At 39.8% G+C, this 119,765-nt stretch overlaps 4 protein-coding genes across 4 annotated transcripts; 2 read left to right on the top strand and 2 right to left on the bottom strand.

The window, feature by feature from the left end:
- The first annotated feature begins 1,840 nt into the window (after window positions 1-1,840).
- LOC148833931 (uncharacterized) lies at window positions 1,841-44,359 on the top strand. The gene is made up of 23 exons (XM_088915705.1): window positions 1,841-2,025; window positions 9,518-9,817; window positions 12,381-12,701; window positions 12,995-13,306; window positions 14,003-14,393; window positions 16,838-16,923; window positions 17,294-17,430; window positions 25,003-25,099; window positions 26,106-26,420; window positions 28,469-28,792; window positions 29,131-29,448; window positions 30,583-30,885; window positions 31,214-31,537; window positions 31,877-32,194; window positions 32,531-32,833; window positions 33,244-33,564; window positions 34,188-34,505; window positions 35,387-35,689; window positions 40,072-40,395; window positions 40,935-41,252; window positions 41,884-42,177; window positions 42,532-42,680; window positions 44,333-44,359. The coding sequence occupies exons 1-23, from the start codon at window positions 1,842-1,844 to the stop codon at window positions 44,342-44,344; spliced, it is 6,072 nt and encodes a 2,023-aa protein (XP_088771831.1). The 5' UTR covers window position 1,841; the 3' UTR covers window positions 44,345-44,359.
- Window positions 44,360-67,179: 22,820 nt separating this feature from the next.
- Window positions 67,180-75,501, bottom strand: LOC148833932 (E3 ubiquitin-protein ligase TRIM39-like). The gene is made up of 8 exons (XM_088917822.1): window positions 75,372-75,501; window positions 71,711-71,821; window positions 70,965-71,069; window positions 69,716-69,862; window positions 69,058-69,084; window positions 68,576-68,602; window positions 67,981-68,007; window positions 67,180-67,697 (listed from the first exon to the last, which is right to left on the bottom strand). Exons 1-8 carry the CDS (start codon window positions 75,466-75,468, stop codon window positions 67,180-67,182), a joined length of 1,059 nt encoding a protein of 352 aa, XP_088773948.1. The 5' UTR covers window positions 75,469-75,501.
- A 9,904-nt stretch (window positions 75,502-85,405) lies between these two features.
- Window positions 85,406-93,042, bottom strand: LOC148833933 (E3 ubiquitin-protein ligase TRIM39-like). Its single transcript, XM_088915707.1, has 8 exons — window positions 92,946-93,042; window positions 91,536-91,652; window positions 90,803-90,907; window positions 90,064-90,210; window positions 88,846-88,872; window positions 88,372-88,398; window positions 86,186-86,212; window positions 85,406-85,926 (listed from the first exon to the last, which is right to left on the bottom strand). The coding sequence occupies exons 1-8, from the start codon at window positions 93,040-93,042 to the stop codon at window positions 85,406-85,408; spliced, it is 1,068 nt and encodes a 355-aa protein (XP_088771833.1).
- A 9,837-nt stretch (window positions 93,043-102,879) lies between these two features.
- On the top strand, window positions 102,880-109,252 carry LOC148833934 (zona pellucida sperm-binding protein 4-like). Its single transcript, XM_088917157.1, has 14 exons — window positions 102,880-103,234; window positions 103,666-103,785; window positions 104,748-104,866; window positions 104,984-105,185; window positions 105,523-105,641; window positions 107,299-107,398; window positions 107,471-107,593; window positions 107,676-107,848; window positions 107,979-108,076; window positions 108,176-108,303; window positions 108,479-108,659; window positions 108,745-108,886; window positions 108,981-109,056; window positions 109,167-109,252. Exons 1-14 carry the CDS (start codon window positions 102,892-102,894, stop codon window positions 109,250-109,252), a joined length of 2,010 nt encoding a protein of 669 aa, XP_088773283.1. The 5' UTR covers window positions 102,880-102,891.
- Window positions 109,253-119,765: the final 10,513 nt, after the last annotated feature.

The raw sequence follows: 119,765 nt of genomic DNA on the forward strand, positions 1-119,765 counted from the left end.
TTTGAAACATTGGAAGACAAGTATTTCGCTCTCTGTAGCAGTAGCAGAATTAGTTTTTGTCATATTGTCCCCTGGAAGAAATGAGGTACAATGGAATGGGACAACCACCCAAATTTAAAAATTGCTGTGTAAATTCCAATGCCTTCTTTAATCCCAAAATGAAGACCCAAAGCTTCTTGAACAGATAGAGGAGATTCTGAGAAAGCAAGACACCTCCATCAAGTTCCTTGTTAGATTGAAGTGATGAGCTCAATCCGAGTCCAAGTCTCACTCAACACATCTACTGCACTTTCAGGATTTCTCTCCAGCAGTACGGAAACCAGGCACATCCAGAATGAGCAAAACTAGAACCTGGGAAGTAAAGTGAACTGAACACTGTAGTGTTTCTCCTATTTATTCTAATGCCAGGCTTGGGCAACCCTGTCTGTAACGGATCAATACTCTCCAGATCACTGTGCAGCTGGCAGTGTGTTCATCCCCTCCCCCCATCCTCCACACAGACCTCAAAGAGAAAAAGCTCATCATTACTCTCAGGGTCTTGTCCTTTTTTGTCAGTTAGAATACTCACTGGGCCCCAATAGTGAACCGTGAAGTACTCCTCCAATTACTTCACTCCCATTCTAGCAAAGCCTATCTGCTTTATCATGTGAACATCCATCCATCCATTTTCCATGCAGAGTCGCAGGGGAGCAGGAGCCTATCCTGCTGAGCAACAGGCACAAGCTGGAATAAGCAAATCATGTGAACATTAATCCTGCTTCTAATTTCCAGCAATATGTGGTTTTACCTACGTAAAAGATAGATCATGTTGGAGATATCCATTCTAAGAATGATCCCAAAAATCTCATAAATGGTCATGTGCAAATGTCTAGGAAAATGCAACCTTGCTAAGGAATTCCCAGAAGATCACTATGTTTTTCACTCTTGTGGGGAGATGCACACTCCTGATCTGATGACTCCTTCACCTCTCCCTTTTTCTACACCGTTGTGCAGCAGGTCTTATGGCGAAAGGCCTCAAACCTCCAATCTCTCCAATAGGTGCACCTGAACGCCAGGTCTTGGAGGGGTTCGACTCCCCTCGTGTGCCAGACATTTTCCTAGCGTGCACCACTCTTTGATTGAAAATCTTTGATTTTTTGTGCCAGTCAGTGGCAGGAGTCCAGCATTGTGATAACTTGTACTTCGACTACTGGGGAAAAGGCACTCAAGTCACTGTCACCTCAGGTAAGTAATGGAACAACTGAAGTAGAAGTAAGATGCTTGTGTTTTATTTTCTAACGAATGCAGTAATTGAACGGGGTAGCATGTTTAGTTTATGGACAGAACAACGAAGGAACTATTATGCCGTGTAGCTACGGCACTGCCTTCGATTACTGGGGGAAAGGAACGCAGGTCACTGTTTCATCCGGTAAGTCTGTTTTCTTCTTTGCAAAATCTTGTGTCCAAATTAAAATGGATATTAAATATCACCGATTCTTTCCACCTAATACAGTACATGTGGAAAGATGTGTGGGCTCTCAGCTCTCACCTCAACTAAGCCTGTTCTGAAAAGACGTTTTTAGTTAGGAAAGTACAGTAAAGAGGTTAATGTGATTACTATAGTGGTTACTTCGACTACTTGGGGAAAGGAACGAGTGTCACCATGTCTTCTGGTACGTTTCGCCCTTTTCTGTTAAGTTGTTTTTAGTATGCCCTGCTATTTATTTCAAAGTCGGTTTCCATGCGTCTTCCTCTTGGGTTCAGCTGAAAAAATATAAAACTATGAAAGATCTAAAAGTTAACAGTCCTGGCCTATACAGTATAAAAGAACCTCTTTCTTTGGTTGCTCACGGGTTCAGAGCATGTTTCGAGTGTTAGGACCGCACAGGTCACTGCGGACGCGCTCGGGAACTGTCCGGTTTGATTCGGGTGGAATCGGTCTCACAGCGCTTAGTTTTAGGACTGAGATTCTAGCGACACACAACACCGTGACTAACGACTATTTCGACTACTGGGGAAAAGGAACCATGGTGACCGTCACCTCAGGTAATTACCGACGAAACATCTTTCTCTTGCACAGTTTGAATTACGGTATTTTTTTTAAGAAAGAGAGAAAGCAGTTAGAGTATCCTATTTAAGGCAAGGAGGGAGGAGGACTTTGTGGTTACAGGACCAGAGCTGTATTTTAAAATGCAAAATATTTGGATTATTGTTTTGAGAAAATTGTGTTTTGAGCGAAAATCCAAGGTATAGGAGTATGGCTTTTACAATCCCGCGTCCATTTCGGGGAATCAGTTCACTGTACTACAGAGAACACGGTACCTATTTTTGTACACCACACAAATCGTGTCAACATTTGGAAAAGCCTAATTATGACCGAGAAGTAGCGCGTAGTTATTGCTCGAAACGATGAGCGAGGTGCCGCACTGTGACTATGCTGCTTTCGACTACTGGGGGAAAGGGACCTCGGTCACCGTCACCTCAGGTAAATACTCGCCGCTCTGTATTGAATTCACTTTCTTTTTTTTTTTCAAAAAAGAAAAAAAACTAAGGTCTTTGAATCAGAAGACTAAATTAGTGACTAGTGTCAAAGAAAGACTGTGTTCAGAAAGGCTACGTTCCATAGCCTGCAGCCTATATTTAGACGTTATTTGAACAGCACGGATTTTATATAAGCGTCCTCGTATTGAAAAAGAAGCTTTCGAGATTGTGTGTAGCGTGGAAGCGTTGTTCCTTCGTCGTGTACAGTTACTTCGAGTACTGGGGGAAAGGCACAGCGGTCACAGTCACGAACGGTAAGAAAAGACGATGTTCTGACGTTCTGGGCTCCGAATTCGTTTTTTATTTTTTAATATCTGCTGAGTGACTAATCCTTTTCAGCGCTCAATGGCAAATAAACGGTAGTTCCTTGTATTTCTTTATAAAAAAAATAACCAAATCAAAATGCATTCGGTTGTATATAAGAATAAGACTCAAAAGGTATCCAGTTTTTGAACTGGGTATTTAAACTGCCACCGCACTGTGACTATGGAGCTTACGACTACTGGGGGAAAGGCACTATGGTCACGGTAACAAACGGTAAGAAAAGTTACTGATAACAGTCGTATTCTAAACTGCGTGCTGATTCTGAACTCCTCAATTCAGAATTTAGCAGTACCAGATATTTTCGGCGTTAAGTGTTACAGCGCAGTGGTGTCTTGTACTGTATGGTTTACGAGAGAATTTCTGACCTGGAAATCAAGATAGAATTGTATGGGGAATTTCGGAATAGGAGTAGATGGCAGGGTTAGTGGTGCTTTCTTTAGATGCCTTTAGACAGGCTTGAAATACAGTAAAGGCGGTTTGCGCACAGACAAATAGTAGAATTACAGAGCTGTGCAACTGGGAAGCTTTTGATTACTGGGGGAAAGGGACCCAGGTGACTGTGACTTCAGGTAAGACATGAATATCTTTTTTACTCGGATTACGCGTTAGAGAAGCACAACATTCTTTTTAATCTTCTGTCTTTGTGCTTCACGGTAATGCGTCCTTAGAAAAGGCGAGAGACACGGAGTGATTAGGACCTGGAACATCTATTAGCTATTACTGTTTACTGACTGTCTCGCAATTGTTATTTTTCCACCCTTTTGCAATACTGTATCTCATTCTGATGATCGAAGTAAAACAATTTTAAATAAGAGGGGCAACAAGACGTTTATTTTTTAGAATTATAAATGTAAAATCCCTTTCATAAAAAAAGTAAGGCAACACTATCGTCTTGGCCGTCGATATTAATGTAAACCTCCGTTTATACAATGAACTGTTGTGCTACAATTACTTCGACTACTGGGGGAAAGGAACGCAGGTCACCGTCACCTCGGGTAAGAAAACAGCTCGCATGAAATCTTATTTTTTTGTGATTTAATTTGGCTTCGCTGTATTTCTCCAGTAAAAAAAAAAAGTCTATCAGTTTAAAAGCTTTCAGAACAGCATTTGGTATTTATAGCTATGTCGTAGGTGCTGTAGCATTAGAACAGACAAAACAATACGTATTTTATCCACCAGCGCAATTTCATGTTAGTTTTTTTTTTATTAACTAATTGAGGCAGTTCACTCTTCAGAGCTTAAGAGTGGTTTTCGCAACTAGTTATCGCGAAACGGTCTTTGGAAACACGGTCGGGTCATGTTAGTGTCGCTGTAAGAAAAGCGAACGGAACGTCGTGTAGCAACACTTACTTCGACTACTGAGGAAAAGGAACTCAGGTGACCGTCACCAGCGGTAAGTTCTGCCCCGTCTTCGGCGCTGCGGCTGCAAGAATTATTCCGTCTCGATTTTTGTTTTTACTTTGGGAAAATAGAAACACGCTTCCAAGGTATCTGTCGTTAACCCTCAGTTTACCTAACGACGGGGAGTAGACTGCGCTGTTAAACAGACGCGAATAACTTGATATACGACAGAAAGGACCAGATCAAATTATTTAAATGGGAAATTAGGGCTTGCGATTTTAAGCGACCCAAAATTTTAAAATATATATAATAAAAAATCGATGATTTTAGGGGAAATAAGTAACGTAAACGCTAGGCGTCGATATATTGCAATATAAATGTATTAATACGTTCGCAGATAAAACTGGTAGCCTACCGCATTTATATATTTTTATTAAAGCATTAACCATTCGTTCGCCTTGTAATATAATAAATACGATTTTATGCTGAAAAAGTTTTTGCACTGAGTATCCGATGAAATAATTCAGTGTGACTACAATGCTTTCGAGTACTGGGGGAAAGGAACCATGGTCACCGTCACATCAGGTAAGACCTCTAATTTAAAATATACAATAACCGTGATTTTAATGTATATATTTTTTTATCGAGTCGCTCTATTCAAGGTTTAGGAGCGGGTGGAAGACAATAGACGTTAAATAATAGGCTGCCGTCTGTAACAATAGACGTTCTCGCGTTTTTTAAGTTAAAATTCTGAATTAAAATACCTGCATTTCGGTATTCGGAAAATTTTACCACCGCTTGGTTTAAATCGGGAGAGGCGGTAGGGACTTATTGTACAGCAGAGTGTATGGACAGGAGCAGTGTGACTACTTTGACTACTGGGGGAAAGGCACCATGGTCACCGTCACTTCTGGTAAGAAAAACCCGTTTATTTCCCGTCTTTAACCTGTTGGAATTTCAGTGGTGGATTTTCAAATTTTTCTATCCGTTTGGTCGTTTTCTTTGGTAACACATGTCTAATTTCAGTTATCAACAGGTGTGGTAGGCTACTGAAATTTAAGTCGTCTCAATTTGAAAGCCTAGAAACAGGGAACGAATGCGCTTAATATTCACTGTTTGATTTTGAAAAGCTTAAAAATGGGGGGTAATTCCACCAGAGCACCAACTAGGAATGGATACATATATATGTGTGTGTCGTTGATAAATCCGTCAAGTCATGAAATGAACTACGCCCGCGATCGATTTAATTTTCAAAATTGGACTGAGGGTTATGATTCGCTGTCGTGATGATTAAAAATAAATGGATAAGTCATTCCGAAAGGATAGGCTTTAGCATTATCTGACCTTTCTGTAGCTACCGAATGCATTTGCCTTCTGCGAGCTCTGAAAAAGATACTCATTCAGTCTATTACTGGTGGTAAAATGCGCAGGTTGTTAAATGCGTTAAATTAAATGTATTCAGCGCGGTACTATTACAGTACAAGATCAGACTAGTGTCTTTGATGTAATATAAGGAATAGGACGTTATGCTGAAAATGTTTTTGTACTGAGTGTCTGGCGAACTAATTCAGTGTGACTACGATGCTTTCGACTACTGGGGCAAAGGAACCATGGTCACCGTCACATCTGGTAAGACCTCTAATTTAAATATATCATAAGCGTGATTTCAGCGCGTTTTATCGATTTTTTTTGTTCAGTTAGAGCTTTAGATCCGAGTGAAAGAGTACGATAGAGACAGCTCCTATAGTCCGCTGCGAAAGTAATTCGTACCCAGTCCTGTTAGACTCGTTCCTCACTGGAAGCGAGCGGTTAGTGTTTTAATCGCGGCGGCAGAGCCGAGTCAGTCACTGTGCTACTGGGCTTTTGACTACTGGGGAAAAGGCACCATGGTCACAGTCACCTCCGGTAAGAAATCCGTTTCTTTTATTTTCCTAACAATGCAATACCTTTCATGATTTAGATGTAAAATTAAGAAAGCTCATCTGTGCAAAGCGACACTTGCTCCGTTTACACCGGGGTGCGTAGCGTCTAATGAGGAAATCTCCGAGACCCGAACATCACGAAGCTAATGATTTAAATGAAAAATTCTGTTTTGGTTAAAAAAAAATCCTATCCAATTAGTTTGCCGAACGTCTACACGAAACTGCAGCAATAAGCTAAAATCAAGCGCCACAAAACGCAATAATCAGCAAAAGAAACGTACAAAATCCACATTGAAGTGACAAGATCTGAGCACCATGACGGCGTACAGTTAGGAAGATACCGTTGCAACCTTTGGACGCAGAATCAGATAGAAATGTCAAAACAATTTCATAAGACAAATAAAGCAATGTCTCCACGTTTCTTGTTCAGTTTAAGTTAAATGTTATGCGTCGGAATCATTCAGACTATAGAGGACTGTAAACTCCAAAAGTTTTGGATTCAGGGTAGGTGAGTTTTAAGTCACAGTGCGACTGGTTTGATTACTGGGGAAAAGGAACAATGGTGACCGTATCGTCAGGTAAGAATTACAGTTATATTTTTTATTCGGTATTCTAGTTTAATTTAGTTTTTTTTAACGTTTTGAACAAAAATGATTTAAGCGGTTTTTACTTCCAAAGCGTCCCTTTAAAGTTGGACGTTGTTAAAATGTTAAGCGGCCGAGTTTCTTTTTACAGGCTAAATATACTGTATTGAATGTTGGATGTGTTGTAGCCTGTTCGATGAGACTAAACTGCGATCATTTGTGTTCTCCGTTTTCTATTCGAAAAAAAAGTAATTGCTTAAAAATCCGCAGGTGTAAAACGATACTTTTTAAATATATAAAATAGACCATTTAAAATGGGATCGTTTAATTTTTAATTATTCATTTAAAATATGTAAAAGGAATGAAAAAAGTAAAAATACCTTATATGATACTGCTTACTTTTATATGACAAAAAGACAATATTCTATAAACCGTACCACCAGAAGGTCTTAATCAGTTAGTTAATTAATTGACGCGTCTTCCTTAAAGTTATTTCAATTCACACTTAAAGGTTTAAATAATAGACGTAAACAGTGACAAACGCTGCCGCTGTACTTACTGCACACGATGTGATCGAATTAATTGATCAATTATTTAAATTACTTCTTATGTTAAATGTACGAGTGGCTTGTGTTCCCCACTTGCTTGTCTTTATTTCTACGGCATAAAATGAATCTAATTTGCGAGAAATAATCTAAAATATCAAGTGCTCTTAAGAAAGATTAGGGTTTAGGTTGACATTGTAGATTTTTTTTTTCAAATCATTTTTAAAAGCAGAAAGACACATCCAGATCGCATATCACACAACTGCGAAGCCCAGTCGGTATGCTGTAGATTGTAGTATTATATCCTTAGGTTATATTAGTCTGATGCGTTTTCCATGTCACTTTGTGTGTGTGTTTTTTTAATAACGTGTTTATAAATGTCTTCACTTTCGGAATCTACCTAATTTGGTTTAAATTGTTCCGGGCGTATTCTCATTTAATTTAATAATGAGGATATCAGCCATGTATTAGTTACTGTACATATTGGTACAATACTGTATTACTGGCTTGCTATGTGCTATTAAGCTATCGATAGCTATTAACAGTTATTATTAATTATTTGACACTTAAATTCTATTAAGTGACTGATGCGTTCTTAAAACGGGATTTATTAGTGAAATGAAGTAGGGTATTATACTAATGATGAAAAATATTAAGTTCTTAGCAAGTCTTTATACAGTTGTTACCTATCATGTGGGAGGTACGATTTATCAGCACTGAAAGGTGACTCCTGGAATAAAGTTCAACTAGGTTCTCTGAGCAGAAATATAAAATATATTCCTCTGTTGTTTGTGCGGTCCCGTTTAGTAATTACTGCCGTGTCCTTTGCGACACGGGAGTTTGCTTGATCTGTTCGGCGAGAATTAAAGATTAAAACGTTTCCTAACAGGGCCATGTTTCAGTCTAATTTATAATATCTTGTTGAATTGTTAATGTTAATTATGTTCCTCTCTTTATTCACGGCTGGATATCTGTGTCTGCAGAGTGATCAGTTTGCCTTTTAGGCGTCAATAGACGTTTATGCCTATCTAACCTCTTGTTTTTGAAGGGATGCTTAAAATAATTATTTTTCTTCCAAAAACGGATATTTTTACTCTTAATGCTTTTTTAATGATGCATTAATCTTTGCTGTTATTAAATCCATTACTGTAGAAAATGTTGCATTATTAATAATATAGATTAGTTTGAAATTTACAGGGTGATTTTTTTCATCCCCAGAGCAGATTTTGTTTCGAGTTTTTGCAACAGTATGAGAAAAGAGAAAATATTAAAAAGAAATATATATGAAATGAGAAAATTAATTATTGTGGTAAGCAGTATTACCATAGTTCTGCCAGTAAATAGTTAGTTGTAATATTGTTTAAATGTTATTTTTTAAAATTAACTGGTTAAAAAATAGTTTTGAGATTTTTACATTTGGTTTTTTTTGGTGGTGAATGCCGTGATGTGACTCTGTGAGCAGTAAGAAGTAACTGATTATTTTAAAGAAATCCAGAATCTTAGAGAATCTTAGAGAATCTAGAGTCTTGTGTTCCAGGTCTCATACCCGGAGGTGCACCAGAGATCTGCCTGTAGTAAACATACTCAGACAGAGCTGAGGTTAAGATACTGTCCTTCAGCTGAAGTGGCTTGGAGGGTCAGAGTTCATCTTGGTCTTGCACAGTGGTGATCAAATACTGTTGGTGCAAGTTAACCTTTCTCCCCCTGGCCATCTAACACAACTGGGTGGACTGGAGCCTCTAGACTAAAGCACCTCATTCTAGCAGGGTTAACTGAGACTTGGACCAAGTGCTACCTAGGACTGCTCTCCAGATAGGAGGAGTATTGCTCATATAGAAAAAAATAATAATAACATGGCTTTGCAAGGACTGAGCTCACTAGGCCAGAGCTCAGTTTATTCCCAAATGCTTCCTTGTAGTATGAAGTCTGATCAGTTTTGCTCCTGTGCACATTAACTATCCACTCCAAAATGTTGGGAAACATAGGTGATCTGTGAAATCTTTGAAGACAGATGCCGTTTCTTCTCAGTATGAATAATGACGAATCATACACTTCAGCATGCAGACACTTGACAAGTCCAGAAGAAGCTGCTTTGGGAATTAACATCTCTCTGGATGTGGGAGGAGCAGTCAGGGCTATGTTGGAAGCTGAAAAATGAGAAGGGAATAGGAAAGCAAGGAATGTCTTCAGGGAAACCTATGAAAATGTGGACAGGCTACAACAAAATAAACTGTAACTTTGTCATGGATAGTAAGTGATTGTGTCGTGTTTCCATCTTCAGTTTCACCAACTAAGCCAGCCCTGTTCCCTCTGGTGGCCTCATGCGGCTCTGGAACGAGTGGAGATGTGGTTTCTTTGGGCTGCTTGGCCACAGGGTTCCTGCCCGATTCCCTGACCTTCAAGTGGACCGACAGTACCGAGAAAGAGCTGTCCACCTTCAGGAAATACCCATCCGTGCTCAGTGGGGGGACCTACTCCTCAACCAGCCAGCTGTCCTTGGCCACCTCCGACTGGAACTCAGGAAAAGCTTTCTTCTGTGAGGCGAAACATCCTCAGGGTGACGTGAAGGTTTCATTTGTCGGTAAGCTGGATGGATTGATTGCTGGATTTCTTGATTTCTGTTTAGACTCCTAAGACAGAGATATGGATGAAATAGGGAATTGTATTTGTCATAAGCCTCACAAAGTGAACAATTAAGTCTGCAGTGAAACTGTAAACTGAATAATTAATATTATCGGGTTTTGGGCAGCGTGGTGGCGCAGTGGTTGGCTGTGCCTGGGTTCCATTCCTGGGGTGTTGTCTGTGTGGAGTTTGTATGTTCTTCCCATGTTCACATGGGTTTCCTCCAGGTGCTCCAGTTTCCTCCCACAGCCTAAAAACATAATGGTAGGTCAATTGGCTTCTGGGAAACTTGGCCCTGGTGTGAGTGTGTGTGCCTACAGTATGTGAGTGTCTACCCTGTGATAGACTGGCGTCCCTTCCAGGGTGTACCCTGCCTTGCACCCGTTGGTTGTTGGTATAGACTTGGGCTCCCCCTGTGACCCTGTATGGGATAAAACTGTAAAAACATTGATGGATGTGTACTTCATTTAAGAAACCAACATAAATATAATCAATCAATTAATTCAATAGTGATAGGAACAGTACTAAACTATTCTAAGTTCTCTCAACCCAGGTAATTATTAAAAAGCAGACTTCGTACAATGGGACCAATGAGCAAATTGGTTCCTTATTTCCTGATGCAGGCTTTAATTAAGCTTGAATTGTTTTGAGAAATCACTTCCCAAATAATTTAAAAAAGTAATTTCTAATAAATTCTACCCAGTCTCATGCTAAAGAAGCACTTTTATCACTACTGATATTAGGTTTTTTACTTTTCTGTCATAGGAATTTAAATTGGAATGGAGCTGTTTCTGCTATTTGTGCTTTTCAATAACCTGTTTTTCATGCACCCCTGAATTTATTTCCCCCTTTCTCATTTTGTTTGTGATTAACCGGTAAAATTAATGCTCTGCTCCAAGTCTACATTGAATCATTTTGTTTTTGCATGTAGATGTCATAATTGAAATACATGGGTGTTTTTATTAATACTTTATAAATGATATAGTATATAAGCCTTTTATAATTTATGTCAACATAATTTGGTTCAAGAGGTTCAGGTTCCTTCCTTGCAGTCTTTGAAGGTGTGACCACGTCTGCAGTAGGAAGAAATAAGACTTACTGCTTCCTCAGGGAAAGGAAAACTAACCTCCCGTAATGTTTGAGGTCAACATCATGCAGGACAGAAACAAAGCAGTTAAATCAAGTCAAATATTCAGTTTACTTTGACCTACTATAATAGATGAGAACAATCACACTCAGGGAGAAGCAGGAAGGTTCTGCTCCTGTGAGCACTTGATCTTGGAGAATGACAGGAGAACTATACAGTATCTAATGCAGGCATTAGGCTCCTTATTAAAATCAGGCCACATACTGTATTTAAGTACAGTATATCCATGAGGTTATGAAGAAATGCAGAATGCTCTATACTGTGATGTTTAAATATGCTTAATGACACCAATTTCTAGGAATTAACTATCTTAACTGGATCCCACTGAAATAGTATTTGTGCACCTAAGTGTGTGTCGATATGGTGTTTATATGTCTCAGCACACCAGTGTAGCTGATGTACTGTACTTGACCACCTTGAGTGAGCACAGGACTGAACTTAGAGAACTGACACTGTTGAGGTCCTTTCATTTGTATATATTTATATTATATGCAGTGTACATGTACATACTTTTATTTGTACATTTAAACATGACATATAATGTATATATAGATACTTTTATTTTTTGTATATAAAGCCTGGAACATATCATGCAGCTGTGAAATTAGAAAACATTGACATTTAGTTCAATGTCTATGGTAATTAGTAGAAGTTAATTCCACATTGAAAAGCAGAAAGAAAGAAGAGACACTGTTTCAGCTTTGGAGCCTCTTCAGCTGTGGAAGTGACAGTGATCTTTCTTCTTTACATCAGTGTGGAGTTAACCTGCTCCTTTTGTTACACTGACACTGACTCCCCACTCTAATCTGTGGTAAGAAAAATATTTAAACACATTGCTTCTCAAGAAGCCTCTTAACTCAAGAAAGCTATACAATTTATTTTCAGAGACACCTTTTTGTCAGTCTGTTTTTTACAAATATATTATCTCATGTGTAGTACATTTAAACTATATTCATCACTGACATAACTTTGATTGCAGATATTTCAGTTTTCAAAAGTCTTTCAGAGTTCCGTGTTTCTGCCATAAAATCACCTTTGGTTCCGATTAAATTGCTTTTTTGTTGCTAAATCTCAAGGATCAGGCTTGCTCAGTTGGAAAATGGATTTTTGCTTCTTAGTCCATATTAGTCTTGCTTGTCCCAGTGGCTATAGTCAAGGCAGTTGGTTTTGCTTCTCCTGATGATTGCAGTCAAGCAGTCACAGGAAGGTGTGGGCACCACGAGGGTGGACTTGTGCTTTTCCTCTTGAATGAATGATTCCTGTCCCAGATTGATGCATTGGAAAACGTGCAAGTTTTATTCCATGTGCAGTAACTGTGTGTGTTGCTTACTTTCTAGTGTGTGTGTACATATACATGCATATGTTTGATTTGCAGGGACACCACCTGTCCCCCCTACAAGTGTGTTGCTAAACCCACCATCACCCGAGGAGTTAGCACAAAACCATACCGCCACCCTGGTCTGTGTGGCCAGTGGCTTTTCTCCTAAAACACACGAGTTCAAATGGTGGAAGAGCAATACCAAAGTGGACGAAGGGGTCACCAATATCCCTGCCACTGTGGACGAGAAGAAGCTGTACAGTGCAAGCAGCCTCTTAACTGTGACTGAGAAGGAATGGAAAAGTTCTGCTGAATTTGCGTGCGAATTTGTCCACAAGACAGGAAGTGTACTGAAGAACATTACCTACACTTCACCTGGTAAGTCTTGAATTCTGGGACAACTTATTTTTTTACAAGTACAGCTCAGATAGTATTATGTATGTGTAGCACACTTTTGTCTTCACATAGACTTAATACAAACTGGCTCTTATGCAGCACCTCATAAAATGATCTAAAATACTTTAACATTACCTGCAAAATATGTGTAGCACTGCATACATGTTGCACGTTTCAATATTTCAATATGAATATTGACTTGTGAATTTGAGAGGCACAGAATTGCAGAGAGATGTTTTGTTTTTCTTTTGTTGTTTTTCTCTTTTTCCCCACAGAGTGCCAAGAAATCAAGATCGTCATTGAGCCCCCAACAAATGAGGAGCAGTTTGTGAAAAATACCGCCACCCTCACTTGCAGAGCCATCGGCCTGGCATCTCACAGTGATGTTTCGATGACGTGGACCTCAGAGGGCAAATCACTGGCTGCTGGGGCCCCTGAATTTGGACATGAAGGAGGGAAAATTGTGGCTGTGTCTAGAGTGTCCGTGGACCTGGAGAAATGGCGCACGGGCACAGAGTACAAATGCATTGTATCACACCTTGATTCTTTTCCCACCCCGATAACAAAAACCTACAAAAGACAGATCGGTAAGTCATTACAAAACCCAGCTGGGCTAAATCAAATCTGCTTAAAGTCTTTTATTCAGCAGATTCACAGATTGATATGTATTTGGCTGGTAAAATAGTCTTTTGTAAAAAAACAAACGAATTCAGCAAACTGTAGTCTTAACAGTAGTTGTTTTTCGACAATGTGAACCTATCAAACACAAACTGAATGAGTGTTAAAGCTGAAAATTAGTTTTATAAATCTTATGTTCACACAGCCACACATGTAAACATTGATAACTTTTAACACTATTTGCTTAATTATGTGTTTATTTAAATAACTTACTTGCTAAGTAATAAAACATTATTTTAGTCTTCTGTTGAATTAAGCCCATACATAGGTCTATAACTACACATAATGTACTTCTTTAGAGTCATAAAACTACAAAAACTAAAAGCATATGATTAATTTTATACAACCCTTTACACCAACTTTTGTATAAACAGGCTGACACCTAGAAAACTCAGACAGTGTCTTTAATAGCTGGTTCAATATGTACTCACTACTCTACTTCTACCCAAAGTGCAATAGAATTCCTACAGTATGTCAGGAGTGGACAGGATTATGACTGAACCAGACTGAAAACTAACCTTGTTTTAGATATTTGTTATCAGTGCTTGTGTCTGGAAGTCAGAGCTCCAGGTTCATTTTAAGCTAAAATACTCTTATAATTCCAGCTGAGAAAATCCGCCCGTCCGTCTTCCTTCTCGCTCCATCATCCGAAGAAAATTCCAGCACTAGGGAGGAGGTGACCCTGACCTGCTTCGTCAAAGACTTCTCCCCGAAGGACATCTACATCTCTTGGCTTGCTCAGGATAGCGTAGTTGACAAGACCCATTACACCGTCACCGATTTGATCCCCTCACAGGGCGGGACCTATTCCGTCTACAGCAAATACACCATATCGTCCAAAGACTGGAAGAGCGGCACGATGTACTCGTGTGCCGTCCACCACGAAACCGCACCCCTCCCGGTCGCCGTCATTACCAGAACCACAGACAGTATTACTGGTAAAGCAACTCTGGTCAATCTCACCCTCAACCTTCCCAACACCTGCCCAGCGCAAGCGTAATGCGTCCCCTGTCCCGGTGTACCCAGTGTCATGTACTGTCTGCTGTTGTGCCTCTGTATTGTAACAGAATGTCACGTTGTCTTCTGTCTGTCTCTTTAACAGCTGTGTTTCAAACTTAAAAAGCAAAAACAAAACAAAATAAAAAATAAGAATGACTTCAGTTGTAAACTCTTCTTATGTAATTCCAAACACTATTATTTGTTACTAGCAAATGCAACGGGATTAGTATTTCTACTCTTATAGTCAAATAGTGTAATTCCCACAAATCGATCAGCACCTGGCTCATTAAGGTCTCTTATGCAGGGCTGAATTCACTCTAAAAACAAAAAGAGCTTAGGGGATAAGGGTTGCCTCATCCATTTATTTTCATATAGTTTTATGATTAATATGACCAAAATGATGAAAAATGACAGGATTGCAGTTAAATATTGAGTTTTGTTCTTTGTGTGTTTGTTCATAATACTGTAGTTAACTTTGTATGTCTTCTGTCCAGAGTTATCACACCACTTCAGTGTAAAACTTTTCTTCTAGATATTCCCACTAAGCACAGGTTACTAAACAAAATAACACCCAGAACATCGCCAACACTGTGTGGCCGTCAGACAATTATATTAAAAGTGGACCAGGGGAATAACAGATATAATCACTATTACCTGAAAAGATTTGTTTACCACTCCTTATTATATAGAAGCAAAATGGTAAAAAAAAAAGCAAGAAAGAAGAAATCATTCTATTTCTTCTAGCAGAAACCTTTTATTGGAGGCTCAAATATGTTACGATTTATACCATTTGGAAACATAGAATTGAAGGCTATAAAAATACACAATCAAATGTAATCAACCCACAACTCCACAGATAAGAACAGATTACAACTACTAAGATTCCAAAGTCATTCAGATATACATGCAACCATTAACGTGTCCAAAGATCTCAGAAATTAACAAAGGCGAACCTCATACAGGCTGAAAACAGATTTCAGATCCCCTGATCTTAATGCTAAAGGAAGACTAATGAAGCACAGAAAACATATCCATTAAATTAATTAATGGCATTAATATATGTGAAGCAGTCAGCCTCTCCTGTAAAGGAGAGTATAATGGAGGTTGTGATAAAATTAAACATTTCATCTCCTTGATCTCCCCCAGAAACACCCAGTAACACCAGATCATCAAACACTAGATTCGTCTGCAGTGCATCAGCCCTGTTCTCAAACTGGATTTATCAGTCGATACATGGTCAAGGGAGGTGAAGGAAATGCTTCACATTCCCATCCCTGTGAAATCCAAGCCAAAAATAAGTAGAGAATAATTATAGAATGAAAAACAATTAAAGCATAAAATAGATTAGAAAAAGAAGAGGGCAACACAAGTTTTAATAAAGACTCATGGAAGTCTTGAAAAAGCACGCCTAAGTTTGTGTAAGAATTGAGAGGCAAAACACAAGCTAAACTGACACCAAAGGGTTTCAAAGTCCTCCCTGTCTTTAGACATTAAATATTTAGAAAGAATCCAGTGTGGACAGCAATGTAAAATGTCTTACATGTCAACCTCATGTTGTGTCCATAGTATTTAAATTGTCAGACTGTTCCAAATGTTTTGATACAGCCAAAACGTAGGGTCTTCCAAAGAAAATATTGCAGTCTGTGACAAAACCAGTGAAAACCATAAGGGAGCGAGATGTAGCGTCATACATTCAAATTCAATTCCGTAACAACTGAAGGCCAGATTCCGGGCTCTGGATTATTCCCCTGTTCGCTTTGAAACTGCACGTGAAGAGATAGCTAAACCCTACAGCAAACCCTCATGGCAACTTTGATCAGTACCCCTCTTAAAATAACGTTAGCATGGTTCAACAGGGAACGAGTTAAAAGGCAGTGATGCGTCGGAAAATACGTTCGGATCTCGGATTGACAGGGAGCAGACACATAGCAGTCCTTAACAGAGCAGGAGGAAATGAAATCACGCGTGCTGTTCCCATACATTTACATCAGGGCTGGTCACTTTCAGCTACAGGCACACTACTAGTGCTCAAAGAGACACTGACAATATGTTGGTCTGTGGGTATATACATAGAGAACAGTTTCATCTCACAATACATGGTAGAACTCTCATATGTCCTAAGTAGCTGACAGGAATCCCCTCTGCGTTTAGCTATAGAGCTACTGTAAATGTTTGTTTTTATTCCAGTCATAATCTTCCTTATTAAACTGCTTCAATAACAGCAAGTCAAGAGATGTACAGTCCTTCTGGTAGGAGGTTTTGATGAATGAGGTTTGGGTAACTTCACCAACATTAGTATTAAGACACCTTTTTTTTTTACTTTAGTTCTTAATTGCTCACCTAAAAAATGAACTAAGATTTTTACTTGAGATAACAAGACAAAGGATATTATTTACTAGCCAGGAGGGAAATTTATATTTCTAGTATCATACTTGTTTCAGGCGTTGGATAGCCTCAGATATTGTGTTTCCTGTAACCATAAATTTCAAGGAAGCCAATGCGGTTGAGTCTGGTTTTAGCTCCAGAAGTAGGCTGCAGGCTAAACTTGAAAAGATGAAGGAAATGTGTTGATTGTCAATAACAGTGGTGTCTCAACAAACTGGCAGTTGACAAGGTAGTATGCAATGTACTTCCACAGCTTGACAGAAATCTGCAATGTTTTTGCGTCTAACATGACACATGGGGAGACAAAACCCCAAAATTTGAAAATCTACCTGTGCTTTCACAATCGTTAATCAGGCTGTGATTTCTAAATATGTACAGTAACAACGTAATGGCACCGTTACACCTTATTAATAAAATGAAAAAGGGCACTAACACAGATAGATGAGACAGGCAGAGACCACGTGTGGGGGTTTATTTTTTCCTTTAATCAAATGTTTTGTTCTTCAATGCAGACTTCTACAATATGCAGACTTATATTGATTACGACGGCGAAGTGGAGGAAAGTGACCATCTGTGGAAAACGGTGTCGGCTTTCCTGTCCCTCTTCCTCATCACCTTGTTCTACAGCATTGTGGCCACCATCACCAAGGTAAGTTTAATCAGTACAGATTAAATGTTTTCAGTGTGCAGCAATTCACAGTGTCATTAATGTCATTATCTTACCAAAAAGAGCTCTCCTGTACTGGAAGGACTCTGAACAAAGGAAATAGTTTATTAATCATTACATTAAATAGGAACAAGTTTATTCCATGCTGAAAAGAGAAGAAAGAAAAAACAGCATTTCGTCTGTGGAGCCTTCTTCGGGTGTAAACATTTAATTACATTAAATAGTTGGTAAAGTCAGTATAATTTCCCTTCTAACTTCAGATTATAGAAAGTTAGACAGAGTAATGTAGAACCCAACACAGACTGTCCCTGCACATTAAAGACAAACACTAAATATTAAAAATGGGACACTGTCAAAAGCCATCATGTCATGCCTTTTTGTTGAATCTATTGGTAATGTATGTAATGCATTGGTTAATATTATACATTCTTACTTCTTAGTGTCAAACATATATGGCATTATGTGTGACATTAAGATTTAGAATAGTAACAAAATTATCTGAAAAGGACAAGGCTTCTGTTAGTAATCTCCAGGAATGAAAGAAGATAGTTCCAGCACAAAAATAATTGCAATCCCATGTAATTACTGCTGCCTGATAAAGCAGAGGGGGTTGTAGGATATAGTTGTTGTAGCATAACATGAAAATTGTTTCTAAAAATGATCATCTGCTACAATTTTCAATCTTCATTACTTACAAATCTGCTGCTACTGAGATAGAGAAATAGATTGATCACTGCTTGATTGATGACAGCTTCAGCCTGATTTTTTTTTCTAATTTTCAGGTGAAGTGATATTCTGGAAGGGCTGAAGATGAGCTAGAAAGCTTAAATAAACCTGCAGCAAACTCATTTGTATGAGTTTGGATTTTCTATTAGCAATCAAGTGTGCTGTCATTTCACTTGTAGCCTCTTCTCCTGTTTTCATGCATTTTTTTGCATCGATTGTTCTTCTGTACATGTTGCTATTCCTCTGCTTGTAGAGGTGAAGTGTGTACTAATCACCCTGCTCTTATGAGCTCTACTCTGTGTTGTTAAAATCACCTAAACTTGTAAATATGTGGCTGTTTTGTTAAAATTGAAATAAAAACGAGAACCAAAGAACACAGTGTCCCAATTTCATGCTTTGCTTTGGTGTTGTTGTTGATGCTGTAAGTGTAATTTCAATTTCCTCCCATTAATCCCCTTCACCACACAGACACGTAATTGTTAAAATAACATAGGATCAGATGGTCTTGGATTTTTACAAAATCTGAGTGATTTATCGGTGATCAAGCCTGATCCTTGAGTATTGTGTTATTTCTTGGGTCTCTAAAATGTGCTTTTAACATGAATCTAGTGTTCTTTATATACTATAGTAGAGGTCTCCAGGAATGAAGGGAGTAAATTCCACCACCAAAATGATTCATTTAATCTCCTGTCCTAAAGGCCTAAAAGCCAAACATTGTGAGCACACAGTGAAAACTTACGCACAGCAAATAGTGTGAACTTTACTGTTAACCGCAGGAAAATACCACTGTGAAGCAACGGTATTTTCTTCAATAACGGGATCTTCTTCATCTCGGTCTCTAGAAATAAATACGGGTCGTGTCGTCACGGAAACGTGTATTCTAGGCCTCCGAGTGCTGAAAAACGTTATCAAGTCATGCGTATGCCATACCGATTTGTGTCGACTGTATGATGTAAAAGTCTAAACTTGCTTTTCTTTCAGCTCCTCTCCCCAAAGCTCGTCGTCAAAATAGCTTTGCATGCCAGGTTTCTGCAAGGCTCTGATTGAGCGTTTTGAGTCGAAAAATGCAAACATGAGAGGAAATAAGGGCAGGGTCTCGTCGATGGGTTTGCTTGCCAAAATAGTGCTGAGAGGTTTTCCAGCATTGGCCAAGATGTGCACAGAACTTGTTTGTTCCTTTTACTGTTAGAGCTTAATTACTTAAGAGGCTCTTTATTATTTATTATTGAAGGCAACAATCATACAGTACTTTGAACACTGAAGAGTCACGGTGTCGCAGTAAACTCTAATGAATCATAAAGTGCAACAATAGAGGAATGATGTGATCAAGCGAAAAGGATATGTACTGTAGGGTCCTAAAATTCACATATAAGCCCCTTGTAATCTTAATAGATGGAAAGAATATTAATACAGAATAAATAACCTGGTAGTAAGAGTTTAATTACGTAAATTTTAGCAGACATCTTATTGTCAGATATTTGTCAATCACGAATACTTTATCAACGGATCCTCCTATCACAGCAAATGTCACTTATCTTTATAAGAACAAAGCATTTGTTAAAAATAACATCAAATGTTGATTGTTCTTTACAAAAAAAAAGATTGTTGTTGTTGGTTACACCCATAACTATGATTCGCCAGATAATTACAATTCTTACATTCTTGTATGGGTCCATAAAAAATGGGAATGAGTTTCTGTGTAATTCCAGTTTATCGTAGAGGAGTACCTGTACTAGAACTTTGGTTTACTACAGCAGAATATGATTTAGCCATCAATACAAAATGACGATCCTGTTCCTCGCCATCAGACACATTTATAAACCAGTCCAATCAGTTGAATACATGACTGTAGATCATGTTGGGAGCATGTAAGGGAAATTAACCACTTTTAAATCCTCAGTTCAAAACTCGCTCTTCTCTCTCTATCAAGACAACATTCAGAATCTGAAAAACTATATTTAAGGGAAAAAATACTTTACAGCGAGCCCCCATTTCATGTCCCTGACAGATACTGTAAAGCACGGATGTTAAGCAAAGCAATGTTAGCAGGGAATCATTTCCCATACGAAATAATGGAAATCAGGGCTAATGGAGTCCAGAAATATGTCAATATTCCCTGGAAAAAGTTACGAGACTGGGATCTCTGGGCCGTAAGGTCTCATCTTGGAAGGGGACCCTGCCTCTGATCTCTGGGCTGTAGGGTCTCATCCTGGACTGGGACCCTAGTTGTGATCTCATGGCCCTGAGTGCTAAGTGTGCAATGAAATACAAGGTTTTAGTAACATTTGATTACAGAGTAAAAACAGCTGTTCTTTTATTTGGTCTCAAAGTTCTTTAAATTTCCCTTTAAAAAAGCAGACAATTTCATTGGGCTGATGTTTGTTTTAGTTTTTGAACCTCAATAATAACACTCACAGAGAGGGGGAAGAAGCTCTCAGGAGCAATTTCTCCACATGAATCAATGTATTTCAACAGTAAAAGGGACAAGGACATGATGACGCATGCCTTCAGTAGTGTACATTCATGTTTTGTGTATATAAGAATGATTACAATAATGACCCTTGACGTTTTGCACCTAAATGCACTTTAGCTGTGTTTGAAACATTTTAAATACACTTAGAATTTGGACATGAACAATGAAAGAGAGAGAGAGAAGTGAGCGAGAGCGCGAAACAGAGTCTGTGTGTGAGTAATTGTGCACGACAGCCAGAAGCAACTCAGTGGGAGATGCAAGATGCTGTACACTCACAAGATAGCATAGAGTGTTGCATATGTGCAGTACATCAAGCATGAAAATAAAAGCAACAGACAGTAAATTACTTTTAAATTCAACTTTTAGGTGCAGTATAAAACGACATAAAGTGATAATAAATACCAGACCAGAATGGGGATTAATGGCTTAGTGACTCTATAGTCAAGAGGACTGGAGAAAATGTATTACATTCTTAACATACAGGTGCATGAAAGTGCGTGAGGAAATAATATTGTAACTGTAATAGGTTATATTTAAAGAGTTTTATTTTATGAAGTTATCATAAACAGCATTCACTGACTGTATTATTTTAATAGTGTGTACTTGCACAGAGCTAGACAACCAATAATCTGTCGAATGCAGGTCTAATTGTCAAGATGCAGGTCTAAATGTCAGAACAACATAGAATATACAGTATATAAAATTCCTATTATTGTTGTTTCACTGATATACTGTTATGCTTCAGGAGAGTACAAAGAATGCCATTCTCTCATGTCCAAAGTTCAATCAAACTGAAAATTAAAGGGTGCCTTGATTTGATTTAAACAAACAATTCTTAAAACATTCACTCGTCTAGATGTCACATACTGCTAACAATCTCAAATCCAGAGGGGTTCTATTCTATCTCAGGACTGTCAAATTGGGTTTTGTTAAAACTAAGAATAAAATATTCTCTAACTTATGACACATGCTAAATTATAGTTAATTACTTAATAAGCAGTAGTAGTGAAGGAGACAATGAAATGTTATTAATCATTAACAGTGCAACACAAAGGAAATGCCAGCAGGGGAACTATTATGAAATATTCAAATACTCGACGTGCATGAGGAGATCCAGCTGGCAGTCCCCTTGGTTGGGCTCCAAAGGGACGCCAGGTGCGGTGCCAGAGGAGTTTCACTCCGTTACCAGACCAGCACATTACCGAGACCTGAAACCGGGTGTTATCTCACACTTCCGGCCGCTGCGCCGCCTGCTCGTTGAAGCCCGTGATCTATCGTTTGATCCGGTTCCTCTCCTGTCACTCTTCACTGCCCGCACAGCTGCCGGAATAAGATCCGGGCGTCCCCTCCGAGCAGCTCGAAAACAGTCACTTGCAAATGAGCATGATTTCTATTGTCGGTGATGAGAGAGACTCAACGTTATTTTATTTGTGGAAGTCTGAATTCAATTTAATGTCATCATATGAACCGAATCTAAAGTTTGCAGACTAAGGGAGATCTATGAGTAAATTCTGTAGTTGGAGATTATTTGCGAGGCACAGAAATGTAAAATCATTACATGTTGCAGGGAAAAAGTAAAAGAGTCACAGACAATTTCTTCTTAACCTCAATTTTAATTAATACATTGTAATTAACACAGGAAGTGATTAATTATTTTGGCACAACAAGTTCTATTTATCATGTTGACTTTGGGCAAAATCCACCCAACACTAATAATCACTATCACTACAGATAATGTGAGTCTCCGCTGTTTTTAAACGACAGACAACAGCAACTCTTATAAAAAATGTTCTGTAGCATTATTTAAATCCCTAACACCTGCTGTTTTCTTTTTTAAATGTACCGATGCAGAGCAGGTCAATGTGAAAGACCATTTCCTAATTCAAAGGTCCCATTTAATGTTGGATATTAATTAACACGTATTGTAATCTATCTTTGAAAACATTTAACTAGGACTGTGTACTGTTTGGAGAGAAGATCAAAGTTTTGGTCGAACACGCACATGTAACTAATTCAGGCAAATTTAGAAACCTATTGCACACAACTAATGCAAAATACAAAAGCTAAAAAAACTGTAATAAGGCATAATCTGTTACTAAGTATTTTAAATGGACGTGGTATTTTTTTAGTATGATATATATTGGTACATGAGGAAACAGAAAGGGTCATATTGAATAAATTGGTCAAACCCTAAAATGAAAATTCAGACTCTCCAAGATCAGTTTTTATCGGGTTTGTTTTAGTCACTCAAGGCAGCTGTGATGGAATCTTAGCTGATTTAAACTTCAACTAAAATTAAATCTAATTTATGGAATCATACTTCAAAAATTGGATTAACATGTGGGCTTGATAGAATGGAGGTGGAAAGTTGGGTTTGAGAAGAAGAAACATGGTTTGGCAATGTTAGTCAGTATGCTTGAAATATTGCCTGGGACTGTAAGTTGCTTGTCAATGTATTGTATTCTTAATATTTTAATCTACAGGGCCAATTTCCATTTTAAGCTACTTTTTCATTATTATTTCTTCCCCATCTGTATATAGCAGTGATGGGTGGACCAAATGTACAGTTTCACTTCCCTTAGCTGTGTTTGAATATAGGCAAATAGATTAAATGTGTATATTGGTGTTTTAAAACACTACATATATATATATAGGCAAATGGTAAATGCACAGCACACCAAAAGTTTTATCTTTCATGCAGAAATCAAAACTTATTACCAGTCTTGTTTTCCCTATGAATTTATGTCGTACTTCACGATAATAAAGTGGTACAGTATATGATACTCCATTTGCAGTAATCCTAAACTATAAGTATGTGTATGAACTCTTACTTCTAATATTAACTTTTCATTGCCACATACTGTAAGTATAAAATAACGTTTTTAAGGACTTATTAGAGACCAAAAGTAAAGCAGGCCTATGAAATGGACTCCGTGCCATCTTAGAGATATTTAAAGCTAGTTAATTTTCCCTGTGGTCTACCAATGCTCACGCAAACACTGACTGCAAACGAATTACTTACATTTAAAAGAATAAAAAAAAACAGAACGGAATCAACAATATACAGTACATGTAACAAGGGCTAAGATTTATAATCTAAAAGGCAAATAAATACTAGGAACTTGCAATAAACTGCAACTGTTTAATAGATATCGGCATGCCCAGATGTACAGTATGTTATTGTAATTTAAGCTGTCTGTCTGTCCCCAAAAGTGAGCAGCAGATCTAGTGTCACTATCCTCCTGAGAAATACTCTTGCAGGTCTTCCTGCCCTGAAAGGGATATTGCTGCACTGCCCTAAACAAAATTACAGTTCCTCAGACTTTTGTCTCACTGAGCACGTTTTATTGCACCATATTAAGTTATATAGCTGCTGGGTGTGTTGCATTTCTACTCTGCTGAATTGCTTTGCCCCAACCCAAGAAGTGGAGTTCACTTATTTTCTTCCTTAGCTTTTCAGACTTTGCACTGCTTCATTCTAAGATGTTATTTAACTATGCTAAAGATACAGTAAATGAGTCTTTGTAAAGAATGGCTGGAAACTTCCAGTTTCATTCTCTCACACGTTTACAGCCAGTAGCTGTATCACCCTGTAGCTCATAACTGTCAAACCCCTGAAGCTCAGCAGTGTGAGCCTGGTCAGTACCTAGATGGGAGACCTCCTGAGAAAAACTAAGGTTGCTGCTGGAAGAGGTGTTAGTGGGGCCAGCAGGGGGCACTCACCCTGCGTTCTGTGTGGGTCTTCAGTATAGCGATGGGGATACTATACTGTAAAAAGGTGCGGTCCTTCAGATGAGAGATAGAACTGAAGGCCTGACTCTCTGTGGTCATTAAAAATCCAAGAGTGTTCCCTCTAAAAGTGGCTGTTGTCCTGGCCAACTTTCCCATTGGCCTTTCCCAATCATGGCTGTTTAATAATGCTTATGTATGAATGGTGGCTTTATCACTCTTCTCTCCCCACAAACAGCTGATGTGTGGTGAGAGAACTGTGCACGCTATAGTTGCTGTTGTGTCATCCAGGCACATTGGTGGTGGTGGAGGGGAGTCCCCATTACCTGTAAAGTGTAAGCAATTATTATTATAGTGCATTGAAAAGTAAAACAAGAAATAATACATATATCTGTACATGTGTTCATTTAAGCTGGATATTCTGCAAACCTAATGGAAAAGCAGTTTATTTTGTCTGGACTTTGTGTCTAAAGAGGAAAATAACGTGACTTAAATGCACATCATGAGATTTTATGTTTTTTAGATTTAATCAACAGCAGGGAGACTACAAAACCTTTATCTAATCGTTTAGTTTTCCCCCCACAAAGAAAAATACTGTCAACTGAAAGTCCTGGTTATTCCCTCAGAATCAGTTCAGCGCTGACACCAAGTGGCAGTCCACCCACACTGCAACTACTGAGAGCACTGCAGTCAAAAAGACTGGACTGAAGTATACTGTAACATGTATCTGCCAGGACAAAGTGGAACTTGCCTATTTTAGTTTCACTTACATCAAATGGTACTTAAACCCGAACTCTCAAAATTTCTGAAAAGGTGTAGTATGATCGATTGTTTGCAAATTGGGACCCTGATTTCATCTGTCTTTTAAGCTTATTGTTTGTTAAGGTATCCAATTCAACACAACAGGAGGCTGCTGTGCTTGGAGGAAAGGTGAAAGTCTTAAAATACTTATTTCAAATAGTCCAGCTTCTAGTCTTGATTACCCCATTTTGTGAACTTTAGTTTTCAATAATACTTTGATGCATTATTTAGTCCACATAACTGAGGTGTGGTAATTATTGAATGTTTGTGTTAGCTAATTTCTGACTCTAAGCCTTGTGATAACTATTTACTGTACATACTGTACACTAGCTCTGAAAAAAAACTATTCTCTCAAGTCTGGTTAGGTACAGTACTTATCAACAGTGACTGCAAAGTAGGAGTAAAGGAATGAATGGCATTCAGGGGACCTATAAAATAAACTTATCCTTTTTACAAATACTAATCAATTTGGTTTACAACACTGTTCCTGCAGACCCCAATCCAGAAAGTTTTACAGGTCACTATTAAATTAATTTCTTGACACAGAACAACTTGATAGTGGTCCCATAAACATGCAAACTGTTAAACTTTAAGCAATTTAGAGTTTAGTTATTTCATGGTAATTTTGAGCTCTTTTAGGAAACTCTAAGTATGCTTCAATCCTCAACATCTAGGGTTCTCTTAACTAAACAGAAGACTTACTTGATTTGTCATCATGATTCATAGTTTATAACTAATCTCTGACAAGAGGAGAACTGTTAATATATTTATTAATGTGGGGATTTCCAGGACCAGGGTTAGAATCTTTCGTGTATGGTATTGTGGTATGTTTTCACAACCCATTGCTTTAGAGATAGTAAATTCACTATTGTTAGAATGCTATATTCTTTATGCACTGGTAGCTCTTAATGGTGTCTTTTTTTCTTAGGTCCCGGGGCTCCAAGTACACCAAAGGTGACGATTACTCCCCCATCCCTGGAAAACCTTGGGAATTCCACCACCATCACCTTGTCATGCCTAGTCAGGGATTTTTTCCCGATAAAAATAAATATAATTTGGGTGGAGAATGGAACCCAGTTAAAACTAGGAAGGCAATCTGGGCCTGTCACAACAGAGAGCAAAACGTACAATGTAATGAGCCAGTTAGATGCCGCACTCCTAGACTGGGAAAGCAACTCTGTGTACACCTGTAAGGCCACCCACAACAACATAGAGCGGACTGACAACATCAGCATGTGCAAAGGTGAGTTCTCCTTGTTCTTGTCCAGTGGAATGGCTCACCTGGGGCCTGGCATTTTATAGAAGAAGCTGTTGCTCTCTCTGGCCTCTAGTGAGGGTGCAGGTGTGAATGGGGGAGTGGACACACGATTTCTTCTCATCCCCAATGCTTCTCTTTTAACCTGCACTCCCCAACGCACTGGTTGCCGCTCCCATTGAGAAATGGAAATGCATGGCCACCTGCTTCTCATCAACCCGAGTATATAAGCAGCACAAGTACACCATCAGGAGAAGCAGTTCTCCATTTGGCCTGAATATTCTGTGCCACGTTACCCGAGGACCAGAATCAGGCGTCACGACCACCAGCCAGCGGAGATCATCTCGCAAAAGAGCTAACCAGTACCAGCAGCGGGTTAATAATAACAAACACCGCCGCACGTGTTAATCCATCAGCACATGCTCCACCGTGTGGCGAGCAGCACTATTTAAACCATCTCAACCCGCTTCCCGCTGCTCGGTATTGAGTATTCACCTCGTGAGCTCTACCCAGCGTTTACTATACCTTTTGTTCTCCTGGATTATCGACTACCCTTTTCGCCTTCGGTCTTCGGATTTCGCCTTGCTCCTCGAATTGTTTGCCACCAGTGTCTTTAACGGATTTCGAACTACTTTTCTCTCTCTGACTACGATCTGGCTCCTTGTTTCGGATTGTCAGTTGCCGTGACTCCCACCTACTCCTGGGTCTGCATAGGATCCCTATCTCCTCTCCAGAGCATCGTTACATCAGGATTGTGTCCTTTTAAAAAATGAGATGTTGTCCAGATGTTACAAGGCAATTTTATAAGGAATTCTCTCTTTAGCTCCTGTTCTCCTAGCTCCTAGATTTCCTTATATTAAACTATCATGCAAGACCCCCATTTCCGTGTGAATGAAGGCAGCCGAGAAGAAAATATTACCTGCATGAGGTGATGTAATACCTGCATGAATTGTTAATGATGTGAGCAACAGACTCACTCCATTATTGCACAGCAAATAAAACACAGAACACATCCATTAAGGAACTGTATATAAGCTCCGTATTAGGCAGAAAACCAATACCCTTCAGCTGATTTCCTGGCTTCCATAACAAAAATGACTAAATGACATCCTTGTCCCAAAATTCTACATGGGCCCAAAAGTCTCTTCTTGATTGTAGTCACTTGTATCTTCTTAATGATTTAACCATCCATTTGAAAAGTCCTTTACACAAATGTAGCTTCCTCCAGTCACTGACAGCAGCAAATCCAACTTACTTGCATGTCAGTAGATTCTCTTGCAAGGTTCTCCGTGATGTTACATCTTAAGAGAGAAGTACAATAAATTCTAAAAGTGTATTTTCCTAGCTCTCCTGGAGCTTAAACTAAAATAATAAAGAGATAAGTCATAGGTTTATTCCATGCTGAAAAGAGAAGAAAGAAAACACGTTTTGGCCGTGGAGCCTTCTTCAAATGTTGTGCTTCCTTTCTTCTCTTTTCAGCATGGAATAAACCTACTACTTTTTCCTTTGCAGCATACGCATGCTGACGCAGCTCCCCACCCGAATAAAGAGATATAACAATGATCGCCAAACCAAGCACGAAAATATTTGGTCCATTTACACTTATGTGCACACTGGTCTGCTGATACTCAGTGAAACTTTAAATTGTATACATAGTAGTAAAACTATACCAGCAGACTTTGATTCAATATACAACATTCTCATGGACACATGCAGATATTCTAAAGCAACAAACACATTTAATAATAGTTCCAATACTGTATGTACAAGTGAACTATTCAAAGATGTCTATTCACTGCCTCTGTGGAGGTTCCTCAATGCCAATTGACTTTTACATTCCAGAAAACAAGGCAATACACTGTACTCTTAAATATTTTCTGAATTTAAAACTTTCACAGTCTGTTTGACAAAAGCAATCAGACTGAATGCCAACTATGAGATCGATTAAGATTTAAAAAATGAAAACCTCTGTTGAGCACTCCATCCTGAAAGAAAACACACAAATGTAAACTTGATTTTGCTCCTTTCTCTTCCAGTGCTTCAGAGTTCCCCTAAGAAAGCAGCGGTGTTCCTCGTTGGACCCTCAATCCAAGACATTTCTGAGCAGAGACCACTCAATGCGACATGTCTGGTGACTGGCTACAACCTGAAGGCATTTTCCATTACTTGGAAGATAGATGGGAAAAAGCAGACTGCCAAGATAAAGACAGAAAATCCTATAACAAACCCCAATGGGACAGAGACTATGAGGAGCATTCTGGAGTTGACAGAATACACGTGGAACAAACTCAAGCTTGTCTCTTGTGAAGTGAAGCACGCTTGTGCGGAAAAACCACAGATAGCAGAAACCGAAAGAACAGGTAGAGTTGTACTATTCACTTTTTTTCTTCTGCAAAGAATTGAAAATACCTTATGGGACTCTGTAAGAGCTGCAGATGAATTAAAGGTAATGTCCACACTATAAATAAAAAAAAACTGGAGACCTCAGAATCCTGAAAAGGCTCTAGAGAAAAGCCTTTTTAAACATTTAAGTTTTTGTTAAGATAATAAGAGGATGTCTGTCAAAACTTTGCCTTTTATGTAAAGAGGTGAGGTGGATTTTTAGCAAACTCTTTGTTAACATGAACACTAAGACTTAAACTGTAACAAAATAAACCATAATGAACAAATATTCATCATTAAAAATCTTCACTTCCAGATCCCAAGCCACCAACAGTGGAGGTGAGAAGGTCACCCCGAGATTACCTGAGAACAGACGGAGCAGAGCTGGAGTGTCTCCTCACTGGTTTCTTTCCAAGCAACATCTATGTAAAGTGGCAAGTAAATAACAGAGATGTGCCCAATGACCAGTACACGAACGAGCCCGTTACCAGTGATGGAGGAAAGACCAATTTCTCAATGGTCAGCAGAATATTCATCCAGAGAAATAAGTGGCCAAATCTGAAATCCTACAAGTGTGTATTTAACCAAGGCAATGGAGAAAGGAAGTTTCCAGAAAATGACAAAGTCCTTCCTGGTGAGAGCATGATCCTTTCGTCTTGATTTTAGATTATTTTGCCTTTGACATTCATAATTGTGTGTGTGCTTAGCACATTGGAACTTTAACAGCAGAGACGCCTTTCCCTTTCCACAGTATGATTTCTCAGGGATAATAGATGCTGGTAAACGTATAACTGAAGTCAACCTGCAAGACATGCCCAATTAGAACAATTGACAAATGGTATTTTCATTTAGCTGAATGAGAAATTATGTGGCACAGTCATGCAGTTCCTAGCATTGCTGCCCTGCAGCTCTGGAGTCCTTGGTTTAATTCCAAACCTGGAGTGTTATCTGATGTTCTCTGCATGATCACATGGTTTTTCTCCAGGTGCTCTAGTTCCCTTTCACAATCAAAAGACTTACTGGTAGGTCAATTGACACCCGGGAAAGTTGGTCCTGGTTTGAGGGTGTGCATGTTTGTGAGTCTACTCTGCAAAGGACTGGCATCCCATCCTGGGTACATTTTACCTTGTGCCTGTTCCATACTGGAAAGGGCTCCTCCCAGCGCAACCCAGCATTGGAAGAAAATGTTAGGCAATGAAGGATGAATAAGAAATCCTCAAGGTGGTAATTTAAATTCCCACAAAACAATTTCTATGTATATGTTTTTTTTTAATTCACCCAGCTTTTGCACTGAAGTCAGCAGACAAACATTTAACCTGATTTGGACGAGTATAAAGAATAAAGACCAACTTAGAAGTGTGTGTCAAAAAGTCTAAGAACTTTACCTCAATGAAATTTTTAAGCACTAAATTGCTATATGAAAAAAATAAAAGTATGAAAATTGTAGGGGCGTAAAAACAGTTTAATTAAAGGTGTTTTACGGACCAGGCCAATTTTATTTTTTAATGCACAGTTTCAGAATATTATAGCTGTGCACTCTGACATTCTTAATGCCTTCTTTTCAGATGGTGTAGCATAGTCTCAGTCCTCCAGCCTGAAATATGCATCATCCTGTCAACTGACTGTAGTTAAGATCTATAGCAAAGACACAAGGTGCACTACTATTAAATAAGCATATTTAGTGTCTGTATCCTATCATTCTCAAGTGCACATTTTTGAAGGCTTTTCCATGTGATTAACTTGAAACAATATGTTAACCTTTGTAAAGGTCTTACAGATGTACCCACAGTCGAACTCCTGCTATCCCCAAGTAAAAGCCAATCTGAGAACAGCCCCCAGCATCTGGTCTGCTCGGCATCCGGGTTCAGTCCAACAATCAGGTGGTATAGTCCATATCAACCGAAGACGAGCACAACTGAGAGAAGAGCGATGGGATCCGACGGTCGCTTCAGTGTAATTAGTGAGCTGGAGGTACCCAGGAGCGAGTGGGACCGAGGAGATGTTTACCAGTGTGAAGTGGAGGACCCATTTCTTCCAAATGGCATCAAAAATAACATCAGTAGATGTTCAGGTGGGGGCAGCATCACATCTGAGAGGAGCTTCCTGATAAGGGTTTTTAATTTACACTGTAACCATTAACAAAAAAAAAAGATTCAATACAGCTTTGGCAATTTCTAATATCGGCCTGCCACTGAACTCAAAATCTAGACAAACAAGACAATGACGTTACATTTCTATAAATGATTTTGAATATTTCCTTCTACATCTGTTTGTCAAATGTAATCGAATGCCGACCATGAGTTTGATTTAACTTTTAAAAATGAAAAACCCAGTGGAGCACTCCATCCTGAAAGACGAGACAGAAATGTCAACTTGGCTTTTACTGTACTCTCTTCCAGTGCTTCAGAGTTCCCCTAAGAAAGCAGCGGTGTTCCTCATTGGACCCTCAATCCAAGACATTTCTGAGCAGAGACCACTCAATGCGACATGTCTGGTGACTGGCTACAACCTGGAGGCATTTTCCATTACCTGGAAGATAGATGGGAAAAAGAAGACTGCCAAGATAAAGAAAGAAAATCCTATAACAAACCCCAATGGGACAGAGACTATGAGGAGCATTCTGGAGTTGACAGAAGACACATGGAACAAACTCAAGCTTGTCTCTTGTGAAGTGAAGCAACCTTGTATAGACAAACCACAGACAGCAGAAACCAAAAGAACAGGTAGAGTTGTACTATTCACTTTTTTTCTCCTGCAAAGAATTGAAAATACCTTATGGGACTCTGTAAGAGCTGCAGATGAATTAAAGGTAATGTCCACACTATAAATAAAAAAAAAAAAAACTGGAGACCTCAGAATCCTGAAAAGGCTCTAGAAAAACATTTCTTTAAGTTTTTGTTAAGATAATAAGAGGATGTCTGTCAAAACTTTGCCTTTTATGTAAAGAGGTGAGGTGGATTTTTAGCAAACTCTTTGTTAACATGAACACTAAGACTTAAACAAACTGTAACAAAATAAACCATAATGAACAAACATTCATCATTAAAAATCTTCACTTCCAGTTCCCAGGCCACCCACAGTGGAGGTGAGAAGGTCACCCCGAGATTACCTGAGAACAGACGGAGCAGAGCTGGAGTGTCTCCTCACTGGTTTCTTTCCAAGCGACATCTACGTGAAGTGGCAAGAAGATAAAACAGATGTGCCCAAGGACGTGTATACAAACGAGCCCATTGCCAGCGATGGAGGAAAGACCAATTTCTCAATGGTCAGCAGAATATTCATCCAGAAAAATAAGTGGCCAAATCTGAAATCCTACAAGTGTGTATTTAACCAAGGAAATGGAGCCAAGACGTTTCCGGAAAAAGATACAGTTCTCAGTGGTAGGAGAATGTTCCCTTCAGTTTTCTGTTTGATGGGTTTTCTTATCATGCTAGCACATCCACCCATGTTCAACAGGAGCGACAACTTTCCCTTTTGATGATTAGAGTTTGAGTCCACTGCACCATAGATAAGAGGAAATCTTATAACTTAGTACAATAAAACAGAAGTTACTGAAAATAATTGACAAATGATATTTAGTGATAATTTATTGAATTGTCATTCAGCTGAATGAGAAGTACTCAACTAAGGAATATAGAATTTCTGTACATTGGTGTGCAAACATCCCATGCCATCCCATGTGATAAAACTGAAACAATATGTTTAATTTTTCAAAGCTCTTGCAGGTGAACCAACTGTCAAACTCCTGCTATCTCCAAGTGAAAGCAAATCTGAGAACACCCCCCAGAATCTGGTCTGTTCTGTATCCGGGTTCAGTCCAACAATTAAGTGGCGTAGTCAAGATCAACCGAGGAAGAGCACAACTGAAAGAAGAGCAATGGGATCAGATGGTCGCTTCATCGTAACTAGTGAGTTGGAGGTACCCAGGGGCGAGTGGAACAGAGGAGATGTCTTCCAGTGTGAAGTGGAGGACCCATTTCTTCCAAATGGCATCAAAAATAACATCAGTAGATGTTCAGGTAGGGGCAGCATCACGTCTGAGAGGAGCTTATTATACTTTGATCTGGAGACAGGCAACGCTCAAAACCATAAAGAGCTCTTTAACACTGTAATCAACATTTTGATTTTCTACTCACAAAGGAACAATTTACACAAAGACACTTTGCTACTGCTGTGGCAGTTCCTAGTGTCCGCTTCATTGTTACTGAACTCCAAGTCCAGGCAAGAGGGGAATCGGTCATATTGTATTTCTATAAATTCTTTATAACTTCCCCTTGGGAAAATGTTTCACAAAAGTAACTGTAATGGGATTGAGTGCCAACTACAAGCTTGATTTTACTTTTCATTCTGTAAAGAACTCTGGAGTGCTCCATCATGAAAGCTGACATAAATGTAAACTTGATTTGGGCTTTGCTCTGTTCTCTTCCAGTGCTTCAGAGTTCCCATGAGAATGCAGCGGTGTTCCTCATTGGACCCTCAATCCAAGACATTTCTGAGCAGAGACCACTCAATGCGACATGTCTGGTGACTGGCTACAACCTGAAGGCATTTTCCATTACCTGGAAGATAGATGGGAAAAAGCGGACTGACAAGATAAAGACAGAAAATCCTCTAAAGAACCCCAATGGGACAGAGACTATGAGGAGCATTCTGGAGTTGACAGAAGACATGTGGAAACTCAAGCTTGTCTCTTGTGAAGTGAAGCACCCTTGTATAGACAAACCACAGACAGCAGAAACAAAAAGAACAGGTAGAGTTGTACTATTCACTTTTTCTTCTCCTGCAAAGTTGTACTATTCTTTAATTCACTATCAAACTATCAGTAACATCATGGCAATTATGAATCTAGTAAAACAGAAACAGGCATTTTTAACTGTGTTCTGTCTTCAGATAGAAGGATTGTAACTCATAAAAATACACTAAGGAGTTAATATCAGCATTTGAGTTAATAAAAGGGATAGAAGAAATAGAAATTAATTCCATAAGTAATTAGGAAGACGAAAAATGTCTGTGAGGTATTTAGAAACCCAAAGAGACTCTATGGGCTTAAACATTTTTTTTTACTTTTCTGCTAAGGTCTGCCTTAATGGGATGTCTGCAAGAACTGTTGCCTTTCAGGCTTTAGTAAGATAAGATATGATCACTTTATTGGCCATGTACAATTTAAAAGCCTTTTTCAGGGGCCCAACAGAGTAGGATTCCTCTGCCGGCTGCCTTCCAGCCACAGGTACAGATCCTTAGCCACAGAGCCACCGCTCCGCCCTGGTATAAATGAACCTCTGCTGGGCTGGTGTTTTAGAACTAGAAATCAGCTCTTAAATGAACAAGAACGAACAAGCAGTGCACATTAAACAATGTGTATCTGCCTTCTAGATCCCAAACAACCCACAGTGGTGGTGAGAAGGTCACCACGAGACAACCCGGGTTTAGACAGAGCAGAACTGGAATGCTTGCTGACTGGCTTCTCTCCCAGTGACATCTACGTGAAGTGGCAAGTAAAAAACGTGGATGTGCCCAAGAGCCAGTATATGAACGAGCCCGTTATCAGCGAGAATGGAAAGACACGTTTCTCGATGGTCAGCAGAATCTACATCCATGAAAATCAGTGGTCCCATCTGAAATCTTACAAGTGTGTAGTTAACCAAGGCAATGGAGCCCAGCAATTTCCTGAAAGTGATGCAAATCTCACTGGTAAGAGAATGTTCCCATTTTGTTTTGTCTGATGGGTTTCCTTTCATCCTTCAGAAGGTGAAAGTGTGTGCTTGCAGATCTGAACTTGATCAACAGCAGTGACACTTTTCCCTCTCGACAGTCAATACAGTTAACCTAGTGACTGAAGTCATGTAATCCTTCGAAAATGCCTCCAACAATTCTTAAACAGTAAGTAAATTCAATTACCAAGTTTAATTAGTAAAACGGATACACTTATAAAATATATAAACGAGTTTCCTTAAAAGGTTTTTTTTTAAATGTGAAAGTATTTTCAGCATACAACTGAAAATATTAAGTGGGATGTTTTATAGATTAAATGATATCCTTCCCACACGTCTTTGAACAAGAAAATCTTAATGTGAGAACAAAGAATATCTGAACATCAGTGTTTCTTCTTCAAGTTCTTCCAATAGAATCGACAAAGGAAAGCATCTGTTCAACATTAACAATAATGGAATTAGTAACACAGAATGCCTAAAAATGTAATGTGACACATGTTTTAAACCTTCCCTGTGGTTCATTGTTTGTGAAAACATGAACTGTTAAAAACTCTTAGGGCATTAAAGCAGCATGTGAAAGTTCATTTTGGTTAAGAAAACAGTTGGAATGAAAACAGTGCACAGCTCTGCCATTCTAAAAATAATAATCCTGCCTACTGAATTGCGGAACTTAATTTCAGTTCTCCAGACCTCGCGATTCAGCATCCAATTTTGATTGCAAAAATAAAATGTTACAAATAGCACAGCGACTGAATTAAGTTAATTTGGGGTCAAATTATCTGAATCCTACTATCAGCAAGCGCACAATTTCGATTGCCATCCCATGTGATAAGATTGAAACAATATTCTTACCTTTTAAAGCTCTTACAGGTACGCCCACAGTCAAACTCCTGCTATCCCCAAGTGAAAGCAAGTCTGAGAACAGCCCCCAGAATCTGGTCTGTTCTGTGTCCGGGTTCAGCCCGACAATCAAGTGGAGTAGTCAAAATCAACCGAAGACGAGCACAACCGAGAGAAGAGCGATGGGATCGGACGGTCGCTTCATCATAACTAGTGAGCTGGAGGTACCCAGGAGCGAGTGGGATCGGGGAGATGTTTTCCAGTGTGAAGTGGAGGACCCAACTCATCCAAAAGCCATCAAAGAGAATATCAGTAGATGTTCAGGTATGGGTACTATAACTTCTGACTGGAGTTTCATGATGCATCTATAATTCGATTTTTGATATATATGCGTGTGCCTGAGATTTTGTGGATCACATCAGCCTGGATTACTTTCATGCTATACGTGCACTACATTTTTTTATGTATTAAAGCAAGCAATCCAGTATCACCCTGAATGAAATACTGAATAAAGAATGGCATTGATTAAGTCATCAATTTTTGATGTAGTCATAATGTTATTGAAATCAACTAAAATGTCTATTAGTCATAGTCACTTTTTAATCACCTACAGTACTTCTAATTCAGTGTGGTTGATTACATTTTTGACTATAATTACACTTACTATTAGTCGACTAAGGCAGAATTAGTTATAGTCACATTTTAGTCAGTTTAATTTTATGCAGTTTAATGTATTTGTATAATAAAATGTATAAAGTTTTAGTTTAATTCATTTTTAAAATGAAGTCAAAATTAATTCTTTAGCTTATTTCTTTTTAGTCTTGGAAAATTAAGTTTAGTCCTGTTTAATTCACAATTAAGACTGTTCTAATTGAATAGGCTTATAATTGTGTGGCAACTTTTTACATCCCACGTTGAGCAAATAATGTGCAGAAGACAGAATAGGAACCTTAAGTGTCACTCTAACCAAATATTTCACACATCTGATGATATTCTATCAAAAAGCCCTAGTCTTTGTTGCACAATCTAAAGCACATTGATCAAACATCTTCTTCTTCGCATTTTCCCACTTATGTGGGGTCTGCTTGTTTGCACCGATTTTTCCACTTCGTACGGTCTGCGGCGTCTCAGCAGGAGACTTTTGCGAGGCGCATGTCGTCTTTCAGCCGATCCAGCCAGCGCGTAAATGGTTGTCCACGGGGCCGGTGGCCTTCCACATTCAATTTGAGGGCGGTCTTTGCCATTGATGTGTCATTGCTGCGGAGCACGTGTCCATACCATCGCAGGCGCGATTCCCTCATTTTCTCAGTGACTAGGGAGACTTTGAGTGTTTTTGAGCACCTCTTCATTCGTGACATGGTCTAGTCTTGTCAAGCCGAGGGTCCATCGCAGCATCTTCATTTCCATCGTATGGAGTGCCTGTTCATGTTTCTTTGTCGTTGGCCAGCATTCAGTTCCGTATAGGGCCACTGGTCTGACCACTGAGTGGTAGGCTTTGGATTTGATCAAACATCAAACACCAGAAATAATTGCACAATGAAGGGGTAAAAAATATATCTTATTGGTAAAGATTCATTCAATTTGTTTGGATAAGAAAATCTTTTTGGCACTGTTAATAATAATTTGGTACCTTAATATAAGATTTTAACTTACTTTTTCAAAATGTTTTTTACAAGGTTTCAAAGCAATATTATTATAAATTTATTCATTAGAGTCCACTGTCAATACTGAATTTGCAATAACTATAGACTGCAAAAATTACTTAAAAAATGACCATACAGGACGAGCAATATATATACTCATACCTCAGTATCCGAACCTAGTTCATTCCTGAAAATCTGTTTGGAGGATGGGAGATCATAAATCGAAAATAAAAAATTCCATTATATCTTATGGGGAAAATTCCACCCCATACTGAACTGAAGACGAGTTCACTCAAAAACCACACTAAACCTATAATACCATACAGACCATTACAGCAGGTTTAGTGAACAACGCAGTTCTGCTCAAATAAACCAACTATAGCTGTAAAATAACTAATGATATCATATTTACATTTTTCATTTTTTTTCAATAAATCGCCATCCAAGCAATCAGCTAGAATGATGTGCATACTGCTGTCGACTATAGCGCTAAAGAATCTTTTTCTCTTCCTTAGGGCCCATTATGAACAGCAATTACAAAAAAAACAATTTGAAAATGAGAGCACAAGCTTCTGCTGTGATCGTACACAAAGCACTGCCGCCTCACGGCGTCCTTAACCACAATGCCTTGCATCCACACAGAAGCAAACAGCTGTTCGGTGGCACTGAACTCAAATGTTCCCAGAAGGTTCTTGGCCAAAGTCAGTCGCTTTTGAACTTCAAAGTGCGAATTAGCAAAATTTTGTTCTTATAACGAATTACAAGGGACAAATTCTTCATGTTTAGATTAGTGAAAATTTGTAAACAGAACGTTCTTATACCGGGGTATGAGTGTACAATCTTTACTTCACTGACATAATATTATTAATAATCAGATCTTTCAATACCATGTTATTTCAGTCGGAAAAAAAACGACCATATTCTAAGAGTAGTGTGTTAATGACATCATACTAGCATCATGACGAGACATGCCTCTGCTTCAATGCCTCTGCAACAACACTTTCACTTCACATCCTTCTGAAAAAATAAAAAATAAATCATCAAATGGAATGCCTCCCCATGCTACAAGAAGTTGGTGTTACGATAATATTTTCTTGGTTACACAGCTACATAACCAAACTTTTTTATAATCAAGGTGGTCTAGTTTTAATCTTGAATCTACTTAGTACAGCATACTGTACAGTATACTGTATATGTCATTGCTTGTATGCCAACCAATTAACATTCAATAAGGGCTCATGACATGGGGTGTGCATGAGGCAGGATGGAAATGAGGAACAGTTAGAAAACAAAAGAGAAAAGGAGAGAAAATGTCACACACAGATACAGTATTTGCAGTTATCATACAGTAGTAGCCCTGTGGCCACAACCACAAACACACAATCACAACTCTAGGATGATACCCATTCCACTCACCATGCTCTTTGCCAGACAGAAGGTAAAATGCACAAACGGTGGACCCCATGTGACGAAATCTGTTTCCATGTGAGTTTTAGTCAAACGGGTCATTTCATCTCGTCTTAATGTACTCAATAAAAATGCAAAGCAATTTAGTTTTCCTCGTCGACATTATGGATTATTTTCATGAGTGTTTCATCATTTTTAAATGAAATGAAAAAGAGGTCATATACAAAGATTTTTATCATAATTTGCACTGAAAAACTAACAATCATAACTCACTTAGGGCTAGGTAATGGATGGATGGATGGTTGATATTGGAGCCCTCTAGTGCCTGCATTGGGAGAAGTCGCCTTTCTATCAAAATGTTGTTGAAACACACATAGACACCATGAGGCTGAACTTTGTCTTTGCATACCTGTACTAATCCTGAGCTGCAATTTAATCCAACATAGCGGATGACAGACGGCACTGAGCTACAAACATTCGGGCATGTCTGAGCTCTTTTCAAAAACAAGAAATTGATTAACCGATAGTATGACTCCTTTTAGAGCCAGTGACCTCCCAGTATGCCCCTTTAACAGACGGTAAAGGACAGTAACAGTAAAAGTCATTTTACAAGGCTAACAGATTCTAACTCAGACTATTAGACAGGGTATTTCCCTACATTCCATTGCTGTAAACCACACAGAGGTGTCAGCAGATGCAGCAGTAACCAGGGCCGTAGCTTCATCAAGAAAATACTTAGCATTCAGGAGCATAAAACTATATGCCATTGGTATTGATTCACCAAAGATTTCCACATTATTCCACCTCAAACTGAAGTGTCAGTTGGTCGGAGTAAAACATGCTGTTTTGTTTGTTCCAAATTTATTTTGCATTATTTCGTGAAGGTTCTACCTTTTTGCATTGAGGTTTACCTTGAGGGAAAAAAAAGCCACAACAAAAGCATCGCACACCTTTTCATAGCTTTCTTCTGCGTTTTCCATAACCTATTATCTTCTTTCAGTTTTCTGGAACAGCATCAAGTTGCAAACATCGCTACATGTCTAAGCTCTTCTAAAAAATCGGGTAATTGATGAACCAGCAGTGTGGCTTCTTTTAATACTAGTGACCTCTCGGTGCACCCCTTTAATTGTCTTTAAAAACCAATCCATAAAAAATAATTGCATCTAACAAGAAGAGAGATGGATCCTGAATTATTGGTTACAATTTTGACTTAATTAGCTGTTAAAACAGTTATATTCCTTTTACCAGTCTAAGAAATTCTAACTCAGTTTACAGGACTAGGTGTTTCACTACCATCCACTTCAGGTTAGCAGACACTATCGGCTGCAGTGTTGGTAGATACAGAAGTAATCAGGGTAGCAGCTTGATCAAGAGGAGAAAGGTCTTAACATTAGGTAACACCACACAGTATTCCACTCATGTTAATTCACTAAGATCTCCACAGTATTCCACCTCAACTGAAGTGGAGGTTGGCAGGAGTGAAACATGTTATGTTTTTTCCCCACCAAAGTTACTTTTCATTATTACATGAAGATAATACCTTTTGCATTGAGGTTTACCTTAAGGAAAAAAAAAGTTATACAAAAGCATCAGACAGCATTTTTAAGAAATCAAAGCTTTCTTTGGTCTTCTCCATAATTTATCATCTTCTTTCAGTTTTCCAGAACACCCCCGTGAAGGCAGAGGTATTCATCTCCGGGCCCTCATTTCGGGAGAGTTCTCAGCAGAAAGACTTGACCGTTACGTGTCTGGTGATTGGCTACAACTTGAAGGACTTCTCCATCAGCTGGACAGTCAGCGGATCCCTCAGCACCAGGAGTGGCAAGACCCAACCGGTGGTCAATACCAATGGGACAGAGTCCATGAACAGCTCTTTGAGGGTGAAAGCAGAAGAATGGAACACATACAAGGAAATCACTTGTGAAGTGAGCCACCCTTGTTCAGACCAGACACAGAAACTGCAAATTGCAAAATTCAAAGGTAACGTTCTATATCCATTTTTAAAAGGGCATTTTCCCAGTAACCGCAAGAAAATCTGAGCACCACTGTTCTTTCATTAATCAATGTTCCGTAGATATGACAAAGCTCACAATACTGCTACCTTCCTTTGAGGATGTGAATGGCTAAATATTGCAATTCTTTTTGACTTGCTCCTTTTCACAAATTTGGTTAATTTTTGATAGATTTTTCAAATATGAAATACTTATAAGCCATGAGTTACTTATCCACAAATTATATTTTAACCCTTAAACAATAAACTGCAGAGGCAGACTAGTTGTTTTCATCAGTGATAAATACGTAATATGTATCTTACATACTTTTCTGCAGCTCAACAAGCTATTTCAGTAAAAAAAAAGTAGAAATGTTTGTATCTCTTATAAGCATCTCCTAGTCTGTAGTGATACCTGACCTCTAGCATCATAAAGCTTTAAACTTTATGCAATCTAAAGGAGTTAGCCTCAACACTCCATTGAAGTACATAAATAAAATGCACATGAATGCTTCAATTTACATTTCAGATCCCAAACAGCCTACAATTCAGATCTTCGAACCTTCCGAATCTGACCTGCAAAATTCAGACAAGGCCATTCTAGTGTGTCTGGTTTCTGGGTTCTTCCCAGCTGAGATCTTTGTGAAGTGGAAACTGAACGGTACAGAGCTCTCGACATCTCTGTACACCAACAGCCCTGCAACAAAAGATCCCCAGCACAACACGTACTCCATGGACAGCAAACTTCAAATCCCCAAGTCCGACTGGTATAAAGGCTTGTATGCTTGTGACGTCTCGCACGAGTCTTCATCAGAGCCGATTGTGGGCTCCGCCGACAATGTATTTGGTGAGCAAAGTTCTAAAATGTATTGAATAAAGTTCTGGAATGTAATGAATAAAGTTTTCCTACCTGCTTCAGGTTGGCAAATATGGTCTCTGCAGCATTTTAGCATGTTAGGAAAAATTAACAAAAATTGAAATTTAATGGCTCTCCAGCAGAGAACACATCCCACTTTTATTAAACTCTAAGTAGAATGACAGTAGGCAACTCCCTACCAAACGTAAAGCAATCCATCACAAAGATGCCTGCACACAGTTAAATACCTGAATATTATAAATAGACATGTAGCAGGGGCTACAGACTATAGAAACAAACCCCCTGATTTCCAGACTATGCTGCTGCTTCCTTTAGCAAACCTAACATTAGCAAATTATATAAGTATAGTATGATTTGGTGTTTAACAGAAATCCTTATTCAAAATGTTGGGGTTAAACTGTGCATCAGAATCGTCTACTGCAGTCAGTCTCAGGATAGAGCCCAAGAAGGTTCAATAACTCAGACCAAGAGGGTTTGTAGTAAATCATTTCCTTTTTCATGAGCTCCAGATCCTACCACATTTGCCATTTGTTCCCATACAAATCCCTTGTGTACCGATCTCACTGGGATCTTTTTTTTCCCCCTTTCCCCCGTTTTTCAGCCTCCGTGATTTCGTCTCCTCCGAAAGCAAAAATCCTGCGCTCTTCCAGTGAACTTGTCTGCCTGGTGTACGACTTCAGTCCTAAAGCCATCGACATCATGTGGCTTTTAAACAAGGACCCGGCCCCTCAGAACCACACAAACAGTGAGCCAGCCAGAAGAAGTGACGGGAAATTCACCAGCCGGAGCACTCTCCACATTCCTGATGGAGAATGGGCCCCCGGAATGGTTTTCACCTGCAAGATCGTCCATGAAGCCTCCAAAACACATCTCCTGCACAATATTAGCAAGCTAGGTATACTGAATATCTCTGTCTTATCATCAAGATCAGTACACTGTGTTCATACTTCAATTCATCTGCAAGATGTGTGCCTTTATTAAACATTGGGTAGAAGTTCAAGTAGGTAGCTGTGCCAGCACACATAGGCATGCATAGGCAGCAAAGGAACAGGTAAAGGTTTATTCCTTTATTGTGACACCTGAAGAAGGTGTTGGATCGATGACCAATTATCCTGTTTTGTGTTTGTATGTTTCCTTCTTAGTTGCTGAAACATAAGGGAATGTTATAGATTTCTGGGTTCTCCTGGGAGACAGTTCCTAGATTTATATCGGCCTTAATACTGAAATGTTCTTGTTTCCTCCGTTGAAGACATCATCAAAGAGCAGGACTACTTTGATGAGAATGCACACATCTTCATCCCCGAGGAAGATGTGCAGCAGATCTGGACCACTGCCTATACATTCATCTTCCTCTTCCTCGTCTCCTTCATCTACAGCAGCATTGTCACCATGGTGAAGGTGAGGGCGATCCATCTTATATTCATTTAAATATGAATTTATTTCTCAAGTTATAATTTTTTTTTCAAATAAGCCATAATAGAATAATTTACTTCAACATCAAAAGGTATATCCATAGAAAATTAAAAATCAATTAAACATTGATATTTACATTGTTGAAATACTGTACACACTGAAAATATGTTATTCGTTAAAAATAAGTTATAACCTAAACATTGTCATCGGTTTACATGTCTACTTATGTTCTAGTAGTTGGGACTTGTTTGATAAAATATTATTTTTTACACAAAAGATACAAATATGTTGTGTCGTTGTTTAGCACGGTCTCCAATTTAATTTATTCTTATTCTAAGCGGTTTTGGAATTTGTTAGGATACTGTGCAAAATTCAGTGAGAACCCATAAAGTTGCTCCTATCAGCACTGAGTACTCCTGGAAAGTTTTCTCTTGAGTTCTATCTTCATCTGTAAAGTGCACAATCTTTCACACAGAACATCAAGGTAGCGCCTCAGATCCGTGGGTCTTAGTGCTAGTCCTAAGTAACCTCTGTTTATGCTGGATTTCAGTCTAACTAGTTCCTTAACCACTGGTGATAATTGTTGTTGATCGTTTTCTAAGGACTTGGTTTCAAACATATCCTATAGCTAAAGTACATTATTTTGGGCAACTAAAGCTTCAGTGCAGTATCTTCTCATCTTGCGCGTTAAGGATTTCTTACTATGTCTATCTGATGATGATGAACAAACACAGGTGGGTTTTCTTCTACCTATGTCCAGTGGGTCACATTTCAGATAACACACCTGACTGAAGGCAGTCCTTAATCTTGCTAATTGGTACAGGTTTTACATTTACAAATCTCCTGCAACGTTGTAACCTACCTGCAATCAAGAACTCATCTGGTATAAAACATAGGCACATGTGTCACACAGAAACGTGTTTCGGATCCACTGCAAAGGAGAGTCAAGGAAGTTGGGCGCATTGCTACAAAATTCTGTAACTTCCCTGCTCTACTGTGATCAAATCCTAGCAGGAGGAAAGCAAAGGCGACCTCTGCTGGTAGGAGGTGGAAATGCCAGTTGTAGGTACAGAATCGTATACAGTAGTTTATCACTTTTGCGAACGTTGCTGGCCTTTTTAATGACTGAAGTAACAACGTAAGCGATTACAGGGCTGCCCCAAAGCAAAATCTCCACTGCCCAGATTCCAAGAAACAGAAACTCCTTAAGAAGCTCTTAGAGCACAGAGTAGGCACGGAATGTGTATTGCAATGCATGTTGATTTCAAATGATCTTCCAGCAAATATGATGAGACTTTGCATTTGCATCGTGTGTAATTCCTTTGGGTTTGGAAGGGATAGCATTATTAAGAATCTGAAACAGATTAAACCACCTTTCTGCAAAATATCATGGTAGGTTATTGAAGGAATGTAGATTAAAAAAAAAATGTTTAAAAAAAACAATAATGAAACAAAAGTAAAAAGCATCAGTGTTTAATTTTTGAAATTTTATCGCATAGAATGCCAGAAAAAATGAGCATTTTGATTGCATCCATTCATAATATGATAACCACTGTATACTGTATTTAGAATCTGTAATTTGCTTTGGATTTTTAATCATCTCTTTTTTTACATGTCTTTTTGTTCTGTTACCACAGGTGAAAAATTAAAACACCTCTCCTTCCCCCACCCACCTAATGGAACTGGCAGCGTGACAGAAGCCCTGGTGCAACACAAGCAACACTTTTCAAAGGCCGTGGGATCTACAGTCAATGCAAACACCTTTCAAGGGAAGTTGGGTCTACACCCCCTCCCTCGTCTCTGACATGTGATGGGGTGCCATGTGTTATCCTGATAGGGGTGATCCAAATAAAATCACACCCTGAAAAAAATCCTGTTCGGTCTGTAGCCTTAACTTAAACCATTTTTCTCACCTGTAGAGACAAACCAGAATCTGTGTTCACATAATTACTTTGGAATGCACCAAGAAGCAATTTTATGCATGACTTGGTATAATTAGAAAAAAAATAGCAGAAAACATCTTATTACGGGAAAACTATATTGTAACGCTATGGGGTTCATGTGCCACTGCCATCTCAGGTCAGCCCCCCCACCATCGGGGACTCAAACCTGGGCCTCCAGCATCACTCAACAGGGACCCAGCCCAACAGCTGCAGTCCCTGCTATTCACAGGGAAGAGCGGTGACATCACCGCACTGGTAAGCCGGCTCGAACAACCTGCAATGGCAGCCATATGCATTACACTCTCCCCCACTTAATTCACCATCCTTGGTGAAGGGCTATCGCATCCCACTCTAACACCAATGTAACACTCCAGGGTTCACATGGGTATGCACCCTTGCCACTGCCACCTCAGGTTGGCCCCCCACCACTGGGGACTCAAACCCAGGCCTCCGGCATCACTCAATAGGGACCCAGCCACTTGAGCCAAAGGGAAATTTCCCATCAGCCCGACGGCTGCGGTCCCTGCTATTCACAGGGAAGGGCGGTGACATCACCGCACTGGTAAGCCGGCTCACACAACCTGCAATGGTGGCCGTATGCGTTACAATATGATATTAGGGAGGTAAAAACATGGCTCCAGACTTAGGATGAGATGTTACTATATGCTAAAGAACAGGCTTAGACCTATTTTTCAGAGCTGTGCACCTCTATCTGAAGGGGAAATAAACGTAGAATAGGTTTTCTTACACTGTTTCCTGGATTCCTTACTTAAACCTCTAACAAAATGGTCACCAAATATCAAGTTACTCCCAAAATATATCTCAAATTTCAAATTTAGCTTCAATTATTTCTTAAAACACCTTATCCGTCTTTCTCGAGTCTTGGAACTAGACAGGGTGCTGAAGTCAACATTGACACGTCTCGGTCAGGTGGGTACAGTACATTAATGCATCTATCCCAAGATCCTCTGGGAAGAGAAGTTCTACTTAAATGCAAATAATTGTTACTGCCATTCCACGCCATTACAGGAATATGAACGTTTTCAATGTATATTTACTGTATTGATACTTGTTTGCTAATTTAACCCTGGTGCTTAAGATCGCTTCACTAATTAAGTCTAAGTTAGAGTAAAGAATTGAAAATGCAGCAATAGCGGAGAAAAGGAAGTGCTACAGTTGCCTACCCCTGGAATAAATCAGGTGTACTTTGTGATACCACTAGAAGCCAATACAGGGCAGTCAAAATCGAAAGATTTTACTCCATGAAAAGAATAACGTTAAAACAATTAAAACTAAACTTTGACATATTAAAGTCTTTTACCCTCTTTTTGCTTCAGCTTCTACAATTATCTGTATATAATAATCTTTAACTGTGCATTTTAATACAACTGGCTTTAATGTCGCATTGTCATTTCTTTGTTAACAGCATTAAAAGACAATTGATGGTATTCGACTTTATCAAAGTTTGTTCCACTGGACCACTTTGTTTAAATTTCTGTTCACATTTTAAGGCATTAATGTGCATTCAAGTAAACAATAACAATTAGCCTTTTTCCAATTTCTTTAGGTTGTATTTTATTACAAAACATTTTCACTAATCTAATATTAAAAGCTTTAAATCATCACATAGTGTGTATAATGTGAATGGGATTGTAGTTCTATTATAACATTTTAATTAAGTTTATAATTAATATGATTAACAGGAGGAGATAAGTAGCTAAGTTATACTATCGTGTGTTTCTTTCATCAATACAATAAAATGTGCAATCTATACCTTGTAGTGTTTTCTTTATTATCCATGTGAATGCTCATTAAATTAGAAAACTGATACTCAAGTTTTCTACATTTCTGTGGACTTTCCTGAATTATACTGGGCACTGCCAAAACTACTCCTCACATCTCCAAACACATATGTGCCAAAGAACAGATTCTTCCACAATTAAAACTCACCAAAACGCCTACATTTAAAATGTTAAAGCAATTTTTATCATACATTTACAGATTCAAAGACTGCTTTACTTTGCAGCAATAACAATAGTTGAAATGATTGAGTAAATTCTCATGCAAACCACACATTCAAATTATGACATCAATCTCCCTTTATTCAGAGAAGAAGCTGACAGGGGCGTGCTGACAGCCACAATAAGTCTGGGAATTATAAGGGGTGCAGAGAAACTAAGCGCCAAGTTGTGTTGTCAGTTCTCTTCATTAGATTTGGTCTGTAAGCATCTTGTAAGCAGAGCAGCAAAGCCAACCTGAGGAAGGGTGAGGTTCTGCACATCTAATACTCCCACTACTCTGTAGGTACCTGTGTACAATGGGAAGTCAAGCTCTACTGTACCTGAAAGCCAAAACTTACTGGTATTTGTTCCAACGGAGCTGGAATTTGGCGCTAAAGATTTTCAGTTTCAGTTCTTGGATGGAGCATCTACGCCTGATTAGGCTGAACACTCTAATTAGGTTACTTAATCTCCCTCTTATAGATCAGGAGCACATTGTTCAGTTAGAAGCTTAGGTCCAAGGTCCCCAATCGATGTCCAATGTGTCTACAGCAGGACTGTCAAACTCAAACCCAACTGGTCCAAACCTGATAACACATATCACATATCTGATAATTATTTTCTAAATTAGGCATTTAGAGAATTTGCCTTCAGGTATCTTGCAGTTGATGACACCCAATGTCATTAAAGGTATACAGTAGTTAACTATAAAAAGTCTTAGAAACTGGTTAGAAGTTTTACACTTATGCAGCTAATTAATGAAACTAAGTAACTGTGAGTGTCACGGGAACAAAACTCAAAAGATACCAGGCTCTCAGGCCTTCAGTAGAGTAAGTAAGTAATGCCACTGTATAGCAGTAAGTGTTATCATCTGGAGTATACAGTAAGTTACTTTATGAATTAATCATTTGGAAATGTACTTTACTTTTACCAGGTTATTTTAGTTCATTTTCATTAATTTTGCTAAGCACTATCAGAGTTCCAAACCTGAGGTATTAAGTGAAGGTAGTGGATAATAAATGACTTAGTTCAGGTGGAGCAGGTGTGTTTGTATGTGTAGGCTGCAAAGGAACAAGTAATAGGTTTATTCCATGCCTAAAAGAGAAGAAAGAAAACACAACATTTTGGCCATGGAGCCTCCTTCAGGTGTGAGAAAGACAGGGCAGTAAAGCAAGGGTAATGTAGTGGGAGAACAAAAGCAGGGAGAGAGGAGTGGCGGGAGGCGGGAGCAGGGATAGACAGAGTGGCCAATCAGGCAGTGTGAAGTCAGGATAGGTGAAGAGAGGTGTGAAATGGCCTCTCTTCAATCATGGCCTCCTAATAATCCCCATCTCTGAATTGGCTTCATTACTCTGCTCTCCTCCCCACTGAGAGCTGATGTGTGGTGAGCATTCTGGCGCCCTTTGGCTGCCGTCGCATCATCCAGGTGGGGCTGGACACTGGTGGTGGTGGAGGGGAGTCCTCGTTATCTGTTAAGCACTTTGAGTGGAGTGTCCAGAAAAGCGCTATATAAGTGTAAGTAATTATTAATTATTATTATTATAAATTAAACCTACAATGAACAGAGAGAATTTAGAAGAAAATTGATGGAGTTTTTAATGAAAGTTCGGGAGGAATGAAGGCAGCCGAGCTCATTCAACACAGCTGCTGCAATTCCCACTAATTCTGACGTAAGCAACCGGTCTTCAGCTGCAGCTGCCCAATTGGTCGCATGGGGGTCCTATCCTCCCCGTCCAACGGCCAGGAGGTTGGCCCTCAGCCAAGCGGGTTAAGCCAAATCTTCACATCCCAATAAACGATTCTAATTTCTCCCAAACTTTCGGCTGCTGTCATTCCTCGTGAAAGAGAATTGAGAGAAGGAGGAAGGTGTGATCCTAGCTGCAGGATAATTTTAGTTTCTGACATAGGAGTTAGAAAAACCATCTTTTAGAACACAAACGGAGATATTAGTGTGATCATGGCCGTCGGAGGTGAAATGAGAAACAATGGGCTTGGAGAGATCTTTAACCTTCACAGCCCTAACATTTTCTCTGAAGCAGTCTCTGAGTCTCCTTCCTGTTTCCCCAATGTAGATGGCTGGGCATTTACTGCAAGAGATACAGTAAATAAGGTTGCTGGAGGTACAAGATGTCATCTGAGTGATCCAGAATTGTCCTGAGGGGTCCTGAAGGAGTGTGGTGTTAGATATGTACTTGCAGGTGAAACAGCGAGCTCTGTTGCAAGGGAAAGTGCCTGGTGTGGATGGTTGCTGAGGGCGGTTGAGGGAGCTGTGAACAAGGTTACACAGATTAGGTGGTGGGCGATATGAGATGATGGGGCGGTCAGAAAAGAGGACCCCAATAGAGGGATCATCCTGTAGGATGGAAAAGTTGTAGTTAATAGTCCTGGGGATAGAAAGTGTGCTGGGGTGGTAGGGAAGCACCAAAGGAATACGATTGTTACGGTGAGAGTTCCTGATTGAGTTGATGGTCCGAGGGTTGTTTTTGGCTTGGGCAAGGGCTCTGTCAATAACACTGCTGGGGTATCCTCTGTTGATGAAAAAGGAGTACATTTTGAGGGCTTGGTTCTGGAAGTCGATGTCATCGCTGCATAATCATTTTAGCTGAAGGCACTGTGAAAAGGGGAGAGAGTTTTTAGTGTGTTTGGGGTGAAATTAGCTATACAGGAGATAGCTGTGTGAATCCGTTGGGTTTGTAATAAACCGAAGTGGAGAGTCGGGGGTAGTTGATGGAGAAGTTGATGTCTAGAAACAGAAGAGTAGTGGAAGATATGTTTAACTGTATATTTGAGAGATAGGTGGAAGTTGGTGAAGTGATGCAGAAAGTGCTCAAGCTGGTTGTTAGAACACGTGACGGGACCAACGCAGTCATCAATGTAGCCCTTGTAGAGGTCAGGGACAAAGCCAGTGTAGGAAGTGAAGAAGCGTTCTTCTACCTAGCCGACAAAAATATTGGCATAGCTGGGTCCCATGGCAACTCTACTAACCTGTTGGTAATAAATGACTTTATGCTCTCTTAGTTTTACAGTGCGTTACGTTTCTTTCCTTACTTTTCCAACAAAACAGCAAAGGAATCATTTTGTGATATTCAATTTTATTAACAAATACACTTGAACAGTGATACACTTATTCTGGACTAAATAAAAAAAATTAGAAGGACTGAAGTACCCAAGAAAGAAATGATATTTCAGAGACAAAGGGATAAAGCAGGTACACATGATAACAAAAAAAAGTCTGTCCTCTGTGACTGAAAAGAGCATTTATAAGGCAAATACAAATAACAGCAGTTGACAGATCCAATCCACTGATAACCTCGTGAAAATGCTGGTATTTTCTGACTGGAATGTCTCCACACTGCCCCCTGGTGGCTCAACATCGTTTATACACTCTGGAGCTGTATAAACTTTTATATGTTCTTTTAAAAGCAGTTGTAGTTGGCCTACTGTTGAGTTCACAAACTGTAAATCACTACACTACTCGCTCATTATACAAGCTGAATTTGCTCCTTGGACACTGCTTGTACGTTGAAAACTGGTGTAACAGACACAAAATTCCCATTCCTTCCCATGTTATTGTCTCTAATTGATTTCATATTTAAAAAATGTTCTGTCAAACACCCAACCTTCAACTTAATGCAGGACAGAATGGTGATATCAATGGCTAATTATTTGAGCAACAATAATATTGTAACGCAATGGGGTTCAGGTGGGCGCCCTTTCCGCATTAGGTCGGCCCCGCACCGTCAGGGCTCGAACCTGGGACTCCCGCATTACTCAACAGGGACACAGCCCGGTGAGCTAAAGAGAGACCTCTCTACAGCCCAGTAGCTGCAGTCCTGCTATCACAGGGAAGGGCGGTGATGTCACCGCTCCGGTAAGCCGGCTCTTACACAGTACCTGTCGGCCGTAAGCGTTACAATATATTTGGCTAATGTTTTGAAGTAAGTTACTCAAATCATTAGCCAGTATTTATATCATTGTTGTTAGCAAATGCATAATCATTACGTACTAACCTATACTATATTCACTTAACACACACTCCATTATAAACATGTTAAAATGTAATAAAAAGTAAAAAGCAACCTCCTCATCCAACAAGATGTGAGCAAAGAAGAGTCTCTGTGATGCTTTTTGAGACCCTAGCTTTTTTATATTTAGCTACCACTACCATCTACTGTGTGTATATTAGGTACATATTATGGTATACTACTGTTTTTATTTTCCGCTACCAAAATTTGCCTTTGGATTTTCTCTACGTGGAAGTAAACCTAAAAAGAGGCATATCATGTCCACGAGCTACAGTATAATAATAAACTATTTTTATATATCCAACTACTTATCTTGCTTTTATGAAATATATCTATTTTTAATTCGTTCAATACTTAATACACATTTAATGCTGTAAAACACAGTTTAAAATTAATAAAAGACTAAACAGTATACAACTTAAATTCTATAAATGGGAAAAGATTGTCCCTCAGCATTGAGCGGGATTCAAAACCAGGTGTTGTCTGGCAGCGGCCCTAATGCTCCACATGCCACATTAAGCTTTCACTGCTCCACCTGTCGGTTTTACAAAGTAGTGCACCCCCACAACTGAGTACAGTATTTTAAAAAAGCTGTGGTACCTTAAAGCCACTAAACTGCAAACTGTGGTATCTCCTATGTATTCTGAATGGTTGGATCTGTACTATTTCATTTTAAGGCTTGTTGGAAAGTTTTGTCTTGAACTGCTCCACTGGGATGCATACTGCCACTGTAGATAGTATTCACATTTACTCATTCATATTTTGAATTTATTGATATGATTTAACATTGAACACATTGTGATATATAAAAATAATAACATGCAAAGATAGTGTACTTAATATGTACTAATTTTATTTTTTTAAAAAGGAGTCTGTATTTGTTAAAATAAAAACTTGTATCCTGACCGGGAATAAAACACAAATGCCTGGATTGATAGGCAAGCACCAAATCCATTGTTCCAAATTGTGCATTGTACTCAGACTGCTTAAAATGTTTCCAAAGTAATCATGAGTGAATGAGTCAAAGACATTGATGCAGATGTTTACAAAGAAAGAGGAATATGGTTATACTTTGAGCTATAAAAATATTTTATATTTAGATCCTTAAATTAAAATGTTTCTTTAGATACACAATTTCATATTATATTCGGTATTAAGCTCTAAAAAGTACACAGTTTTTAATTGCAATAATAACAGCAAGTATTCATAGAAAAGGTTGAAACATAACTTTAAGGTATATAAACTTAAGAATTTGCCTCAAAGACTCGGCACGTAACCTTGGTATCATATTAGACACATTTAACTCTCATGTTAAAACAGTATCGAAAACATGCTTCCTACAGTTAAGAAATTTTGCAAACCTAAGGCAATATCTCTCCACTCAAGACACGGAGAAATTAATACATGCTCTTGTATACAGGAGGCTAGACTACTGCAATGCCCTACTATCAGGGAGCACCCACCATTTTTTCAACACCTTCCAGCAAATTCATGATGCAGCAGCTAAAATTGTTACTATTAACAGAAAGTATGACCCTATAACCCCTATACTTAGCTCTCTTCATTGGCTTCCTGTCAGGTACATGGCAGACTTCAAAATCCTCCTACTTACTTACAAGGCTCTCAGAGGTCAGACACCTGTCTATTTAATGGAACTTATTAATGTATACCATCCAAGTCACCTGTTTAGATCACAGAATAAAAAAAAACAGTTGGCGGTAAAGCCTTTAGTTACAGGGCCACTATCTTATGGAACATTCCCTACCCCCTATTCTGGATGCCGAGTCAATCTAATCCAATTCAAATCCAGACAGAAGACCTATTACTTCAGCCTAGCCTACTCCCACCTTATATTATAGCCTGCTGCAACCATGGCTGCTGCTGCTGCTGTACATGCCATTGTGTGTCTCTGTTTTTTCCACCAGGTAGATACAGTACATCTGTTATGACCAAACTATCCTATTCTCCTCCCTACATGTCTGGTTGGTGCCCGGGCTGGGCACCATCTGAGTTGGATGCTGCATCACTGCCATGGATCCAAGAGGGACATCGTGGATATAGCTATCATTTAGGAGGATTTTGATGGTCATGGTCTACAGAGATCTGCATGGAGTACTGACATACAGAAGACATGATGGATGGATGGATTCATACGCTCATTCACTTATTTCCTTTTTTTAAAATTATATAATGTTTACCAAAAGGGTTGGAAAGCCCTAGGACCCCTAGAGGTTTTTTTTTCTCCTTACTAAGGAGTTTTTGGTTCCTCTCCTCCGTTGTCTTCTGGTCTTTTCTGTTCTGTGTTCACAACATGTATGGTTACTTGCATTGTTAAGCGCCTTGGGGCAACCTTGTTGTGAAAGGCGCTTATAAAAATAAATTGAATTGAAATGAAGTTTGTGAAAACAGTGAAAAATCACCCTGAACAAAATACAATTTTAAAATACAAGCAGTTTGAAATTATTAGTTGTTATTAATAAATCACCTAACTTTGAATGTGTTGTGATATTTAGAAATACCAACACATTTAATATAGTGTCGATAATATTTACTATTTTAGTTTTTCAAAGAAGTGTTTATTGTTAAAAGAAAATTCATGGCGAGAGCTGGGTTTGAACCTCTGACCTTCAGCATGTGAGTCATGCACCAAAACCATAACACCAACGAACCATTTGAAAACCTAACCTATAACTGTAAAAAGCAGGCAAAAAGGTTCCAAGGAATCGCGGGTGAATTAATCAAATTCATTAATAAATATTCATCAATAAATATGACTTGAGTCTCAAAATTCAACACTAAAATTAATATATCGTGTAAATAGAGTGCGAACCTTAACCCTACCTGGGGTGTCAATTGAACATTTCCGCGATCTATATCTGAGCCTCTATGGGCATCGGATTATGACATGTTCCCCAAACTTAAAGGTATGAGTGGAAAACAATTGAGAACATTGGTCAAAGCTCTTGCAATTAAATGAGATTCTGTAATGCTTGGTGACAACTTTTGATCCCACCTACTAAGTTTTGGGATTAAATTACTGCGCGGTGTTCTGCGCCATACAGGCCCCAGAGAGTTTCTTAAAAAAACAAATTTCAGTTAAGACTACAAAACCACAGGTCCTAAACCTGGCTTGGGCCAAAAATAACAGCACTGAGCTTAAAAATTGTCTCAGTAGTGTGTGAAAGCTAACCCTAAACCTACCTGGGGTTCCAACTGAGGATTTCCGCAATCTATACTTGAGCCTCTCTGGGCATCAGATTTTGACATGTTCCACAAACCTAAAGGTATGAGTAGGAAACCATCGAGAACATTTTTCTTAGCTCTTGCAATTGAATTTTATTCTATAATGCTTGTTGACAACTTTTGATCCCACTGACTCAGATCCGGCATAAAATTAAAGCACTATTCACGGAGCCATCCAGGGCCCAGAGAGTTTCTGAAAAATAATTTTCAGATAATTCTACAAAACCACTCGCCCTAAACCTGGCTGGGGCCAAAAATAATAGCACATAGCTTAAAAATTGTCTCAGTAGTGTGTGAATGCTATCCATAACCCTACCTGGGGTTCCAACTGAGCATTTCCGCGATCTATACCTGAGTCTCTCTGGGCATCAGATTTTGACATGTTCCCCAAACCTAAAGGTATGAATAGGAAACCATCGAGAGCATTGGTCTTATCTCTTGCAATAAAATGAGATTCTAAAATGCTTGTTGACAACTTTTGATCCCACCGACTCAGTTTCGGCATAAAATTACCATGCTATCCGCGGAGCCATCCAGGCCCCAGAGAGTTTCTGAAAAACAATTTTCAGATAACTCTACAAAACCACCCGTCCTCAACCTGGCTTGTGCCAAAAATAACAGCACTGAGCTTAAAAAGTGTCTCAGTAGTGTGTGAATGCTAACCCTAACCTTACCTTGGGTTCTAACTGAGCATTTCCGCGATCTATACCTGAGCCTCTCTGGGCATCAGATTTTGATATGTTCCCCAAACCTAAAGGTATGAATAGGAAACAGTCGAGAACATTGGTCTTATCTCTTGGAATTAATTGATATTCTATAATGCTTGTTGACAACTTTTGATCCCACCAACTTCGGCATAAAATTACTGTGTTTTGCACGGCGCCATCCAGGCCCCAGAGAGTTTCTGGAGAAACAATTTCAGATAGCACTTCAAAACCACCCGTACTAAACCGACTTGGACCGAAAATAACATCTCTGAGCTTAAAAAGTCTTTCGGTAGTGTGTGAATGTTAACCCTAACCCTACCTGGGGTTCCAACTGAAGATTTCTGCTATCTATATCTGCTCCTCTCTGGGCATTGGATTTTGACATATTCCCCAACCCTAAAGGTATGAGTGGGAAACAATCGAGAACATTGCTCTTATCTCTTGCAATTAAATGAGATTCTATGATTCTTGGTGACAAGTTTTGATCTCACAGACTCAGTTTCGGCATTAAATTACCGTGTGGTGCACAGCAGCATCCAGGCTTTAGAGAGGCCCTTACCATACCTGGGGTTCCAACTGAGCTTTTCCGCGATATATATCTGAAATTCTCTTGGTATCGGTTTTTGACATGTTCCCCAAACCTAAAGGTATGAGTGGGAAACAATTGAGACCATTGATCAAAGCTCTTGCAATTAAATGAGAATCTATAATGCTTGGTGGCAACTTCTGATCTCACCAACTCTGTTTTGGGATAAAATTACTACGGGCTGCACCGCTCTATCCAGGTCCCAGAGAGTTTCTGGAGAAAAAATTTTCAGACAGGACTTCAAAAACACCCGTCCTAAACCTGACATGGGCCCCAAAATCCAACGCTGAGCGTAATAATTTTCTAAGTAGTTTGTGAATGCTAACCCTAACCTTACCTGGGGTGTGAACTGAGCGGTTTTAACCATATTAACTTACTGATATAGTTATATGTATTTATCTGGTTGTTTCAGGGTATTACTTTTATATATCATATTTACATGTTTAATTCACTTTCATGTTCTCATAGCTGGGCACTGGGGCCCCCTGACTTTCAGACAGGCAAAGGTGACAAACGTGTTAAAAATTCACAGAGCTCAGCACATTTTAAATTAATGAGAGGCTATGAACAGAAGCAACACCTGTGTCCATGTCAGTGGTTTGATTATAAATGATATAATATTAGTTATTAATAATAAATAATATTATAAATCAAATTCCAAAAAGTTTAAAAACTACTTAACGTCTTCTCTTTCTGTTTCATCTAAATGAGACAAATAGAAAGTGAAAGCAGTCAGGATCTCAGAGTTTACCAAGAGCCAGAAACATTTTGCATAACAAAGACGTGAAAGAAAGACCTTAAATGTAGATCGGATATCTCTGTAGGTGTCCAAACAGCTGAATGAAATAAGCTGCAATAAAGTCAGGCAGACAGATTTTAAATTTTTCAAGCAAATTAGCTCTGCAGTTTGTCAAAATCAGCTACTTTGGAAGCAGTAAATGACTTCTCAGAAGGTACCCATTACTCTCATCCAAATAACGGTTAGATTTTTTTATAATTTCGATTCCTTGGATGGTATGCCTCAAGGACTCATTACTCGTATAATCTAAACAAAACATCTGCTTGGAACACCATTATCTTGACATGCAGGTGTGAAGTAGGATTAATAGCATCTGTTTTAAAAGGTTTCGGATCTGTGGTAAGATTTGTATCTGTTGTAACTTAATACAGTGGTGAATATAATTGCGGTTCTAATGTTCATCACCTAATATTGTGATTACTATACATGTGTGTTTTGTGTTGTGGTTTTGGGGTTACAATCAATTGAAAACACATTTTTATTTATTCTGGAATACTGTGTGTTACATTTTGTTAAATCACACCATTAGGCTATATACTGCAATGAGGAGGAAAATCATACACAGGACATTTTTCTCCCAGTCAGGATTTTGTTAGCAGTGCTTTCCCATCTCCCTATGTGCCACACACGCAAGTCACATGAGGTCAGATCCAGAGATACAGTATACCGAAACAGTATCGTAGGCAGGTTAATTAACTGTAGTATGATCATATAGCATATAAATATACCGTGTATACTACAGATGCAGCCATTCAAAATGGGTGAGGTATTTCGCGGCATACCCCGGTGGGCGTGTCACGGTATCACGCGGTGTCACGCAGTGTCACGTGGTTAATCGCGCGTCATTTGACGCTCTGCCGGAAACTATCCGGTGTCATCTTGTAAAACTGCCAGGGGGAGCTTAACCTCTCATGTACAGCATTTGAGACTTTAATTTTGAACTGTGTATTACAGCATGTTAATCATCAGTCATTAAAATGTTGGTATATTTTATGAAAGCAAGATTGCTCAGTTGGAGAAAAGTACACAACCTACCTTTATCAGAAATATTTATGCATCAAAGCCTTTACCGAAGATATTACTAATAGTATTAATAATGGATGACTTTGGACAAGCTGTATACTCAAAGTATAATTTCTTTAGCACATTTGTACAAGCACTTGGAATCTGTCCAAGCCATACTTTGTCAAGCATTTTGTTTTACTTCAACGGGCATAAAAACTTCCTTGCTTTTAACAGGGCATTTCATAATTTCTAACTACGAAAATGATTTAAAATGCGACACTTATCATTCAACTAGAGCTCAAAATATCACAAGGATCCTCAAGAGCACAGCAAAGAGTGTATTAAAAGACACTTGTATTTATCAACGCTTTCTTTTCCATATACCAGATTTTATGGAACCACTTCAGAAGGGTGTCAGCCAGTCAGATTCCAGGAATCGGTACTTTAAAGGAAAAATACACACCGGTATTCCATTTCTCCCTAACGATTTTAAGCATCGAAGTATTTAACTAGCATGTGAAATAGCATGTGAAAAAGTGATAGTTTTAAGCTTTTCTGCTAATATAATATGGAATCGTATCTAAAGCGTATCTAAAGAATTTAATAACGATATGATTATATTTGTGTACTGTGACAGGGCTGTGTAGGGCTGTTTCGCCTCCTTGTTCATGCGAGTTGTCTTGTAGCCTACTGGTCTACGTGCCTGACTAACAACTCGCAGGTTGTGTGTTCAAATCCAGCTGGTGCTGGACTTTTCTTTTAACAAACATTTCTTCGAATAAATAGAATAGCGATATTATGGACAATCAATTGACTTTTATATTTCAAAATATCGCAACATGATCGATTCTAAGTCATTTTTGATAACAATGAATAGTCACCTTCTTCCCTTCTGACAACGGTCCCTGCTTCTGCTTCCTGCTTCTATTGTGCGTGTGTGTGCAACAGAGTAAATTTTTATAGGAGAAATGGAGGCTGGACAGTATGCGTTACAATATAAACATTTATATTGATTTAAATTGTGTTCTGATTTAAATCGCAAACGCGTGTTTAATTATATGTGTTTTTTAATCATAATCAGGCTAATGCAACATAAATTGATACAGTATCTTTGTCTTCTAAGTATCTTAATAAACTTTCAGCATAGCTTTCTACCCGTTAAGATTTATATTTCTTGGGATTTTGGGATCAAACGTGGAAGGATTAGATTGTAATCGTTTTTATTTGTCAAATACGTGATTGTATTTCTGAATGTTATGTGACACCTACAGTAGTTCACTGCTTTAAATACATCGAATTAAGAAAGTTATGTGTAGCACTTTAGATCTTTTTTCTGAACCAGGGAAAATCTGATCATGTTTCTCTATAACAATAATAAAAAACTTTATTTTACATATCACCTTTAAAAGTGGTAGTACCTTTTTTAGTACTATATTTTTGTATTATATTCCCAATTAATCAAACTCTATGTATCGGCTTGTCAGTCAGGTCTTTTTTCTCTATTTGAATTGTCGTTTACACCTCGCACGACTTTAAAAGCTAGCAAGACAGGTTTCGATTCACATTAGCTGGCGAGCCTTGTTAACAAAAAAACTAATAATAATGTAACATGCCACTGTTTGTTCATGAACAAAGTTATACTGAGATTTCCTTAGATACGTGATTAAAAAATAAATAAATAAAAATTTGAATCCCCGGCGGAACACATTCCATAAGAATCAGCGTTTTTACAGTATATATCGCCTTTAAAGGTGGGTTCTCAAAACGCTTTACAGGATAAAGACAACAAGAACAGCAACAACAACAATATTGTATTTCATTGCACTTTGAAAACCAAGTAACTTAACTATACGTGCAAACGTTTCATATGTTGCTGTTGTGAATGCCTGTGGAGTGTATCTTATTTGCCTTGAGTCCTGGCTGTCTCTCTCCCCCTCCCCCCCTCTCTCCCTCAATTCAATTCAAGGTGTTTTATTTGCATGACAGATGGGTACAATTAGTGTTGGGAATGTATACTTTGATATTTACACCCGGCGCGGCACCGAGGGAGCATCTGCATTTATAACTTGGTTTTTAAAATTAGTCAAGCAATATGAAGCATCTCCTTTTACTTTTAAGTCCCTTAAATACATTGAGCACAGCTTTCTCACCACTTAAGATTGCTTTTTGATACCATCCTTACACAAAGCCGAAACTTTCCGATGACTCACAGTACAAGTGGAAAGATTACAGATTTTAATCGTCTTTAATTTTGTTACGTTATACGTTTTAGGAACGTTTCATCTAAACAAACACCACAAAACTATCCTGGTTTGCTGATTATGCCTGCTGCGGTCCACTCCTACCCTCACACCTAAAGAATACTATTTTAAATTTCTTGGTGCAGTTCATTAACCCTTGTATGTGCTGTCCGCGCCCAAAATGCAATTTAAAAAAAGTCAAAAACCGCTCAAATTGCAATTTAGAGCTTAATAAGATACAATCCACAGGCATTCACAACAGCAACATATGATACGTTTATTTTTTAATCGCGTATCTAAGGAAATCTCAGTATAACTTTGTTCATGAACAAACAGTGGCATGTTACATTATTAGTTTTTTTGTTAACAGGGCTCGCCAGCTAATGTGAATCGAAACCTGTCTTTGTAGCTTTTAAAGTCGTGCGAGGTGTAAACGACAATTCAAATAGAGAAAAAAGACCTGACTGACAAGCCGATACATAGAGTTTGATTAATTGGGAATATAATACAAAAATATAGTACTAAAAAAGGTACTACCACTTTCAAAGGTGATATGTAAAATAAAGTTTTTTATTATTGTTATAGAGAAACATGATCAGATTTTCCCTGGTTCAGAAAAAAGATCTAAAGTGCTACACATAACTTTCTTAATTCGATGTATTTAAAGCAGTGAACTACTGTAGGTGTCACATAACATTCAGAAATACAATCACGTATTTGACAAATAAAAACGATTACAATCTAATCCTTCCACGTTTGATCCCAAAATCCCAAGAAATATAAATCTTAACGGGTAGAAAGCTATGCTGAAAGTTTATTAAGATACTTAGAAGACAAAGATACTGTATCAATTTATGTTGCATTAGCCTGATTATGATTAAAAAACACATATAATTAAACACGCGTTTGCGATTTAAATCAGAACACGATTTAAATCAATATAAATGTTTATATTGTAACGCATACTGTCCAGCCTCCATTTCTCCTATAAAAATTTACTCTGTTGCACACACACACACACAATAGAAGCAGGAAGCAGAAGCAGGGACCATTGTCAGAAGGGAAGAAGGTGACTATTCATTGTTATCAAAAATGACTTAGAATCGATCATGTTGCGATATTTTGAAATATAAAAGTCAATTGATTGTCCATAATATCGCTATTCTATTTTTTCGAAGAAATGTTTGTTAAAAGAAAAGTCCAGCACCAGCTGGAGTTGAACACACAACCTGCGAGTTGTTTGTCAGGCACGTAGACCAGTAGGCTACAGGGGAAGTCGCATGAAGCGGGAGGCGAAACAGCCCTACACAGCCCTGTCGCAGTACACGAATATAATCATACCGTTATTAAATTCTTTAGATACACGATTCCATATTATATTCCCTATTAATCAAATTCTAAAAGTATGCTTGTTGACTCCGGTATCACGTTAGTTAAAGACTTCGAAGCTTAAAATGTTTAGGGAGAAATGGAATACTGGTGTGTATTTTTTTCTTTAAAGTACCAAGACCAGCTATATACTGTATGTTTATGTTCCAAAATTAATATCGTTTATGGCCTTCACACGCGTTACAGTATGCTCCTATTCTTTTTATGCTCAGCTACTAAGATTTCCCTTCAGTGGTAAAATTCAATATCTACAACGGGCACAGCAAAGACGTTTACTGTAAGTCTTTCTAAGACAGACCAACGGACCACGAGTGCCCCTGTCGGTCAACCAATCACGTACTGCGGTGCCACGCGTCATCTTGCGTCACACTGCACGACGGCACATGCGGTACGTGTCTGTAATGCGCACTTTGAATGGCTGCATCTGTACATGATGCTGTATGATTTTTTAGCCACTGCAATACAATATGTGAAACATATTTTTATAATCAAAATTTAATCATTGCTGAAATTTGCTTTAAGGCAAAATATAAATTATAAATTATGCGGAAGTCACAACAAGTCACAGTATAATAATAAACTTTTTTATATCTCAAAATAAAATGTAAATGTAAATAAAAACAATATTAAATATTTTACATATTGTAATACACAATTTAGAATTAATAAAGGTCTAAACAGATCCAATTTAAATTCTAGAACGAGAAAAAGATTGTCCCTCAGCATTGACCAGGATTCAAAAGCAGGCATTTTCTGGTGACTGCCCAGATGCTTCCATACAGCACGTGCACCTTTCACTTCTCAACCTGGCAGTTTTACAAAGAAGTGCAGTAGAAAAACAGATTTAAAAAACAGGGTGCGTTATGTCGGGAGCACCACAAGTTACTACAGTATCTGGCACGCATTCTGAATGGCTGGATCTGTAGAAAGTTTAAATGTTACTGGCTTCATGCTGTAACTGTGGCAGACACCCCTACTTAAATGATAGTGTACTGTGAGAGAACTGCGCATAAAAACCTGGAAATTTAACGGTTGCAGGACCCACACTGATGTAACTCAACCTACTCTAAATAGACCTGTCTGAATGCACACTTGACTCCTACATGGAAAGGGAAGTAGCAGTGTGATATTACCTCAGCCCGGTGGATCTTGGGCCCTTCTACTCTTTAATGTCAGTACCATTACGGCAACGATCGAGGCTGCTACGTTGTGTCATCCTGTTCTTGCTCTGGCTTACCCTTTCAACATCTCTCTTAGTTTCAATCTGAACAGTATAAACTGTGACCTTTCTTTAACACTGGTAATCTCACCATGAGATCAGATCTCTCACCATCTGTAAGACTGTGACAACCTCTGGCTGTTCTTTGAATCTTTATATAGAGGAATAGGTTCTCAAACAGGTGCAGCTGATCTACTGATAACCTTGTGAAGATGCAGGTGCTCTGTTTTGTGACTGGAGTGTCTCCTCGCTGCCCTCAGGTGGCTCAAACTCCTTTATACACTCTAGATGTGGTTCCTCTGTTACAAGCAGGTGTAGTTGGCCTACTGCAGAATTCACTATCTGTGTTGTAAATTAGCACACTCCTCCGTCATTATAGAAGCTGAATTCTCTCCTCGGAAACTGTTTGTAAGGTGAAAATTCATATAAAGGAAACTATATTCCCATTGTTTTCTTTGTTATACTCTTTGATTGGTTTCAGAACTCAAAATGTTCCCTCAAACATCCAAACTTTACCTTAATGCAGCACAGAACAGTAATTATATATACAAACAATAACATTCCTGGTTATTTATTTGAGTATCATACCATCAGCTGATACATATTGTCACAGAGGCCGGGAGCTAGCGATTGAGAGAGACCAGCGAGGCGGTAGGACCCTATGTGTAGCGTTAGGAACAGAGCGAACGAGAGGGTTCACCCGGGCTCAAGGTATTGGGTGGAATCGGAGTGAGACATAAACCCTCTTGTAGCAGACGTGGGGTGACCTGGTGAGGCGAGCCTCTCGACAACCGATCCCAATGTCGAGTGAGAAGGAAGGCGAGACTGGGAAGTATAAAGCCCCAGACACAAGAAACACCAGAAGTAGAAGAAAAACAAAGGAAAACTAGGAACAGGACAGAGCAGGAGTGCCCTCCGGCTGTGGAGGGCGTGACAGTACCAACCCCCCCACCACAAGGGCAGCTCCTGACACCAAAAAAAAATATATAAACTGCACAACACTGGGGGGAGGAAAAACCTCATTTAACTGAAAGGAAACCTCTGGGAGTCCATTGCTGAGAGCTACCCCCTCCTCCAGGGTAAAAAACCTTTATTGGGTGGAGGAAGGGGGGGTGGATAAAGATCCGGGGGAGCGAGACAAAAAAAAACAGACAAAACATGTAACAAAAGCACATACAACAAAAAGTAAGCCCTGACGGAACAGGGGAACAAACAACACATAAAAATGACTGAGAAAAAATAGGGAGACAGCAGGCCCTGGAGCCAGGGACAGGGAGACAGCGGGCGTGGGACCCCGGATAGACAAAACACGAAAAATAATTTTAAAAAATCACACATAAAAATAACCACTGAACAGGAGGGCAAGGAACAATAACAAAACCAGGGAGACAAGGAAACAGAAGCCAGGTAGGCCAGGGAACCCGAAGCCAGAGTGGCCAGGAAACCAGAAGCCAAGGTGGCCGGGAAAACAAAAGCCAGAGAAAGAAGTAAAGATCGAATCGCATGATCGAATTTAAGTCATTTTAATAACAATGAATAGTCACCTATGCGTTACAATATAAACATTTATATTGATTTAAATCACGTTTTGATTTAAATCGCAAACGCGTGTTTAAATATATGTGTTTTTTGATTCACAATCAGACAAATGCAACATAAATTAATATCTTTGTCTTCTAAGTATCTTAATAAACTTTCAGCATAGCTTTCTCCCCGTTTAGATTTATTTTTCTTGGGATCTTGGGATCAAATGTGGAAAGATTAGATTGGAATCGTTTTTATTTTTTAAATACATTTTAGCAAAGTGTAATCTATACTAAAAAGCTGTATACCACCTGCTATAAAGATACATATTGTAATACTTTCGGGCTCGGATAGGACGGATACAAGAACTCAGACTTGCGGAGTTAAATCTCAACAAAACAACAACAAATCTCAATATCTTGTACGAATTATTCGTAATACAAACCAAAAATAGCCCGCAAACTCTCTCAAATTCCTCCAATTATCATAACCCCGCCCCTTATGCAAAACCAAACCCTCCTCCCATCCCAGTTTATCCTCTTTATCATAAACAAAATCCACCTCAATTTTCAACATAAAGCATTACACAAAATTAATACCTCAACACTCCATACTCAACAATGATAATTCACAAACAGCCAGAACATGTAACTCCACATTCCCAAATAGACCTCATTTCCATAGCCCCGCCCCTTATGCAAAACCAACATTCCTCCCCTGTTCTCTCTCTCCGCTGGCGTTTGTAATCGACGCCCGGACTGTTACACCAACGCATTAGAATGTTAAAGCGATTTCATTGAGGAGCCTAGCTTTCTTAACTAGTAAGTACTGTACTTACTGGGTGGTTTTGGAGGGGGGGACGTGTCTTTCGTTGGAAATCTCGCCCCCTTCTACTTTGAAAATACCTGTGAAACCGGTTTAATTCGTCACAGCCAGCACTCCCGCAGAGAGGGGGGTTGTACTTGCAGTGTATACAGTACACGCGTTATGCTCTTCGTTAATGTCTAAGCCGGAACACATCATTATATCTCATTTTGTATTTCTATAAAAAAAAATAGTTTGCCCAGCCTAACACTATTGTTGTTATTGTTTTTATCCTGTAAAGCGCTTTGAGGAGCCACCTTTAAAGGCGCCATATACAATAAAGTTCATTATTACTATTATTGTTAATTTGCTGGACAGAGAGGTGAACATTATTACGCAGAAGACAAAGATAGCGATTTACGTTGCATTGTGCATTGTGCTGCTGTAATACAGTTTTAAATAATTAAAAGTCTAAACAGTATCAGCTTTATTTATGGGTTTTAAATAAAGGTGATTTAAACGCGATTTAAATCAATATAAATGTTTATATTGTAACGCATAGGTGACTATTCATTGTTATTAAAATGACTTAAATTCGATCATGTGATATTTAGAAATATAAATTTGTTTGGTGCGGGGTGCGGAACCAGGGAACTATTTACATGGAAAACGGGCATTTCCAAGTGCTTGTACAATCGATGGAAATGTTCAAATAAATGTGCAAAAGAAATCAACAAAATAATCATTTATTTCTTTATCATATTGGCTAGCTAATGTCCTCTCTTTGCTAGTTAGTGGCTTTGTTTCTGCATTGTGTAGCAACGGGTGACTATGTTCTCAGGCGGAAGATGTAAACAGCTTAATTTTCGGGTTAATTATTTTTTTTTAATTAAAATTCATTCTATACAGCAATCGCATATTTGGGTACCGTTTCATAAAACTTTCATGCTTAAAATGTTTAGGGAGAAATGGAAGACTGGTGTGTATTTTTTCTTTAAACAACCAAGACCAGCCATACACAGTACAGTTTACATACAGTAATGTTTATGTTCCTAAATTAATATCATTTATGACCTTCAGATGCGTTATGCTCCTCTTCTTTTAATGCTCAGCTACTAAAATTTCCCTTTAGTGGTAAAATTTCATAGAAATATTCAATACTAAGCGGATTAAAATGTGCACAGTAAAGAGATTTAATGATTAAATCTTTCACTACCGACCAATGCACCACGAGTGCCCCTGTCGGTCATTTTGGCCAGCCAATCACTTACCGCGGTGCCCTGCGGTGGCTTTCCCGTACCGCGGGTTTGTACCGTGCATTTTGAATGGCTGCATCTGTATATGAAAACATTAACACTCCTGCTCAATTTCAGTTCAGCAGTCACATTGGTACAGTTGTTAGCAAATGTATAAATATTAGATTACTCATCACACACACAAGCCCGTATTAAAAAATGTTAAAATTTAATAAAAAGTAAAAATCAATTTCCTAATCCAAGAAGATGTGAGCAAAAGAATATCATGGTGATGCTTTAGGAGAACCCGGCTCATAAGAGTGCAAAACTGCCTGTTAAATGAAAAAAAAAACAGGAAGGAATGACTACATCATGTATACATGAAAACTTGTATAGTTACTGTACACAGGGGTCTTACTGAGGTGTCAGGAGAAGGGCACAAAGGACAAAGAGGAAAGGTAAAAATAGCACAGAGCTTTCTATAGGCCTCTTCATTGACATTTCAAAATCACACACGGGTCTTTATCAAAATGGGAAACCAAATACACAAAAAAAAATATTCATTATAATTCATAATCTGAGAATGAAGACAAACCAAATAAACACTTATTTAGAGACAAAAAATCAAAGCTCTTTTATGTTGTAGCTCTAAGATGTTGGGTAAATGAAGGATAAGATCTACAGTCCTGTAGGACAACAGTGCCTGAAGACTTCAGCGTTTCTATCAGCCTAATTGATCTGGTTATTGGCTTAGTGGATGGTGCATTCCACTGAATTCTAATACAGGTCGTTGCTCTGCCTAGGGGCTCTCCTTTTACCACAGTTTGAGAACCACTGGCTTAGTGGAGGGTGCATTCCACTCCAATCCACTGCAGGTCTTTGTTCCAGCTCTTCCTTCATTATTGAACAGACCTTCAGCCCCTGGACCCCATAAGCAATTAAGCATAAAAAATAAATTAAATGATTAGACAGAGCAAAGCGCTATATAAAGACAAGGACTGGAGGAGTTCTTGTGTTTTGATGTGGTGATATACTGTACAGAGATGTTTGAAACCATCTGTGCAGTGGCCTTATAGCAGGATTGCTCAACGTGTTGCCCTTCCAATCCACTCCAGTCCAGTCCAGGATGTTTTTACAACCAAAGAGCAGTTAAGGTGCTGGTTGTGTCAGAGTTCTGCGATGGGGTGGAAGAGATGGGCTGTAGTTTGCCCGCCATGTACTGTAAATCTAGAGATTATTTAATCCAGGGGAGTCCAGTCCTTCTCCTGGAAGGCCAGTGTGTCTCCAAAGCTTCAATCACTTTCAGCTTGCCATTTCATAATTTAGAATTGCAAATTATTTTGTCACATCCAATCAACTGTGTTTGACATCTTGACATCTCAGCACATGGCTATGACCCTGTGACCTGTGACCTGTGACTTGACTGGTCTTTTAACATGTGACAGGAGCAAGAGTAGACCCTGTCACCCACAGAGTGTAAATGAGATTGAGGGATGTCTAGAAGCCCAGTTGAAGTTGGATGAATGAAGGTCAAAATGTGGGGAGTAGACAGATAACAGAAAGGCACTGAGCTGCCAAGCCATGTAGATTCTTATAGATGAGCATTAACTATTACTGGCTTATTCTGACCACTTATCAACCTCTTTCAACCCTAAACTGACAGAGCAAACATTTTACAGCACAGACCCTCCGGGACCAGGATCTCTAGCCCCTGATTTCGATATTTAAATCTGGCATATTATTCACAAAAAATTACAAAGTCTAGTTACAGTTTAATACTCAGAGAAGGAACAATGGAAATGCCCTTTTTGCTTTTTGTGTAGAACAATGGGTAGTATTTTTCTGTGAAATGTACATTAGCTGTGTAAATGAGATTTTGAGTCTCCACTTTGTAAAATGACAGCTGTCCTTCCTCACAGTTTATATAGACCCCCACTCTCTGTGGAAGCAGATCCTGAGATAATGGTGTTCTGGGTTCGGTAATGAAACTAAACTTGGTTTTACTCCACCGCTCCACTGCCCAGGCCCCGTTCTCAGGTCTAAGGTATGCATTTCTAGGAGCAGATCCCCTGAAGATGCCCACACCCCAGTCCAGATTATCCCTCACCTCCACCTCCCAGTAGTGCCTCCCTGAGATGAATCCCACTTTACCCAAAACACCCATATTGACAGTAAATCTTGTCGATGCAGGGGACTGAGGCACATCAGACAAGACTGCACGTTTCCCATCCTTGGAGATGTTCAGGCTGATGTGGGCTGTATCAGGGTCCAGGACTACATCAGCTGGAAAGAATGACAATGACTATATAAACAGAGGTTTATGCCTAAACAAAGGAAATAACTTTTACATTCACTAGAAATTATTTGTATTAATTTCTTAAGAAATTGTAAGTGTTAGGTTGGAGAAAAAAATTTAACTCATACAATATAACATATTCAATAATATATCACATTATTTAATCTAATATTATCCAATGAAACTCTTCTGTTTCAACTATTCCCAGAAGAGTATATTTGTATACATTTATAAAAAACACTGTACAATGGCAGCCATTGATTAGGATACCTGATGCATTTTGAATCCATTTCCACACTAGGAGAAAGAAAAAACAAAAATTGTTAAATTGATTTTTATGTATTAGGATACAGATTTTCTTCCAAGGATTACTCAAAGACAGACACATTTTTTTTTATTATTCAACAATTGAATACTTCCAAGTATAAAGGACATAAATGCTCTCTACATCTTTATATAGATGATCCTGTACCTCCTCCCAGAGGGTAGGAGAGTACATTCTAAAAAGAGTGGATGAGGGGGGTCGTCTAAGATTTTATGTACAAGATATATGTATATATGTTGCCTGGTAAGACAAGTTATAGAGTCCAAGGATGTGCCAGTAATGTTGCCAACACTGCCAACGTTGTTTGGATTAATATTCAAACCTATCTGTGGCAAAAGAGCAGGCTCTTTTACAGTGTGAGTCTGATAGGAAAGGAAAAATGAATATGTATTTTTCCTTCACTAAGCAACTATAAGTGCTAAGACACTCTCCCCAGAGTCATGGAAAATAATTCTTAATCATGATTCCTTGAATTTAAAATTCTGCTCAGATAAATTTGAAAGATTTTGTCATAATGATCTTAAATATTGTTATTCTTACCTGCTCTAGGTATGCTTCCTTCTCTCTCTGTGAAGAGCACACAACACATGTACAATGTCAGATATTTAATTTTTTCCATCATATATAAATGATACTGATTTATTTCAGTTATCAGTGTAAGAGGAATTGATAAATGTTAGTTTCCTTGTGGTCAAAGAACACTAGCTGATTTCCTTTCGAACTCAGCCCATACACAAATAACAAGATGAACTTTATGACACCTAATATTAATTGAGCATAAGTGCAAAGAAAGAAAAGAAAAAAACTTCTGCAACTGTATAGATGACTTTAGAAAACATTTTCTTAATACATCGATACATTTCCAAAACTTCACTTTCTTTGTTGTCCTTTGGAAAAGTTTGAAGAAAGAAGAGTAATACACAATACAACTTAGAAAGCGTAATGTAATTCCTTTTTGACAGAATTCTCCTGACACCTGAGCACGAATAGACAAACATATGATAGAAAATAAACTCACTTACTGGATATTTTAGTAAGAACAGAGCAAGCTTAATGAAGTGAAGAAAGAAAAAAACAAGATTAGTGACAACATGGTGGGACACTGAAGCTGTGTGAAGTTTGGCTCCGCCTAGTGTTCACAAGCAATCAGGGCTCAGCTCTCCGTATCTAGATCAGCAAAACCTTCTCTCTTACATGGTGACCAGATTGTCCACAACATTCTAAACAAGCTGTGATATTTCCGCTTGATATCAGTGTACTTTTGAAGGTACTCGTATTTGTTTTGCCATTTTATTGCTTCCCTACATTGTCTGGAAGAACAATGTGAAGCTTCAACATAAGTCTTTTCTGGTTCAATGTTTCACATTTGTTCTTCTTTCCTGCATGCAAAGGCAGCACAAATCCTTCACCCTGATGATGTTTATTATTACTTTATTAGACAGCATCTGCCAAGGATTTTCCCTAAATGTTCATAAAAGTCTACAATTTTATATGTTTTTTTTATAATTTTATTTGCTATTTCTACAATATTTTCTGATCCTCCTATTTAATATTATCTGCTATCTTGACCTAAAAAAAATGATGCTAAATCTGACAGCTTGCTTAGAAGTCTCTTTTGAGTCAGCAGTGGATGGAAATAATACAGAACAGAAAACTTTGAAAATCCACACTTGTACCAACCCATCATATAGCTGCTGTTGCACAGCTGGACCAGGGTGTGTCTCTTTATGGCGTTGTTGCAGCGTTTAGCTTCTTCATGAACATCAGTCAAATTGTCTTGCAGGTTAAAACAGCTGTTGTGAATGTCCTCCAGTATTGTCCGCAGTTCTAAGTATAAAATGACAAGTTTACAGTATGTAGCTGTGCTTTTCAAGGAACACAAAGCAAAGGCACACATTATATGTTACAGAAACAATTATAAAACAGATTGACTATTGTGAAACCACGAGTAAGGCAAAATAATACATTAAAAGCTTTGGTGAAAAGATTTAAATAAATAACTGACTATTTGTCTTCTCACTATTATCTCCAGTAAAGTGAGAAGGATTTTTTGACCACTGCTCTCTGTACACTGTACACTGTAACACTGCACTGTTGAAGGACCCTGAGTTTCAGCAGAATGATCTTTTCTTTATTTTTTCTAGAGAAGATATTGAGACACTGGAATTGGGGAGATGGTATACTGTAAGTGTAGGTTTAAGCAACTAATTGTTCCAGTGGGTTTACAATAGCAGCAGCCATATCACTCTGCAACTCACAACTAGCAACCCACTGAAGCTAAGCAGGTGTGAGCCTGGTCAGTACCTGGATGGGAGACCTCCTGGGAAAAACTAAGGTTGCTGCTGGAAGAGGTGTTAGTGGGGCCAGCAGGAGGTGCTCACCCTGTGGTCCATGTGGGTCCTAATGCCCCAGTATAGTGAGGGGGACTCAATACTGTAAACAGGTGCTGTCCTTTGGATGAGATGTAAAACCAAGGTCCTGACTCTCTATGGTCATTAAAAATCCCAGGGCGTTTCTCAAAAAGAGTAGGGGTGTAACCCTGGTGTCCTGGCCAAATTTCCCATTGGCCCTTGCCAATCATGGCCTCCTAATAATCCCCACCTATGAATTACTCTGCTCTCCTCCCCCCTGATAGCTGATGTGTGGTGAGTGTTCTGGTGCACTATGGCTGCCGTTTCATCATCCAGGTGGATGCTGCACATTGGTGGTGTTGGAGGGGAGTCCCCATTACCTGTAAAGCGCTTTGAGTGGAGTATCCAAAACTGACACAGACCAGCCAAGCATGTTAGCAAACCTACTGCAGTGTTCATCTGTATCTGTGTTGATGACCCGAGGACCCAGGCTCTAATGATCACCTGAGACTGAGACCTGAGAGGCATCATTGCGCCCTGAAAAACAACAACTTACCCAGATAGGTTAATAACAATACCTTGTTTAAAAGCAGAGGAGCTCCTCTTTGAAGATGAACAATTTATGTACACATGGGAGGTGTTTGTGGGTAGAAATTGGGCAGATCTTGCTGGCCTGAGAAAATCTTAAATAAAAATCAGAAGAGAATTACAGTGGTATTGGAATCATCCTATGATTTTGTTTTGAACAAGGTTTTAAATAAACCTACTTTCCCAATAACTAAACACAACACTACAGTCTTGTTGAATTACACATAGGGCTTTTATAAATGAACGTCATTCATATCACAGCAACAATTAAATCATCTTCCATCGTCATTTCTCTTTTCCTGCTATATCTTTGTGATGGTAGAGGTGTAAAAGGCAGTTACAGCACTGGAGAAATAATTATATTGGAATAGAGATTCTATCAGAATAGAGAAGTGTCCCAAAGGAGGTGGGAAATACTGGGATATACTGTACAGTAGGAAAGAAAGAGGCTGGGATATACAAAACACAGCATGCAGTCAAGTCAGGAATGAATGTGCTTCCTGAGAATACAGAAAGGAATTCTGCTGTGCCTACTGGAAGTACAGTTGCTGACAAGCTAGGGAGTGAGGGAGGAGAAGCTGGGAAGGTAACACTGATACTTTATGTTTTGTCCTCAGAATTCCACTGTTCTGAATAGCCCAGGGATCATGCTAATTTGTCTTTGACATTTCTGCTACACATTCTGCTATACATTTCTGCTACAAATATCAAAATACAAATCAGTTACTGTACTTACAATAAGAACTGAAGATGACAATGGTTATCAGGAGCACACAGCTCAAACCCGAGCAGATGAGGGCTTGGATCTTGTACGGAGAGCCATCTCTTTGGAATTTCTTTTCCTGAACTGAAAATAAAACTTTCTAAGACATTCAGTTTTTTCAACATATCTCTCCAAAGGTATACGGAAAATCAAATGGACAACCATTTCCTCAGGACTTTATTAAATTATAGATACAGATATAGAGATACTGTGTATCAAAGTTACTTTGAAGTTCATTGGCTTGCCTGCATTTACAGTACCAACACTCCAATGGTTTTGACATTGTGTATTAATGGTGTAACAAATGTGTGCTGTGTTAAATTATATTTTGTAACACATCACCTGTGTAACTGACCACATTGTAATTGATCCAGATCATTGGAAATAGGTAATATAATGGCCATCCTATCATGTTTGCCCTGGCTGCTGGACTGTGGGTTATCTAATCACCAGGAGCTCCTGTGAATAAATCCTTGGACCTGGCAGAGTTCAGGACTCTGCAATTGAGTTTGGACATGGGGCACCTCAAGCTTTGCTCCAAGTATTTCACCTCTCTGGTTTGCCTGTTTTCTAACCCCTGCTTCGTCCCCCACAATCCCCCGCCCCCACCAGTGTCAACAATAAAGGAGGCAGTGTGTGTAACGAACAGTTCTTTCCAGACCCTATGCAGACGACACGATCCAGGGAAAAGTGAAGAAAACATGGGGGAAAAAGCATGCAGGATACAGGGATGAAAACAGGGGGCGTGTCCTGGGTGCGCTGGTGTTTGGGGGAGGTGTGGCCAAGGCAAACAATCCAGGAAGAAGTCCAAAGGAGAATCCAAAAGGAGGAAAAAGTCCAAAGCTGGGCGGTCCGTCCTAGACAGACGATTAAAAACAGGAACCGGATCGGAACCGGCGGGGAACAGGAACAGAAAATAAAACCTAAACAGGACCAGGCGCTTCCAGGTCCCGGACTCGCCTGGTGCGGAAACCAGAGCAGAGCCCGGAATAGAGTGAGCGCCTGGCTTTTAAGGAGAACTGAAAAGGGGGCTGGAACAGGGAGCAGGTGCACAAAATCAGGTCAGAAGTGAAAGAGCCGTAGCGCCCTTAAGGGGGTGGGACTACAATCGTGACAGTGTGTCTCTTAGTCCTCAGAGTGGCAGTGGTACCTTGGGAACTTGGCCCACCTGAAATCTTACTTGGTTATTATGGTCATTCCTTCTGTGTTAGAGCACATATAGAGCACAAAGTGAGGATATCTGCACACCAGGTGGGAATTTCAAGCTCTGCCAGGGAAGGGACAGGGATCCAGTGGGGTAAAAGATAGGATAGAGAGATAACATGCCATTGTCTGGAGTGAGTGTGGAGTCTGACTGCACCGTTCCGAACTTATTGAATCTTTAAAAAGTGTTGTGTTCAGAAAACTAGTAATTTCAGTACGATTAATTGCTTGTCTCAAGTAAATTCACTTGTAGAGGGTAATCTCGTGGTTAAGAAGGAATCAAAATTGTTGAACTTTAGAAAAAATCTTTAAATGTATAATTCAGGGTTATTCAGGGACATAACTCTCGTGGCTGGCAAGGGATATGGTACTAGACTTTTTTTTCTCCATTTTTATTAATATTGCTGAGCAGTGTCTACAGTAAGAGTTACCAAAAAGTGCCATTAAATTGAGGTAGTAGAAAATACATTTCTTTTTGTTTTCTATGTTGTACAGTGTGTTACTCTTTCATCTTTACTTCTCAAAAAAACAACAGAGAAATTGAAGTATTGGAAACATATCCATGCCTTAGTAAAATAATATTAGACTGTTTTATAAAGTCATATACACGTATGAAGTTGCAGAATTAAAAACATAAACTGCTTTTGCAGAAGTCTGTCTTTCTTTCTTCGCACATATGCTAAATAAATATTAGGTGTCAAACAGTTTGTTTTGTTAGTTGTCTGAAAACCTGAAATTCAGAAGCAAATAAGCTAACATTTTTTTGCCACAAGGATCTCATGATACCTTTGTGTTTTAGTTAGTCTAGTAATTGTGAGACAGTCCCTAGAGTAAGCTAGTGTGAGATCAAAGATGGCTGACCTGGGAAGGAACTGCTTAATAACTGTTCAAGTAAAAGTTAAATTAAACGCATTCCTAGTGTTATGTTCAACTGTGTTCAAGATATATTTATATAAATGAACCCAAAACACAACAAAGGAAACTAACATTTATCAAAGGCTGCCTAGTGGTCACTGAGATGTGTTATCTTAGCCACAGACAAGAAGATTTGTAGATTTTTGCCATATTAGGCATTTCTGCTTTTCAATGTAAATTGTATGATGTGATCTACAGTACCTGTATAAAACACATCGAAAATTCAGAGAAGCTTTTTCTTTTCACCTGTATCTTGAGAGATGAAAAGGCTTCTTTAGATGTTGAATAAACTCTTTATTTTGATTATGTTTTTACTTTGAGTTACAGTCTGGTTATTTCTGCTCTTCAAAAGGAACCTTTTTTCTTTACCTAAGCCTTCAATTTCACATTTTGATGTGAACATTTTGTTCACAGATACACTATTGCTAAGAAACAATGATATATTCTGGATTTTATAAAAAAAAACAAGATAGGAACAGCTACTTTTATTAAGTAGAAGGGTGTAGCATAAATGGTAGCATCATATGAGGAAACTGCATGTAAAAGACCCAGGAACTGACCTACAGGTACCCTACCTACCCTAAATTGAGCCTGTGTCAGGGCACACCTTTCTTACCAGTGGACTGACATGGAAAATTCAAGGGCGTTACTTGATGTCATCCTTTTCTAGCTTTCACTCACTCTTTCAATGTCTCTTTTAGTTTCTATCAAAACCACATAACCAATTCACCATCTATAAGACTGCAACGATGTGAGTAGACAACCTCTGTCTGCACTCTCGGCCTTTAATTGGCTTCCAAATAGGCACAACAAATTCCCTGATAATCTTGTGAAAATGCAGGTGTAGTTGGCCTATTGTAGAATTCACAATCTGTGGTATAGATAAGCACACTGCTCCCTTATTATATACAGTAGTTCATTCCTCAGATGAAGGTATCTGGGGGCTGGGATCTTGTATGGAGAGCTGTCTCTTTGGGATTTTGTCCACAGATTCCAGAACTAAAAAGATCAGCCTTTTCAGAATATCTCCCCTGAAGGTGTGTTGAAAGTCCCTCCTGGAGTGTCTGAATAGGTCTTTTACCAAATCTACAGGGACAAATATTTACCCAAGACACTGAGTTAGGTAATTTTGTATGTTCAAACTGTTTAAGAAAGCTAGGGCCATAGAGTATTAACAACCATTAATTTCTTGTAGCACAAGACTTTTTTACTTTTCGGATACAGATATACAGTAGATGTGGTATTTGAGTTTCTTTATAGTTCATTGGCCTGCTTGCAAGTACTACAATGTTTGTAATATTGTGTATGAATTTGTAATCAAAGCTTGTTGTGTTACAACATATACTGTAACACATCACCTGTGTAAATGATCACAATGGAATTGATTCTGATCATTAGAAATTGGTGATTAATCAGTGATTTCTGATCTAGCCCTATTCAACCAGGCAGTATCACTCATCTACAGAATCGATGTGAAAAAGTCACACTTAAAGAAAAAAGGATGTGGCTATATTACCTCCTAGTCTTCCTTTGTTCTGCTGTTCTGCTTCCCCTCCTTTGTAGCAGTTGGGTAACTTGTAACTATCTTCAATGTTGGCGTAAATCTCTTCCATGTTTTAATGTTCAGCTTCTGTCAATGCAGATTGACATGAGTCCAACACAGCACAGGAGATACTGGTTGTCACTACTGACAGCTGAAAAAGCCAAGCCTGACTTTATAAGGAAATAAGAAAACCCCCCTTTTTCTCTTTAATATATTTAACATGTCCTGTGCACTGAAGTTGTGATCTAACCACAGGTTCAGTTCTTTCTCTGTTCTTCTGGTGATGCAAATGTTGATACTTTCTCATGCATCATCACTGTAGAAATATGAGGGCTGTGGTCTGATTTCTGGTCTTGAATTCAGAGCAGCACTGGAAATACAAGTGATCATTACACGAAAGAGATGAGCTCTTATAAGGAAGTAACATAACACCTGTTTGGTCTGAGACTTAAAATACTCTGTGCACTGAAGTTGTGGTTTTACCAGTTAGGTTCTGCCTCTGTTCTTCTGATGCTGAAATTGTCAGTTTTCTTCCTGCACTATCAGTAGTTATATCAATTGCTCTGAGTAGTGTCTTTTCTTTGGTAACTATTCTTAAATCCTTAATAGAAAAGTCACGTCATGTCATGTCATTTGACAAACTGCTTTATACCATACGTTGTCAGGGGAGAAAAGTTGTATTAATTTATTGCTCCTGAACCCTTCTCATGTCGCATGTCCATAAACGTAGCCCACAGCTGGTCTGTTTCCTTGGCAACCAGTGTTGCATACCCCACAGAGCAGGAGCCAGGGCAGGCATGGCAACAACAATCAAACATATTCAGGCATAGAAAAAAAAAAGAGCTTCTTCAGTTTTCGAGAAGTTCTGAGTCCAAAATAACTTCTGAAGGTTTTTTAGAAGTATAGAAGAAGAGGAACTGAAAACTGTGTTTTATGAAAAAACATGATTACCAGTTACCATTACAAGTTCCTCTTGGGATACCTTGTTAATAGAACACCAATTTTTAATTTAATCTTTTACACACCTGTTTGTAATGTTAGCTCTGCTGACATTTGCATGAAGCCTAGAGAAGTAAAGGAAGGACTGTAACTGGAAGGTAAGAGGGTGCATGTGGGAACACATGGAGGAATTGCATTTATAACTGAGATTAGGAGGCAGTTCGTTAACCCATGGGTTGTAGGAGTTTGGAGCAAGCTACCCATCCATGCTGTAGTAGCTGATGCCCTTTCTTCTTTCAAGAAACAGCTGAATTGTAACGGACAGTTCTTTCCGGACCCTATGCAGACGACAGAATCCAGGGTTGAGTGAGAATACACAAGGAAAAAAGGCATGCAGGAACCGGGGATGAAAACAGGGGGGCATGTCCATGAAGTGCTGGTGGTCAGGGGAGGTGTGGCCGAGGCAAACAATCCAAAACAGAGTCCAATGCGAAATCCAGGAAAAGCGAAAGGTTCAAAGCCGGGCGGTCCATCCGATACTGAGAGTTAAAAAATGGAACCGGGACTGAACCGGCGGGGGGAACAGAGACTTAAAAACATAACGGAGCCAGGCGATTACAGGTCCTGGGCTCGCACGATATGGGAATCAGAGCAGAGCCCCGAACTGCGTGGGTGTCTGGCTTTTAAGAGGGGCGGGAAGGAGGCTGGAACATGGGGCAGGTGCACAAAATTACTGTAGGTCCGAAGTGAAAAGAACCGGAGTGCCCTTAAGGAGGAGGGACTATAATCGTGACATGAATGAGACCTTCTAGTCAATTAACTACACTGGCTAGATGGAGAGTATAGCCTCCTGCGATCTTCGTATGTTCTTATGAGACCTCAGGCTACATCCAAGGTTGTTCAACCTGGGTCAGATTTGTTATAGCAAGATTGGGAATGATGTTTTGCAAATGTCAGTACTAAGTACCAACCTACTAGATGACTATCCTGAGCAGACTCTGCATATGGTATAACCCATATCACTATTCCTTACATGCTGTCTGTGTAAAGCTGTCTTCAGCATATGTCCTGGTTACATCTGTAAGGTATCAATGAATCTAGCAAGTCATTAGTTCAATAAAGAGACTACACAGATTTTAGTCCTACATTATCTCTAAATTGTTTAGTTCACCAACCTGTTTAATTGGTCACAATGGATTTATTCCTGGACGATAGAACCTCTTAACTTGTCCTTGTAACCCCCGAGTCATTCGTATCACAGCAGATAATTTCAGAAGTACATTCTGTAATGTTTGTTGTTATGCATATTCTGGCTTTATACTGTACCAATGAATTGTATACTGTACTGTACATTTAAAATCAATGTGTGAGACTATCACTTGCTATGTTTGAATGATTCCTAAAAGTTACAAAGTACTTCTGCAATTAACCATTAGATTTTCTGATTGTTACAATACATTAAAACCCCAGCATCACTACAGTCTTATACCTTCTTGTCAGCAATATCTGATTTTGTTCTCACAGGGGGCTGCAGTAATTGTAAAAGTTGTTGATGTTATTGCAGTAGTAGAGCAAGCATTGGATATTGGTGCAATAGCAGTGGACCCTGGTGCTTTAGCAGAGGACGCATTCAATGCTGGTGCAGTTGTGGTTGGAGTGACAGTGGTTTTGTCCTTCAAGGGTACATGGGGGCTAGGCTTGAGCTCAATATGCTCTCCAGGAAGCTCTCCTTCCTGAGCTGAGGCTGCAGACGAAGGGGCCACTGTGGTTGCCAGTGATGGCTGACCAGTCAACATCAATGACACTGGCCTGAATCCAGATGGAGCCCTGCTTACAGACTAGGGGACTCCCTGAGTCTCTCTGCAGGAAGGGCCAGAGAGAGAGTGTGGGAGCCAGCTGGAGAAAGAGACAGATACAGGTTAAGAGTATCAACAGATCAAGGTTAATTGATTTATTGCCTACTCCAGGTCCATTAGCTTTGTACAGATGCTGTTAGATGAAGTTGATTCTTATCTACAATTTATTAAGGACTAGATTTTCTAAAAAAACAGATACAGATGCAACCATTCAAAATGCACGGTACAACCCCTTACCACGCAAAATTATTTACAATTCACCGCGTGTACCGCAGTACATGATAGGCTGGCCAAAATGAACGACGGGGCACTCGTGGTGCATTGGTTGTTAGTGAAAAGATTTAATAATTTAATCTCTTTACTGTGCTTGTTTTAATCCACTTAATATTGAATATTTATATGGAATTTTACAACGAAAGGGAAATTTTAGTAGCTGAGCATAAAAAGAAGAGGAGCATAACGCATCTGAAGGCCATAAACGATATTAATTTAGGAACATAAATATATTATGCAAACTGTAGTTCAGGTGGGTAGCTGCATCAGCATGTGTAGGCTGCAAAGGAACAATAAATAGTTTTATTCCATGCTGGAAAAAGAAGAAAGGAAACACATTGGGAACACATTCGTTTTCGAGCAGGTAATTGCTCACTTCTGCTGCTGTAGAGTGTTTTGGAATCTCCATGCTCTCCCTGCAGAGTTATCAACAATGAAAATGTCTCTGGAATAGGCATACTGTATAAATGATAAAGCGGAGGCTATGGAGAAAAAAAATCACAATGGAAAGCAACTGATTTGACATGTACAGTAAATGTGACACCTGTGGCGCGTTGAGTGCATATCATCCAGTGTGAGCACATTTGCAAGGCTATTAAAAAAGGTTGATCGAGTTACAGTCTGGGTGTGGCGTGTTTTGACTGTTTCCTGCCAGTCTTGGGCGAAAGGAACCTGTCTTTCATTGGAAGGTTGGCCTATTCTAATCATACATGAGAATATAGGGGAGAAGGAAAAGTGCCTGCGGTCATTTTTTTCACTGACACTGTTAACACAAACTCTGCTTAACAGATCCGCTTGTAAGAGCACGGTGACTTTCTGCTATCTTAATTTAGCAGGATTGGCACGATAAACACATTGTTTAATGAGGATGATATTACCCATGTCTTAATCAACACAACACAGGTACAACACAGGTTTGAGGCAGAGTGTCTGTTAATAAAACAGAGCACCTTCCAATAAATATAACTACTGCAGGATTTCTTTATCCACTGCAGCTAAATGAGGGAAATTAAATCAGTCAGAATCTCGGAGTGCCAATTGCAAAAATAATCCTTCTTCCCTCCTTTGTTTGAATTTCGCAAAGAAATCCTGAATCACAATACCATCACTTATCCAGATACACAAATTCACGGCAGAGCCAAAAATAAGCTATAATAGTGGACTATTTTTATGTATTCACTATATAAGGAACAAACCATAAGTAATGCTCTGATCGTGCTTTGAACCATTGGGTGCAGTGCTTTGTCCATTACCACTACAAGGACAATAAAAGTTTTTTTAAAAGACAAGGATGTCAAAATGTTTCCGAAATGTCCACCTGTGATATTTTAGCTGCTTAGTTACACGATTCCATATTCATATAACTATCAAGTGATGTTAAATCACAACAACATTTATCTTTTTACAATAACAGCAAGTGGTGTTCTTACTACATGTATGTATTCTTAGAAAATGATAAAACATTATAACTTTTTAAGTACACGATATAAGCTTAATAATGTTCGAACAAGCATGTTAAAACCAGAACCCACTAAGTTACCAAGTTAAAGACACTGATGCGTAAAATATTTATAAATAATTAAATCATTTATGATGAAGGTGGGAGGTTATGTACTTTTGTCCAACTGTGCAATCTTGCTTTTATAAAAAATACCGACTTTTTAATGTTTAATGATTAACTTGCTGTAATACACAGTTTAAAATTATTAAAAGTCGAAAGAGTATACAGCTTAAATTCTTAATTGGAAAAGTATTGTCCCTCTGCAGTGATCGGGATTTGAACCGGGCATTTTTTTGTGACAGCTCAAATGCTGTACATGGGACATTAAGCTTTATTAACTCCACCTGGCGGTTTTACAAGGTGCTTCCGGATACTATTATCATAATTCAATTAAAATACGGTATAATGCAGTATGATGTGCCACACCTACCACGTTTTAATGCAGCGTACTCCGCACAATTTAAATGGCTGGATCTGTAAATAAATCTGTGGCAATACAACACAGTTAAGCATTCATTTCCACTGTGTAATCAAGCTGTGTGTTTGGTGTAAAAGTTTTTTTTAAAAAAGCAGTGATTCATTGTTTTTTTGAAGATTTGCATGACAATGGAACTCTCTTCCAAGAGAGACATGTATGCTCATAAATCTTCATTCAGCAATGTGTAACTCACACAATTGGATCAGATGTATATTTTCTGCCTTCCTCTATTCTCGAGACTTTCTGTTCAAAATACACTTTAGAGTATTTAGCATAATAGAAGTATAGACAAGAGGAACTGAAATGGGCAATTTCTAAAACATTAAATATCAGATCCTCTTGAGATTAAACAATGCAGTATGTGGTTGATAGAAGGTTCTAAGGAACACAAATAACAGAGCCAACATGTTCAATGTGGAGACCCTAATTTATAACATCCTCCTTTAAAATTTAAAGTTTAAAATATAAATGAGTAAATGGGAATACTGTCTACAGTGGGAGTAAAAACCAGCTCAGCTGCATTCCAGTGGGGGCAATTTAAGACAAACTTTTAAAAGAAACGAGAAATCAAAATCATATGTATTATAATTATAAATAACAAAGTAACAAAAATAACAAAGTGGTTTTAAAAAGACCACTGAAATTGAACTATAATAATGTATTTTATTATTAACAATACAAAATTATTTATAATAAATAACAATTTCAACCTGCTTGTATTTTGTTTATGGGCATTTGTCACTGTTTTCACAGCCTTTGCTTTCTTATTAGCGGCCTATTTTTGAGAAACAATGTTTCAGTTGTCGTGGAGTCTTTATCAAATAAGAGCCAGGAAAGGTGTTCTCATTCACTCAGTAAGGCATTTATTCATATTGCTCAATAGGGAAAAACAGCAACCACAAGTCTGTGAAACAAGTGGGAGCTGATTTCCAAAGTAAAATAGGGAAAGGTCCCTTATTTTATACACTTAGCCGACGCAACACCTCAACTTGTTTACTTCATTATGGTTGGTTAGTAATACAAAGACAGGCAAGGCAGTAATTTTCAAGTCCTTATAGGTCTTACTTAGCCTTGAAGGACAGAGAAGACAGCTACGGGCAGTTTCACTTCCTCCTTTTTGTTGGTGCAGAGATAAACATATTCTTAGAACAACCCATGCCCTTGACTCACTGGGTAGAATCACACTTTGTTCTAAGAATCCAGCTGCTTTTACATCACAGCCCTGCCCGTAAATGACATTTTTAGGATAAAACACTTTTCTTCAGTAACTTTCCATTACACAGTTGTCGAAAACTTTGCAAACAAATGACACAGAGCCTTCAAAGCACAGGCATTTTAAAGACTGCAATTTGTGAAAATTTTCACAACTTTTATATAAACAACATCTAGTACCTGTTCCATTTTTAGAAACCTTATTTTGAATAAGGCAAATCCCAGGAGTTAGCAGGTTCATTACGCAAGAAACAATTATGCCACCTTTCTTATGCATCAGTTGAAACATTCTGAGGTCTCTCAAAAACATAAAAAATGTAAAATAATACTGTACAGCATGATGGACAAGTGATTATTTTAATGTTTTAAAGAAAAACCAAAAACAAACAATAATGTGTCCCAGCCTAAATTGAACATTGCATGACTTTAAAAGGTATAAAATATGATGCTAGAATATTAAACACCACTTATTTTGCATGAAAAGTGGTTGCTTTGCAATGAAATGCCTTTGTTTCTTATTTTTGTTTTCTTTAAAAAATAAAAAAAACAATATATAGTTGGGATGCATATCTGGGGGCTTGTTTGGGATCATTGACCAATATTTTTTCCTTGGTTCACGAGTCCAATTGGGATTCTTTTAATAATAATAATAATAATAATAATTGCTTACACTTATATAGCACTTTTCTGGACACTCCACTCAAAGTGCTTTACAGGTAATGGGGATCCCCTCCACCACCACCAATGTGCAGCCCCACCTGGATGATGCATCGGCAGCCATAGTGCGCCAGAACGCTCACCATACAGTACATCAGCTATCTGTGGGGAGGACAGCAGAGTGATGAAGCCAGTTCAGAGAGGGGGGTTATTAGGAGACCATGATGGGTAAAGACCAGGGGGAAATTTGGCCAGGACACCGGGGTGACACCCCTACTCTTTTCAAGAAACACCATGGGACTTTTAATGACCACAGAGAGTCAGGACCTCGGTTTTACGTCTCATCTGAAGGACGGCGCCTGTTTACAGTCTAGTGTCCCCGTCACTATACTGGGGCATTAGGACCCACATGGACCACAGGGTGAGCTGGCCCACCTAACACCTCTTCCAGCAGCAGCCTCAGCTTTCTAAGGAGGTCTCCCATCCAGGTACTGACCAGGCTCACACCTGCTGAGCTTCACTGGGTTGCAGGGTGATATGGCTGCTGGCATACGTTCATGTTTGTACAGGCCTTTGTATTATGGGTATTATGGTTCTACAGATTGTATTACAGGTAATTGTGGCGTCCATTGAGGCTTTAAATTTAGAGGATTTTAATCTGTGCCCGACTTTAGAGCAGTTTGAGAAATGTCACAAGGCAGATACTTTATCATTAGTGGGTTTTAATCTCTCGGTTTACTGGGGACGTATCAGATGTTAAATTGAGGAAGTGAGACAACCCCTATCCCGATAAAAATCCATTCAAAAGGGACTCATTCATAGTATAATTAAAACAAATCCCCGGGTCTAATCTCCCAACGTTCCACACACGCGAATCCCATGAAGTCAGATCAACAGATATACCAAAACAGTAGCGTACACATGAGTGAACTGCAATATGATCATATGCTGTTCAAATATACTGTTTTTACAGACATATACCGTATGGTTTCAAAGCCACAGTACAATACTTTATGTGTGAAATATTTTCAAAATTAAAAGTTAAATTGTTTGCTACTGTAACTACTCATTGTTAAAATTTTACTTTGCATGCAGTACATGGCTTCGCGGAAGGAACCCATTAGTTTAATCCAAACAAAGGTTTGATTTTTTTTTATTATTTCAGAACCTTGGATGTTATGCCTCAGGGACTCATTCCTAGTATAATCTAAACACAACACCTGGGTACACCACGGTCTTGACATTCAGGTGTGAGGTAGGGTTAATAGCTTATGTTTTAGAAGGTTTTGGATTTGTGTTAATATTTGTATCTATTGTATCACCTAATATTCTGATTATTATCAATCAGTTGGTTTGATAATTGCTTTGTCACTAATCTTGTTTATTTTTCTCTCTTCACTTCATTAAGCTTGCCCTGTTCTTACTAAAATATCAAGTAAGTGATTCTGTTTTCTGTTGTCTGTTTGTCTATTCGTGCTCAGGTGTCAGGAGAATTCTGTCAAAAAGGAATTACATTACGCTTTCTAAGTTGTATTGTGTATTACTCTTCTTTCTTCAAACTTTTCCAAAGGACAACATAGAAATTTAAGTTTTGGAAATGTATCGATGTATTTATAAAATGTTGCATTGTTTTTCTAAAGTCATCTGTACAGTTGCAGAAGTAAAAAAAATAAGTTGTTTGTACAGAAGTTTTTTTTTTCTTTGCACATATGCTCAATTAATATTAGGTGTCATAAAGTTTGTCTTGTTATTTGTGTATGAGCTGAGTTCGAAAGGAAATTAGCTAGTGTTCTTTGACCACAAAGAAACTAACATTTATCAAATGCTGCCAGGAGGTCACCGTGGAGTGGTACTGTAGCTTAACAACTGACAAGATTTAAAACTATGCATACAGTAGCTTTATACCACAGAAGGCATTTTTGCTTTTCAATGTAAGTTATCTAAGTTAAGTTATTTAAGGCTGCCTATCTTTCAGAAAAGCTTTTGATTTCCACCTGTATCTTGAAAGATGAAACAGATTTTGAGATATTGAAATAAACTCTTTCTTTTGATTATCTTTTCAAAGGAATCTTCAAAATCTTGTTGCAATATTCACTTTTATTCATAAATACACTAATGCAGATAAGCAATCAATTATTCTGGATTTAATAAAAAGATTAGAACAAATACTTGTATTTACTACATTAAAGAGCAAAATAATAATTGATAGACTTTGGTTTAAACACATATTCTATGTGATCTGAGTACAGAGATAAAAAACAAATAATGGTAGCATTAGGGAACAGCACACAAAGTTTAAATGTTACTAGCTTCTGGTAGCTACTGTATTTGGACAGATCACCCTCTTACATGGTAATAGTATTAAATTGCTTAGCTATTTCTATGGCAGCAACATGGTCAAAACAGAAACGCAACCGGAAAAAAGAGAGCCCCCAAAGGTTTGCAAATGGTCTCTTCAGGGGAGCTTGTGCCTTCAGGTGAGCTAAACTCCCCCTAGCTCCCCCGTAGTTCGCACCATGTCTACAACCCAAGAGCAGTTAAGGAGCTGGCTGTGTCAGAGCTCTGCAATGGAGTGGAAGAGATGGGCTGCAGCTTCTCTAGTCTAGGAGGTTTTTAAACCAGGGGAGGCCAGTCTTGGTCCTGGAAGGTCAGTGGTCCAAAGTTTCAGTCCATCTCAGAGCATTATTTAATAATTAAGAATTGCCCATTGATCTTGTTACACCCAAACAGTTGTGTTTTTAAAATCTCGGCACAGAGTTACAGAGACCCGGGTTCGCGCCCGGGCACTGAGGACGAACTGGCAGGGCAGTAGCGGCAAGGGCGGAAACCCCAAGAACTGTTACATAAATTACAAAATCAAATTAGAAAGGCAATCATTTAGAAGTGCAGCAGAAGCTCATAGAGCAGACACTGTCTAGAGTGCTTGAGACATGAGAGGCATCTAGAAGAGTTGGGTGGATGAAGGTCATGAGCTGGAGAGCGGACAGATAATACATTAGGTGCTAAGCCATGTACAGTAGGACCTTATAGGAATAATACACAACTACTGTTTGTTTGCAGAAATATATCAAACACAAAGTCTCGTTCCAGTTTAATTCTCAAACTCAAGAGGAGGAACAATGGAAATGCCCTTTTTGCTTTCTGTGTAGAACAATGGGTAGAATGTTTCTGTGAAATCTACATTGGCAGTGTAAATGAGATTGAGAGTCTCCACATTGTAAAATGACAGCTGCCTTTCCTCACAGTTTATATAGACCCCCAGTCTGTGGGGAATCAGATCCTGAGATAATGGTGTTCGAGGGTCAGTAATGGAACTAAACTTGGTTTTATACCAAAGCTCCACTGCCCAGGCCCCGTTCTCAGGACTCAGGTATGTATTTCTAGGAGCAGATCCCCTGAAGATGCCCACACCCCAGTTCAGATTATCCCTCACCTCCACCTCCCAGTAGTGCCTCCCTGAGATGAATCCCACTTTACCCAAGACACCCTTATTGTCAGGAAATCTAGTAGATGCCTCAGAGGATTGAGGCACATCAGACAAGACTGCACATTTCCCATCCTTGGAGATGTTCAGGTTGACGTGGGCGGTATCAGGGTCCAGGACTACGTCAGCTGTAAGAACAGAGCATGATGATAAAAAACAGAGGCCTTCGGTATGTCTAGTAAAAGAAAACAATTTGTATATTCCAAATAAATCTTTGCAGTACTCCTTAAGGAACTGGAAATGTTGCAGTTGGAGAAAAAGACTCTAACTCATATAACACAACATATTCAATACTATATCATCCAATCTAATCTTCTGTGTAAAGTACTCCAGGGACAGTATATCTGGTATAAGTCACTTCACCACAGGTGCCAAGTTTTGGATTACCTGATGCATTTTGAATCCATTTCCACACTAGGAGAAAAAAAAAAACAGACACAAGTCTTCTTAAAATGTAAAACAAATACGATACGGCTTTCCTGCCAGGGACTACTAAAAGACACAAATCAGGATGTTGTTTAGACATTCTAGTCCAGACAGAACAACACCGCCTTCTGGTCGACCTTAAACCACCATCCTGTTTTTCTTAAGAGAGGTCTGTCACCCCAGTACTGACCAGATCAGACCACAAGGTGGCAAGAGCGCAATAGTTGTTGAATTGTATTAACCTTTACTGCCTCTTAACATTTGTCTTGCACATGAAAAGCTCGTAAACATATAACATATATGAAAATAATACCATACAACAACAAAACAATACCTTAATACAAAATCACAATCCACAACATTGCTTAATCAGAACTCTTTCAGTACCATATGTTTAAAAAAACAATCATCTTTAAAAAGTGTAAAAACAGTAATAGTACTGTACATACTGTACACATTTTACGTTATTCAAAAATGGAATACTTTGAGGTATAAAGGAATTCAATGCTTTCTTAGTTCTCTGCTACTTTGTTACTGTCATCTCTCGGCTCTCCTCCCCATTATTAGTAGTAGTGTTAGTGTTAGAGTTAAAGAGTGGATGAGAGGGGTCATTCAAGATTTCAAGATACCCATTGGGTATGTCATTGGGTCCAAGGTTTCTTGCCATAAGCCCTGATTACTTTGTTTGGGTTCTCTCTTATATAAAAATGTCAACAGTGTGCTCTATATATTAAAATTCCTTTAACGTCCTTAAAAATACAACCCCTGTTGCACCTTCACTCTCCTTGCCTCCATATTGGTAGTTCCAGTCAATTTAAAATCAATAATACTGTCAGGGTATTTATACACATTTACTATGTCAGTATCAGTTCCATTAACAGTGACAGGGGTCATAGGAATAGAACAGTTCTTCTGAAATTCAATTAGAATGCTGACCAAGCTCACAGCCATCATGAACAACGCCTCTCATCCGCTTCATGGGACTGTTACTGGGCAGCGGAGCACTTTTAGCAACAGACTGCTCCAGCTCCGGTGTTCAAGGGAACGTTTCCACAGGTCCTTCCTCCTGGCGGCTGTCAGGGTGTATAACGCTGCCCTAGGCTCGGACTGCTAGCCCTTCATCTGCTCATCTATGGACAGCATGCTGCACTAATGTACTTTTTGTACACTCAATCTGCATATACCTATGCGCATATTATTTATTTTGTATTGCTGTACTTATTTAAATTTTTCGTCTCTTCGGATGTCTGTTTTTGCTTGTCTTGGGCTGGGCTGCTGTAACATCTCAATCTCCCTTCCGGATCAATAAAGTCTTATCTATCTGTCTATCTGTCTGTCTGTCTATCTTATCAATTCCTTAATGTTGTTTGTGTTTTAAAACAGTGAATTACCCACAAGCTTGGGGAACCACTGTACTGGTGCTGATGGTGAGAGTCTTGTCTGAGTTCACTCACGCACACTGTTGGCAATAAATAAGAAAATTGTATAACCACTGACTGAGTGTGTGACATACTCCCATATTCCAAAACTTCCCTTCCAAACCTTTTTGCCTGAATAGTATTAAATATCAAAGGAAAGTCAGCAAAAAGTAAGGACACATAAGATGATGGAGTTTCTAAATGCTCATAAAATTTCATAGTCACAGTCTGATCTTCAACTCCTCGTTTTGCCCTGTATGCAAATTGGGATCCACTAGTTGCCAAATGCAGATGGAATAAAACCATTTATTTTAACCATTTTTTGGGACTGAATTAGTGGTACTGGATGCAAATCTTTTAATTCAACAGGCCTTGTTTGTTTTAGGTATAGGTATAATTGCAGATGTTTTCCACAAATACAAATGTGTCCAGTGACTTCTGCAAACATTTACACAATACAGGCCTGCATTGTTAGGACTAATATCCAATATCCTATCTGTGGTAAAAGAGCAGATTCTTGTGCAGTGTGAGTCTGTTAGGAAAGGAGAAATTAATTTGTATTTTTCCTTCACTAAGCAACTACAAGAGCAGAGACACTCTCCCCAGAGTCACGGAAAATAATTCTTAATCATGATTCCTTGAATTTAAAATTCTGCTTGGCCACATTTTAAAGATTGTGTCATAAAAAGTCACACTTTGTACAATGAGCATAAATGTGTTTTTTCTTACCTGCTGCAGGTATTCTTCCTTCTCTTTCTGTGAAGAGGACATAACACATGTAAAATGTCAGATATGGATGTAAAATCGAAATTATGCCATAATATGACAGCTCCATTTTTAGGAATCCTCTAACACAATAATGAGTCAGGGAATTTCTTTAATTTCCTTTTAGTATGAGTGAAAGTTACATCTGTGGAGATCAGGTGTTAAGTAAACAGATCATTTCTTTCGGAAATTAAATCTTTAGACCATCAGATGTTGTGTGTTACTTGAAAAATCTTCAAAGACCAAAGGCATTTTTGGGAACAATGGTCTAAAAATCTGTTGGTTTACAGTCATTCTATTTATTAAAATGAATGTGTTTAACATTTGTTTTGAGTCATTATTTTTTTGCATTTCACTTATTGGTATTATGAGAATTCATGTCTCCTGACACCTGAGCATGAATACACAAATTAAAGACAGAAATACAGAGTCACTTACTTGATATTTTAGTAAGAGCAAAGCAGGCTTAATAAAGTGAAGAGAAAAAAACAAGATTAGTGCAACATGGTCTGATAATGACACTGTGTGAAGTTTGGCTCCTGGTGTTCACAAGCAGTCAGGTCTCAGAGCAGAAATACTGTATCTTTAACATGGTGAATAAATTAATAACAATAATAATAATTGCTTACACTTATATACAGTAGCGCTTTTCTGGACACTCCACTCAAAGCACTTTACAGGTAATGGGGACTCCCCTCCACCACCACCAGTGTGCAGCCCCACCTGGATGATGAAACAGCAGCCATAGCGCACCAGAACGCTCACCACACACCAGCTATCAGTGTGGAGGAGAGTAGTGAAGCCAATTCAAGATGGGGATTACTAGGAGGCCATAATTGGTAAGGGCCAATGGGAAATTTGACCACAGAGAGTCAGGACCTCAGTTTTACGTCTCATCCAAAGGACGGCACCTGTTTACAGAATAGTGTCCCCGTCGCTATACTGGGGCATTAGGACCCCCACAGACCATTGGGTGAGCGCCCCCTTCCGGCCCTACTAACACCACTTCCAGCAGTAGCCTTAGTTTTACCCAGGAGGTCTCCCATCCAGGTACTGACCAGGCTCACACCTGCTGAGCTTCAGTGGGCTGGCAGTTGTGAGTTGCAGAGTGATATGGCTGCTGGTATTGTTGTAAATTGTCTACAATATTCTAAATAAGGCCTTACAAGCTCATGCTCCAATACTAACATGTCCTCCCTTGATGTCAGCATTATACTTTTGAAGATTCTCGTATTTGTTTTGTCATTGTTTTGCTTCCCCACATTGTCTGGAAGAAGAATTTGATGTTTCAACATACTGTAGGTACTTAAATCTTTTTCAAAAGCACTCTCTTCTAACTCTAACTTTGTATTTAAAGATTCTTGCTTTATACATGCAAAGATAACAGAAACCCTGATGGTGTTTAAGAAAGCCTCTTTGTTAGACATCATCTGCCAAGGGTTTTCCATCAATCTTCATAATGTTCTTCAATTTTACGTAATGGCTTTTTATATTTTAGTTGCTACCTCTATAATGTTTTGCAGTCCTCCTATTTTGATATTATTTGCTATCTTGAGAAATGAAAGGATGTTAATTCTGTCAACGGAAGTTGCTTAGAAGTCGCTTTTGAGAAATAATAAAGAAGAGAAAACTTTGAAAATCCACACTTGTACCAACCCATCATATAGTTGCTGTTGCACAGTGGGACCAGGTTGTGTCTCTTTATGGCGTCGCTGCAGCGTTTAGCTTCTTCATGAACATCAGTCAAATTGTCTTGTAGGTTAAAACAGCTGTTTTGAATGTCCTCCACTATTGTCCGCAGTTCTAATTATAAAATGACAAGATTATTAAGCAGTGCCTTTCAAGAAACAGAAAGCGCTGTGCAATGGCAGACACTATACGCTACAGCAACAAATGTAATACTAACAGAATCTTGTGAAAGAAGACATTAAGAACTTTGATGAGAAAATCTGAATACTGTAGGTCTACAGTCATAAGTACAACAGACTCACTTCCATTTTTCTTCTCACTATTATCTTCAATAGAGTGAAAAAGCTTTATTGACCACTGTGTGAAATCTACTCCTTGGCAGAGTGTGCAGGCTTTCTCACACCTGAGTTTCAGCAGAATGATCTTCAGGTCTAACTGTTCTTTAATTGTTCAAGAGAAGATATTGGGACACTGGAAGATACTGGGGATTGGGGAGATGTTGTAGGTTTCAGCTACTTGTCAATTGTTCCAGAGGGTCTAAAATAAAAACTGACACAGCCCTGCCAAGCATGTTAGCAAATTTGCTGTAGTGTTAATCTGTATCTGTGTTGATGACCTGAGGACCCAGGCTCTAATGACCACCTGCTACTGAGACCTGAGAGGCCTACCTAAAACACAGTAACTTACCTTAATTTAATAAGCTTACCTTGTTTTAAAGCAGAAGAGCTCCAGTTTGAAGATGAACAATTTGTTTGCACACAGAAGGTGTTTTGGAGTAGAACTTGGGTAAATGTTGGTTGCCTGAGGAAATCTTAAATAAATAAAAGAAGACAATTACAGTCTAATTGTCGATGCAAGATTGGAATCATCCTGTGCTCAATAGTAAGCAAATGTTTTTGAACATGACATTTTTCTCCAATAACTAAACACAATACCACACTCTTGTATTATATGTGGAGATTTTATAAGTGAACTTCATGTTACAATGACACTGAAATCATCACCAACCAGCATTTCTCTTTTCCTGCTGTATCTTTGTGATGGTAGAGGTGTAAAAGGCAGTTACAGCACTGGAGACATGATTATATTGGAATAGAGATTCTATCAGTATAGAGAAGTGTCTGACAGGAGGTGGGAAATACTGGGATATACTGTACAGTAGGAAAGAAAGAGGCTGGGAGATATAAAAGAGAGCAAGCAAACAAGACCAGGGATGAATGGAGGTACAGATTCTACCTGCTGTGCTGGAAGTACAGTTGTTGACCAGCTATCAAGTGAAGGAGGAGAAGCTGGGAAGAAGCAGTGATACACTTTATTTTTGGTCCTCTTAATCCCACTCTTTTGAACAGCCCAGGTACCCCATTAAGGAGCGTTATCGTAACTTTGACACTTCTGCTATCCATATCCAAATATCCAAACACATCAGTTACTGTACTTACAATAAGAACTGAAGATGACAGTGGTTATCAGGAGCACACAGCTCAGACCCGAGCAGATGAGGGCCAGGATCTTGTACGGAGAGCCGTCTCTTTGGGATTTCTCCACCGATTCCAGAACTGAAAAGAAAACTCTCTTAGACATTCAGCTATTTCAGAATATCTCCAGAAAGACATACAGAAAATCGCTTGGACAACCATTTCCTCAGGACTTATAGATTATAAATTATAGATATAGAGATATTGTGTATCAAAGTTCCTTTGAAGTTCATTGGCTTGCCTGCATGTAGCAACACTGCTGATGACTACAATGGTTTTGACATTGTGTATTAATGGTGCAACAAATGTGTGTTGTGTTAAATTATATTTTGCAACACATCACCTGTGTAACTGATCACAATGTAATTGATCCAGATCATTAGAAATTGGTGATTTAATGGTCATCCTGTCATGTTAGTTTCGGCTGCTGGATTGTTGGGCATCTAATCACCAGGAGACTCTGAGTGCATTGAGTTGGTTTTTGACCAAACCCATTCCAGGTGCTCCTGTGAATACATCCTTGGACCTGGAAGAGCTCAGAGCTCTGTGATCGAGTGTGGACTCTGGGCACCTCAAGCTTTGCTCTGAGTATTTCACCTCTCTGGTTTGCCTGTTTTCTAACCCCTGCTTTGTTCCCAACCAGGTCCCTGGATCACCCCTCCAGCTTTGTTTGCTTTGTTTCACATTCCTGAAATTAGACTGTTGCTCTGTCTTGACTCCTGGATTCGCCCTTTGTTGGTATTGAAGGAATGTTATACATTTTATAAAAGCTAAAAAACTGCTTGTCTTTTAGCTTCCTAACTGCTTATAACCCTGGCAAGTGGAAACACACCAGGGGGCATCTATAGGTCAGTGGAAAAATACAGCTTAAGTCTTGTTTTGCGAATGTAAGCAGTAACGAAAGTCTTAATAGGGAGTTGTTTTTCTCTACGCAAGCTTGACTGAAAACTAATGATTCGTTTTAGGGATTAGGTAATCTATGTCTAAAGTAGGAAGTTTGTCTGTTACCGTGTATAAAAAGGCGCTGAGCTATATCTTTCGGGGAGACTAGCTGTTGCAAGCTTCTCTCCCGTGTGCACACGAATAAACAGCTCTTCTTTCACCAACATCCGAATTCTATCATTTTAATGTTTCTTCAGTATCCTGTCTCTCATGGTTTCACCCCCACTGGTCTCAGTAATGCGCAGCTCTGTGCAATTCTCTGTGTGATGTTTGCAGGCTGGATCGCACTCCGAGTCCCTTCCCAGGGGTGGGACATAACAGATCCCCAAACCAGACAGTCTGATGCCACTGCTCCACATCATTCCAGATTGGTCATTACAGAATCAATCTGCAGAAGTCACACTGAAAGAAAAACACATGTGCCGACAGTACCTCCCAGGTTTCCTTTGCTCTGCAGTTCTTCTTCCCCACCTTTGTAGCAGGTGGGTGACTTGAACGTATCTTCAATGTTGGCGTAAATGTGTTCCATGTTTACCATTCAGCTTCTGTCAGCACAGACTGAACTGAGTCCAACACAGCACAGGAGATACTGGTTGTCACTACTGACAACTGAATAAGCCGAGCCTGACTTCATAAGGAAATAAGAGAAGCCCCCTTTTGCTCTGTGGTGTAGAGACTTTACCATATTTAACATGCCCTGTGCACTGAAGTTGTGATCTCACCACAGGTTCAGTTCTTCCTCTGTTCCTCTGGTGATGAAAATGTTGATACTTTCTCATGCATCATCACTGTAGAGATATGAGGGCTGTGGTCTGATGTCTGGTCTTGAATTCTTAAAAAAAAGAACAAAAATGGAGGAACAAAAATAAAAATAGAGAAAGAGAGTAAAGTTGCAAAATGGTTGGGCGACCTATTAGAATAATTTTCTCATATTTAACTCATCGCCTTTCCATTACATTTTAAAAGCATTTTTGAATTTGCAGCTGAGTTGAAAATGAGATACCAAGTCTCTGCGTTGTAAAACGACAGCTGCTGTTCCTGACTGTTTACGTAGTCGCCCACTATCTTGGGATTCAGAGTCGAAGGTAATATGGTTCTGGAGTTGGTAAGCGCACCAAATGTACTTCCATTCCACAATTGAAGAGCCCATACACCCACTCGGGGCTCAAAGTCTCCGTTCTGCAGATCCCCTGAAGATTCCAGCTCCTCAATATAGATTATCTCCCACCTCCATCTGAACCCCACTTTTTCCCAAGAAACCTGGGGGAGCAGCAAATCTTCAATGGTTTCTTTCTTTTTCAGACACTCCAGACAGTGTGACATATAGTATTTCCTGTCTTTGGAAATATGAATTCAGCCTTTCCTTGTAACAGAGACCAGAATTTACATCAGCTGTGAGGTGAGAGAAGGAAGGTATTACTGTCATGAATTGGGGATCATGTGAAGCAACATTAAAAAAGAAATATCTAAGGGGGAAAATCAAAAAGGAATCAAAATTGTTAAACCGTAGAACTGATGCTTAAATTTATTACTCAGAGGTTATTCAGGGATGTTATCCTCATGGCTGGCGAGGGATGCTATGCTATAATTTTTTTTTCATTCTTATTAAATTATTTAATTCTCATTCAATTGTGCTGAGCACTGTAACCAGTAAGACTTCCAAAACTGTACTGTTAAATGAAGGTAGTACATCATAAATTACTTTATGCTTTCTAAATTGGACAGTGTATTACTGTTCTGTCTTTACTTTTCCAAAAAATTGAAGTATTGGAAACATATTTATGCATTAGAAAAATAATATGACATTGTTACAATGCATGCAGTTCCCAAAGTAAAAAGCAAACATAGATTGTTTGTGCAGAAGTCTGTTTTGCTTTCTTTGCACATATGCTAAATTAATATTAGGAGTCATACAGTTTTTTCTTATTTGTAAGCTAAGTTCAGCTAGTGTTCTTTGACACAGGAAAGCTAAACATATATCAGTCTGCTTAGCGGTCACTGTGGAGTGGTATATTAGTAACTGACAAGAAGATTTAAAACTGAATGTAGCTTTATGCCACAAAAGGCATTTTTGCATTTATTGTAAATTGTATGATACATAAATAAATAAAACACATTGACAACTGCATCACTTTCAGAGAAGCTTTTCTTTTTCTTTTCACCTGTATCTTGAGAGATGAATAGGCTTCTTTAGAGATTGAAATAAACTCTTTCTTTTTGATGATCCTTTCACCTTGAGTTTTAGTCTGGTTATTTCTGCTTCTCAAAAGGAACTTATGTCTTTACCCAAGCCTTCAAATCCATGCTGTGATATTCATTTTTTTTAAAAGATACACTATTGTAGATAAGCAGTAAATCATTCTGCTTTAATAAAAAAGGTTAGAACAACTACTTTTATTAAGTCGAAGAGCAAAATAAGAATTAAGAAATAAAAGAGATACCCTCTGTGACTGAATACAGTAGCTTTATACCAGTACACTGCTCCGTTATTATAAGGCTTGTTCCTCATGAAGCGGAAATTAAATTCCCATTCCTTCCTGTGTTATACCCTCTAGTAGGTTTCAGATCTCACAAATGTTTCCTCAAGCACCCAACTTCACCTTAATGCAGCCCAGAATGGTACCTAAGTAGGAAAACAGTTACATTTCTGGATAATTATTTGAGTATCATGTTTAATGTCATTAGCCGATACACATATAGGAAACCATTAACACTCCTGTTTATATTCAGTACATTGATACAGCTGCTAGGAAATACATTTGGCACTATCCTATGTTTTATGCACTTAAGATATGTCTTTGTTATACAAAAATTAAAATGTAATGAAAATTAAAAAGCAAATCCCTCAACTGAGGAAAAAGTGGGAAAAGAAGAATCCTGGTGATGCTTTACAAAAGCTTGGTTTTTAAATGTTTAAATGGTATTAGCAACAGGACATGAAGGACAAAGAGGAGAGGTGAAAATAGCCCTCTTCGGTAAAGTTTCAAATACCAAAAACACATACTTTAGTGATCTGGTTATTGGCTTATTGACTGATGCATTCCACTCCGCTGCAGGTCTTTGTTCCAGCTCTTCCTTCATCATTAAACAGGTCTTGAGCCCCTGGACCCTTGGACCCCTGGACCCCTGGACCCATTAAGCAAGTAAGCATTAAGAAATCAATTACATAACCAGACAGAGCAAAGGTCTACATGAAGGTTTGGACTGGAGGAGTCCGGGTTACCTGTCTCTGGGGTTTGTTGTTGTGATGTACTGTAAAGAGACCTTTGAAACCATCAGTGCTGCTGGTCCTACAGCAAGATTACCCAAACTCTTGTCCTTCCACTCCATTAAAGGACTTTACTACAACCAAAGAGCAGTTAAGGAGCTGGCTGTGTCAGAGCTCTGCAAAGAGATAGGCTGCAGTTTCCTTAGTCTAGAAGTCATTTTTAAACCAGGGGAGTCCAGTCTTGTTCCCAGAAGATCAGTGGTCCAAACTTTAGGTCTATCTCAGCTTGTTATTTAATAATTAAGAATTACCTAACCATTATGTTTCACCCAACTGACTGTGTTTTTTCCATTTTAGCACAAAGCTCTAACCCTGTGACCTATGATCTGTGAGCTGTGACTGTATACAGGGAAGAAAGGTACTCTCCCATCTTCAAACTGCTCGGCTTTGAACGTGTTACAGGCAGCACAGCCTGGACAGGGTTACGAGTTGATTATTAAAAGCACTAAATGATAACATTAGTTACTAACTTGATTTAACAACACAATAACTTCTTTCAGCTCTAAACATAAAGGACAAACCTTCAACAGCACTGACCCTCCAGAACCAGGATCGGGAGCCCCTGATTTCAGATCTGACCTTTTAATCATTTGATCTATGTTTGCACAATTATATAAATACTAAGACGTTTGACAGTTTAATACTCACACACAAGGAGGAACAATGGAAATGCCCTTTTACTGTCTGTGTAGAACAATGGGTAGAATTTTTCTGTGAAATCTACATCAGCTGTTTAAATGAGATTTCGAGTCTCCATATTGCAAAACGACAGCTGCCCTTCCTCACAGTTTATATAGACCCCCACTCTGGGGAAGCAGACACTGAGATAATGGCGTTCGAGGTTCAGTAATGAAACTAAATTTGGTTTTATACCACAGCTCCACTACCCAGTGTCACGAAGCATCTTTCAGGACCCCATGCAGACAGCACAATCCGGAAGGGAGTGAACAGACATGGGGAAGAGACGAGGAACTGGGCTGGTAGACGCACAGGGGGGCGTGACGAAGGTGCTTGGTGCTCGGGGGGGCATGCTCCAAGGCAAATAAGTCCAGAGGGGGTTCATAAGGAAATCCATGGGATGCAAATGTCCAGAACCGGGTGGTCCATCTCCGTGACGAAGACAAAACAGAGTTAAAACCCAGAGCGTGATTTGGCAAAGGGTCAGGGGAATAAAAAAGGGTATTAGTGCCAGGCGCTTTAAGCCCCGGACCCAGATGGTCAGGACGCCGTTGTGAAGCCTATGCCATCGAGCCGCTCCTAGACTCGCTGGTAGGCGGGCTTCCGGGCGTCCATGCTCCAAAGCTGAGCCCAGATTGGCAGGAACGTCTGGCTCTAATAGGATAAGGGTCAGGAACTGGAGGCAGCTGCAGGAGATCAGGAAAACGAGGAAGGGCTGGAGCATCCTTAAGAGGAGGGGTTTAGGATCGTGACACCCAGGCCCTGTTCTCAGGAGAGCTGATGAATAGTGAGCATTCTGGCACAATATGGCTGCCGTAGCATCATCCACCAGCAGGTGGAGCTGCACCACAGGTGGTGGTAGTGGGATTCCCCATTACCTGTAAAGTGCTTTAAGTGGAGTGTCCAGAAAAGCACTATATATGTGTATGGAATTATTACTATTACCCTGGTCAGGTTGTGGATTGTGACACTCCCTGACTTTTGTAATTGCTATTTCACGTAAGATGTTTCCACAGTGGTAACAACCATTCTCGAGAAAATTTGTCAATGTCATTATATCTCTTCCACAAACACACTTATCCCCTTCCTTATCTGATAACAAAGTCCACATCCACCACCACATTCAGCCCTTCACAGGAGCAAGCCAACACCAGGGATTAAGGTCTGTGAGTTTTGGCTTCTAAATTTTAAAATTTGATGAGGCTTTACTCAGCGATACCATTATGTAAGTCAGGGAATGTTCTTCTTTATCAATGCAAGACAGAATCATTACACACAAATTAAGGAATTTGACTGGTTGCTCTAGTATTTAAGATTTAATGTCATAGTGCTCAATCACACTTTAACCTTCCTAAAAAAGGTGACCTTCACACCTGTACAAACCACAAAGCCATAACGTCATTTGAAACAGGGGGTTCCCAGTACCAATCCTGGTCAACCACACACTTTCTGATTTTTGTTACTAAGCAATTTCACAGGTAAATTGAATTCACGAACTTCCGAGTAGAGAAAAAAAAAAAGATTTGCAGATGTTCCATTCAGGCATCTTATCGTTTTCATTAGTTTAGATCAATTAATTAAAGAACTGGACTAGAACACAAAACAGAATCCAGGTCCACTGCATTGTCACCAGCTACAAAACAATTAGTTACACAAGTCATCTGCCTATGAAATCAGTTACTCAGCTCTTTCCTCCAGAGAGATTTGAGAGCAATTTCTGCAGCTCTAGCAGTGTGCTAATAACACTTCACGTGAGAAGAATGGTATTTCATATCCACATTTAAATCTCATTCCCTTTAGGAATGACAATGGAAAGGGCTTGGCTATCCGTTGTATAAAAGAGTGGGTAATGTTACTCAGGGAAATTTACTCTGAAATTGTGAATGAGACACTGAGTCTCTGTACTGTAAAATGACAGCTGCTGTTCCTAACTGTTTACATAGACGTCCACTCTCTTGGAATACAGAGTCAAAAGTAATATGGTTCTGGAGTCGGTAAGTGCATTGAACATACTTCCGTTCCACATTTGCGCAGCACATGAGCCATTCTTCTGGTTCAAGGGCTGTCTCCTTTCCCTAAAGATCCCAGCTCCCCAGTGCAGATTGTCTCCCACCTCCAGCTCTTGGTACAGCCTCTCTTTTCCCAAGAAACATGGGGCAGCAGTAGACCATAAAGAAGACCTGAAGAAGGCTCCACGGCCGAAGCGTTGTGTTTTCTCTCTTCTTTTTTTCAGCATGGAATAAACCTATTACGTAGACCATAAATGGTGTCTTTCTTTTTCAGACACATCAGACACTATGACATACAGTATTTCCCATCTGTGGAGACATTACTCCTGACGTACTTCAAACCAGGGTCCAGTATTACATCAGCTGTGAGGAGGGAGAAGGGAGATCTTATTGGGATGGGTAGGAGATTTGTGTGAAATATCATTGAAAATGTAAGTCTGAAATCTGAGAATTAAAAGGTGTTAAAACTGATAAAAAATAATTTTGTCAGCGGCTTTTTTTGGAAGTGACCTTATAAAATGCTTTCGCAGTGAGCATTTAGCCATTTTAAGCAGTTGATTGACAATGGAGTGCACTACATCTTGTCAGCTAATTGGGAGTGGTTTTTTATAAAACCGTCATTTTCAAAGTGATATCAGACAAATGTGTCAATTTGATCTTTTGCATAATAGCATGGCAGCTGTATATTTTATGTTCAATTGTCTTTTTGCTCCATATACAATCAACATGCTAAAATTTCACCCCAATCTGAGAACATATTCTGAGGCATTCTGTAGTGCAATAATTGTCGTTACAAGGATAATGAGAAAATATCTGTTTTCAGAATGCCAGTCCATTGTAGGGTTCACACACAAACACATTATAAAAACACCAATCAATTAGCCAGCAATGCTTTGAGAAGCTGGAGAAACCTGGGAAGAAGATGCAGACTCCACACAGGAGCTGTCCTGGTTCTGCAAAGATCGTTCTAAAAGTCTGTTGATTTTAATTTTGAATATCTGCAGCATTTCAGATCCATTTCCAAAGTGGAAAAAGCAAAACCCCCCCAAAAAATGTCATTACTTTCTTATTTCTGCATTATGATACTGATGAAATGGAATTTATTATCACTTATTTTAAGATTCTTCAAGCATGTGCACAAGTGATACAACTTTTACAATATTTTTATCATGGAGAAAGAAGACAAAGACCAGGAAGTGTTTGTTATCAGAAGGGTCACACTTTTAGCGGTGACTATGGAGGAATTTATTACCTACCTTTGGTATTTTCCCTTCTCTCTCTGTGACAAAAAAAGCATGTTTGAAACTCCCTCCATCCAAACTTCCCTACATACTATACATACCTTCATCTCAACCTACATTTCTAATTCCTTACTCTCTATATTTCTTTCTTCATACTGTACCTCCCTCTATCCCTACTTCCACACAGTACCACAGTACCCTCTTCCCATTCTCCTGTCCTCCAGATCTACTTCATGTGCTCCACAGAGCTGTGTCTACCCTCTGAGCAGCAGTGTGTGGAGGGCTGTTTTGATGGCTGCGGTGAGTTTTTCCAGTTTAAGCTCTTTAAGTTTAAGTTCCTTCTGCCTGTCCACATCTAATGCCTTGTGCTGAGCTTTACCTGACTGCTCCTTTCTTGCAGAAACCCCAGTGCTGGAGAGCCCTGATGCCGACAGGTGCTGTGTCAGGACCCCCTGTCCAGGAAAGGATGAGGGCCCCAGGGACTGAGGGGTAGGTTGGGGTGGGGGGAGGGGTACCAGTATCACTAAATATAGCTACTCCTTGCTTCCTAGCAGTGCTGGGTATCATGTGAATTAGCTGCAGGTGAGGATTCCTACACTGCGCCCCTTTGTGCATGGAGGTATTTTTCAGGACCTAATTCTTTTCTGTAATTTCTCCTGTTGTAAACTTCTGAAGGTAATCCTGTTCTATTCCTGCACTCAATGGGTTTTTACCTCTTTTTCAGGTTTCTGCCTACTGCTTGTTCCTCCAGGGACCAGCTTGTGTGTGAAGAGATGGTTCTGTTGGAGAAAGGCAGTCATAATAAAGACGTTGAAAGCGACTGGGTGTCCTGTGTACCTGAGGGGGTGTCCTGAGCTCTTGAGCAAGTAAAATGGATGCAATTATCCATAGTCGTGCATGGGCTTTTAAACCTGGAAGGGTCTAATGGAGCCCTTTCCAACTGAATTGTAGTTCCTGAAGGATGAGGTCTCATTTCTTTGGCTAACTGAGGTTACTGCCTCTGTCCGTGGCAAAGTCTGCTTCCACCATGACATGTTAACCTGACTCCTAGATTTCAGAGGGGGTGTTGGCAAAATGGCGTATGTGTCTAGTAACTTAAAGTTATTGCAATTTTTGGTGACTTTCAAGCAGCATAACCTTCTCAAGCTTCACATCAGCTGGGGTTTCAGACTAATTGCATTAAAGAAATGTTAGTAAAGCACTGAGTGGGATTTAGATGTAACCATGTAAAATTGGAGCTGCATCTCTCCATCCAGACCTCATTTCAGCCCCTAAAGGTGAAGGTCTTCTTGCACCTAAGGTCTTCCATCTAAAAATGCTGCTGTATAAATGGGTGCAGTTGGCAGCTGAATTGGTTAAACTGCATGTATCCAATTCCAAATAAATCTTTATAGCCTAGTTGAGGATCTTGTCCATCTGGTGAGGGAAAGATACTCAATTCTAGTTCTAAATAGATGTTAATTAGCTTTTACAGCAGTCTTCGCTACTACTGACACTTTTGTTTTGTGGTAGCAGTTCTTTGTGTACTTAACATTTTTTTTCCATTTTCAAACCATCCACTGGGAGTGGTTGTAAGACACCTGGTAATGGACAGTTGTAGTACTAACTATACTCATCTGGAAATAGACAAGTTGTCTATTATAAAGAACATTATATTGAACCTGTTAAGTGGCTTCTCAAGCCACTTCACAGTAGCAGCATCCAAAGAGGAGGAAGCAGAATTACAGAAATGTAAAAAGAGGTTTGGAATGCAGTAGGACAGTAAAAAGGTAGGCACAGAACCCCTCTAAAGAATGTTTTGATTGATCACATGCTGAACACCTGGGCAGGATTCTGGCTGCTGATTTCTGGACATACCCAGATTTGTCCACTGTGGATGTAGACACCCTGGTGAGCAGGGTATTGCAGTAATCAATTTTGGAGAAGATGAAAATTGTGACCAACAATTTAGGTGCAGTTAGGGTCAACATCGGACATAATATTACTAAGGTGGAAGAATATTGATTTTTGCAATACTTTGCAAATGTAGGAGCCTGGATTGAATATGACACCCAGCTGCAGTATCCTCCACAAACAGGTTTACTTCAGTGGCTTTACAGCCCAGAAGCATGATGTCCTGTTGCACTTAAAAGAAGGACATTTTATACTTAACACCTGCTCTCATACAGAAAAGTGTCTAATAACACGTTGTCCACTCTCTGGTGGTGTTAATCTACAAATATCTACATTATTACTCTATTATATAATACAAATATCTATAGACACCAGTGAAACAATAATATTCAATAAATCAAATATTTTATCAGTGTCTTGTCCTTAAAAATATTTAATATATGTATATTTGGAAACCATATTGTGCCATTCTTAATTCTTCTCAATTACTCTTACTCTACTTTCTCTACTTTCCTGCTTATTAGCTTCGTCCCCTGTGCAATATCGATTAACTCCATCTGCACCAAAAACTGCGTTTTTAAAAAGTTATGCCTACTCACGCTGAGTCCGTATTAGGAATACAACTACGAAAATTAACTGGTTAAATGTTACCACTAAGAACACACTTTTCACTTTGAACAAGACACTCACGTAATAAACTTGTCATCTACAGTCGCCTTCCATCTTTATGCCTAATATCAGCCCGTGAGGATGTATTGTAATATGGGTGTACTGTATGTGCTGGCGTTGCAGGTCATCAACACAGCGAGATCGTCGAACACATTGAAACTTACCGCGATCTGCATTACAGCAATCATGACGTGAAAACTCATTGTGAAATTAAAACGCGTCACTGTGAAATCTGATCAACGGCATTTCATCACGCTTTAATACATATTATTTTCAAATTGAATTAAAGAGATTAACGGATCCGCTTTGCTGTAACTTTTTTTTTTTATTCTTGTCAAGGTTATATTTTTATTGTCTCAGTTTAGACTGATGATACTGTACAAGAACAAATTGATCACGCAGCACATCCGGGCAGTCAAGCTATGTCACGTAATTTCACTCTCAACACCGCGTCCGAAACTTCAGCTTGTGAGAATGTTCTGGATTTCCTTACCTGCTCCTGATTGGCCCACAGGACAGCGCGCGTCTCAGGGCCTGTATATAAGCCCCAGCAGCAAAAGCGGTAGTTATTCTTTCTCTAGAAGTGTTTTTGAGTGAACAAGGGGAGAGGATTGGGTGTGATGGATTTCCTATTGCCTGGGTTGTTAGCATGGCTCTGTGTTGCAGTGGCCCAAGCCCAGCTCAAGGATCCAGATGCTGTTTTTGGTGAAGAGGAAGGTTATGATGGTTTTGAGCCAAATGTGGGTAGTCCTGTATTCCGGGAGACCCCACCAGATGAAAATGATGGTTATTTTGCTGGAGAGATGAGAGGGGTGCCAAGTAGGGCAGAGCAGGACTTGATGGAAATGGGCTCTGATGCTGAGGGGGAAGAGCTGGATAAGGACTCTAGTGCTGATGTGCAGAGAGATGTGGCAGCAGTGACAACTGGTCCTTCTGGAGCAGATCCTCCTTCATCTGACCCTGGTAGGGAGTTTCTGCAAGTCTGTGGACTGAATACAAGTGCATGGTAGTAAAGTAGCTCTGCTGTATTTCCCTTAAAAGGAAGTCTGCAATGCATAGGAATGGTCATGACCAGTGGAATATCCACATAGTGCTTTCCATATGGCTGCTCCTTCTTTCCTTTAAGTGGGTTACAGCAGGAACTCCTTCTAGAAGATTCCTTCAGAGTGAAGTGTGTTCTTGTAGCTCTTCACAGGAACAAGTAAATGTTTATTCCATGCTGAATAGAGCCATTTCAGCTGTGGAGCCTTCACCTGAAGACGGTTCCACAGCTGGAACTGTTTTTCTTCTCTTCAGCATGGAAGAAACCTGTACTTGTTCCTTTGCTGATGCAGCTACCAACTTGAAGGTCTTGTACCCAGTAACACTTCTTGCTGTCCTCTCTTCCCTCCCAGAGTCTCAGGGTGACCCCGAGCAGCAGCAATCCCACAGCCGCCCCCTGCTGTCCTGTGGCAAGAGCAGCATGATGCTCAAGTTCTCTGTGAGGAGGTTCAGCCGAGTCTACCTGCTGAAGGGTGAGGTTCTGCCCTGCCTGTACTTGCACTAGCCCTATACATGGACAGGTTGTGCCATCCTCTGTTCAGGAGATCAAAACCTGTTCATGTGCCATCTGAGCTGTAAACCAAAGGATTGTGCTGCAGTGGTATCCCCAAATGTAGCAGGACAACCCCTCTAAACAATTGTCCCTGTACCTCAGTGGGTAGATAGACCTCCAGCACATTTTGCTTGTCTTTGAACATCGCACACTTTCATGGGAATGGGTAGGGAAATCTTGTCCCATACAGTGTATGGGGAAAGTTATAAGCTGAGGGCCTCAGTGGGTAAATACGCCTCCAGAACATTCTGCTAGTCTTTGAACATCACCAGCTGAGGACTAAATACTTCTGTGACTATCCCTCCTAATTCTACGAGGTGTACAGTGCCTCCAAATGTGCTTTTTGCTCCATGGGTTGTATGCCATGTAGTGGGTTACTTGCTCCATAGCTGTAACTATGAATGGAAGAGTTCCCACAGGAGATGGGGGAGGGTGTGAAATACAAGTGGAGAATAACCTCAACTTCATGATGGTTTGAGCTGTACCCTCACTAAATGGGTACATCTGTGCATGAGGTGCTTGAAACCAGACCATGTACCAGGGAGATGAGCTCTGCTAGGTTAGACCAATACTAATGCTTATGTTTCTATGACTTTTTTTTTGTGAGGACATGAGGAGTGTACCTTTGTGATAATTCTCCAGTTTATGATCTTTCAAATGTATCCATGGAAAACCTGCATGCATTCCAGATCAGTACCTTTTGATCAGTTAGATTGAGAGAAGAGCAGGCAAGTGTGGAGGACCAGAATTGGGGGCATGATGCAGTAGATGTCCCTTGCGAAGGGAAGATCTGTGCTTTCTTGATTTCTGGTGCTGTACAGAGCTGCTGTGAAAGACCACTTGCCTGTAAGCCTCTAACACTTCACCTTTGCCTTCTTCCAGGCAAAATGGCTCCTCTCTCGGTCAACAGCCTCCCAAAGCACTGTGGGCACAAGGTGTGGACCACCAGGAGCTGGCTGGTGCTGGTGGCTTCCTACAAAGGGTGTTACATCAGGACCTGGGTAAGGGCAGGCTTTGGGCTTGGACTGGCTGGGAACTTGTGTGAGCAGTAGTGCCTTAGTCAGTCCAAACAGCTCTACATCAGTGCTTTTAACCTGCAACCCTGTTCCCCACCACAGAGGAAGAACCAGCGGCAACACTACTCCCTGACAGTGAGATACTATGACAAACAGCAGAGGAAATGGGTGACTGGCACTGTGTCCTGCCATGTTCCAGTTGTCCCTCCACCCCCACCTCCCAGAGGCCTGACCATCTCCTGCAGTGAGGTGTGCATGACTGTGACCCTGCCTGCTGGCCCCCTGGAGGAGATCAAAGTTCAGAGTGAGTGACTGGGGAAGGGCTTTTACTGCTGGTCCCTGGTAATGCAGGAGGCTTTTACCTAGCAACAAGACTGCTGCTTGTTGGCCACTAATGGAACAGGGAGCTTGATGTGGTGTTTGGAGCAGTTCCAGGGTTCTCTAAATGTGCCTTGAAATTGTGGATGATAGCATTACCCTGTCCTGATAGCTATTTGGAGCTTTATGATGCAAGATGCACCTTGAAATGATACGGCTGCCTCTATTCAGTGTGCTGTAATCTATTGCTGAGTTTGCTTTTTGCACCTGCAATATATAAAATCCTACCAAAGACAAATTGGACTCTTGTGTACCCTGTGCAGGTTCTTCTGGCAGCCTGGTGTCTGTGCTGGACACTCCGTCCTGTGGATACTCTGTGACTGCAGGGCGGCACCTGAACACCCTGACCATCCTGTACACTGGCTGCCATGTTCGGCTTGTGGTGAGGCTGAGCTTGAGCTTTGTTTCCTGAGTATTATACATGCCTGAAAGTAAGACCTTGTCTAAACCAATGAGTATTGGTAGGATTGTAAGCCAGTGGTCTACAAGAAGTTGGTTCAGATGACCAGTGTTAATTTGGCCTGTCAAGTCCCCAAGAGTCAGACTAAATTAGAGGGCAACTAGAAAGTGACTGTTAAGCTAAATATGCACTCATCTTCTTAGATGACTAAACGGTAAGGCTAGTTTTAGTCATACTAGTGAAGTAGCTTAACTTTTATAGCTGTTAAGCACAAACCTCTGTGTAATCCCCAGGAAGGGCAAATCAATTACAAGATGAACCCTTTGCTGCACGGATCTTCCTAATCTCTTTTGGTACACACGTATGGAATTTTGTCAAGTTTCATTATTATAAATTTGAGGCTCCTATCAATACAGAGTTTGCTAATAACTGTAGTAGAATGACTGCTTGAGTTACTTAAACCTATTAAAACTGGGCAGGTAACATCTGCATTCTTCACCTCAGTGGTATAATAGTTTTTCTGACAGATAACTAGCCCTTTTGACACTACCAGTTCTCTTAACAGTGACGGGCCTGAGCTTCAGGTGTCACAGCTCTTTAAGCTCATGTTCTTAAGAAATGGGTGAATGCCAGCATGTGCTGAAAAATGTTGGTGCCATGATCCTATTTCTCGCATAGCTTCACACCCAGCCACACAAGTATGTTGTCCTCTTTTCTAATGGTTATTTCATGCTGTGTGCACTCTACTTCTCCGAGCACTTTGTCCTGGTTCTTCATTTTGAGAAGATGAACAAAAACTGCGTTTTGATGGTGCCGTTAGAAAGCTGAAATGCAGAACATGTGGCATGTTAAACCAATATTCTTTAAGCATAGCTTCTTGCACTGATCTCCAGTCAAGACACTTGTTTAGTCCTGCTTAGTCTTCTGGTTAACTTGAGCACAAGCAGCAGTGCAGAAAATGGATGTTTTAATACAAGTCTCTGCATGCTGTGACTCAACAAGCACGTCAGTATCTTACAGGAGCCTTTCCTGCTTGGCTTGTCCTATATAAAGTACTGCCAGACTCCAGATTGCTTTCTTCCTGCTGAAAGCATGGAGCACCACGAGCATTGCTTCCTTCCGTGCCTTTTCATTTTGTAAATACGAAGGTGTTCTAGTTCTTAATTACTAGTGTAGATGCCGATCTAGGTACCAATCAATTAAGCAACCATAAGAACTCATGACGTGAGGTGTGGAACGGACTGGCTGGAATTGTTTATCTTGCAGTCAGACAAGAAGTAAATGTATTGTCGCATGAAGTTCACCATTCACACATTTCAGTAGGAGTTTTAGATGGAATGACCTGTTAGATGAGTCTGGGTTCACTCCAAGATGCAACTTCCTCTCGGTCATGCTCATTGTGGAATATTTTTGTGAGTATTTAGTCTTTAAAATAGGATGGGGTGGAGGGTGAATTAAGACTGCAGATCATTCACCTTCAGGATGTTGGTTACAATCGTGGCTGTAAACATGCCTTCTACTGTTCTACAGAACAGCTCTCCTGAAAGTTCCTGGGTACTTTCAGATCTGCCGATTGCCAAGCCCACTTCCAGAGATTGCCATCACAACTTCATCTGTCTTATCCTTTATTTTTTTGCAGGACCAGCACTACACTGTGAAGGTGGTGTACCATCCCAATGATGGCCCAAGAGGGGAGATTGTGGTGTCCTGTCCCTATCGCCCCTACAAACCAAGGGAGGGTGAGTGTATAGGTTTGAGAGCTGGTAATTGGCTACACAACTGTGTTGATGGATCCAATCTGGTCTCTCCAGGATGTAAACTACCCAGGAGCCATCGGGTGGCCTGCGGTCCAGGGAGGACTTCTCCAGCCCACTGCGTGGCCAAGGGATGCTGTGTGGACCCAGAAACATCCTCTTGCTACTATCCACTGGAGGGTAGGCCTCTCCTTACCGATCCAGTCCCAGGCACCTTCCTGACCAGAACAATGAAGATCCTGACATGTTCCTCTCTCCCCAGAGTGCACTGCTGACAAGCACTTTGTCTTTGCTGTCCCTCGGACCATCTCTGTACCCCCTGTGGATCCTGCCAGCCTGGTGATTGCTGGCAACGCATCCTGCACCCCTGTCATCTGTACCTCAGAGTTTGCCATCTTCAAATTCCCTGTCACTGGCTGTGGGACCCATGCTTTTGTGAGTACACTGATCCCTTTAAAATCAGTTCTCCTAATCCTCTATATAGGAGTGTCTAATTCCTTTATTAGAAGTAGGAGGGACCCGCTCAAGAGGCAGTTGATGGTTCCTGACCTTGCTCTCTGCTCAGGTGGTAGGAGAGACCACCATCTACTTGGCTGAGGTGGAGACACGGGCAAGACGCAATATGCAGAGCTATGGAGTCATTACCAGGGACAGCCCCTTCAGGTGAGCAGGGTTTTGATCATCGAGATCTATTGTGCTGGCCAGCTTACCACATGGAGGAATATGGCTTGGCTACGGCTTCCCCCTCCTCCTGCTCTCCAGGCTGCTGGTGGAGTGCCGCTATGCTGAGGGGAACCTGGCCAGCACAGGCTACCTGGTGAAGAGCCCCTACCTGCCCTCTGCTGTCCTGTCCCACGGAGTGTTTGGGGTGCAGCTCCGGATTGCTACAGGTGAGCGGTTGATTATCAAACGGCTCCTCACGAGGGGAGTATTCAATGCAACGTGGCTTGAGGGGTAAGAAATGACTGTTCCAGAGTGAAACATTTCTGACTAGACTCCACTATGCAGTAGCTTTATGGTCCGGCTGCAGTATACAGCTCTACCCACCCCTTCTCCATCTTCTAGACGAGAGCTACACCAGGTTCTACCCTCAGTACCACCGGCCCCTCCGGCTCCTGCTGGGGAACCCAGTCTACCTGGAGGTGCGACTGCTGAACGCTCCAGACCCCAACCTGGTGCTGCTGGTGCACTACTGCGTTGCCTACCCCCGCTCTGGCCAGGCTGTCTGGGTGCTGCTCTATGATGGGTGAGGGGCTCCTGCTTGTGCAGCTCTAACCCTGGGCTGGTCAGTGGGTGGCAGGCAGGGTCCTGATCTTGGTGCCTCTCTGCAGCTGCCCCAACCCTCTGGACTACGGCCACACGTCCACCCTGCACATCCACTCCAAGCTGCCTCTGCCCAAGCACCACCGCCGCTTCCACATCCAGACCTTCCAGTTCCTGGACAGCACGTCCTACTCCTACATCAATGAGGAGGTGAGGCTTTTTGTGGTTGCAGACTCTGTAGCTCCATGTGGAATATCTATGGCAACTTGATATGCAAACCCTAATTTTAAAATCCCTCCTCCAGATCTACTTCATGTGCTCCACAGAGCTGTGCCTACCGTCTGAGCGGCAGTGTGTGGAGGGCTGCTTTGATGGCCGCAGTGAGTCTCTATTTAAGCTCCTCTCCGTGTGTTCCTTCTGTCCCTGCACATCTGATGCTTTGCAATAGTATTTTTACCTCGGGAGCCCACTATCTGATCTTCTCTTGCAGAAATCCCAGTGCTGGAGAACCCAGATGCTGACAGGCGCTGTGTCAGGACCCCCTGTCCAGGAAAGAATGAGGGCCCCAGGGACTGAGGGGTAGGTTGGGAGCGGGGGGGTACCAGTTTTGTTAAATTCCTATGGCACCCCTTTGCATGGTGCCCCCCCCAGAGCTGAGTCCTGATTCCTTTCTGTAACTTCTCTCCTGTTAGTGTCTCAAAGTCCTGTGTTTTTCCTGCACTTAAGGGGGCTTCAACCACTTTTTCAGGTTCCTGCATGCTGCTTCAGGGACCAGCAACCTGTGTCTGAAGAGCTGGTTCTGTTGGAGGAAGTCAGTCCTAATAAAGATGTTGAAAGCGGTTCTGTGTCCTGTGTGCCTTAACGGGAGGTGGGGGCTCTTGAGCAAGTAAAATGGGTGCGATTATCCATAGTCATGTTGGATTACCAACCTGTAAAGATCTAATGGTGTCCTTTCCTACTGGATTGTAGTTCCTGCAGGACAGACTCTCGCTGTTGGTCATATACTTGTATGACACGTGTTGTCATACAAATGACAAAGTTCAGGTGTCTGTGAAGCAGAAGTCTTCATAACTTCATATGGAAGTCTGGCTTGCACCCACCAGACTTGAATAGCTAAAGATAGTCCTTTATACTTTATATCCAAGTTGCAGACTAGACCATAGTTGGTTCTTTTCATGTTCTGGGCTTACAGCCAGCTTACCACATACATGTCCTTTATCTTACTGAGCAAGGACAGGCACAATTGTTATTTTTGGGCACAAAGCCAACTTCCAGCCACTAGACTGCATACAGTAGCTTGCAAAAATATTAAAACAGAAAATATCTCACTTCCCAGGTGTCTCCCATCTCTTCAATATTGTTACTTTCTCCAGCTTCACATCGCCTGAGGTTTTAGACCAATTGCATTAGAGAATGTTTGTGAAGCTCTACTCCATTGAGTGGGTTGTAGGTGTGCAACCATTTCAAATGGTGACGCATCTCTCCATCCAGATCTCATTCCTGCACCTACATGGGATGGTTTGGCCAGAAGTACTCAAGTGGACTGGAGCAGTTCTTAAATACCTAGGGCATTTAAAAAAAAAGCTGCCATATACATGGGTGCAGTTGGAAGCTTTTCATGCCTAGTAATAGTACTGTACATGTTCAATTCCAAATGGCAATAAAATATTTCCAGTCTAAAGCTCTGCTCTCCGAGTGACAGATACTCAAAGTCCTATTAATGGGCTTTTCTACCACAAAATACAGTAGTGATGGCAGCAGTTCTGTGTAGTTAGCATTTTCAAATTCATCCAGTGGGAGGGATGATACTCCTTTTGATGGCAGTTTCACTTAAGTGCAGGGCAAAATGCCAATATTGAACTTTAGATGAAGCCTTTAAAAGTAGCTTCTCAAACCACTCTACAGTAGTAAAAACCAAGCAAAGGAGGCAACTGAATTGCAGAAATGAAAAAAGGGGTTTGCAATAGAGTAGGACAATAAAACGGCAGACACAGAACCAGTCCCCTAAAAACCCTTCTGAAGAATGTTTGGATCACTTCTGCAAGCCCTGGTCCTGATACTGGCTGCTGAGTTCTGCACGTACCCATTTTGTTCCCTGTGAATGAAGGCACCCTGGTATGCCAAGAGTTGTAGTAATCAATTTCAAAGAAGATGAAAATGGTGACTAATTTGTAGCTACTGTTAGGGGTAAACATAGGGGATAGTCTGATATTTGAGGAGGAAGAAGGATGATTTTACAATATTTGCACATCTACTGTAGGTGCCTGGATCTAATATGAGCGGCAGGTGCAGTGTCCTCCACAGACAGGGATACTGCACTGGCTTTACATAGTTAATGGGAGGAGCCCAGAAGCAAGACTTCAGTCCTTTTGTGGTTAAAAGGAATTGTATGTACTTAACACTTGCTTTCATATAGAAAAGTGTCTGATTATGTATTGTCAGCTCTCTGGTGCTATTATTCTACAAATGTCTAGATTATTCTTCTATCATACAATGCTAAAATATCCACAGACACCAGTGAAACAATCAATAAATCAATATTTGCACATGGATATGTTGTGCCATTTTCTAATCTCAATCCTTGCTCAGCTATTTGTATTTTCCCCCTTATTAGCCTCGTCACCTAGTGTATGCAATACCGATGAACCCGACCACTGAAAACTGTTTTGAAGCTCCGTGAATTTGCCTCGCCCCCCACACACACCCTACAGACAGTACAAACGATGAAACCCTCCTCATTCCTTTGTGCCACGTTTGTGCCGTTTAAAGTAGCGCTTGTGCTGATGTCGTTTCCGAGATATAGTAACCCCGTCTGCCGAGTTCAAGCGCTCTGTTACCGGAGCGATTATTGGAATTCTGCCATTTTGTTTGTTTGCCCGGGTAGGGGGCGGTGGTGTTTTTTGCACTTAATTCCAGTGCGTTTGAGTGAAGAGGAAAATTACATTTGTCACCAATATCATACCCCAAATCAGAAGAGTTGCGGATGTGGCCTTAAAAGGCGAACATTAGCAAACAGCTGCATGTTCTTACAAAGAGGCTTTAACTAGCACGTCTTTGTAGCTGTGTCCTTTTTGAAAAATCTGAAGAAGTAATCGGTTTCTCATTGTGTCCTTTTAAAATGAGTATGCAAATCAAGGGCCGTTTAAAGATTCATCTTTCAGCCACGTGTTTAAAAAAAAAAGTTAGGATTAGTAACTTCCTGTATCACAAGACCATTGTTTTCATACAATTTCATAGTATCGGCATACTGCACTACTTGGACATAATGTATTGCATACACCCTGGACACATCGCAGCTCTATTTATATTGAGCTCTGTCTGAGTTTATTTTATTCCATTTCTATTGCACTATTATCTATTAATATCTAACCTTATTTTGTAACTTTAATTTTGTGATTTTGAGCTCGCAGAAAAAAAAAACATTTCATTGCCACCACCTACTGCTGCACGGTGTGTTGTTATGGATTTGATGAATAAACTCTGATTGATTGATTAAGCAAAAAGAAAAAATTCACTTTTATTCGTAGATACACTATTGCAGATAAGCAATAAATTATTCTGGATTTAATAAAAAGATTAGAACAACTACTTTGATTAAATTCAAGAGTAAAATAATAATTGATAGACTTGGGGTTAAACACGTACAGTACTCTATGTGCTCTGAGCACAGAGACAAAGACAACTAACAGCAGTGTGACAGATCTCCCTCTATTGGCAGCATGAGGGAACTGCGCATAGAGAGACTGCACGTACTGTGACAGATCACCCATTTTAAATGGTAGCATAGCATGAGGAATCTGCGCACGAAAGACCCAGGAATGTAACACTTGCTGGACCAACACTGATGTAGCTCAACCTTTCCTAAATCAAGTCCGTCTGAATACATGCCTGACTCCTCCATGGAAAGGGAAGAAGATAAACACGATCAATTTTATTAGGCTGGTCCTCTCTTTACCATTTTGTTTCTTACCAGTAGACCGACATGGAAAGATCGAGACGGCTACTTGGTGTCATCTTTTTCTTGCTCTCTCTCACCCTTTCAATGCCTCTTTTAGTTTTCATTCCACATCTGATAATCAAATCTCTCGCCATCTATAAGACTGCAAGGGTGTGAGTAGACAACCTCCGTCTGCACTCTCAGTCTTTAATTGGCTCCCAAACAGGTGCAGCCGATCCCCCTGATGACCTTGTGAAAATGCAGATACTGTATTTTGAGACTGGAGTGTCTCCACACTGCCCTCTGGTGGCTCAACCCCGTTTATACACTCTAGATCAGGCTGCTGTTCTACAAGGAGGTGTAGTTGGCCTATTGTAGATTTTACATTACATCTGTGATGTAAAATAGTACACTGCTCCGTTATTATAAGGCTTGTTCCTCATGAGCCGGAAACTAAATTCCCATTCCTTCCTGTGTTATACCCTCTAGTTGGTTTCAGATCTCACAAATGTTCCCTCAAGCACCCAACTTCACCTTAATGCAGCCCAGAATGGTACCTAAGTAGGAAAACAGTAACATTTCTGGATAATTATTTGAGTATCATGTTTAATGTCATTAGCCGATACACATGTAGGAAACCATTAACACTCCTGTTTATATTCAGTACATTGATACAGCTGCTAGGAAATACATTTGGCACTATCCTATGTTTTATGCACTTAAGATATGTCTTTGTTATACAAAAATTAAAATGTAATGAAAATTAAAAAGCAAATCCCTCAACTGAGGAAAAAGTGGGAAAAGAAGAATCCTGGTGATGCTTTTCAAAAGCTTGGTTTTTAAATGTTTAAATGGTATTAGCAACAGGACATGAAGGACAAAGAGGAGAGGTGAAAATAGCCCTCTTCGGTAAAGTTTCAAATACCAAAAACACATACTTTAGTGATCTGGTTATTGGCTTATTGACTGATGCATTCCACTCCGCTGCAGGTCTTTGTTCCAGCTCTTCCTTCATCATTAAACAGGTCTTGAGCCCCTGGACCCCTGGACCCCTGGACCCATTAAGCAAGTAAGCATTAAGAAATCAATTACATAACCAGACAGAGCAAAGGTCTACATGAAGGTTTGGACTGGAGGAGTCCGGGTTACCTGTCTCTGGGGTTTGTTGTTGTGATGTACTGTAAAGAGACCTTTGAAACCATCTGTGCTGCTGGTCCTACAGCAAGATTACCCAAACTCTTGTCCTTCCACTCCATTAAAGGACTTTACTACAACCAAAGAGCAGTTAAGGAGCTGGCTGTGTCAGAGCTCTGCAAAGAGATAGGCTGCAGTTTCCTTAGTCTAGAAGTCATTTTTAAACCAGGGGAGTCCAGTCTTGTTCCCAGAAGATCAGTGGTCCAAACTTTAGGTCTATCTCAGCTTGTTATTTAATAATTAAGAATTACCTAACCATTATGTTTCACCCAACTGACTGTGTTTTTTCCATTTTAGCACAAAGCTCTAACCCTGTGACCTATGATCTGTGAGCTGTGACTGTATACAGGGAAGAAAGGTACTCTCCCATCTTCAAACTGCTCGGCTTTGAACGTGTTACAGGCAGCACAGCCTGGACAGGGTTACGAGTTGATTATTAAAAGCACTAAATGATAACATTAGTTACTAACTTGATTTAACAACACAATAACTTCTTTCAGCTCTAAACATAAAGGACAAACCTTCAACAGCACTGACCCTCCAGAACCAGGATCGGGAGCCCCTGATTTCAGATCTGACCTTTTAATCATTTGATCTATGTTTGCACAATTATATAAATACTAAGACGTTTGACAGTTTAATACTCACACACAAGGAGGAACAATGGAAATGCCCTTTTACTGTCTGTGTAGAACAATGGGTAGAATTTTTCTGTGAAATCTACATCAGCTGTTTAAATGAGATTTCGAGTCTCCATATTGCAAAACGACAGCTGCCCTTCCTCACAGTTTATATAGACCCCCACTCTCTGGGGAAGCAGACACTGAGATAATGGCGTTCGAGGTTCAGTAATGAAACTAAATTTGGTTTCATACCACAGCTCCACTACCCAGTGTCACGAAGCATCTTTCAGGACCCCATGCAGACAGCACAATCCGGAAGGGAGTGAACAGACATGGGGAAGAGACGAGGAACTGGGCTGGTAGACGCACAGGGGGGCGTGACGAAGGTGCTTGGTGCTCGGGGGGGCATGCTCCAAGGCAAATAAGTCCAGAGGGGGTTCATAAGGAAATCCATGGGATGCAAATGTCCAGAACCGGGTGGTCCATCTCCGTGACGAAGACAAAACAGAGTTAAAACCCAGAGCGTGATTTGGCAAAGGGTCAGGGGAATAAAAAAGGGTATTAGTGCCAGGCGCTTTAAGCCCCGGACCCAGATGGTCAGGACGCCGTTGTGAAGCCTATGCCATCGAGCCGCTCCTAGACTCGCTGGTAGGCGGGCTTCCGGGCGTCCATGCTCCAAAGCTGAGCCCAGATTGGCAGGAACGTCTGGCTCTAATAGGATAAGGGTCAGGAACTGGAGGCAGCTGCAGGAGATCAGGAAAACGAGGAAGGGCTGGAGCATCCTTAAGAGGAGGGGTTTAGGATCGTGACACCCAGGCCCTGTTCTCAGGAGAGCTGATGAATAGTGAGCATTCTGGCACAATATGGCTGCCGTAGCATCATCCACCAGCAGGTGGAGCTGCACCACAGGTGGTGGTAGTGGGATTCCCCATTACCTGTAAAGTGCTTTAAGTGGAGTGTCCAGAAAAGCACTATATATGTGTATGGAATTATTACTATTACCCTGGTCAGGTTGTGGATTGTGACACTCCCTGACTTTTGTAATTGCTATTTCACGTAAGATGTTTCCACAGTGGTAACAACCATTCTCGAGAAAATTTGTCAATGTCATTATATCTCTTCCACAAACACACTTATCCCCTTCCTTATCTGATAACAAAGTCCACATCCACCACCACATTCAGCCCTTCACAGGAGCAAGCCAACACCAGGGATTAAGGTCTGTGAGTTTTGGCTTCTAAATTTTAAAATTTGATGAGGCTTTACTCAGCGATACCATTATGTAAGTCAGGGAATGTTCTTCTTTATCAATGCAAGACAGAATCATTACACACAAATTAAGGAATTTGACTGGTTGCTCTAGTATTTAAGATTTAATGTCATAGTGCTCAATCACACTTTAACCTTCCTAAAAAAGGTGACCTTCACACCTGTACAAACCACAAAGCCATAACGTCATTTGAAACAGGGGGTTCCCAGTACCAATCCTGGTCAACCACACACTTTCTGATTTTTGTTACTAAGCAATTTCACAGGTAAATTGAATTCACGAACTTCCGAGTAGAGAAAAAAAAAAAGATTTGCAGATGTTCCATTCAGGCATCTTATCGTTTTCATTAGTTTAGATCAATTAATTAAAGAACTGGACTAGAACACAAAACAGAATCCAGGTCCACTGCATTGTCACCAGCTACAAAACAATTAGTTACACAAGTCATCTGCCTATGAAATCAGTTACTCAGCTCTTTCCTCCAGAGAGATTTGAGAGCAATTTCTGCAGCTCTAGCAGTGTGCTAATAACACTTCACGTGAGAAGAATGGTATTTCATATCCACATTTAAATCTCATTCCCTTTAGGAATGACAATGGAAAGGGCTTGGCTATCCGTTGTATAAAAGAGTGGGTAATGTTACTCAGGGAAATTTACTCTGAAATTGTGAATGAGACACTGAGTCTCTGTACTGTAAAATGACAGCTGCTGTTCCTAACTGTTTACATAGACGTCCACTCTCTTGGAATACAGAGTCAAAAGTAATATGGTTCTGGAGTCGGTAAGTGCATTGAACATACTTCCGTTCCACATTTGCGCAGCACATGAGCCATTCTTCTGGTTCAAGGGCTGTCTCCTTTCCCTAAAGATCCCAGCTCCCCAGTGCAGATTGTCTCCCACCTCCAGCTCTTGGTACAGCCTCTCTTTTCCCAAGAAACATGGGGCAGCAGTAGACCATAAAGAAGACCTGAAGAAGGCTCCACGGCCGAAGCGTTGTGTTTTCTCTCTTCTTTTTTTCAGCATGGAATAAACCTATTACGTAGACCATAAATGGTGTCTTTCTTTTTCAGACACATCAGACACTATGACATACAGTATTTCCCATCTGTGGAGACATTACTCCTGACGTACTTCAAACCAGGGTCCAGTATTACATCAGCTGTGAGGAGGGAGAAGGGAGATCTTATTGGGATGGGTAGGAGATTTGTGTGAAATATCATTGAAAATGTAAGTCTGAAATCTGAGAATTAAAAGGTGTTAAAACTGATAAAAAATAATTTTGTCAGCGGCTTTTTTTGGAAGTGACCTTATAAAATGCTTTCGCAGTGAGCATTTAGCCATTTTAAGCAGTTGATTGACAATGGAGTGCACTACATCTTGTCAGCTAATTGGGAGTGGTTTTTTATAAAACCGTCATTTTCAAAGTGATATCAGACAAATGTGTCAATTTGATCTTTTGCATAATAGCATGGCAGCTGTATATTTTATGTTCAATTGTCTTTTTGCTCCATATACAATCAACATGCTAAAATTTCACCCCAATCTGAGAACATATTCTGAGGCATTCTGTAGTGCAATAATTGTCGTTACAAGGATAATGAGAAAATATCTGTTTTCAGAATGCCAGTCCATTGTAGGGTTCACACACAAACACATTATAAAAACACCAATCAATTAGCCAGCAATGCTTTGAGAAGCTGGAGAAACCTGGGAAGAAGATGCAGACTCCACACAGGAGCTGTCCTGGTTCTGCAAAGATCGTTCTAAAAGTCTGTTGATTTTAATTTTGAATATCTGCAGCATTTCAGATCCATTTCCAAAGTGGAAAAAGCAAAACCCCCCCAAAAAATGTCATTACTTTCTTATTTCTGCATTATGATACTGATGAAATGGAATTTATTATCACTTATTTTAAGATTCTTCAAGCATGTGCACAAGTGATACAACTTTTACAATATTTTTATCATGGAGAAAGAAGGCAAAGACCAGGAAGTGTTTGTTATCAGAAGGGTCACACTTTTAGCGGTGACTATGGAGGAATTTATTACCTACCTTTGGTATTTTCCCTTCTCTCTCTGTGACAAAAAAAGCATGTTTGAAACTCCCTCCATCCAAACTTCCCTACATACTATACATACCTTCATCTCAACCTACATTTCTAATTCCTTACTCTCTATATTTCTTTCTTCATACTGTACCTCCCTCTATCCCTACTTCCACACAGTACCACAGTACCCTCTTCCCATTCTCCTATCCTCCAGATCTACTTCATGTGCTCCACAGAGCTGTGTCTACCCTCTGAGCAGCAGTGTGTGGAGGGCTGTTTTGATGGCTGCGGTGAGTTTTTCCAGTTTAAGCTCTTTAAGTTTAAGTTCCTTCTGCCTGTCCACATCTAATGCCTTGTGCTGAGCTTTACCTGACTGCTCCTTTCTTGCAGAAACCCCAGTGCTGGAGAGCCCTGATGCCGACAGGTGCTGTGTCAGGACCCCCTGTCCAGGAAAGGATGAGGGCCCCAGGGACTGAGGGGTAGGTTGGGGTGGGGGGAGGGGTACCAGTATCACTAAATATAGCTACTCCTTGCTTCCTAGCAGTGCTGGGTATCATGTGAATTAGCTGCAGGTGAGGATTCCTACACTGCGCCCCTTTGTGCATGGAGGTATTTTTCAGGACCTAATTCTTTTCTGTAATTTCTCCTGTTGTAAACTTCTGAAGGTAATCCTGTTCTATTCCTGCACTCAATGGGTTTTTACCTCTTTTTCAGGTTTCTGCCTACTGCTTGTTCCTCCAGGGACCAGCTTGTGTGTGAAGAGATGGTTCTGTTGGAGAAAGGCAGTCATAATAAAGACGTTGAAAGCGACTGGGTGTCCTGTGTACCTGAGGGGGTGTCCTGAGCTCTTGAGCAAGTAAAATGGATGCAATTATCCATAGTCGTGCATGGGCTTTTAAACCTGGAAGGGTCTAATGGAGCCCTTTCCAACTGAATTGTAGTTCCTGAAGGATGAGGTCTCATTTCTTTGGCTAATTGAGGTTACTGCCTCTGTCCGTGGCAAAGTCTGCTTCCACCATGACATGTTAACCTGACTCCTAGATTTCAGAGGGGGTGTTGGCAAAATGGCGTATGTGTCTAGTAACTTAAAGTTATTGCAATTTTTGGTGACTTTCAAGCAGCATAACCTTCTCAAGCTTCACATCAGCTGGGGTTTCAGACTAATTGCATTAAAGAAATGTTAGTAAAGCACTGAGTGGGATTTAGATGTAACCATGTAAAATTGGAGCTGCATCTCTCCATCCAGACCTCATTTCAGCCCCTAAAGGTGAAGGTCTTCTTGCACCTAAGGTCTTCCATCTAAAAATGCTGCTGTATAAATGGGTGCAGTTGGCAGCTGAATTGGTTAAACTGCATGTATCCAATTCCAAATAAATCTTTATAGCCTAGTTGAGGATCTTGTCCATCTGGTGAGGGAAAGATACTCAATTCTAGTTCTAAATAGATGTTAATTAGCTTTTACAGCAGTCTTCGCTACTACTGACACTTTTGTTTTGTGGTAGCAGTTCTTTGTGTACTTAACATTTTTTTTCCATTTTCAAACCATCCACTGGGAGTGGTTGTAAGACACCTGGTAATGGACAGTTGTAGTACTAACTATACTCATCTGGAAATAGACAAGTTGTCTATTATAAAGAACATTATATTGAACCTGTTAAGTGGCTTCTCAAGCCACTTCACAGTAGCAGCATCCAAAGAGGAGGAAGCAGAATTACAGAAATGTAAAAAGAGGTTTGGAATGCAGTAGGACAGTAAAAAGGTAGGCACAGAACCCCTCTAAAGAATGTTTTGATTGATCACATGCTGAACACCTGGGCAGGATTCTGGCTGCTGATTTCTGGACATACCCAGATTTGTCCACTGTGGATGTAGACACCCTGGTGAGCAGGGTATTGCAGTAATCAATTTTGGAGAAGATGAAAATTGTGACCAACAATTTAGGTGCAGTTAGGGTCAACATCGGACATAATATTACTAAGGTGGAAGAATATTGATTTTTGCAATACTTTGCAAATGTA

This window comes from Atractosteus spatula, chromosome 5 (assembly GCF_055471065.1).
Source record: "Atractosteus spatula isolate fAtrSpa1 chromosome 5, fAtrSpa1.hap1, whole genome shotgun sequence".
NCBI lineage: Eukaryota > Metazoa > Chordata > Actinopteri > Semionotiformes > Lepisosteidae > Atractosteus > Atractosteus spatula.

Excerpts from the sequence above, each read along its gene's own strand:
- LOC148833933 (XM_088915707.1), bottom strand. The coding sequence starts at position 93,042 with ATGGAACACATTTACGCCAACATTGAAGATACGTTCAAGTCACCCACC. Across the intron at positions 90,211-90,802 it reads CTCTTCTGCTTTAAAACAAG|AACTGCGGACAATAGTGGAG; the intron begins GTAAGCTTATTA and ends TTTTATAATTAG. Across the intron at positions 88,873-90,063 it reads CAACAGCAACTATATGATGG|CCTGCTTTGCTCTTACTAAA; the intron begins GTTGGTACAAGT and ends CACTTTATTAAG.
- LOC148833932 (XM_088917822.1), bottom strand. The coding sequence starts at position 75,468 with ATGGAAGAGATTTACGCCAACATTGAAGATAGTTACAAGTTACCCAAC. Across the intron at positions 71,070-71,710 it reads TGTCATCTTCAGTTCTTATT|ATTTTCTCAGGCCAGCAAGA; the intron begins GTAAGTACAGTA and ends TTTTTATTTAAG. Across the intron at positions 69,085-69,715 it reads CAACAGCAGCTATATGATGG|CTTGCTCTGTTCTTACTAAA; the intron begins GTTGGTACAAGT and ends CACTTCATTAAG.
- LOC148833931 (XM_088915705.1), top strand. The coding sequence starts at position 1,842 with ATGTTTCGAGTGTTAGGACCGCACAGGTCACTGCGGACGCGCTCGGGA. Across the intron at positions 17,431-25,002 it reads TTGTGGCCACCATCACCAAG|AATCAGTTCAGCGCTGACAC; the intron begins GTAAGTTTAATC and ends TTATTCCCTCAG. Across the intron at positions 32,195-32,530 it reads AAAAGATACAGTTCTCAGTG|CTCTTGCAGGTGAACCAACT; the intron begins GTAGGAGAATGT and ends AATTTTTCAAAG.
- LOC148833934 (XM_088917157.1), top strand. The coding sequence starts at position 102,892 with ATGGATTTCCTATTGCCTGGGTTGTTAGCATGGCTCTGTGTTGCAGTG. Across the intron at positions 103,235-103,665 it reads TCCTCCTTCATCTGACCCTG|AGTCTCAGGGTGACCCCGAG; the intron begins GTAGGGAGTTTC and ends CTTCCCTCCCAG. Across the intron at positions 107,849-107,978 it reads GCTGTGGGACCCATGCTTTT|GTGGTAGGAGAGACCACCAT; the intron begins GTGAGTACACTG and ends CTCTCTGCTCAG.